This window comes from Microtus pennsylvanicus, chromosome 1 (genome assembly GCF_037038515.1).
Source record: "Microtus pennsylvanicus isolate mMicPen1 chromosome 1, mMicPen1.hap1, whole genome shotgun sequence".
NCBI lineage: Eukaryota > Metazoa > Chordata > Mammalia > Rodentia > Cricetidae > Microtus > Microtus pennsylvanicus.
In genome coordinates this window covers 154,974,747-155,083,958 of record NC_134579.1, presented here as the reverse complement: position 1 = coordinate 155,083,958, position 109,212 = coordinate 154,974,747, and the positions used below count along the sequence as shown (strand labels likewise).

General features: G+C 39.2%; 2 protein-coding genes and 1 pseudogene across 15 annotated transcripts; 2 read left to right on the top strand and 1 right to left on the bottom strand.

Annotated features, from left to right (window-relative positions):
* Positions 1-22,475: 22,475 nt before the first annotated feature.
* Positions 22,476-26,571, top strand: LOC142859082 (uncharacterized; annotated as a pseudogene).
* A 7,434-nt stretch (positions 26,572-34,005) lies between these two features.
* Positions 34,006-70,417, top strand: LOC142832622 (uncharacterized). Of its 14 annotated transcripts, XM_075943234.1 has the most exons (12): positions 34,030-34,227; positions 35,372-35,490; positions 35,755-35,838; positions 36,667-36,720; positions 44,234-44,344; positions 45,427-45,540; positions 47,239-47,386; positions 49,294-49,340; positions 49,813-49,892; positions 64,438-64,493; positions 67,366-67,492; positions 68,383-70,417. In XM_075943234.1, the coding sequence occupies exons 9-12, from the start codon at positions 49,847-49,849 to the stop codon at positions 69,987-69,989; spliced, it is 1,836 nt and encodes a 611-aa protein (XP_075799349.1). In that variant the 5' UTR covers positions 34,030-34,227; positions 35,372-35,490; positions 35,755-35,838; positions 36,667-36,720; positions 44,234-44,344; positions 45,427-45,540; positions 47,239-47,386; positions 49,294-49,340; positions 49,813-49,846; the 3' UTR covers positions 69,990-70,417. The 14 variants fall into 14 exon arrangements, with proteins under 14 accessions (XP_075799341.1, XP_075799349.1, XP_075799367.1 ...); XM_075943252.1 differs by lacking the exon at positions 36,667-36,720; XM_075943242.1 differs by lacking the exon at positions 45,427-45,540.
* Positions 70,418-77,558: 7,141 nt separating this feature from the next.
* Positions 77,559-103,707, bottom strand: LOC142832618 (uncharacterized). The gene is given in 7 exon segments (XM_075943184.1): positions 77,559-83,493; positions 83,495-85,008; positions 86,274-86,400; positions 86,595-86,654; positions 101,893-101,982; positions 102,748-102,871; positions 103,486-103,707. Coding segments are annotated over 4 exon segments (2,013 nt in total). The 5' UTR covers positions 86,631-86,654; positions 101,893-101,982; positions 102,748-102,871; positions 103,486-103,707; the 3' UTR covers positions 77,559-83,157.
* Positions 103,708-109,212: the final 5,505 nt, after the last annotated feature.

The following is a 109,212-nucleotide window of genomic DNA, read 5'->3' as shown; positions in this document are numbered from 1 at the left end:
GAGGACCACGGTAGTCCAATTCAAAAATTCCACTCTTAACTGCTGGCTGCTCATCTGATCTCAGTCCAACGAGGTCATTGGAGGTCGTTGAGTCAAAGCTGAGTCAGAGTTCGGTTACAGCTTCTTATGCATACCGTGTGGCTTCCCTGTCTTATACACCAGTCAGAGTGACAAATATTTTGATGGTCTACGTTGAGCTTGCTGAACAGAGCCAGCTAACCTGTCCGAGGACCATAAATGTTTCCTGAAGCCGCAGAATTTCCCACAAGCCATTGCTAGTGCTGTGTGAGGAGAGGAACCTGGTTTCACAGAGGAACAGGGAATGTCGCCACCTTCGTTCAGGTTTCTAGCAAACGGGCAATGGACATTTGCCGTTTTAAGACCCAGAAATGAGCGAGGATAGGAATCTGAACAGGGCAGAGGAAGTGAGAGGGAGGGAGTTGGAGGGCATGTGACCTGGACAGGTATGTGATGGGTGGCGCCCGAGGAGGCAAAGGAATGGAAGGAAGTAGAAGTCCAACACTCACCATTCTCTTTGGGATCTAGGGACCTTCTCGGTCCTAACCGGGGTGCGGAGGCCACATGATGTGGTCTCAGTGGGGTGTGAGAATTCCGTTTAGCCACAAGTGATGCGTGGGGTGGCCTGCAGAAGTCAGCAGCTCAGCTGGGCGGTGGTGGCGCACGCCTTTAATCCCAGCACTCGGGAGGCAGAGGCAGGCGGATCTCTGTGAGTTCGAGACCAGCCTGGTCTACAGAGCTAGTTCCAGGTCAGGCTCCAAAGCCACAGAGAAACCCTGTCTCGAAAAAAGCGAAAAAAAAAAAAAAAGTCAGCAGCTCAGTGGATGGAACCGCAGCTTGGCCGCCCTGGAACCGCCCAGGTCAGAGAAGCTGAGGCGCTGGGACCCAGGAGAGAAGGGACTAGAGACCATAAGTCATAATAAAAATTTCAGGCCTGGTTGGGGATATCTACCAGATTTTGTTTGTCAAGGACGCCATGGATATCTCTTTAATAGTTCAGGCTATTGCCATTGTTCTTGATTGCCTGCCAGAGCTAGAAATTAACAAAACAAAAAAAACCCCAAAAACAATGTGGCAGCATTCTCGGTGCAAGACAAAGGACATTTGAGCTGCATTTGGCTTGGAAGCTTCTCCCTTTCTGGTGAGTTTTCTTAGTGTCTGAAAGTGCTAAGGAAAATGCTGGAAGAAGAAAATAATTTATGGTCTCACCCAGCTGTGGACCCTGCTTGCCATTATATCAACTGACAGAAAAGATGTGCCACTTGTACCCTTTCAGGAACTGTTTTCCCCCCAAAATTATTACAGGAACCATTGCCCTGAGGAGTTAGCAGAGAACCCCACTCACTCCTAACAATAATTAGAATTGTTCTATTGGCAGAGCCTATCTCACTCCCAATTAGCTGTTAATAGAGAGCTATCTGTTAGGGGAACCCGCCTCACATTCCAAACTATCTAGAGAACTAAGGTGTGTCAACTTGTTATCTCCTGACATATCCCCCTTCCTTTTATAAAGACAGGCAGCTATTAAGTGGAGGGCACCAGGTCAGAGTCCAACCATGGTGTCAGATCTAAAGGAGAAGGGACTGGGACAAGGAGAGACCCTCCTCTCGAATGGTGAAGCAATTTACCTCTCCTGGGAATAGAGAGGTGCCTTATGATTCTTTTTTTCCCATCTTAGGTTGGGGGATGTCTTGCCACAAGTCGCCCGTCCTTGGAGTTCCTCAAATAAATAAAAGGTATCTAGCAAGACTTAAAGTAAGCAGGTCTTTGACCACAGGGCACCCTGTCTTAGGCCATGTGGTGGGCACTCCTCGTGCCTGGCACCATGCCATGTTGAGCCGGTTTCTACAACCTCTGTATGGTGTGCTATTCAGGCGAGGGTCCACACTAACTCCCGTCGTTGGGCCCCTGCATCAATCATTAATGAAAAGACTGTGAGGAGCTCCTCAAACAAAAGATAATGATATAATTTGGGCACCAATAACTCCATTTTCCAGACAAGAAGGAAGGGCATTTTCCAAACCCAGTATTCACCTTTTAGTCTGGCCTTTGGTATATCTCCTTCCTAAATGCCTACTCCAACATAAAATTACGTGTGCTGCCTGCCAAAAATTAGGGCAGAGTAAAAGGGGTCTAAAATTCTTAACATATGCATTAAACCCAAACACTTTACAGGGTGTGTCAAACCTTTTCCAACATCTATAAGCAGTTACAAATATCATTAGGTCAATTCCAGTAAGAGTACAATGACATACATTGTTGTTATTAAATCCACCAGATCCAGTCTCTGAGCAACAGTGACAGGAACCCCAATCTTCCCCTTTCTTAAGTGAAGAGGGATTAATATTTTAATTAAAATGAGTTTTGTGTCCCAAAGATTAAAGCAGTCAGATGTTTAGTCTGCACCTTAGCTCCAAAGCAAACAGAATTTAAACTGCAGAAGGAGCTCAGCATTTGTGCTTCAGGGCAGGTGGGATTCCTGAGTGAGGTGAGCTGGGTACACCTACCTGAAGCACATCTTAGCAATTATCTCAGGCGGATCTCCCTGGACTCTGGAGGCAGAATGGCACCCTGCAGAGTGGCGTAGCAGGTCCTGTTATCAGACACTCCTTTCCGTGGGGGCAGGGAAGACCAGACCAAGGACCTCTCCCCAATCGCCTCTGGAACTCCTCTGTGGGACGTCCGCAGCCATGACATCATCAGGCCTAGATTTTATTTTCTTTCTGTGAAAAAGGCATAAACATATCCTCGAGCAAATATACATAGGTCGGGTTTTTTCATAACGCATTGCAAGGGCTTTTCCACCTTGCCCTAGCAAAGGTCAGCTTGGTGTTATCACGCCAGATCCGTTTGCATCAGGATCTGCTTGCAACTTATATGAGTTGCTTTCAAGGAGCCTTGTTATGCTCCACAATTTTTTTTTATTATTAGCCATATATGCAGTTCTTCCATTGGGAGAGCCATTTGTAAAATTTAGCATAAAATCCTTTAAGGGATTTTTTGCTATAACATTAGTAAAATACAGTTGTGTGAATTGTAGCAATGATCTGGGAAAAGATTATTGTTTTTGGCCTTTGAATCAAGCAAAGACAATTGTCCAGAAATCAATCTTAAAATTATCAATGAATCTATTGTTTAGTATAAGAAACATTGATCATAGTCAATATTTTGTCAAACCATTTTCCAGCTTTTATCCTGCCCTTTTGTACCAGACAGGCTACTGTTTTAAATTAACTGGCAAAACTGGGAAGGTTTAGCCATAAACAGCATTTTTAATAAAACTGTTGTAGAATAAGTTTATACTTAATACATGCACTTGCCATAGCTGTAATATACTGTACTTATACATTATTGCATACTTTACCTGTTGATTTATATTTTACCTGCTTGAATATCTGTTAGGCAGCTGTTTTAAGCTCTCTATTGGAAACTGTTTTTTGTAAGAATTTTACCTAGCGGCTCAAGGTCTCCCATAAGACTATTATAACTAGAGCTTTAACCATTGAATATCTAATTAAAAGTTTATAAGTTATCCTCCTCTTAAGTCGCAAGTCTGCCTTGTAGATAGGAAAATGGAAAAAGGAAGCATTTTAATTAATAATGCTGGCCTCATTAGATACCAACATATAGAAGAATGAAAATAGAACCATATCAATCTCCATGTACAAAACTCAAGTTTAAATGAGCCAAAGGCCTCAGCATATAAAAATTACGTTGAACCTCACAGAGAAAAAAAATTTGAAGCACACTTTGCCACATCTCAAACACAGCCTCAGTGGCACAAACATTGTGAGAAACCATAAATAGATCTCATGAATTGAGAAGCTTTTGTATAACAAAACTATAGAGTGGGAAAAGATCTTTACTTATCATAAACCCATTTCAAAAATATATGAAGAACTCAAGAAATTAGTTATTAAAAATTAATCCAATAAAAATATTTGTTACAGACCTAAACTGAAAACTCTCAGACGAACTTAAAAATGACTGAGAGACATTAAAAAATTGCTCAAATATAACATCCTTCATCCGTCAGAGAAATGTAAATCAAAACTCTGCAATTTCATCTTAGCCTTGTAAAAATGACCAAGATTAAAAATTGTTATTATCAATTTATGCTTAAGAAAATGTGGGTAAAGAAAAAACTTCATTGCTGGAAGTGCAGACTGGTGCTGGAAGTGTAAACTGGTGTTGGAAGTGCATACTGGCACAGCCACTTTTGGATCATACCTAATATTGAAAAACCTCGATGAATCCAGACTTCCCCAGCAGGAAGAAAAGAATCAAAAATCTAGGACCAGACTGTTCAGGACCCTGCACCAGGAACTAGCTGAAGACAAAGTTAGACCATAATCTTGAAAAACAGGTTTTCCAGCTGCAATTGTCACAGTACTGTTTTAGGAACTAGTGGGAGTGGTCCCGAGGCAGGGAGCTGTCCTCCTGCGATCACCACTGGATTTTTGGAATTTATGACCCTACTGGACCACTGGGCTGTGGCCCCTTTTTTCAAAAATTCTTTCTCCCGGTCACTCGGGGTCAAACTCCTTCCCCGCCACGTGCAAGACCTCAGCAAGGATGGCCTTTGGCAAGCCATGGGGGGCCGTGCCATCCCGAGACCCCAGTGAGAGTCTTCCCAGCACCGGAAGTCCCCCATTACGGCTATTTTTTAAAATTAGGCAAATATCTACCTTAAAACTCAGCAATACTCCTTTTGGGCCTAAATACATAGTTGTTTGACTATAAGAACATGTGCTCAGCTATGCTTACAGCAGAATTATTTTATCATAGCCAGAATCTGAAAATAACCCAAATGTACCTCTTTTACATGTAGGATAAATGAGACATCATCCTTTTAAATATCCATAAATATTATAAAATATCTTGGAGTAACTTTAAGCAAGCAGGACAGAAGTTTGAGTCCTGTCATCTCTGCTTGTGAAGGCAGAAATGTTTTTTATTTTTAACCATTATCACTTGTTAGAGTATAACTCTGGCCCTTGATAAATTTAATTAAGAGGCCTGAGGCCTGAGTCTCAGCAGACCACCTTGAAGCCACACCGGTCAACAGGAAAAGACCACAAGCTGAGATAACTGGATTCCCACCCAACAGCGGGCCGTACAAATGGAAAAATTTGTATGATAAGAACTTTAACTCTTTTAAGAAAAAATTTAAGGGAGCTGGAGAGATGGCTCAGTGGTTAAGAGCATTGCCTGCTCTTCCAAAGGTCATGAGTTCAATTCCCAGCAACCACATGGCGGCTCACAACCATCTGTAAAGAGGTCTGGCGTCCCCTTCTGGCCTTCAGGCATACAGACAGAATATTGTATACATAATAAATAAATAAATATTTTAAAAAAAAGAAAAAATTTAAGACATTAGAAAATAAAAAGATCTATTGTTACGAGCTGAGGGACTTCAGCTTCAGGTTCTTTTCGAGTAATACCTATGAGGACTCTGTGCTCTTCTCCCCAGAGAGTGATGAGTAACCAGACCAAGCAAGAAAATTGTTTTTCTAATGATTTTCTAGCAACTTCAATATCCAATACATCAATGGGGGTTTCAATCTTAATAGGCATGGGGGACTGATAATGGGGCAACACACGGGCAATTCAATATCACAATTATTAATCCTACTAAACCTAATACATAAAACCGATTCATAACCTTAATCTAACTTATCACTTATTCATAAAACACTTCTTAACCTTAATACAACGTATCCATTACTTATCTATAACCTTAATACAACTTATCCATTAATTATCTATAAAACACTCCTTAACCTTAGCTTATCCATTAACTATTTATAAAACGCTTCTTAACCTTAACTTATCCATTAATATTTCCTAATCTTATCAATTATCCATAAAATATCTCTTAACATTTCACACACTAAACATATGTATTAACACATCTATGCTCTTCTCTTAACCTCTCATACACACATGAAATAGCATCATATGACCTGGTATTCCCTGGCTTAAAAGGGGCTTTTTGAATTTCTTCAGGCTGGGCTCTTGTCCGCACTGGGTGCTGGGTAGCAAAGATCGACTCTTGACCCTGTAGTCTTCGCTTGGGAGATAAGGTCCTGATGTTCCAGGCTGGTATCTGGTAGGGCCTTGGACTCGGCTTTCGGGTGACTGAGTCTCAGGAGACAAGGTTTTTAGTTCTCTACTCTCGAAGACGAGGCTTTGCTCTTGGGATGGCAAAGCATTCTGTCTGCTCAGAAGACGAAGCTTTGCTTTCGGGATGGCAAAGCATCCTGAAGGGCAGAGTATCTAGTCTGTTCTCGGGAGACAGACCTTCAATGTCCACTCTCAGGGAATGAGGATTTGCATTCGGGATGCAAGGCGTTAAATGTCTGTTTCCGGGAGACAAAGCTCTGTGCTCGGGAGACAGAGCATTAAATGTTTAGGCAAGGCATTCAATATTGCTGCTTTTCGGGAGGCAGGCTAGGAGGATCTCTCTTTCCATGGAGGCCTGGTGCCAGAGCCATTGTGAGAAGTGAGATAACCGTATTGCTTCAGCCAGTTTGATCCTTCCGATAACCAGATGTCCTCGGTTATCAGTATCGACTGGCCACAGAAGGGTGGGGGTCCCTCTTGTGTGGCAAGATTATTTCGTTACCACGGTTGCTGGGTGCAGCCCCCATATCTGGCAGGGCCAGATGGGTATGGCAGCCTTCAAGCAGGCAAATGTTCTCTTAATATTTCACCTTAGTAATTTTCCATACCACACACCAGAAGAAATGCTTTTACATTACACCAAGTTACATTCATTCTTATTCTATAAATTTCCCGCTCTATCTACACTACAGATTCCCCTTTATTCATTCAGAGGAATCTGCCTCCATGCTCATTACACCTATTTTCTTGGGAAAGTAGAAGAGACACAGCAAAAATGACAATTTCACTGAAAGCAGTTTACAGATTCAGTGTAAATGCCCATTAAAAATTATAGCAACATTTCTCACAGAACTCACATACAGATTTAATGTAAATGTTCCTTAAAAGTATAGCAAAACTTTTTACAGAACACGAAAGAACAATCCTCAACTCTATAAGAAAGAAATAAAAACTCAGGATAGCCTAAACAATTTTAAAATCCTCTGAATATATTACAATCTTTGATTTTAAAACTTTCCTACAGAACCACAGTACTGAAATTAATCTACCTTAGATACAAATTTATACACCTACAAACTAAAGATTTTTGACCAAGAAACAAGATTTTAGAATGGAAAAGAAGCATATTTACTGTCCTAAATGAAGCTGCAGCTTTTTGAGTCAAAATTCCTTCATAGAGTCTCTTTTCCATCTTCCTCTCAGAGAGGCAGCTTTGCTTCTGCCTCTCTCCCCACTTCTCCGCTTTCCCCCTTCTCTGTCTCTTTCTCCTCTTCTCTCTCTCTCTCTCTCTCTCTCTCTCTCTCTCTCTCTCTCTCCCTCTCCCTCTCCCTCACTCTCTGTCCTCCCTTCACCCTTCCTCCTCCATAACCCCCTGAATAAACATTCAACCTCAAAAAAAAAAAAGATTCCTTTATAGCAAGCCTGCCTGTCAGCTTTTGCTCCGTATGGCAGGGAGTTAAAGACATAGGCTCTTTAGCCCTACCAGCCAGCCTGCTTGGCAGGCGTAGCTGTGTGGATTGTACCCTCACTTCTCATGTCTTGAGGGACTCCCTTTTGAGTCTGCAAGCAAACACATAAAGCAAACACATAAATCTCTCTTTTTGACTCTTACTCCTCTTACCCTGACTGATTGATTAAATTCCTGTATGAATTTCTCTTCCTTTGAAAGTCCCATATATTTTTGGACGACAGTGATCCTGCGCCTACCTCATTCTGCAGATCTGTCCGAGTTCTACAGCCGCAGAACCTTCTGTTTTCTTCTTGTTGTTGTCCCGGGACTGCGCATCGTCATCCGATAGTTGGCCATGCTCCGAGTCACTGGTTCGGGCGCCACTATAAACCGCCTCGGCGGGTTACTCAGTCTAGGGGTGTAACCCTCCTGGCTGATCAGTTATTCCAGGGTCACGGAGAGGTACTATCTGTAAGATAATGGGCTGAGAGAGAAGAAGGAGGCCAAGCGGGGGTTCTTGTCAAATCCTCCGTTTATTAGAGACAGGGTTACAGTTTATATAGGATAAGGAGTTTGGCTTGGGATGGGGGCGGGGGCATGGAATCTTGCCGCGCGGTCCTTGGTCACGTAGGCCAGGAGGTTACATTTGGTCAGGTCACGTAGGCCAGGAAGTCACGAGTTGACACACCTAGTTCTCTAGATAGTTTGGAATGTGGAGCAGGTTCCCCTAACAGATAGCTCTCTATTAACAGCTAATTGGGTGTGGGGTAGGCTCTGTCAATAGAACAGTTTCTCAATACAATTGGGGGTGTGGGGTTCTCTGCAGACTCCCCAGGGCGATGGTTCCTGTAATAATTTTAGGAGGAAACGGCTCCTGACAGCAAAGTTTTTATGTTTGTTGGTTTTGGTTTGGGCTTTTCGAGATAAGGTTTCTCTGTAGCTTTGGAGTCAGTCCTGGAACTAGCTCTTGTAGACCAGGCTGGCCTCTCCCTCCTGAGTGCTGGGAGAAAGGCGTACTCCACCACAGCCCGGCTTGTACGCAAAGTTTTTACTCTCAATTATATTTCCATCTGAGATATTGCAGTCTAGAATGTAAACACAGTATTCAGAAATGTGGCTTCATAGGCAGTGTTTTTATGTCCACCTTTGGTCTAGGCAAGCCCAGTCAGTATACAGGCTGTGAGATCAAAGCAGCCTACGCAGTTTTACAGTCAGGAAACACACTTTAGAAGAAAACAAGATTAGAATGCATCTTTTGAATAATTATGGTCACTCCCTTGTATAAGAAAAATGTCTCCTTGTTTGAAGAAAAGCACTCTTCCTCTGCGCACGTGGCCAAACTGTATTTTATTTCAGGGTTTGTTGACATTCATGCTGTGTCTGTGAACTTCTTGGAGTGGAAATGCCTAGATCCTGCTCAGGGGCTTTTAGCTGAGATCATTTTTTTTTCCTGTTACTGATTTTATATTATTTTTTAATTAATTTATTTATTTATTAAAGATTTCTGCCTTCTCCCCACCACCGCTTCCCATTTCCCTCCCCCTCTCCAAACGACTCCCCCTCCCTCGTCAGCCCGAAGAGCAATCAGGGTTCCCTGCCCTGTGGGAAGTCCAAGAACCACCCACCTCCATCCAGGTCTAGGAAGAGGAGCATCCAAACTGCCTAGGCTCCCACAAAGACAGAACGTGCAGTAGGATCAAAACCCAGTGCCATTGTTCTTGAGTTCTCAGTAGTCCTCATTGTCAGCTATGTTTTAGCTGAGATCTCTTATTGGAGAACTGCAGCAGTTGTGCTTCTGAGGGTGAGAATAGTGCTATTTTTTTGTTATTTATTTTTTATTGTTTTATAAATAATACTGTTAGGAATATTTCCTAATGCGAGCTGCCTGCCGATGCAAAATTCCCAATTAAGCCAAGTCAAAACCAAGCCAAATTAAGAAATATCCAGGTTTAAAGGAGGTTCTGGGCTCTCAGGTGACCCCAAGGAGCGCTGGGGGAACACAACCACCAGGAGGAAGAAAAAGGGAGACCACGTGTTCCTCTTTTGGGGGCTCATTTAAATACCCCGAGGAGTGGTCCTGACCTCTCCCTGGGCCGGAAGGTTCTCTGGTGATGGAAGATAGTTCTTTTGCAGTCTCCCTTGCTGGGAAATCTGCTCTGCAGTGTGTGAGCTGTGTGTGAATGAGTCTCGCCTCTCATAGTAAAGTGAAAGCCTCAGAAAGAGAAACATTTTTTTTTTATGTGATATTTTCTCTCTTCTTCAGGTTTATGCTTTTGTCTGGTGTTACTCGTCATTTATTTTTGTTCCATGAAAAGTTCCTGGCGCTTTCTGAAGAATCAAAACAAAGAGCTCTGCATGGTGTAGAGGAGCAGTAGCAAAGGATCCAGGTATGGTACAGGGTGGAAGGATGGGGAAAGGGTTCAAGTGACAGTAGAAACGGACATGAAATTGATTCTATCCTAGATTCTGTTTCATTCCAAGTGTTTCTAGAGAATTGCCCTGAGGATAATCTCAGAATATCCCTATTGTGGGTATTAGACTCTCTATGTAAGAATACTCAGGCAAGTATAATTTAATTTGGTTTTTCATGTGAGTGTTGCTGGCCCTCTCCATTTACATCAGTGATCATGTCTTCTCAATGTCACATGTCTTTATTTTAATTTCAGTATAATTTTTAGTTAAAATAATTGATGCCTCTTGGTTTTTCCTTCTCTTAGAATTTTGGAGTATTATATACTTCCTTCAGGCTCTTTATTATCTAGGGTTAATTTGCCCAATTCTTAAATTAATGCCATCAAGATTTTGATCAAATTTGCTAGGTCTGCAGAAATGACTTAGCAGTTAAAAGTGCTGGCTGCTCTTGCAGAGGACCCAGGTTTAATAAGAGCACATAAATGGCAGTTCACAACTGTCTGTAATTTCAGGATCTGACATCCTCACTCAGACATACATCCAGGCAAAACACTAATTTTCCTAAAATAGGAATAAATAAATAATTAAAAGGTTAAAAAAACTTTTAAAAAATGTTAGCAATGAGTTAGTATTCACATGTATTATATGAATTATGTATTTAATATATTGTTATATATGAAATGTTTATATTAAGTATACATCAAATCGTTGCATGTTGAATATGTATTAAATAATGTGTGTTAAATATATAATGCAATTAAATACACAATACACACGATATATGTGAATATCTTTTATGTATTATGTTCAGTATTCATTATGTGTTCTTCTGTTTCTGTCTTCTGTTGACATCAACATTCCAATTTCTTTCTTTTTTTATTTTATGGTTTACTTAACTTTATTTTTTATGTGCATTGGTACAAAGGTGTCAGATCCCCTGCAACTGGATCTTCAGACAGTTGTGAGCTGCCTTGTGGGTGCTGGGAATTGAACCCGGGTCTCTCTGAGAGAGCAGTCAGTACTCTTAACCACTGAGCCATCTCTCCAGCTCCAACACTCCAATATCTTGGAGAAGACCCTTTTAAATTTGGTCTTGACTTTGTTTTTGTTTTCCTGAGACACTTTCTCTATGTACTTCTGAAAGTTCTGAAACTCTTTGTAGACCAGGCTTGCCTTGAACTCAGAGATCCACCTACCCCAGTCTCTGAGTGCTGAGAGTAAAGCTGGCCAGGGTGATTTCTTCTGAAATGAGCACACTGAAAAATGCCACTTGAAGTCTGAGAAGACTGTGTGTATTCTGCTCTTGTGTGGTGGTGCTCTGGAGTCCTTCTAGGTGCTACTGGTTTTCTGTACTGTTCCTAGTCATCTTCATCACCAACATCCTGTCTTTTTCCAACATCACTGATTGAAGGATGTTGAAACTTCCCTGTGTCAGTGTCTTATTTGCTTCCTACAATTCTGCCATTGATTTTTTTTCATGAATTTGGAAACTTTTGTGAAATGCATTCAAATTGATTGCATAACTTTCTGGAAATGGACTCTTAGATCATTTGTTAATATTCTTTGTTGTGTATGTTCATAGATTTAGTTAGCTTTTATCTTACCTACAATAATTATGATGAACCCTCATGACAGCACATTTTTTAAAAACTTAGCATTTTGTATCCTTATTTGAAGTAAATACATTAATAAAATAAATATTTTAATGTTAGGATGTCCTTTTTTTGAAGCTGTATACTATTGTTTTATATCCTTATACATTTCATGAAGTCACTGAAAGGAAATACAAACTCATACCATTGTGTTAGTTTTTGTATATTTCTTATGTCTCTTTTCCTCTTCCTGAGTTCCTTTCTATACTATTTATATTTGCAGTATATTTCCTTAAGAAACTGGGAGAGTATCTTTTCTGGGTTTTCTCTTTTTGCTTGTTTGGTTGGTCAAGAAGCTGCATGCTTACTAGCATGGTGGCCTCAGTGAGTTGGATTCCCACTGACAGTGCATCTGTTCTTTCTGTCTTGTCTCCAGTGTTTGTTTTTGTTTAGAACCTGAGGGTGCACACTGACTAGGCAGAGAGGGGATCTCAGTCTACATTAGATGAGCATTTTCTTCATTACTAGCGTATACTATGTACATTTTGGCTGTTTCCACTGCTTTTGAGCATAGTCTTTTCAGTTCATTATTGAAGAGAATATTATTTGCTTTGTGATTTCCCCCCTTTTAAATTTTTGATAAATTCTGGGTGTTTTTTTATTGTACTGTGAAAAGTTTGCCAATAAATACATGCATTCTGTAGGCTTTTTCTTCATAATTTTAGTTATTATCATTTTTTATGCAAGTTTTAAAAGCATGCAGTCTTGTCGGTTTTTGCTCTTGCATCCTGATAATTTGTACTCCTGTTAGATCACTATATCTATATTTGGATGCATTTTCCCTGTGTGACTCTTCATGTTTCACAGTTCATTGACTTGGACCCAGTTTCATTCTTTTATATGTTGATATTTACTTTTCCTAATATCAATAATTGAAGAGGCTGCTCATATCTTAAGTATTCTGTAGCATACTTTTTACATGTTTTGGTGAAACTCAGATGGTCACAGCTTCTTGGGCTGGTTCCGTGTCTGCTGCTCTTAAAGCTTTGGGTGTCTTCTCTTTTGCCATCGTCATGGTCCTGTTATTTGTGTGGCTCTGCAACAGCATCAGAAATCACAGGGGTGAATCAAGCTCTCCTGTGTGCCTGGGCTTGCTCTGCCCCCACACAGTCTTAGTGCTTCCCATGTAAATTTGGAGGATTCCCTTTACTGTGTCTTTGAAGCTTATTATGGGAAGATCCATTTTCATAGATTTTAGTTAATCCTATAAATCATTTATCACTGCAATTTTCACAATGATATGTCTTGTTCCATGTGCATGCAAGTTTTCCCATCATGTTTCTCTTTTAGAGGTCTCTCTTGCTTGGTTAATTTTTTTCCCCTCTTTTTAATTTATCATTTTTTCTGTTCAATTTTAAATAAAGAGAATGAATAACAGGTCACATAGCAACTTGCTAATTGGTTGGTTATATAGATAATAAAAACTAACTCCAACTAAGCATTGATTTCGCCTCCTAAGTTCTATTTGTATAGTTTTATTTTTCATAGGTAATAATTATTTCTATTTAATAATTGCACCAGTTTCTTTAGTCTCATCACTCCATGTCTCATACCTAGTTAGACACATTTTCTTCTCATTCAGTCTCCTCATTTATTTCATGTATGATTTTGGGCAAATTTGTACCAGATAGCCAGGCCATCTTGTGTTTTTAATTCCACCTGCCATGTAATATAGTAAGACTTTTTTTTCATAAGCCACCTCCCCATTCTCCAGGTACCCCCCTATCTTCCACCTCTTAAGAACTGTTGCTTCCTCTTCTAATGTTCCCTCCCTTTAGACATTGGAATATAGATTTCTTATAGTATGCTCTGCAGTAAGCAGTCAGCTGTTCTCAATATTTGTCAAGTCACAAGTCTCTTACATGACTGCAGTCCATTCATAGTCTGTTTGATGCAGGGTGAAAGCAGCACCAGTACAGGTAGCAAAATGTTAGTAATAGAACTGTACCTAGGGCCTGTGTCCTTCCTTATCATTGGCTTTTGGACATGTTTCCCATGCCATCCATGTATTTCCTTTTGTGGTGCAGCCCTATCAAGCCAGAGGCCTCTTACCCACAAAAATCATCTTACGCAATGACACTGAATGGGCATGCTTTGCCTCAGAGTTTGGGACTGTAACACAGGATCCAAATCTGGGTCTGACCACTGATAACTCTTCTGCCCGAGCTTGCATAGCAGTTTTTGACACTCTGAATGTTACTAGAGAGTCTAAGATATTTTTAGAAACTGACTGGTCTGCTGACTTCTTAGCATCTTTTGGTATGTAATCACGTATGATTTGGGGCAGGTTTGGGCCAGGTACCGGGCCGTAATGTGTCTGTAATTTCATTTCCATCTCGTATGGAAAGAGAATTTTTCATATGTCACCTCCCCATCTTCCAGCACTTAAAATATTTTACCTCCTCTTCTGTAATGTTCCCTTCTTCAAATGAACCCAGAAGGCCTTCTCTTACCCACAAAATAATCTTGCCACTTGACACCAATGGGCATTTCATGTGTGGCTGGTTGGGATTATAGCACACAGGATCCAAAACTGGGTATGGCTATTGATAACTCTGCTCCCTGTCCCAGCCTACATAGCAGTTTTTGACATCATGAATGCTACCACAGGGAGTCACATGAAATTTTTAGACTGTGAGTGATCTGCTGACTTCTCGGCATCTTCTTGTTGACATGTTAAAAAAAAAAAACCATGGTGTTCTATGTGGATTATGCAGTTTATGATGAGGTCCATCAGATCTTCTCTTTCTCATGAGTTTTTCTATCTTTAAAATGTAGAATTCTATTTATCTAAGGGAACTAGCTCTTGTAGACCAGGCTAGCCTCGAACTCACAGAGATCCACCTGCCTTTGCCTCCCCAGTGCTGGGATTAAAGGCGTGCGCCACCACCGCCCGGCTGTTTGTTTTTCCGAGACAGGGTTTCTCTGTAGCTTTGGTTCCCCTTCCTGGCTAACACTGTCTCTTCTAAGGCCAAGTGTTACCTGAAATTTCTCACTTAGTGGTACCCATAACATATGCTGCTGAATTTAAATATTTTGCAATACTGAAAAGAGATATGAGACATATAAAGGCCAGGGCTAGTAGTGGTAATTGGCTCTGAGTAATTAATGAGAGGCAATTAAGACAATCTAGTAGTTCAATGATAGAGGCAATAAATGGTGATCATGAATTTGACCTAGAAGGGACACAACCCCTACTCTCCAAAGTGACCAGGCAGAGTTTTATTCATTAGCCGATATGCAATTAGTATTGTCCAGATTTATCTCATGGTATTTGCAGGACCAATATGGGTACCTCTTTACGTTTCAGGTCACTTTGTACAGTAATCTTCATTTGGTCATAGAGAAAAGCTGCATAGAGAGCAAACCCCAGTGAAGGAGGGTTGGAAAAGGGAATTTGTAGAAGGAGTCATTCAGCCTTTGACAGCCTGATGTGGAGTTATTTCCTGACTCCATTAGAATGGGCTGTTGATTAGAGGCAGGGATTGCTTAGACATTAATCACATATATATATATATACATATACATATATATATATATATATATGTAAGAGCAGGTGTAGATAGGAAAAATAGAGAAGGGGAGAGGATGTTTAGATATAAAAGATTTTTGTATTTGTGCATTGGCAGAAGTTGTCAATACTGAAAATCTAGCATGTCAGTTTTGAACATTGACCTATACTGAGGCCAAGATGTATGTAGTAACAGAGCAAGGCTTTAATAAAATCTGAATCCATGGAGGAAGAGAGGCAGAGTTGCAATACCAGCTCTACCCAAAGCTATTACTATATGTTCCAAGTGGAAACTGAAACGCAAGAGAAAACCCAAGTAGGACATATATAAGCTGTGAGACTTCCAGGACTGAATTAAGGAACACGAAGGACAAGGAGTATGGGAAGGGCTTAAGGAAGTTGTGTAGCCTAGCAGGCTTGTCCTTGGGGAAGATGGTATGGAAACAAGGACACTGGTTCCAAGAGGGAGAAGAGTAGGTTTCTTAATAACTAGAGTGAAGGCTCCAGGTGGATTAGCAGGTTCCAGGATCAAAAGAGTAGGCAAGTAGAGTTGGATGGTTGGGTTAGAGCAGGTGGAAGAATGAGGCATCTAGTGAGGTCAACTGAAGATTTGGATCAATGTGTCTGATGCTAACAAACATGATCCATACACACCTTAAATGGAGTCAAATCAACACCTTGAGTTTGTTTGAAGTGGCAAAAAGGGAAGAATGACTACTAATGCTAATTGAGGGAAGTATTCTGAAAAAGTAGTGTTTAGAGAACCTTGTGTGTTAGCGTGTGGGACAGAAGTGAGGAGAGAACACAGCAGTAGGTGACCTGATGTTTAACTTCGATTTGTGTAAAATAGGATGAGCGGCAGGCGGAGGCTCATTCTTGTATATGAAGGCATGTATATGTAGATGAATGCTTTATTACTGGAATAAGCAAGTATTGCTTTAAATCCTATCTTTGGTAAACTGAATCCAGTGACTATAGCCCAGAGATCAATTCTGAATGCTGGCCATCAAAACAATTATAGCGAGCAGCATTTGCAGTGATGGCTGGTGGCTAGCAGTGGTAGAGAAAGCAAAACAAAACCAGTAAAGACAGAACACAGAAAAGTCACATATTCAACATGCAGTGGCCACCTTCATTCCTACATTGTTTTTGGCTGAGAGGAGAATGTTAGGCTTCAGAGGGATTTGGGCTCTCTCAGACTCAGGAACCTACCTGGAAAGCCAGTAAGGGAAAAGGTGTATCAGGTTGTGTGGTTTGGAAGAGAAGGAGGAAAATGGAGAACCGGGACTGGGGTCAAGCAGAGATGGGGATTAAAAGAAATAGAAGTTCCTACTTTAACTAGGAGGTATTTTCCCAGGAAAGGGACAGAATAGGTTGGTCTCACTAGGAAGGAATAGGTAAGCATAATACCCCTAAAAGTATAGCTGGTAAGGATGTTCCCCTATTCCAGCAATAGAAAAAAGAGATGGAGGACTTGGTCCCCAAAACTCTATAAGAACTGAAAATGTGGCCCTGAAGAAAGCAGATGGATTGCTCTGATACTGTGACTACCCAAGATTCCCTGTTGCTGATAGCAATGATTGGTCAAGGCTCCCAGGCCCCCTCAGCTGCCCATGGCCAGACTTAAGAGATCAACTGGGAGGTAAATGCAGCTTATTGTCCTCACACAATGAACATGAGGACAGTCGTCAGCCAAATACCCTTCTTGGTGGCATTATGGCCATGGTTGGTATGGTATATGAGGTTTGAACAGGTCCAATGACCCTCCTGACTCCATCTGAAACAGGGAAATGAAGGTTCCCCAGCTTTGGGTACCTTGACAGCTGCTACGGCTCACTGAAAGCACTTAGCCAGCATTAGGTATTTTTTAATTCATCCTTTTTATTTCTTCCAAGGTACAGCTTGAAGCCTATGGTGGTTAAGACTTCTACCTGAGGCAAGAAACTCCACCTTGGGCAACAAGTTCCACAGGAGTGGGACTGAACCTCGGACAGAGTGGGCCTGAGTAAGCAAGCTCCACAGGAGCAGAAGCTGGGAGCCAATTCAGTCCCAGTAGCCAATCCTGTCCTTGCATGAGTCTGGAACATCAGAGGGAGTAAGCCTGAGCCAGATCTCTGGTTCTGGATGCTCCTGAGCCTGGGAACTCTGAGGCAGTAGACCACAGCCAGAAACCTTTGCAAGACCAACTCTAAGCCGGGGACTTCTGCAGGAGGGGATCCATACCAGGATTTACAGAAACAGGTAAAAACCAGTAACCTAGGCCAAAAAAGTAGCCTTGAGACAGCAAACTCCAAGGGAACAGAGCAAAGCATAGGAGCACTGAACTATCTCCAGGAACACAAAGTAACCAGCTTGGTAACTAGAACTGTGGCACTGACTGTACCATGAGAAACAACCATCTGAACTTTGGCAACCCCAACCATATCTATTCGAGGAAAAGATGGGTAGAAAAGGAAAGAAGACACGCAACACCACAAAGAGCAACATGACAACAGTGAAAACTAAAGACCCTACAACATCAAGACCTGAACAACCAAATATAGATGAAGCAGAAGAAAATTACCTAATAAGTAATGTCAGGATAATGGTTGAAATTTGTCGAGATGAAATTAGAAATTCCTTTACAAAAATAGGGGAAAGGATAAGCGAACATTTGGAAGACATTGGCAAATTACTTATCGAAAACAACAAAAACGTAGAAAAAAAATCAAACATGTAAAAGAAATTATTCAAGACTTGAAAACTGAAATAGAGACAATAAAGAGAACACAAGCCAAGAGAATTACAGAAACAGAAATCATGAGAAAACAATCAGGAACCATAAATACAAGCATGAACAGCAGAATACAAGAGAAGGAATAGAGAATCTCATGCGCTGAAGATATAGTAAGAGGAAATAGACTCATCAGTTAAAGAAAATGTTAAATCTAACAAAAGCTTAACCCAAAATATCCAGGAAATATGGGACACCATGAAAAATCCAAATCTTAGAATAATAGGTATAGAAGAAGTTCAACTTAAAAGCACAGAAAATATATTTAACAAAATCATAGAAGAAAATTTTCCCAATCTAAAGAAAGATATGACTATGAAGATACAATAAGCTTACAGAACAGGAAATAGACTGGATTCCCCCCAAAAAGTCCTCACCATACAATAATCAAAACACTAAACATCCACAGTAAAGAAAATATGAAGAGCTACAAAGGAAAAAGGCCAAGTAACATATAAAGGTAGACCTATCAGAATTAAACCTGACTTCTCTTTGGAGACAATGAAAGCCAGAAGGTTGTAGTCAAGCGTTATGCAGACATTAAGAGACCAAGGATGCCAACCCAGATTACTATACCCAGCACAGCTTTCAATCACCATAGGACAAAACAAGATATTCCATGACAAATCTAGATTTTACCAATACCTAGCCACAAACCCACAAAAGAAAACATCCAATTTAAAAAAAAATGGATTACAAACCTAAAAAAAGAACTCTCAACAGAGAAATCTAAAATGGCTGAAAGACACTTACGGAAATGTTCAACATCCTTAGTCATAAGAGAAATGCAAATCAAAAGAACTCTGATATTCCATCTTAAACCTGTAAGAGTGGCCAAGACCAAAAACACTGATGACAACTTAAACTACAGAGGTTGTGGGGAAAAAGGAACACTCTTGCATTGCTGGTGGGAATGCAAGCTGGATGTCAGTGTGGTCATTTCTCAGAAAATTTGGAAACAACTTTCCTCAAGACCCAGTAATACCACTTTTGGGTATATATCCAAAGGATGCTCAATCATGCCACAAGGACATGTGCTCAACTATGTTCATAGCAGCTTTGTTTGTCATAGTCAGAACCTGGAAACAACTTTAATGCCCCTCGATCAAAGAAGGGATAAGAAAAATGTGGTACATTTACACAATGGAGTACTACACAGCAGAAAAAATATCGACATCTTTGAATTTTGCCGGCAAATGGAGCTAGAAAACATCCTTTTGAATGAGGTAACCCAGATACAGAAAGACAATTATCACATGTGCTCACTCATAAGTGGTTTTTAAGCAGAAAGCAAAGAAAACCAGCCTACAAACCACAATTCTAGAGGACTTAGACATCAATGAGGACACTAAGAGAGACTTACATAGATCTAATCTACATGGGATATAGAAAAGACAAGTTCTCCCAAGTAAATTGAGAGCATGGGTCCTTGGGGGAGGGTTGAAGTGGTGGAGAGGAGAGGCAAAGAAGGAAGCAGAGAAAAATGTAGAGCTCAATAAACATTAATATTAAAAAAAAAGACTTCTACCTGTAGAGCTGGGTTCTTTCTCTAGACATTTAAATTTTGCCCTAATATCAGCAAAACTTGTGGAGAACTAGGGTGTGAGGAGTTGTTTTCTATCTGGGCTCTCAGGATCCAGATTGGGATAATAAAAGAGATCTTTTGTTAGCGTGTCTAGGAATTGAGTTTAGGAACCTAGTTTTCTGTGTTTCCTCCTTGAACTCTTAGATCTTTCTATAATTTACTGCTTTAAGAGCAGCTTTGCAGAGACTGGCCATTAGTCAAGTTATAAACTGGTTTTCTTTAATATTACATATGTAGTATGGATTTTTGCCTGGAGTTACCCCTCTCGTTGTACATTTTATAGGTTATCAATCATACCCAATATGCTTATAAATCTTGAGGTAGAAACTTAAACAAGCATATGAGATAAGAAGCAATAGTTCCCATCAGGAATGGTCTACCCCTTTATTTTGTTTTACTCTCTTTTTCACATAGTCAGAAAACTCAACAATACAGGATAGAGACTTTGAAGAGAACCTTTTAACAAGCATGCTTACTTGGGTATAGAGGAGGGGTAGCCATAACCCAGTTCCAAAACCATTTTTTAATTTATGTGGGACAGCATAAAACAACCTAATGCCATTCACACCTAAAAGATAACTGAATCCCTGTAAAATTGAATCCAGTGAGCTTAGTATAAAGAATTCTTAGAGATGGGAAATTTTTTGTCCCCTGATTGTAGAAAAGATACTGCTGGAGGTTGCTGAGAGACTACCAGCTATGGAAGAGTGTGTAAGGGATGTGTGCACATTGCATCTTGATTAGTCTTTGCTTTCTCCCACTCCTACATCTGACTCCTGACTCCCACATTGTATCACAGTTACATCAACAGTAACTGTAAAGACAAGACATTCCATGGGAGACAGACAAAAACAAACAGGGCTTGGAGCAGAGAAAAGAGAAATAGAGAATGCGGAGTCTTCCCATTTCCCCAATCACTTTTAGAAGTCATTGGTGCAGAACAATTGTCTGTATCAAGTATAGGTGGATCAATCAGGCTGGAAGTAGAGGTGGGGCTATGAGAACAAGAGGATTTTAGGAAGGAAGAAGCCCATTCCTGCCCACACCACTGAAAAAGCACGATGTGACCTGTCCTGCTGAAAAAAGTACTGAGCCACATGGCTAACAGATAAGAATAATGGGTTAATACAAATTACAAGAGCTAATAAGTAGCCTGAGCTAATGAGTTTTATAACTTATGGAGATCTCTGATTTTTTTCTAAGACTAAATGGCTGGGGGACCGGGTGGGACAGAAACTCCAAGGAGCCCAGACCTCATGTTACAATTCATAATGATTCTGGATGACAGGGTCTACAGTGTTTTTAGGCTTCAGATTGATTAAGTGGTATTAAGGCCACATTTGACAATAAACACAAATAAATTTGGGTTCCTTCAAGTTGGACATCAAGTGAATAGACTAGAGATTTTCTAAAAAACATCTCAAGGGGGAATGAGAGGGTATGGAAGACACTGTTCCCATGTATGAGAGAGGAGCCTGGGAGAAAAAATATCACTGTAGTGTGTTGTTTCTAGCATCCTAAGACCTCAAGGACTGGCAGGTGAAGGCATAAGTCATGAAACAATCCCACACCAGTTTGGAATTATGATTAATAAGAATGTTATTTATTTAAAGGGAAAACTTACAGATCACTGTCCTAGACAGCAGCCCTCTGCACCACCACAAAAGAGTCTAGTAGCTGGAAGTGGAGTCCGAAGCAAGAGCACAGCTACCACTGTTCTTTAAAGCAAAAGAGACCATGCCCAAGTATGCTGGTATCTTAAAGACTGTTGGCTGAAGGAGTGGAAAGAGCTCCAGCAGCAGGCAGGAGATCCAAATCATTCCCTGTGTCCTTAACAGCATGCAGCAGGGTTCAGCGGCTTAGTTTGGCTAGGCTCAAGAAAAGACCTGGCACCTGGTCCCAGGGCTTCCATGAAGGACAGAAGACAAGGACAAAAACTGATCTCTAGGGGGCTGGAGAGATGACTCAGAGGTTAAGAGCATTGCCTGCTCTTCCTAGCAACCACATGGTGGCTCACAACCATCTGTAATGGGGGTCTGGTGCCCTCTTCTGGCCTGCAGGCATACACACAGACAGAATATTGTATACATAATAAATAAATAAATAAATAAATAAATAAACCTGATCTCTAGGAGAGAGCGCACATCCACAGGAAATGCTTGAGGATGGAGTCAAAAGGGCCTAGAGGACCTAGGACAAATCCAGAGGGGAGGCAGTAGAAGAGGGCAGGAATGGGCACAATAATTCAGTTGGTCCTAAAGAAACTGTAGGATTACGAGCCTAAGAATTGGGGGAAAGGGTCAGGGGAAGAGAGCCAGCCATTGCCTTTTTGATTGTGATTTGGGGTATCTCCTCTAAGAGTACCAGAGAGATGCTGGATCCTAATTGGCCACTTCCTTTAGACTTTGGGAAGCATTTGCACCGGTCAAAGGGGAAACATACTGAATTGGCTCTGGTAGATGTATTATCAAGCAATCTGTGTGCTGGAAGTTAATATAAGGTCCCAGTGCAGCTTAGAACATCAAAGTGGGAAGCACAGGCACCAAGAGAGCCTTTCTGAGTCACAGCATCAAAGTGCTTCAGCTTTGAGGGTAAAAGCCAAATATCACTGTTATAACACTGATGGGGAAGGTTTCCCCAATGCAGGGCTTACAGCTTTGAAGGGAAGGGTATGCTGGCAGTTGGGGACCAAGGATTACCGTAGTCATACCACACAACAGTCCTCACACCAGAGATTTATTTGGAGGGGAAAACTCAAGAGCAAGAAGCAGCCAGAGAGCTGAGCAGAAAACAGTGTTTACAGAGTGTTTCCTCTGGGCAGAACTTTTCATGTGGAAATTTCCAGGGTGTAGATTGGTGGGTTTTCAAGTCCAGAGTTTGGGCTTTTTTTTTTAATGTGTAGAGTGGAGCTTGGCTGCCTGTTTACGGGGGTGCTGTGTCTCACCTGTATGGCGGTTAGACTGTTCTAAAGGTGGGGAATGGTTGCTGCAGGTCCCTGAAGTGTGGGTCTTGGCCACTCACAGGCCTCAAGGGTTTGTTTATTCTTTGGGGAGGTGTTATGTAGTGGGAGCTGCGTGCTGTGTTCCTGCCGCCCGGCTCGTGGCCGCCAGCTGACTTATGCCCCAAAATAACAACACACAAACTGTATTCTTTTAAACACTGCTTGGCCCATTATATCTAGCCTCTTCTCGGCTAACTCTCTCACCTGGACTAGCCCATTTCTAATAATTTGTGTAGCACCCCAAGGTGCGCTTACCGGGAAGATTCTAGCCTACGTCCATCCTGGGTCGGAGCTTCATCGCGTCTGCCTCTGAGAGGAGCTGCATGGTTTCTGAGCTCACTTCCTCTTCCTCCCAGCATTCTGTTCTGTTTACTCCACCCACCTATGTTCTACCCTATCAGGGCCAAGCAGTTTCTTTATTATTTAACCAATGAAATCAACAGATTGATATATGACACTCCACATCAGTGTTACTCTTTCGTTTTTGTTCTCTGATAAATTCGGAAACTCAACGGTGTATATATAACACTGTCATCACAGCCATTCATCTCCATTTCCACCCTTGTGATTGGATTGAGCTGGGAATAGAAGTGGTTGGCCTCAAGTTATGCTAACAGAAAATGGTGCCTAAGTGTTTTCAGTATTCTGACACTGCGAAAGATCCCAGGGATTGTTTGTTGAATCCTTTCCTTTGTTTTCTCTTTATCTATTTAGCACAATACTGACTGTAATTAAGGAGCTTTCTGAAGAATCTTTCTCTGATGCAGTTTCATTGTTCAGCCCCAACTGCTCATTTTTTTCATGCAGAATCTGGATGCCTGCAAGGTGGACAGAACTGAGACAGTATCAAATATACCAGGTATTCTGGATGTATTAAGTTATGAGTGTTGAGGAGTTCAGGTGATAGTGGAAATGGAGTGGGGATGATGTGCAGAATTATTTCAACATATGTTACATTTGTTTTGTGGTGGATTATTTGTTGAATGATGCAGCAGTGTGTTGCATTCTTTTGTGTTTCATTTGTTTAACTCTGTGAAGCTTTGATACTTTGCTTACCTTGTATGCAAGGTAGCTGTGATCACCTGCCAGAGAGAACAAAAGTGCCCTGGAATGTGGAGAGGAGAGAGTAGCCACAATTAGAGTGGGCTAGAGAATGAACTGGAGAACAGTGAAGATTTCAAGAAAAGAGAAAGCAAGGGCTGAGAATGTTTTGGTGGTGTTCAATTCCATATGAAAGAATACCTGATCATTCATCTAATGGAGTGTCCTGTCCCCAGGATTCATCCAGTCTGTTGTAGTAACTGTTACAAGGCATTGTGTCTTATTCTACCTGAAGTATGCTCACTTAATACTAGAACAAAGTGCAATTTAATTTGACTATGCTGAAATCAGATTGGAATTATTTTTTAAAATTTTACGTCTAATGTGAGTTCAGTAGTAAGATTATTCTGTAGTTGCCTTCCTTGTATGCACGTCTTCATATTATATCCTTCACTTTTTTTTCCCAATGGAGAATACACAGACAGCCTTCTGGCAAATAATCTTAGGAGTCAGTGTACAGAGTAGACTTGAGAATAACTATATGAGGAAAGTTAAGAAACACAGCAGTGTGTGGAACTCAGACAGTGGTGGATAGAAATTAGCAATAGCTGCCCATGACAGCCCTGCTTCAAATGATTGAGAGCCTTCGATGTCTGGAAGAACACTATCTTTGTATCCATTACTTTTGAAGAATCTAATGTGTTTTATTTTAGAGAAAGTAATAAACCCTGTGGAACTTTTGAGTAAGACTTTAATCTTTAAAGGAATTGAGTCTTCTGAACAGTGCTCCTCATTTACTATCACTTAGTAACTGCAAACACTGTGAACCTGTGACTGCATTAAACTCCTCTTCATCAATTTCTAACAAGACATATTTAAAGATAAAGACATGTATTCTAAATATAATCACTCTGTGAGCTCTATCCCAAAGCTAATTCATGGCCGCCAATTATTTTTTCCATCTTTTTCCCATTAGAGATTTTTGGTAAAGATGAGACATCTGTTGTAAATCACTGACCTTTGAAGACTGTCAGGCTGCTTTTGTGAGAATGCATACAATTGCAGTGAATGAAACATGTCCATTACTGGGAGCTCTAATCTTAGTTCCAGGTTCACTTATGTTAAAAGAGAACTTAGGGAGACAGCCGTTTACCCCATTTATTATTGAAACAAACCCTTTTAATCTGAACTGTATTTATTTTCAGAGAACCATTGCAAATGTGATCCTGTCCATCGACATGTGAAGTCTGAAAAGGAGTCTTGTCAGGGTGATGAGCTTCACAAAGTGCTTCATGACCTCTTAAGTTGTGCACTTTACAGAACAAGTCAAATTACAGAAAACTCTAATAACTACAGATGCAGTAATCACAGGGATGCCTCTTTTGACCCATCAAACCCAGATAGACATGAAAGCGTGCACACTGGAGAAGAACCTTGCAAATCTAGAGACTGTGAGAAATCTTTAAATTTATGTTCCAACATTACTCAAGATCAGAGAGTCTACACTGCAAAGAAAGAGCACAAGCAGGGGAAATATGACTGCTTTGACTCTACATCCAGTCTTTTGCAACAACCAATCATTGCAGAGGCACCACATCTGTGTGGGAAATGCGGGAAATCCTTCAGGGCTGCCTCATACCCACTGTACATGCGAGAATTCATACTGGAAATAAACCCTACAAATGCAACATTTGTGAAAAATCATTTACTCTGCTTTCAAGTCTTAATATATATCAAGGACTTCATACCGGGGAGAAATCTTACAAATGCAAAGAATTTGGAAAGTCACTTCCTCAGTTGTCAGGAATCAATAGCCATCAAAAATGCCATAGTGGAAAGAAACCTTGCAAACACAAGGAATGTGACGAATCTTTTGTCCAGTATTCTGTTTTCAGGAGAAATAAAAAAAATGCAGACTGCGGGGAGACATTATATTTGTCAAGAATGTGGCAAAGTCGCTCATCAACTTTCACACTTTCTTTAAAGATCATTGCAGAGTTCATACTGGAGAGAAGCCTTTCAAATGCAACAAGTGTCACGGATCCTTTCCCTGCTACTCACCATTGAGTAGGCATCGGAAAACTCATTCTCTAGAGAAGTTTCACAAATGTAAAGAATGTGGTAAGTGTTTTCATGACTTAGCAGTATTTAAAATCCATTACAGGCCGCGCGGTGGTGGCGCACGCCTTTAATCCCAGCACTCAAGACCAGCCTGGTCTACAAGAGCTAGTTCCAGGACAAGCTCCAAAAACCACAGAGAAACCCTGTCTTGAAAAACCAAAATAACTAAAATAAAATAAAATTCATTACAGGACCCATACTGGTGCAAAGCCTTATGAATGTAAGATATGTGACAAATCCTTTACTCACGACTCAACCCTTAGAAGGCATCAGAGTGTCCACACTGGGGAGAAATGTTACAAATGCAAGGAATGTAACAAGTCTTATACTAGATGCTCATCTCTTAGAGCACATCAGAAAATTCATACTGTAGAGAAATCTCACAAAAATACTGTGACATATCCTTTGTTGATCATGCAAGTCTTATAAAAGGAGTTCACACTGGAGAGAGACCTTACAGTTGTGAGGAATGCAACTTTACCAGTTGTACAGTTCTTAGAAGACATCAGAGAGTTCATACAGGAGAAAGACCTTACAGTTGTAAGGAATGAGACAAATCCTTTACCAGTTGCACAGATCTTAGAAGACATCAGAGAGGTTCATACTGGGGAAAAACCTTACAAATGTATGGAATGTGATAAGTACTTTACCCAGGACTCAAATCTTAGAACACATCAGAGTTCATTCTGGAGAGAGACCTTACAGTTGTCAGGAATAGGACAAGTCTTTTACCAGGGGTTCCTACCTGAGAGCACATGAGAAAATTCCTACTGGAGAGAAACAATACAAATGCAAAGGCTGACACATCCTTTATCCAGGTTTCAAATCTGAGGTGACATTAGAAAATTCATACCAGAAGGAAACCTGCTGTTATAATGTGACATAGCATTTTCTGGTGTTCTCTACTTGCAAATCACAACAATATGCAAAATAGAACCATAAAGATGATAAACATTTGAAATTCTTCAATGAAGAATTATTTTTTAAATAATATCCTAGAATTTATATCAAAATAAAATTCTGCAAATGTAACAGGGAAAGCTTTTTATGTTTTTTAATTTGTATGGGCACTTTACATGTAATTATGTCTGTGCACTACATGTCTGCCCGGCATAGGCTAAGGATAGAAGAGGTCATCAGAGTCCCTTAAGATGGAGTTCCAGATCATGGTGAACTACTGAGTCTATGTTGGGAATTGAACACTGTCTTCTGCAAGAGCAACTAGTACTCTATCCCACTAAGTCATGTCTACAGCCCCTGGTAAAAATGTAATAAAAACATTTATCTTGTTTAACATCCAAAAATTTCTAACAGTGCCAGATGTGATGGTGCACTCCTTTATTCCAGCACTCAGGATGCAGAGGCAAGAAGATATCTGTGAGTCAGAGGATATCTGTGAGTCAGTATGTAGTCATCATCTACATACTGAGTTCCAGAACAGCCAGAACGTCATAACCTCTTTGTCACAATCAAAAAATTGTAATAAAGTAACAAAAATGACAAAACCTTTATTTTCCCTCCAATTCATACTTCTGAGAAAACATATAAAACTGCAGAGTATCTACTCCCCATGTCATTTTGTCCATTGGAAATTACACCTCCCCAAATGCATTGAATTTCACAAATCTTTTATATAGTGCAGAAATGGCAGAGATAAGAAAATTTTAACATTAACGAAAACACTCAGAGAAATTCCTTTCATTCACCAAAGCAATAGGAAAAATAAGTCCCTGAGGGCATGCAGGAATTCATTTTGAAGTACATAAGAAATTGGGAAGAATTTGCTTGAAACTATAATAAATTAATACAACTTTAATGACTGTCCGTATACCTTCTCTGAGATAAAGGAGACTCGGGACCCACTCTCAGCCATGATGAAATGATAATTGCCCCAATCTTACATAGTTGCTCTTTCTTAGTTTTTGAATAGTTATTAGTCTCTTCATTGCCAACTACCTGCTAGAGGAAAAGACTTCTTTCAACAATGTTAAGAGTAGTACAAAGCAATAATTTTAAACTTGAATATTTAGATGGCAGATTAATGGTCATATCATTATCAAAACATCAATAGGTTCTGCTCTACAACCTATAGTTCTCAAGCCATTTATTCCCCCACAACATGAGTTCCTCTCTGGTGCAGGCTTGAAATCTAATCTAGAGAGAGTTTATGCCCATAAACAGCGGTGCCTTTTTGCACCAGCACACACATCTTGGCTAGCGGGTTGCTCTTATAAGATGCATTGTCTAGGGCTAAGTATGACCATTGACATCATTCCTCTGAGAACAGCCTGCACAGTACCTTAAAGTGCTACAAAAGCTAGCCAGCAGGGAAAGTTGCCTGTTATTATCAATATTCCTTTATCTTGAAACGAATGTGTTTGGTGTCTTCAGCTATACCATGTACTTATGATGGCCAAGTAAAAGCACTGGAAATGTTGAGAATTCTCTGTTTAATTCTGTACTCTATTTTTAATTGGGCTATTTAAAATTTTGATGCCTAATTTCTTGAGTTTTTTATATATTTTAGAGATCAATCCTTTGATCAGTTCCAATGTAGCTGGCTTTACATTGAGGTCTTTGATCCATTTGGACTTAAGTTTTGTGCATGGGAATACATATGGATCTATTTTCATTCTTCCACAGGTTGACATTCAGTTATGCTAGCACCATTTGTTGAAGATGCTTTCTTTTTTTCCATTGTATAATTTTAGCTTCTTTGTCAAAAAATCATGTGTTTGTAGGTGTGTATTAATATCCGGTTCTTTGATTTGATTCCATTGGTCAACCTCTCTGTTTTTATGCCAATACCAAGCTGTTTTCATTTCTGTAATAGAGCTTGATGTCAGGGAGGGTGAAACCTCTGCAAGTTTTTTTATTGTACAGGATTGTTTTGGCTATCCTGGGTTTTTTGTTTTTCCATATGAAGTTGATTATTGTTCTTTCAAGGTCTTTGAAGAATTGTGTTGGGATTTTGATAGGAATAACATTGAATCTATAGATTGCTTTAGGTAGGATTACCATTTTTACTGTATTGGTTCTACCTATCTAAGAGCATGGGAAATCTTTTCATTTTCTGGCATCTTCTTCAATTTCTTTCTTCAAAGACTTAAAGTTCTTGTCAAATAGGTCTTTCACTTCCTTGGTTAGTGTTACCCCAAGATATTTTATGTTATTGTGGCTATTGTGAAAGGTGATGTTTTTTCTGATTTTTCTCTCATCTTCTTTATCATTTGTATATAGGAGGGCTACTGATTTTTTTCAGTTGATCTTGTATTCTACCACATCACTGAAGGTATTTATCAGCTGGGGGCACTTATATATATTATCATGTCATGTGTAAATAACGAAAGTTTGACTAATCAAACTCAAGGCAAAATAGTCCCCCAGAGTTACAGTAGAAAGTGAAATCCAGGGGCTGGAGAGATGGCTCAGTGGTTAAGAGCATTGCCTGCTCTTCCAAAGGTCATGAGTTCAATTCCCAGCAACCACACGGTGGCTCACAACCATCTGTAACAAGAGCTGCTGCCCTCTTTTGGTCTGCAGACACACAGAGACAGAATATTGTATACATAATAAATAAATAAATAAATAAATAAATAAATAAATAAATAAATATTTAAAAAAAGAAAGTGAAATCCATAAGAAGGTATGCTATACTACTGAAACCCTTCATAATTTTGCTAATTCTTTTTTAAATATGTATTTATTATGTATACAATATTCTGTCTGTGTGTATGCCTGCAGGCCAGAAGAGGGCACCAGACCCCATTACAGATGGTTGTGAGCCACCATGTGGTTGCTGGGAATTGAACTCAGGACCTTTGGAAGAGCAGGCAATGCTCTTAACCTCTGAACCATCTCTCCAGCCCTGCTAATTAATTCTTGTATAAGTCTGGGAATTTGTGTGGGAATGGTTTTTAATGGTGTGGGATACTGCTGCAGGGAACATAAAACATAAAAGTAGACCAAGTTGAGTTTATTGATATGCCTCTGAGTGGAGATTCTGGGTTTAATATGGAAGCTTACATGGCTAAAAATTTGTCAAAAGTTTATGTGAATGATTGACTGAAGCACTTGTCAAAAGATGACCTACTGAAAAAGAGTTGCACATGTTCGACATCCCTTGGCTTAGGGTTAAAGAAGGCATTTTAAGGCTCAGGGAAATTTGCAGTGCTAGAGAAGGTATGTTGTGTAAACCCTAATCCTCAACAATGGGAAGGCCCATAAGAAATGCCCTTCGGTAATCCTGTCAGATGCAAAATGGTGAGAGGGGAACATTAGCTGTTTTTTAATATTGTTTAGTTAACCTGTTTTTTTTTTCATTGCTTTTCCATACTGACCCCAGTTTCCCCCACTCCTTTTTTTCTGCTCTCTTGCTGACTTCCATCAATCCCCCTCCCCATCCACTCCTTTTCTGTTTCTATTCAGAAAGGGGCATGTTCTCCATGGGCTTGAGCAAAGCACGGGGCATCAAGCTGAGGTAGGACCAAGCTTCCCCTCCTACATCAAGCCTGAACAAGGTAATGCAGCATGGGGAACTGCTTCCCAAAAGCAAGCTGAGTACCAGGGACAAGTCCTGCTCTAATTTGGCTAGGAGACTTACAAACAGACCCATCAACAGAATTGTCACACCCATGAAGAAAGCCTAGGTTGGTACTTTGCAGGCTCCCTAACTGTTGTTTCAAAGTCTATGTACTCCCACAAACTCAGGTTAACTGTCTCTGTGCATTCCTCTCTCATGTCCTTGACACACCCCCTTGCTTATACAATCACTCCTTTCTTTCTTCAGGAAGATGCCTGGAGTTCAGCCCAATGATTGACTGTGGTCACTGCATCTACTTCTAACAATTACTGGATAAAGGCTTTGTGGTGATACTTAGGGTAGTCAACAATCTGATTACTATGCATGGCCAGTTCAGGCACCCTCTCCACAATTGCTTAGAGTCTTATCTGGGGCATCCTTGTGGATTCCTGGGAGTTCCCTAGCAAGAAGTTTCTCCCTCATCCCGAAATCGCCCCCTATTAGGATATCATTATCATTACTCTCCCTCTGCATCCAGCCCTCCAACTCTTTTCCCATGCCCAAGCGGTCAACCCTCTCCTTCAAGTGCCCCACCATGGCCCCAGTTTACCCAGGATAGCTCTTCTATTTCCTCTTCCCAGGGAAATCCATGCATTCTTCTTTGGACCCCTGTTATCTAGTCCAGTTGAAGAGTAGGAGAAATGAGAATATGAACAAAGATATAAAGACCATGATGGGAATTCCCACTGAAACAGCTTACATGAGCTAATGGGAACCCACCAACTCTGGCCTGATAGGTAAGGAACCAGCACAGGACCAAACTAGACTCTCTGAATATGCTCCAACCACCTGACTATCTTTGAAACTTTTGTTCTTATTTTTATGTGTTTTTTTAAAATCTAAGTAGGTTCTTGAGTAAAAAGCCTGTGTTAAATTTTTACCACATTCAAATACATTTCCTTCACTGTCAATTCTAGCAGTCATTTCTTCTAGAGATAACACTGCATTTTTAATAATCTTTCCTTGTAGATTTCAGGATTTTAAAAGTACCATTTAATTCACTTCTGACTTTAGATTATGGGTAAATATCCATGAATATTATATTTTCCTGGTATTTGTTGGTTTTAAACAATAGGAAAAGACAATTGGAAAATAGATGCACATTGTTACAAAATTTAGATGTGAGAAGAACTTGATAGATCTGGAAGATTAGGAAGCCTCTGTCTGAGAGACTATCCAAGGGAAGACTAGACTAGTTGTGGTCTTCTACTACAAATCCTGAGCACCACATTCTGAAAACCACATATAACAATTTGAGCTTTATTTACTTTAAACAGTTCACATTGAGCTGGGCGGTGGTGGCGCACACCTTTAATCCCAGCACATGGGAGGCAGAGGCAGGCGGATCTCTCTGAGTTCGAGACCAGCCTGGTCTACAAGATCTAGTTCCAGGACAGGCTCCAAAACCACAGAGAAACCCTGTCTCGAAAAACCAAAAAAAAAAAAAAAAAAAAAAAAAAAGAACCAGTTCACATTGAAACACATTATAGTGACCTTTGAATGGAAGCTTCAGATATGTAGAAATGTATCTGTTCAGACGCTGGTGTTTATTTGAGGAAATGTCATTTCTGTATTTTTTTTAGGGGAAACATTTAAATCATGGGATATTCATACCATCCTAGAATGACCTTGTGCTTAGTTTCCATGAAGTGGAAAATGTACTTTATCAATTACAGATATGAACAAAATTGTGTCATGGGACACATTTGGCTTCCATATTTAATACTGCTAAATTTGAAACACAGTATCTTTCACTGGATTCTGTATGTTATAGGGCAAGAGTCATGAAGTGATGTGTCATGTGGAAATGTCCTGATCTTTCCCATGAAAAGTCATACATTGCTATGCCCATTTTTCCTTGCATTCTGATGCTGCCTATGAAGGCCCTATGCATCAAATTTTAAAGATTGTAAATTCACAACAGCTTTATTTTTTATCCTGGCTCTCAAAATTCTGTTGTGCTGTCACTAAATGTTCACTTACATGAACTGAGGCATATCTTGATGTTTTCACTCATATTATGACTATTAAAATATTCAAAGAGAAATATTCTTGGAGAGTATTTTCATTATTCATTTTCTTTGGTTTTGTGGTTATTTCTAAGATAAGGGGCCTGCTTGTTGAGGATTTTGTACTACCCAATACCCCACAGCTGACAAGCCCCAAAGAAAATCACACAGAGATCTTCCTAAGTTATAAAACTGATTGACCTATTAGTTCAGTCTTCTCTTGTAGCTTATATTAACCCATTATTCTTATCTATGTTAGCCACGTGGCTTGATACCTTTCTCAGCAGGGCAGGTCACATGTTGCCTCTTTGGTGGTCTGGGCTGGACTCCTGTGAGTCTTGATCATCTCAGGCAGCAGTCATGAATCCATCTGGATGTAGAACTCTGATATCGGGCCATCTGTTCCTACCGGAGATTTCTCAGGTGGCCTTCCTTGATCGAACCTGATTTTTCTTAATTCAGAATGAATCCACAGTCTTTCATTTCCTGTGGAAACAAAAGCAAAATCTCTTCTCCAAAGTAACATACCTTTTGACTTCAATTTTAAAGTCAAGGTATTTTCAAAATACCTATCTTGGATTAATTCGGCAGCATTTATAAGCAAATATCTTTTAGCAGCTGTTGCTCCTTCCTCAGCATTCAAACAATTCAAAGAGAGCATAATAGTATACAATATCAAGATTCTCTGTTTATTTTCCATCTTTCTGCGGCTTTATTTTAACCTCTATTTCTTTTATATTTACTTTTACTTCTTGAGACAGGTTCTCTGTATATCTTTATCCTGGAATAACTCTGTAGACCAGGCTGTCCTTGAACTCACAGAGGTCCTTCTGTCTCTGCCTCCCAGGCATTGGGATTAAAGGTGTGTGCTACCACACCTTGAAGTCACAGAGGTCAATCTACCTCTGCCTCCCAAGTGTTGGGATTAAAGGTGTGCAGCACCACACCCAACTATTTTAGAGACTTTCAGAATATGGCATTTGATATGTTTTAATAACTTATACTTTTCATGACAATGAGACACATCTGCATCTGGGTAAAACAAGTGCCTCATCCCAAATCCCCTTATCTATTCAGTATGTTTTCTGAGGTAAGCATCACACCCTTGCAGTCCTTATTGTATACTGTTTGCAGTGCTCAATAATGCAAGATGCTCCAGGTGTGCCAGGATAGTCTTGGGACCAAAGTCATGTAAGGGCTCTAAAATTCCCTCAAAGAAACAGTTCTGCCAATCACAGAAAAATAATCACTCTTTTCCACAATGGTTTCTTCAGTGTCTGAGTACTTCTAGAAAACAATTAATCCTTTTAATGTTTAAGCTAGATACAGTTACTCCTTCTAATGTTTACCCTAGATAAAATGATTCTGCTAGATTCCCACTGCTTTGGGCCAGAACTCATTGCGAAGTTCAGACACAGGGGTGCAGTTGTAGACTAGGCTGGCAGCAAGCTTGTGGGGAGCTGTGCAGAACAGGTCCAGGGCAGCCTGACAGCTGGGGCTGTGTGGAAGGCGGCCTGAGACGAGTGGGAGGGAGGGGGAAGGGAGGGGTCCCCGATGTGGGGCGGGGACATTTGCCTGCTCACTGGAGTTTAGGGAATAAAACCAACAAAGAACAAAACAAAACAAAAACAGCAGGATGTACTTGGAAAACTGCTGCGGGAAAATAAGCCCGTGGTAGGCGGGTTTCGAGGGAGCACGTGACGGGAAGTGGTGTGTAATTGGGCGGGGCCAGGAGGAAACGCTCCAATGAACCAGGCTGAAGGTACAGGAAATTCCGCCATTCCCTGTTGGACTCAGGGAGCCGCTTCTGGAACCGGGTGAGGAAGACCGCGCTATGAGTTTGGGGACCTGAAAACTCGCCGGAGCCGCAGTCGCCGCGAGGCGGCCTGGGAAAGTCAGCAGCGCAGTGGCGGGAACCGCAGCCCGGCGGCCCTGGAACCTCCCAGGTCAGAGGAGCTGCGGGGCTGGGACCCAGGAGGGAAGGGGCGGCGGTGTGAGCTGAGGCTGCTCAGGACACTGTCAGCTCCTGCCGGTCGTTCTGTGTGGCGACCGAGGCGATGGCAGCTTAAGTCATCGTCTGTGGCCAGGCGCGGCAAATTCCATCACTACAAACTGGGTTCTTCTCTATACCCAATGCGCACCCTTAAAAGTGTTCGTCTGTCACAGTTCTCTTTATTGCTCCTCGCTTGCTCTCTTATCTGTTCTGTGTGTCTCTCTGCCTCCCTTATGTCCCCAGTCCGAGACGGCCTTTAGCTTTTTTGCTCATTTTCTTCCCCCTATGAATCTCTCACCATAGACCTGTTTACAGGTGGCGTGTTCTCTTAGCGGCCCACCATGACCGGCTACCAGAGGCCCCACGTTTTACCCCACCTTATCCTTATAGCTTTAAACATTCTGTTGGTATATCTCAATTGTCAGTAAATTTGAGATACCATCAAGTGTGTCTTACCGTGATTTTTTTCAATTATTTTACGATTACTAGGCTATTCTGTTAGAAAATAATTCTTAAAATAACGTAGTAGATCACTAGCATTGTCTGCTGTTTGTAAACAGGGTTCTCTCTGCCATTGTGGCATTTCCAAAGCTCCTGGAATTTATATTCACCCGTGCCTTCTAACTTCCCCGTTTTACCACTTGCCTGTTCAAGAAGCGTGGTCCTTGCTCCTGAGACTAGGCATCCCCAGGGGGCTTTGTAGATAATTATTACATAAGGAACCAGTAAAGATCTGATTAACAGAACTGCCACATACATGGTTGCATCTAGCTTATCTTTTACTCCTCACTATTTTTCCATATATATCTGAGATATATGCAGTCTAGGATGTAAATACAACATTTATAAATGTGTCTTCATATGCTGTGTTCTTAAGTTACGTCTCAGTCCAGGCAAGGCCAGCATGAGCGCTGTGAGAGTATATTTGTCCACAGTATTTTATAGTTAGTACACTCGTTATACATCGAACAAAAATTTTAGAAAGCATCATTTGAATTATGAACATTCACCCACCTGTACCAGGAAAATGTCTCCTTGGTTGAAGGAAAGCTCTCCACCATGGTACACCGGGCTGAACTGTCCTTTTTTTATTTCAGGGTTTGTTGACGTATAGTGCTGTGACTGAAATCCTTGTAAGCGTGGGAATGCCTCGAGTTTCCTCACAGGGTTTTTTGCAGAGATCTGTAGGAGAAGTACAACACTCTGGATTCTGAAGGTGAGAATAGTTTTCTTGCAGTCTCCCTGGCTCTTCCTCGGGGTTTCTGGGAAAACTACTCTGCATGTGTGTGAATGAATCTCAATTGCAGAGTAAAGTGAAATCTTCAGAGAAGAGAGACATTTGTCTTGGTATTTTCTCTCTCCTTCATGTTTATCCTTTGGCAGATAAACATGTATCTTTTAACTTTTGAAAGTTAGTATCTTTCATTTTCGTTCTTTGAAAAGGTCTAGGTGCTTTCTGAAGAATCTCTTTCTTATGCAGGTCTCAGTTACTTCTGCTCACCTGTGAAGGAGAACCAAGAGCCCTGGGTGGTGAAGAGAGCGGAGACAGTCGCAAAGGATCCAGGTGTGCTAGAGGGTCTGAGGAAGGGATGAAGGGTTGGGGAAGGGCTCAGGTGACAGTAGAACCAGGATATGAAATTGGTTTTGCCACATTCTATTTCATTGGAAGCGATCCCACTAAGAGATTTCCACTAAGAATAATCTGAATTATGGCTTTGTAGGTGTTTGAAGATTTTATACATAATTATTAATATTCAGAGGCAAATAAAATTTTTTGACTTTACATGGGAGTGATGCTGTCCATATTTCATTCACATTGCTGGTTGTGGTTTTATACTAATAATGAGTGATTTCGTTACTATCATTTTAATTTGGTGCTTAATAAAAACCATTGAAGCCTCTTGGTTTGTCCTGCATGCAGAGTTTTTGGGACATCATTTAGTTCCTTCAGGTTCTGTGTCTCTTGGGGTTACTTTCTCTATTTCCTAATATAATGCCCACAGGATTTTGATAAGATTTGCTTAATATCTCTGCCAAGTATTAACCTCCATTTCCCCTGTCTTCTCTTTGGTACCCATTGGTGTCTGTCTTCGACACTCCACTGCTTGCATCACTCCATTTTTTTTGTTTGTTTTTTTGTTTGTTTATTTTGTTATTTGAGACAGGGTTTCTCTGTGTAAGAACCTTGACTGTCCTGGATCATGCTCTGTCGACCAGGCAGGCCTCATCACTAAAACTTTTATATATTTTGAAATTGCCTCTGGTTTTTTTCTTTCTCTCAAAATATTTTAATCATCGCGGTTTCTCACATTTTTATAAATTTTAGGAAGATTTTCTCTCTATGAAAGAATGTCTGTATGATCTTGGTAAAAATTACTTCGAATCTTTCTAGAACATGGACAACCTTTTACATTTCTTCCCTGGCTTGAATGAGAACATGGTTTCGGTGAGTCAGTATTAACATGTTTTTTTTGCTATTCTCTTTTCTATCTACTGATGATGTCAACATTCAATGTTCTTGTTGAAGACACTTTTTAACATTGGCCTTTACTAATTTTAAAGATTTGGTCTATTTTTAAGACATATCTACGTTGTCCCTTGCTGATTGAAGTTTGAGAAGACTGAGCATCTTCTGCTGTTGTGTAGATGATTCTGTGCAGGCCTGCTAGTCACTGTTGGTTTTCTGTGCTTCCTGTTCATGGTTGCCTTTCTCAGTGGTTAACACTGAAGCTTCCCTGCATCACTGACTATTTGTGTCCTACAGTTCTGTCATTGATCTCATGTATTTGAAAACTTTTATAAAATGCCTTTGTTTTGATCACATAGCATTCTGGAAAGGTACCATTTGGTCATTTGTTAATATCCTCTATTTTTATATTTATAGATTTGGCTTTTCCATTTACCATAATTATGACCAGCCTTCTTCACAGAAGCCTTTTAAAAAATTCCTTCACTCTTAGCACTTTGTATCCCTACACTTGGTTTTCTCTTTTGAGGCTATATCCTATTTTCATGTTTGTTTTGGGGCATATTTAGCATATATATTTCCAGAAATCACTGAAGGAAAATATAAGCACATACTATTTTTGTTAATTTTTTTTGTTGTGTTTCTTTTCTTTTTTTTCTGAATTTCTATTCTATTGTTTGCTGTATATTTCATTCCTTTATGTACCGAGTAGTATCTTCTGTATGTTTTCTCTTTTTATTGTTTGGTTGGTCACTAAACTGCCTGGTGGCTGCAGTTATTTGAAGTCATACCAAGACTGTCTCTGTGTGTTCTTCCTCCTGTAGTGTCTTCAGTGTTTGTAATTATTTAGGACCTTGATTGTAGACATTGACTGGGCAGAGAGACCTTTGTGTTCAATAGATGAATGTTTTTTTCATGACTAAACATGTGGAGCATGTGCTGTTTACATTTAGGCTATGTCAAAGCTTGTGTGCATTGCCACTTTTTTAGAGCTTATTTCTTGATTATAATATAATATTTGCTTTGTACTTTTTTGACTTGTTAAATTCTGAGTATTTATGTATTACGTTATGAAATGTTCCCTAATATTTTTTTTCCATTTTGTAAGCTGTTTCTTCATACTTTCAGTTATTTCCATTTCTATGCAATTTTTTCAGTTGCACACAATCAGATTTCACCAATTTATTGCTCTTCATCTATTTTCATTTTTTTTAGTCATGGATATTTACCTTTTCTTATAGCACTGGTTGACATGGCTCTCTATTATGTAACGAGTTTTTGGTGTTTTGGTGAAATTCAGTTCATCATAGAAGGTTGGATTGGTCCTGGATCTACTGCTGCCACTGCCATGGTGCTGTTCCTGTGGAGCTGCAGTGTCATCTGAAGTCACAGCTGGGATGACTCAAGCTTTGCTCTGTGTGTCTGTGCTTGTTCTGCACACTTAGGATATTTGTAATTTTGTAATTTGTAAATAATGTAAATCTGTAGGAGTCTCTTCACTACCTGTGAAGTAAATCGTGGGTACCTTGATTGTCATGGAATTTGAGTTAATCATAAATCTTTTAACACTGTCATTTTCACAATAATGCCTTCTTTTTCATGTGCATGTCTATTTTTCATATCTTCCAGTGTCATTCTATATTCCTTCAGTGAATTTAAGTTTCTGTTTTATAAGTCTTTCTTGTGCTTGGTTAGTTTTTTCTTTTTTAATACCATTTTTTTATTGTTGAAATAAATAGAAGCAAAACCAGATAGTATCAAACAAAAGACCTACCTCCAAATTTCTCCTCTTAAATTCTATTTGTACAAGTTTGTAATGTATAAGTATTGGTATTTAACGATTTCATAGATCTGTTCACTCACAATTACCCCTTTTTACCCTTTGTCCTATTTCTGGGTAGACACATTTCCTTCCAAGTTGTTCTACCTGTAGTTCATGTATGATTTTGACAGATTTGTGCCAAGAATCCTGGCCATAATGTATCCATAATTCCAACTGGAATGTGATATGGGTGGGGAGTTTTTCACATGTGATCTCTCCATCTTCCAGCTCTTAAAAATCTTTTACCTCTTCTGTATTGTTCTCTGCAATTTAGATGTGAGAAGATGGAATTCCCATTATAGTCTGTACAATAAGCCGTCAATTGTTCTTAGTATTTGATGAGTTATGAGTGTCTGAAATACTGTTGTCTATTAAAAACAAAGTTTCTTAGACCCAGACTGAAAGCCACACCAGGCTGTGGTGTGATCAGAACCAGTAAGAGTCAGTTTGAATATTTCTACATGTAGCAGAATGTCAGTAGAGGGTTCCCTCCGAGGGCCTGTGATGTTCACCATCACCGGCTTTTTGCCAGGTTCCTAGTACCATCTGTGTATTTCCTTCTGTATTGCCAGCTTTAGGTCAAACTAGAAGGCCTTCTGTTACCGGCAAAGTAGTCTCGCCACTCTGACAGTAGGCCTTCCTTGCCTAGCAGGTTTGTATTATAGCACACAGGATGCAAATATCTCTTTCCCCTGTTCCAACCCACATAGCATTTTTGACACTATAAATGCTACCACTGGGGAGTCTAAGAAATTTTTTTAGACACTGTGAGTGGTCTGCTGACTCCTCAGCATCTTGTTGGTATTTAAAGTGGGGGGCACGTTCTGTGTGCATTATACAACATATGAGAAGTTCTAACAGATATTAGCTGTCTCATGAGTATCTCTACCTTTAAATTTCAGGATTCTATTTCTTATCTAAGAAGTTCCCCCCCCCCTTTTATTTTATCCTATGTTATCAGCATTAAATTTTTCTCTGTCTTTGAAGTGTGTACCCACTGATGCAATATTTTGAGTGTGGAAGTCACCTTTCTCTGTCCTGATTAGGGCAAAATGATTCCAACTGTTGTCTTGTATTAGCTGTCTCATGAGTATCTCTACCTTTAAATTTCAGGATTCTATTTCTTATCTAAGAAGTCCCCCCCCCTTTTATTTTATCCTATGTTATCAGCATTAAATTTTTCTCTGTCTTTGAAGTGTGTACCCACTGATGCAATATTTTGAGTGTGGAAGTCACCTTTCTTTGTCCTGATTAGGGCAAAATGATTCCAACTGTTGTCTTGTATTGTTAGGTGTAAGATTATGCCTTATTGTTTTTGCTGTGCTGAGGCATATTCCTTTTTTTCGTCACACTCTTCAGAGTTTTTATAATGAGCAGATATACTTTGCCACAGGCCCTTCATCAATCTATTAGCATGATCGTATTCTATCACTGAGTCTAGATTTGTTGCCTTACATTGATTAATATATAGGTGTTGAAACAGTCTTGAATTCTTGTATTAAATCATCTCGCAGTCCATTTCCATGTAATTTAGAGACATTCTCTGTGTCTGTGTTGCTCCTGGAATCTGGTCTGTGGTTTTTCTTTGAATATATTTGTTTGGACTCATCTGCTTTTGGTGTCCACGTAAAGCTAGCTTTGTATGATGACTTTGTAACATCCCTTTATGTTTTGTGCAATATTTTCCTTTCGGTATTATTATAAGGTTTGTCTAAAGGAAAGGAGAATTCTGTGCCGAGTCTGTCCAGTACTCAGACACTGATAAGAGGAAACTTCTTGCTTCAATCTCAGTACTGCTTAATTCCTTTTCTAGTTATTTACCTTAGCAGGTTGAGTTTTTTACTTGTTTGTAAGAGCTTATCCTTTTCTTCAATTTCAATTTCTTTTTGTATGACTTTCTACAGTACTCCATAAGGTAACTCTGATGTCATTGGGATACACTTCAATGCCCTTTTTTCAACTCTAGTTCTGTTATTTCAGGATTCATTCTTTTAGTTTGGAGTAGGTGAAAATGCTTCATCTGTACTTTTGTCAGTTTACAGAAACAAGTTCTGTTTTCTTGACTCACTGTATGGTCTTTATTTCATTGTTGTCTTTATTTCACTAATTTCTACACAACCTTTTTATTATCTTTCAATATACTATTTCAGACTGACCTATTCTTGTGCTTGTAAACCCTCAGTTACATTATTATGGACAAATATTTTTTACATCCAATGCCCATTGCTGCCAAAACTTCTCAGTGTATCTTTGTCACCCCACCCTACTTCTGTGTCAGTGTTTTTCATCCTGACGCTATGAAAGTGTCTCTAGTACTCCATCAATTCTGTCTTACTCTTCATTGATTTAATACCACAATACCTAATTAAGGAACAGTAAACCAAGTGCTGGAGATTTGGCTCAGCAGTTAAGAGCAATTGTTGCGTCGGGCAGTGGTGGCGCACGCCTTTAATCCCAGCACTCGGGAGGCAGAGGCAGGCGGATCTCTGTGAGTTCGAGGCCAGCCTGGTCTACAGAGCTAGTTCCAGGACAGGCTCCAAAGCCACAGAGAAACCCTGTCTCGAAAAATCCAAAAAAAAAAAAAAAAAAAAAAAGTCTGTTTAGAAATCTTTTCTGTCTGTTGTTGAAGAAATCCAGACAAGAAGTTTATAAGGTAGGATGGGATCAGTAGGATTAAGAAAAGGAGGAAAAGGAGGGTTAAAAGGGTAATATCAAATTCCATTGGGCTGTCAGTGATTCACTGAATTCACAGATATTCACTGTCATCAAGCTGTATCTTACATTTTTTGAAGACCCATATACACTTCTCAGATGTTTTACTATAATTGACTGGTTGACACAGAAGCAACATTCATCCCTTAAGAAGAGACAAAGATCTTTTTTTTTTTAAAATGTTTATTTATTACATATACAATGTTCTGCTTGCATGTATACTTGCAGGCCAGAAGAGGGCACCAGATGGTTGTGAGCCACCATGTGGTTGCTGGGAATTGAACTCAGGACCTCTGGAACATCAGGCAGTGTTCTTAACCTCTGAGCCATCTCTCCAGCCCGACAAAGATGATCTTATCTCTGATGTTGGTAAATGCAGTCCTAGTCAATGGTGTAGCAGTATGGCGGCCAGTGAATCTAATTTTAGCATTGGAGGGTAAGGATGATCTGAGCCACCCAGTGGAGTTCTTGGATGAACTTAGATGAAAACTGACGGTAAATATCTAGGAAAGTAATCAGTCCTGCCACTGCAGTTGCAAGCCAGTGGTTATTCCCAGGACTGAGAGAAAGGGCAGGACCTGAAGCGCTCATTTGTTATACCATGCATCTATAAACCACGTGATGAGAATCAGCAAGGATTCTTCACCAGGTAGCACTCCTAATTTTGGAAAAAGGAACATGAGGGTACAAGTCTCAGAAAACCCAGCAGGTAGGCAGTGGTAAACCTGAGTGCTCAGAGGATAGAGGTGTAATGAATGTTCAGATATAAGGGTGGCTCGCAGTGCTCAAAAGTCAAAGTATTATTACAGTCTGAGAGTTCTAGTGTGCCCATAAGTTGTGTCCCTGAGGGTTTATATAGTCTGCAGTACTCGAGAAAGATATGGGAGAGATAAAGCATGGTACTGATAATAGGTTCAGAACAATTAATGAGAGGTGAGATGACCATCTGCTAGTCCAGTTGTGAGTCTATGAATGGTGGTCATGAATTTGACCCTGAAGGGACACACAGCCAGCCCTTTCTGAAGCAGGCAAGCAGAGAATTACTTGGTAGCTGATATGCAATTACAGTGGCTCAGGTTTGTCCCATGGAATTTGCAGGACTGATATGGGTAACATCTTTAAATTTCTGGTCACTTTTTACAGTAGTCTTCCCTTTTGTAATAAAGAAAAGCAACATAGAGGTTAAGCCTCAGTGAAGGAAAATCGGATAAGGGAGTGGTAGGGGACTGAGTCAATTTGCCTTTGACAACCTGATACGGTGCATATTCCTGACACCGTTAAGTAGAGGTAGGGCCCCCTTATGTATTAAACATCTGTAAGTAATAGCAGGTGTAGACAAGAAGAAATAGAGGAGGAGAGAGGAAATTGAGACAAAAAAGATTTTCATATCATTTGTGCATTGGCAGAAGTTGTCACCATTGAAAATCCAGCATGTCAATTTTGACTATTGAACTGTAACTGAGACCAAGTTGTTTGAAGTAACAGAGCAAAACTTTAATGATAATGAAATCTGAGTCCCCGAAGGAAGATAGGTAGGGTTGCAAAAACTTCACCCAAAGGAGTTTCTGCCTGCTTTGGCAAGAGAAAAACCCAGAAGGGCATAGGTAAGCTGTGAGACTTCCAGGATGGAGCTGAGAGACAAGAGGGACAAGATCACAGAGGCTTAAGGAAGTTGTGCAGTTTAACAGGCTTCTCCTTGGGGGACAAACTAAGGAAATAAGGTTGTTGGCTTCAATAGAGGGAGAGGAGCAAATGTCTTAATAACTAGAGAGCTGTCCATATGATCAGGCTCCAGAGGGCATAGCAGGCTCCTGAAGCAAGCAAGAAGCCACTTACTTAGGTGATGAGCGACGATGAAGGATGGGTCAGGTGGCGGGAATAGGCACATGACGAGGCCAACTCTAGAATTTGGAAATGAATATGATGGGTGACCGAAGTAAGCAGAAACAGATGGTTTGTTCATACACACCTCAAGACAGTCAGTTTGAGATGTTGAGACACGGCATGGCTAAAAGTTCAGTGTGGCAACTTCTACCTGTGCTACGTGAAGACAGAACTCTGGAAGGAAGTATTGTTTGCAGACATTTGTTTGTTAGAAGGTGGCACAGTGAGTGAGGAGAGAAGACAGCAATAGGTAAACCAAAGTTTAGCTTCTTTCATTTGTTTAAAAGAAGTTAAGCTATGGCAAGGGAATTCTTTTTATATAGGAGTGCATAGAGGTGTAGCTTGAATACTATATTAAAGAAACATTGTTTTTAATTCTGTCTTTGGTAAATGGAATCCAATGACTAGAAAGTCCAGAGATAAATTTTGCACTCTGACATCAGAGCAGGCATAGCAAGCAGCATTAGTGGGGGTATCTTGATGTTAACAGTGGCAAAGAATGCAAAATAAAACCAATAAACACAGAACAATGACTGCTCACATACTTAAAGAAGACCAGTGATAAATAAAACATGCAGTGGCCACTGTCATACATTCAACTTTTACTGAACAATTTCCATCTCTGCTCCTATGTTTATAAACTTAGAGATACTTCAGAAAACCTAGACCCATCTGCCTGCAGAAACAGACAGACAAAACTTTCCAAACAACCAGAATCAGGCAAGTAGGCTATATTTTGCCTTTTCCCCTTGATGGGTGTGAAAGGATTTGGAATTGGAGGAGAGGTGGGTGAATGATGTTTGGCTGTCGAGGGATTTTTGGTGTCCCATTCTCAGGAATCCACCTGGGAAGCCAGCCAGTAAGGGAATCAGGTTGTGTGGTTTGGAGGAGGAGAAGGGTGAGGCTGTGGTCAAGCAGATAGAGGGAGAAAACAAATAGAAATTCCTACTTTGACTAGGAAATTCCTTCTCAGCAAAGGTGATGGAGCAGCTTGTTAATACAAGGAAATTGTGGGTAAGGGGAATAATCCTAAAAATATAGAATAAGACTGGTAAGACTGTTCCTCTATTCCAGGAATAGAGAGGAGATATGGGTTCCCAAAATTCCATCAGTACCAAAACTGTGGCTCTGAAGGAAGAGATGGATTGCCCAGATGTCATAATGGCTACCCAAGGCTCCCTGTTGGTGAGAGTGTTGTTGGGTGAAGGGATTCAGGGGCCAACTCAGTCAACTATGGCCAGACATAAGAGAGATTAGCTGAAGGGTGATCTGGACTTGTCCTCACATGATGAAGGACTTGAGGACAGTAATCGAACCTGTTAATGGCATTATGGGAATGGTTAGAATGGTGTATGAGGGTTTGAACAGACCCAGATCCAGTGACTCTCCTGACCACATCTGGAAGGGACCTTGAACTTCCTGGGCTTTCTGTGCCTGGGCAACTGCTATGGGTGGCTGAAAGTCCTTACCCAGCCCCAGGTATTTTTGATTTTGGGCCTTTTTTATTTTTCCCATGGTATACCTCAAAGCCCATGGCTATGACTTCTACCTGTAGAGCCAGAGTTCCTTTCTCTAGATGTTTATGTTTGACCTTAAAATAAAGGAAATTCTGGGAGAAGTAGGTCATAAGGATTGTTCTCTAGAGTCTCGCAATCCAGATTGGTATATTGTAAGAGAACCTTTTTAAGGGGTTCTAGGAATTGAAACTGGCTTCTGTGTTTGTCCTGGTTGAACTCTTGGATTTTTTTTCATAATTTACTTCTTGAAGAGCAGCTTTGCAGGGCTGGAGAGATAGTCCAGCGGTTAAGAGCACTGACTACTCTTTCAGAGGTCCTGTGTTCAATTCCCAGCAACCACATGGTGACTTAAAACCATCTATAATGAGGTCTGGTGCCCTCTTCTGACCTGCAGGCAGATATGCAGGCAGAATACTATATAGATAAATATTTTTAAAAAGAAAGAAAAAAGAAGGAAGAAAGGAAGGAAAGAAAGAAGAGGGCAGCTTTGTGAAGACTGGCCAGTAGTCAAGTTATAAACTGATCCATAGCAAGGATGCACCTTGAGTTATTGTAATTCCATTCAGGATCCTGGTCAAGGACTGTCTTAGCTTTGTCTGGGGCAGTGGAATTAGTTTGGTGGATTTTGCCTGCAGGTGCCCTATCCTGGTCCCAGACTTACCTGGGCTCCTTGGGGAAAAGGTTGTTGGTGAGAATCATATAGATGTGAGGTTGTAAGATTGGGTAATATACTGCCATTCTTTAATCAAGGTGGAAGAAGTAGCAGTGTAGGTCCCCAAAGTCTCTTCTATTTGAGAGAGTTTCCATAACGAGAAGGGGATGTGTACTCTGAAAAGGCCATCAGCCAGGCAACCTCCTACAAAGGTGAGAACTGTGGCCAGTTTAGGCCAGTTGGGACATGTAAAGGTGACCCTTGGTGGAGCTAGAGGACTAATAGATGCCAGTGGGCTGAAAGTGGATACCTGAATGGGTTGATTTGGGCAGCCTATCACTTAAGAGGCAGAAAGGGAGACCAAAGAGTTCAAAGTGGTAAAGAAGGGACTGTGGGTGAAGGCCAATAAGACGGAGGCTTTAAGGAGTAATCAGAAATGGAGGAATCATCTGGCCTGGGCTTCATGGCTAGGAGGAGTTGTTTTTTTCCTAGTTGGCTTACACCACGTGGTTACTTTTTTTTTTTTTAAAGTTTTATTTTGAAACAGGTTTTGTTTGCGAAACAACATTAGCCATCCTGATACTCACTCTGTAGACCATACTAGCCTAAAACCCACAGAGATCTGCATACCTCTGCCTCCTGAATGCTGGGATTAAAGACCTGCACTACACTACCACCTCATAGCTGCCTGGTCACTTTTAGTCATGGGAGTAAAATCACATGACAAAATTTACTCTTTCCAACCCTAACGATGGCTGCTAGCCACGTGGCTCTCTCTATCCCATTATGGGACAACAGGTAAAATGACAGCAAGCAACATGCTTCTTTTAAGGTTATATATGTAAAATGGATGCATTTTTTCCTGTCAACTCAGGTATTATGAGCTAACCCTTTTGTTACAGCTTTTACAGGTTTTAAATTATACTCTATATGCTTACAAAATTTGAGATAAGATTTATACCTTAGCAAATGTTTTAGAGAGTTAAACTCAAACCAGAATTTTGAGTATAAGTATCAATAGTCCCCATGGGAAATGGTATGCTGCTTAATTTTGTTTCGCTCTCCTTTCTCTGTCACGTAGTCATGTGACTATCCTGATAAGGGCTGGACATTTTGGAGGAAACCTTTAAATAAACATGCTTGGTTTTAGAGGAGGGGAGCCTAACCGAACTTCAAAGCCATCTTTTAATTGAAATGGGACATCACCAAAAAAAAAAAAAAATAGTCTAATGCCACTCACACCTAAAACCCACCAAATATCTATAAAACTGAATTTAGTAAGCTGAGGAAATGAAGGCTTAGAGATAGGAAATACTTGAGCCCTGGCTAAAGAGTGAAGATGCTGCAGGAGAGAGCTGAGAGACTACCAACTTTGGGTATGTGCACATAGCAGTTGATGCTGCAGGAGAGAGCTGAGAGACTACCAACTTTGGGTATGTGCACATAGCAGTTGACCCGATCCTTTGCTTTTTCCCTCTCCTGCTAGGTTTGGCTTCTGGCTTCCAAATTGCTTCACACTTAGAGTTCCATTAACAATAACTGAAAAGTCCTGTGGGCTTGAGGGGGAGGGGACAAACCTGACAAGACCAGTAGGGCTTGGTACAGAGAAAGGAGAAATTGAGTATGGGGAATCTTTCCATTTTCCTGATCACTGACAGGATTTGTAATGATCCTGGATACTGTTAGGTACGAGATGCTGTTAGTCAGCCCTCTGGTTGATTGTTTAAGGGGTATCGAGACTAAAGTTGCTAGCAAAAGCAAGTAAATTTGGGACCCTTTTGGTCAGCTATCAGGTAGGAAGTCTGGAGATTTTTTAAAAGATGAATGAATGAGAGGGTATGGGAGATAATGTTTCCATGGCTGAGAGAAGAGCATGGGATGAGAAATGTCACTGCTGCTTGTTTTCTCAGGTATCCCCAGGACTCAAGGAAGACCTGAGCCATTCAATGTGTCCTTACTGCATTCAGCAGGGGCCATGGGCCTAGTCTGGCTAAGCTGAAGGAGAGAACTGGCACCTGGTACCAACCAAGACTTTCCAGAAAGCAAAGAGTGCATAAGGTGAGGACAAAAACTAAACTTTAGGAGAGGGGTCTTATTCACAAAAAGAATTAGAAAATGGAGTCACAAAAGCCACAGCAGCCTAGAGAAGCTAGGGAATGTGGGCAGCTCCAAACAGGAGATGGGAGAAGAAGCCAGGAAGTGGTGCATATAGTAACTCAGTTGGGCCTAAAGAAACTGCAGGATTGTAGCTTCAAGGGTGGGGAGCCAGGGTTAGGGGAAGAGGGTCAGCCATAGCCTTCAAACTCAGGGTACCTTCATTCCCAAGAGTGCAGAGGGGTGCTCTATGAACAGTGGTCACTTTCTTGAACTCAGGGAGGCATTTACACCAGTCAAAGTGGAAACACACTGAATTGCCTCTGGTGGATGGGTTACCATGCAATCTGTGTGCCAGAAGATGAGGATGAGTCTGTTGCAGGTGAGCCTGAGGTGAGGGATACTGTTCCAGTGCAGTTGAGACCCCAGGGGAAGTGCACCAATGTGTTACTGCTCTTAGGTGAAAGGCATCCCAAGTGGCATGGTGAAAGCTCTGAGGGGAAAGGTTTCCTGAATTGCAAGTGTTACAGCTCTGCTCTCATGGGGAAGGTTTCCCCAATGCGAGTGTTGAAGCTCTGAAGAGAAAGGTATTCTTGTAGTTGGGTAGCAAGGAATACCAGAGTCACACCACATAGCAAACCTCAACCAAGAGTTTTATTTGGAGGGAAAATAAAAGAGGGTGTCTTCTTCTGCTTGGGAAGCAGTAGAGAGCTGACCAGAAGTCAGGGTTTATATAGTGTTTCATGGGGGCGGAACTTTCCATGTGGAGATTTCCAAGGTGAGGAAATGGCATCCCCATCCTGTGTATATCTTTTTTTTTGAGTGTTCATATCAATATAAATGATTTCCATCACTTAAATTTTAGCATCTTATAAAATTAGGAAAATTGGTGCCTCTAGGTTTGTATCTAGATCTACATTTGATATTTTTGGTAGGTTCTTTAGATTTTTTGTACTTTAATTGTTACTTTTCCCATTTCCTAAAATGATGCCTTCATGACTTCAATAAGAATTGCTTAGTATTTCTGCAGAGTTTTAAATCTCTCTTAATTGTAATCCTATTGATGTTACTTGCTCTTTCTTCAAGCCAATACTCAATTGTTTTTATTTGCATTGATATTAATAGATTTTGAAATCTCATTTTGCTCTTCTGAAAATTTTTGAACGCTGTGCTTTCTCAAAATTTCATATCAACTTGGCATATTTTTTCTGTTTTTCAAAAAATTCCCCATTCCCGTTTAAATGAATTGTTTAAAATTCTTAACTAAGTGAAAGTCACTATTCAATTTATTTTAATAAGAACATGAAAGCTGTGTGTGTCATTGTTCAAATGTAATATATGTATTCTGATTTCCACCTGCTTTTTCTATCACATATTTGTCAAGAGAGTAGTTCAATTTTGCAGGAATGTACTATATGAGTCATTTCTTACAGAACCACATGTGTAATATAGTTAAATCATATGTGAGTTTTTGCTTGTATGATTGTTGAAGAAGCCGTGTGCAACCTGTATGATGGCTGCATTAAGTTGGATTACCCCTGACATTGTGTCTCTGAGCTCTTTCTTTCATGTTGTCTGCAGGGTTTGTCATTGAAGAGAAATTTGAATATAGACCTTGACTTGACAGAGAGGGGATTTTGGTGCATATTAGGCGTACTTATTTTTAAAATATTGAGTTTGTTTTATTTTTTTCTCATATATTACATCCCAACCACAGTTTCCCCTTCCTCCTCTGTTGCGGGAGGTCCTCCCACTCCTCCAGCCTATCGCCGCTGAGATACTAGCCCCTTGGGGCGTGGTCTCTCTCCCTTTAAAAAAGCAGCCACTTCCCTCTCCTCTCTCTCTTCACTTCCTGCTCCGCCGGCGACTAGACTCCTGGTTGCGTTGCGTAGAGGGCCGTTGCCTGGGACAGTGATCTGTAAGTTTTTTCCCCTTTAAATAAATATCACCCTATTAATCATAATCCCACATTGGTGTGGCATTGTTTGTGACTTACGCCTTCATTTTGGCGCCCAACGTGGGGTTTTAGAACCTCTCACGGCTCGCAGCCGCGAGTTCGGCTTGGCGGCCGGAAGTTCGGCTTGGCGGGAGCCCTTGCTTCCTCAGCCGCTGCCTGTGGATTTAAACTCCACAGGCCCGCGTAGTCTCTGCCCGCGTGGTTTGCTCTTTTCTGAGTCGTTTTTAAATCTCCCTTGCAAGCACAGCTCTTAAGTGGCACGAACCAGAGCACGCGGTTGCTGAAAGCTGCAACCCCTCAGGGTGACTCTGTCACGTGGAGGCATAAGCAGCTTCCAGATTGCTCTTCTCTACCCCTGGATTCTGGGTTTCTGGTTCCATCTCTGGAATTGATTTAATTACATTTACTTTGTTGAGAAACTTGCGTTTTCCAGTTTTTAACATCTACTAAGGCACTGAAACAGGACCATGTTTTCATCGCGATTCTGCAACAGCGCCACCTGCTGGACAATAGGTAATATGGCAATTTTCGTTTCTAACGCAAATTTTACTGCTTTGTTTTCACTAATACAATGGATTAGTAATTTTGTATTTACTAATACAATGAATTACATCATACAAGGTCTATATGATTATGGGAATACCTTAATTTGCTTGTTACTAGGCTTCAGTTTTCTTTTTCATATTCTATCATTAAGGAAGAATATGGCACTCCTAAGAATGATAGAATCTTTACGAACTAATAATGAACAACTAATTGACAGGATTAAAATTATTGAAAATCAGAGGTTATCTGAACAAGTGGATACTATGACAGACAAAATTGATTCCATATCCAAGGGTATTAGAAAGTTACCTGAAAGGGTTCAGGCTATTGAATTTGACCTTCAGAGTTTATCACAAAGTTTTGATAAGGTAACAGACAGAATGTACCTCCAAGATGGGAATCTACATGATATACAAGAAAAGTCTAAGGAGGACATGTTATCTTTGAAGGAAAAAATTAAAGCTTTGGAATCACAGGTGCAGAATGGGGACCAAAAAATTGATACCTCAGTGAAATCACTGGAAATATATACAGGTCAAGAGATTCAGGATTTAAGAGAGACAATGATAAAAAGATTTGAAAAGATTGGAGAAATTATTGCAGCTGGTGAACAGAGTAAGGAGGCACAAGGACAGGATACAATGCCTCCACCAGCTATTAGAACTGGCTTACCCAGGGTTCTAGCGACATACCCTATACTTGATTCTGACAAAGCGTCAACTTCTAAAGGCTCAAAGGGAGTCAGAGAAGCTAGATGGACACCAATAGCAATGAATGATCTAAAAGAAATTAAGCAAGCTGTTGTTAATTTTGGCTTGCACAATGCATATGTAAAGGAAATGATAAAGACTTGGGCTTCTAATGCTAGAGCTATCCCCCATGATTTCCATCAGTTAGTGTCTGCAGTTTTAGATAAGGGACCTTCCTTGATGTTTGGAATTTATTTCAGAGAAGAATCCAAACATATGGAACAGCAAGGAAGAGCAAAAGGTATTGAGGTTTCCCAAGATCAAATTCTTGGTGCAGGAGAATATGCTGATCCACAGGTCCAAGCTCTTTATGACGATGAAGTACTGTGTCTATGTCACCAAGCAGCTTTAAATGCTTTGAATAGGATACAAGATCCAGCAAAAAGGGTTGAATCATATACCAGAATTAGGCAGGGACAGAGAGAACCCTTTATTGACTTTTTGCAAAGATTGATTAAGGCTCTGGACATAGGGGTAACAGACCCAGAATCTAGACGAATACTTCTTGAATCTCTAGCTTTTGAGAATGCAAACATAGAATGCAAAAAGATAATTGGGCCTTTAAAGTCTAGATCAGCACCTATGGATGAATGGATTCAGCATACGATGAATGTTGAGACATTTAGCTATAATGATGAATCTTGGGTAGGAGAAGTGATTTCCAAAGCAATGAGGAGACATCAAACTGCCAGGTGTTTTAATTGTGGTAAATTAGGACATTTACAAAGGGATTGCAGGCAAAGAATTTCTAGGAATAATATCTCTTCTGGGAATGACAAAAATAGGAGACCTCGGCCTTCAGGTATATGTAGGAGATGTGGTAAAGGCAGGCATTGGTCCAACGAATGTAGGTCAACAACAGATAGACGGGGCAATCCGATATCATCGGGAAACTCCATGGGGGGCCTCTCGCAGGCCCCCAAGCCAACAGTGGCCCAGTCATTCCCAGTGACAGTGGAGAACGTGCCTCACCAAGAAAATTAAAAGCTCCAATTTCTGCTGTAAAAAGTAATACTGGTCTAAATGATGAATTACGTGTGGAGGATGACTCAAAAAACCCAGTAGGACAGAGTAAACGTATATTTTGGCAGACTTCTATTAATGATCAAAGACCAAAGCTAAGAGTCTGTATAAATGGCACTTTTATTGAAGGCTTATTAGACACAGGTGCGGATGTAAGTATCATTACCCCAGAATCTTGGCATCCGAATTGGCCTCTTCAAGAGGTAGATGTTCAGTTCCTAGGAATTGGAACCCTATCTCGTGTAAAACAAAGCACAAGATGGGTTGAATGCATAGGGCCCGAAGGGCAAATAGGAAGACTAAGGCCATATATAGCCAATATTGCCATAAATTTATGGGGCCGTGACCTGCTACAGCAATGGAATACCCAGATTAACATTCCTGTATTTCCAGGAATTCATAATTCGGGGAAGGATATGATGAGGTATTATGGAAAAAGGTCACCAGCCATTCAGGCTGTACAAGAACATACAGCAAATACCAAACCTTTAGAGGTACCAACAGCCCTACCTTTAAAATGGCTAACTGAGAAGCCAATATGGATCAAACAGTGGCCTCTAGCTGAAGATAAACTACAGGCATTGGAACAGCTGGTGCAAGAGCAACTAGATGCTCACCATATTGAAGAATCAACCAGCCCTTGGAATTCTCCTGTGTTTGTTGTAAAAAAGAAATCTGGTAAATGGAGAATGGTGACAGATCTAAGAGCTGTCAACAAAGTAATTCAACCTATGGGCCCACTACAGTCTGGAATTCCTTTGCCTTCTCTGTTACCAAAAGGATGGCCTCTTATAGTTATTGATTTGAAAGATTGTTTTTTCACTATACCGTTACAAGAAAAGGATAGAGAGAAATTTGCCTTCACAGTGCCTACTTATAATAATTCTCAGCCTAATAAGAGATATCAGTGGACTGTCCTCCCACAGGGTATGCTCAATAGTCCTACACTGTGCCAATATTTTGTAAGTAAGCCATTGGAAATAATTCGTAAACAATTCCCCAAGTCCATCATTTATCATTACATGGATGACATCTTGTTATCTGATTCAAATAAAGATACTTTAGAAAGGATGTTTGAAGAAGTAAAGAAAGTCTTGCCTAGGTGGGGATTACAAATTGCCCCTGAAAAGATTCAAAGAGGAAATTCTATTAATTACCTAGGTTACAGAATAGGGTTAGAGAAAATTAAAACGCAAAAGGCACAAATTAGGAGAGACCGCTTAAAGACTCTTAATGACTTCCAAAGATTGTTAGGAGACATTTCCAGTCTACGACCAGCTGTTGGGATAACACCTGATCTAGTAGTTCATTTAAACAAAACCTTAGATGGTGATAAAGATTTGAATAGTCCAAGAGAACTGACAGCTGAAGCAGAAAAGGAACTGACAATGATTGAGGAAAAATTACAGGAGGCACATGTGGATAGGGTGAACCCAAATCTTAGCTGCATCCTAGTCATATTGCCTTCCAGAATTTCTCCTACAGGGATTCTAATGCAGAGGGAAGATATTATTTTAGAGTGGATATTTATACCTAATAAACCAAGTAAAAAATTAAAAACTTATGTGGAAAAAGTCTCTGAATTAATTATAAAAGGTAAGCTGAGACTTCGTCAACTAGCAGGTATAGACCCAGCAGAAATTATAGTGCCTTTTACTACTGAAGAAATAAAAAAGTTATGGGAAGACAATGAACCGTGGCAAAGAGCTTGTGCTAATTTTTTGGGAGAAATTAATAGCAACTATCCCAAAAGTGGTAGACTTAACCTCATAAAAAGAACTTCTTGGATTCTTCCTAGAATTGTACGTGATGCTCCAATAACTGGAGCCCGTACTTTCTATACTGATGCAAATAAATCAGGGAAAGCAGGTTACAAGTCAGATGAATTGAGTAAGGTGGAACAAAGCCCTTATAATTCTGTCCAGAAGGCAGAATTATATGCCATCCTTATGGTGCTAAGGGATTTTAAAGAACCTCTTAATATAGTTACAGATTCACAATATGCAGAAAGAGTTATCTTGCATATTGAGACAGCTGAATTTATACCAGATGACACAGAGTTGACTTCATTGTTTATCCAGGTACAAGACATAATCAGGAACAGGCTTTGTCCGATGTACATAACACACATCCGGTCCCATACAGGTCTGCCTGGTCCTCTAGCCCAAGGCAATGCTGAGATTGATCAATTATTGATTGGAAGTGTGTTGCAGGCCTCAGAATTTCATAAGAAGCATCATGTCAATAGTAAAGGCCTAAAGAAAGAATTTTCCATTACTTGGCAACAAGCTAAGGACATTATAAAGAGATGTCCTACTTGTTCTTTCTATAATCAAACACCGTTGCCTGCAGGGAGTAACCCAAAGGGTACTAAGAGAAATGAAATCTGGCAGATGGATGTGTTCCACTTTATGGAATTTGGTAAATTAAAATATGTACACCACACCATAGACACGTATTCAGGTTTTCAATGGGCTACTGCCCTGAGCTCAGAAAAGGCTGATTCAGTAATCACACATTTATTGGAAGTTATGGCCATCATGGGTATACCTGCACAAATAAAGACAGATAATGGTCCAGCATATGTATCTAAGAAAATGAAATGCTTTTTTGATTATTATAATATAAAACACATTACAGGTATACCAAACAATCCTACAGGTCAGGCAGTTATAGAAAGATCAAATCGTACTATAAAGGATATGCTGAACAAACAGAAAGGGACTGAAAATACCCCCAGAAATAGATTACATAATGCTTTATTAACCTTGAATTTTCTTAACGCTAATGAGAAAGGAACGACAGCAGCAGAGAGACATTGGATAATGGAAAAGTCTGCTGAACTAAATCAACCGATTTATTTCAAAGATGTGCTGACCTCTCAATGGAAGCCAGGAGATGTGCTACGTTGGGGAAGGGGTTTTGCTCTTGTTTCCACAGGAGAAGAAAAATTGTGGATACCATCAAAATTAATAAAGTTTCGATTTGAAGAGGAGAAACCTCTTGGAAAGGAGAAATGACAACTTATCTACAATGATGATATTCATACAGATGGTAAGAAAAACATATAGAATGGGGGCAGGGTTCTGTTCTTATCTCCACAGGAAAACACTCATCTTTGAAAAATTCAAGGGACCCTGGATATTTGGATACTGACAGATAGAAAAATACCTGCCCAATAGGAAATATCAAGAAAACCGAAAGGGTTGTGTAAGTAATATTAAACCATATTTCTAAATTTATAAAGCTGGTTTTGAAGTTGGACTCTGGCTCAGTCCTTCTCCAATTCCAAGCCTGTTAGTAAGAGAAAAACCCAGAGTTTCTGGAGTTTCTGTCTCATGTCAAGAGCCATGATATGGGACAGAAAGAAATATGAGTTTAGAAAACATCTTTGCTTTTCTTCATATCTATCATACTTTTCATTGAATATATCTATCATGTCTTTCATTGAATATATATATATATATATATATATATATATATATATATATATATGTCTATATGATTAATGCTTAAGTTTCTCATAATGAACAATGAGTTTTTCCTGAAGTGACATTTGAAGTTTCCAGGAAGAAGATGGGGCCCCATAACAACAACTCCACCTGGTTGATATGACGTCATGATACTGATAGCGCTACAACAAGACCTGCTTTGGGTACCAGCTGCACAAGACAGTTCCAACTTGGTTAGCTGAAATGGTGCACATCTTATACAACATTTTGGCCAGACCTGCACAAAATACTCAGAGACTATTGGCAATTTTAAAAGACATTGATCTTGAAATTTAACCATCATTTTACTTTCACAGGATCCCCCAGAAAGAAAGTCGCCCCTATGACAGCTGGAAGTAATTTTAGAGGACGACGTCCCCTCTCCCAGTAAAGTTTGCCCTTGGGTTTAGGGACATCATTTTGGGGTTGATTATAATTAGTATACGATTGAGGGTTGGGGGAGGAATTTTATAAGCTCAGGGATCATTTTGAAAAAAAAAAAAAAGAGGGATGATGGGATAATAGATTTGTAATTGTGAGTTACTGTTGTTAGACAAATATATTGATATAGATTCTCGTATATTGATACAAAGTTAAATTGTATTGACTATTGTATGCATTCATGTTTCTACCTCTGTTTAAAACATTTTTTATGTATTGACATATATTGTATTGTATATATTTACCATATTGCAGTGTACATTTCTACCTCTGATTAAGATACTTATATAATGTTGGTGTATTGGTATATATTTACCCACTGCAATGTATATTTGTACATTGTTTATATTTGGAGGTCATTGTCCTCATTTGTTTCACAGTCGTTTATTGTCTTAGTCTTTAAGTTAGATAGATATTGAGAATTATATAGACTAATAGTCATCTAAGTTTGTCATTTATAATTAGACTAATCAGGTTCTTTAGATATATAGAGATTATACTCAGTATAGATAGATAATCTTCAACTTCTTCAAAGAGCTGTAGAAAATGGCCTTTAATCTAACTCAGAGTTTTGTGGTAGTGAGACACAATTGCTCCTGGCAACACCACTCTATTCCCGAGAGAATGTTGAGCACCAAAGACACTCCACCTGGAGCCTTTCCTTTTGGCAGAACTGGCCTTGGGGCAAAGAAATGCCCATACCTCAACCACTGACAAAGATACAGAGCGTGCATCAATGGATAAAACAGGGCTGTCTTATCCTGCCAAGACAGGGTAAGATAGTTTTGAAAAGTTGCTTGCCTTTGAAAATGGTGTGTCAGTTATGTTAGGCCTTAGCCAAAGTTGGTTGCTTCAACGCTGCTAATGTGACTTTGGGTGATTGCCTAGGTAGCTAGTTGTCTCTGTGATTTGATGCATGTTTTGGAAGTTGTTTTACTGAACTTCCTAATTACCCAGGTAACATTATTTCCCTTCTCAGATCTTTGATGGGGTTGAAGACTATATAAATGTAGTTACTTTCTCTCATGACTTGGCCAAGTTATTTATTATACAAGACCTAAGCTAGTTAGAATAGCATATTTGTACTTATTGTATATAATTTCATAGTAGGTTTAGAACTCTCTTATTTAAACAGAAGGGGGAGGTGTTGCGGGAGGTCCTCCCACTCCTCCAGCCTATCGCCGCTGAGATACCAGCCCCTTGGGGCGTGGTCTCTCTCCCTTTAAAAAAGCAGCCACTTCCCTCTCCTCTCTCTCTTCACTTCCTGCTCCGCCGGCGACTAGACTCCTGGTTGCGTTGCGTAGAGGGCCGTTGCCTGGGACAGTGATCTGTAAGTTTTTTCCCCTTTAAATAAATATCACCCTATTAATCATAATCCCACATTGGTGTGGCATTGTTTGTGACTTACGCCTTCACTCCTCTTTTCCCAGTCCCATACCACCTCCTCTTTCTCACAGATATTCTTCTCCTTCATTTCCTTTGAAAAATAAAATTACAGGCTACCCAGGCATATTAACCAAACACAGCTTACCAAGTTAAAATAAGACTAGGCACAAATCCTCATATCTAGACTGGATGATGCAAACCAGTAAGAGGAAAGGTTTCCTAATAGAAAGTAAAAGAGTGTCCCAACACCACTGTTAGAGTTCACCAAGAATACCAAGCTGGTCTGTTTTAACATGTATGCATAGATTCTAGCACAGACCCATACAGTGTCAGTGATTTTTGCTTTAGTCTCTGACCAATTATGAACTGTTGTTGATTCTGTGGGCTGTGTTCTCATGGTGTCTTTGACCCCTCTAGCTCCTACAATTCTTCCTGTGCGTCTTTTGTGGAGGTCCCCTTGCTCCACCTAATGTTTGGCTATGGGTCTCTGTATCATCTCCCATCAGTTGCTGTTTGCCATCTGTCTGATGATAATTAGGCTACAAACCAATCAATGAGTAAAGCAGAATTTCATTTGGAATCAGATCATTGATGTATTTGTTTGTTTTTGCCAGTTGTATTTGGTTTCATTTGCGGTCTCTGGCCTATCCAGTCTCTGTTTCCAGGCCCAAAGGCAATGTCATATGTGGGCTTCCTCTCATAGATGGGCCTCAAATTGGATCAGTAATTGGTTGAACACTCCCACAACTACTCCACCATTGCCCCAGCACATCTTGCACACAGAACAGATTATAGGTTAAAGGTTCCCCCATTACTGGGATTCTTTGCCAGGTCTCTTAAATTTCAGTGAGCTTCCACTGCACTAAGTTTTCATTGCCCCCAATCCTCTCTCACCCCATTCCAATCATCTCTCTTAGTACTTTCCCCACACTCCCACCTGATCCTTCTTGTTTCCATTCCCTCTACCCTCAGTCCACCTGCAAAATTTATTTCTCCTCTGGGACTGTGGATTGTAGAATGATAATCCTTTACTTAACACCCAGTGTCTATTCATAAATGAGTATATATCATGTTTGTTTTTTCTGGGTATGGGGTACCTCAGTCAAGATGATATTTTCTGGTTTCATCTATTTGCCTAAAAATTTCATGTCATTGTTTATAACAGCTGAGTAATTTCCCATTGTGTAAATATACCACATTCCCTTTGTCTGTTCTTCAGCTGACGGACAACTAATTTCCTATTTCTGTCTATTATAAATAAAGATACTAGGATCATTGATGAACAAGTCCCTTGTGGTAGGATGGTGCATCCTTTGGGTATTTATCCAAGAGTGGTATAACTGAATCTTGAGGTAGGTTGAACCCCAGTTTTATGAAGAACCACAGTATTGATTTCCATAGTGACTGTATAAGTTTGCATTCCCTAAACCAATGGAGGAGTGTTCCCCTTAATCCACAGCCTCATCAGCATGAGCTGTCACTTGTGAAGCTTAAGATGAAATCTCATAGTAGTTTTGACTTGCGTTTCCCTGATGGCTAAGAATGTTGAACATTTCTTGAAGTATTTCTAGTCATTTGAGATTCCTCTTTTGAGAATTGTGTTTAGATCCGTAGCCCATTTTTAATTGAATTGTTTTGGTTAGTGAAATCTTGTTTCTTAAGTTTCTTATATATTTTGTATATTAGCCCTTTGTTGAAAGTAGAGTTGGTGACAGTCTTTTTCCATACGTAGGTTGTCATTTTCTTCTATTGTCAGTGTTGTTACCTTACAGAAGCTTTTTAATTTCATGAAGTCCTTAATGATTGGTTGTTTTCATACCTGCACTACTGGGTTTCTTTTCTGGAAGTTGTCTACTGTGCCAGTGCATTCAAAGCTATTCTTTACTTTCTCTTCTTTTGTTGAGCTTATGGTTTTATGTTTAAGCCGTTGATCCAATTGGACTTGAGTTTTGTGCAGGGTGACAGATACAGGATCTATTTGCATTCTTCTACATGCCAGCCTCCAGTTAGACCAGCACCATTTATTGAAGATGCTGCTTTTCTCTCCCCATTGTGTATTTCTGGCTCCTTTATCAAGTCAGGTATCCATTAATAAGTATTTATCAGGGACTTTGATTTGATTCCATTGAAAAAAAGTGTTTTTATGCCAGTATCATGTGGTTTTTATTACTATAGCTATTTAGTACAGCTTGAAATCAAGGATGGTTATATCTCTGAATGTTCTTTTATTGTACAGGTTTTTATTTTTTTAATCCTGGGGTTTTATTGTTGTTTTTTCATATGAAATTGATTGTTGTCCTTTAAGGCCTGTAAAGAATTGTGTTGGAATTTTTAAGGGGATTGTCTGAATCAGTAGATTGATTTGTTAAGATAGCCATTTTTATTTTTTAATCCCTCATATTCTTGAGCATGGGAAATGTTTCAATCTTTTGACACCTTCATTTCTTTCTTTAAAGATTTGAAGGTTTTTCATAGGAGTCTTTCATTTGCTTGGTTAGAGTTAATGGAATATATTTCATATTATTTGTGGCTATTGTGAAGGGTATTGTTTAGTGATATTTTGTTTGTGTTTTAACAAATAAAGCTTGTCTTAAGATCAGAGAGGAAAACTAAGCCACTAGAGGCCAGGAAGTGGTGGCAGACACCTTTCATCTCAGGACTCAGGCGACAGATGGACCTCTGTTATTTCAAGACTACCTTGGACAACAAGAAATTGATCCAATCTGAAATAGAAACAGAACTCACACAAAGGTGATCCCAACAGTTGGGATAACAGACCTTTAATCCCAGCACTAGGGAGGTGGAGACAGGTGTGATATGGCTGGACAGAGAGAGGATTGTAAAGTGGTAGGAAACAGGAATTCAGTACAGTCTGAGGAGGCAGTACGTCTGAAACAGTCTGAGGAGATAGTCAGTCTGAAGCAGTATGGGAATACAATCTGTGGAAGCAGTCTGAGGACAGGATCACCCCTTTGGTCTGAATATTGGTAGAGGTAAGAACTTAGTGGCTAGCTGTTCTGCTTCTCTGAGCCTTCATCTTTCACTCCCTCTGCTTCTCTGATCTTCAGCACTAACCCCTATATCTGACTCTGGGTTTTTATTATTAATAACAATTAGAGTTTTGCTACATCTGGTACCCAACTTTTGGGGTACAAATTCATGAAAAAGTCTGTTGCTGTTGGCTTTGCAGCCACTGACATAGGCCAGAGCTTCACTTGGCTAATACCCTTGATTAATACCCTAAAGTATTAATTAATACCCTTCACTTGGCTAATACTTGATCCATACCCTAAAGTCTAGGTTTTCCTTTCTTCTTTCCTGGTGAGCTTTCCCTGAACCCCCTTCTTAAGCTCCTTCCAAACTAGGTAGCTGCCTTGAAATCTTATCAGGCTTATAATACTCTTCTACATTGCAACAGTCAGACTTAGATCTGCATCATCATCGGCAGCAGATTTCGTGAGATAGTAGGGAATTCTTAAAGGGAAGAATTAGAGAGAAAAATAAGTGGGGAGAGATATTTCTCCCCACCTTTAAAAAATGGGATACACAATTACAACAATTCCAATAGAGGGCATTAGGTCTTGTATGATTATGCAATACATTTTTTTTTTAATGCAACAATTGAATGAAGGGATAATCAACTTAACCTGGATTGACATAAATTTAATTACCATTTAGATAATCCTTTTTGTCACTGATAATTCTTGGTTCATCTTGTAAAGAATTGTTTGGTATGAGTGCCAAGATACAGACAGGTCTTAGAAAAACTTAATAAAACAGATCATAAAGATATTCATACACAGAGCAATTTAAAAGAAAACCAACTTCAGCCTTGTATTATAAGGTTAGAGAGGAACAGCCAAAGGTTTTCAAACAAACAACCTTAATATATCCAGTAACCTTTCAGGAACCGCCAAATGATAGATATCCCTGAGGCTGTGTAAAGGTGAATAGACTCTTGTGGCAATGTTAGATTTAAGGAGATTCAAGGAAGCCGTATGTTAAACTCATGGTCAACTTGTAATAGAATTATCCTTAAAGATTAGAGAGACTTTGTTACAGCAATTTTGGAACCTGGTCCACAGTTACAATGGAGGGCCTGTTAGAAAGAAGAGACTAAGGCCATTGAACAATTTTGTAAAGCTAGAGGTATAGAAATCACCCAAGATCACCTTCTTGGAGAAGGAGAAAGGCAATCCATATATGATGCCCATACTCTGGTTTTATGGCATGCAGCATCTTTGAATTCTTGGGACAGAAGAAGTGGGAAAGAAGATTGAGTCACTTACTAAAATCACACAGGGCCTGACAGAAACCTTCCTTGATTTTTTACAAAGATTGACATCAGCAGTAAATAGAATAATAATGAATTCAGAAGCTAGACAAATAATAATTGAGTCTCTTGAAAATACGACTCACTTCTGGATTATGTGGAAGTTGTGGCAAAGGCAGGCATTAAACTACTGAATGTAGTTCACAAGTAACATTCAAGATAACCCTTTGCTATTGGGAATCTCATTGAGGGACCTCTAGCAGGCCCCTATGCCAAATTTGATTCAGTTGTTTCCTGTTTTTGTAGAGGAAATTCCTTCTCAGAGCAATTAAAAAAGCCTAATGCCCGTAGTAAGAAACCATACTGCTCTGGATGAGAGAACAGAAAATTCAGGAAAAAAACAGTAAAGTGGGTATTCTTGTAAATGTCTATGAATGAACAAAGATGAAAATTAAAAATAAGAAAGAATGATGTCAGTGACAGTCTGGTAAGCACAGGTGTGGATGTAAAAATAATTGCACCAAAATCTTGGCATCCAAATTGGCCTCTTCAGGACATAAATAGTCAGCTTTTAGGGACTGGAACTTTACCTCAAGTAAAACAGAGCCTGGGATGGCTCGAATGTATAGGGCCTAAAGGAAAGAGAGGAAAATTAAAAGCATATGTAGCTAACATACAAATGATGTGGGGATGTAATTTGTTACAACAATGAAATACTCAGATTAACATCATACCAATCTTAGAAACAGAGAGTAAATTAGTGTACATTTCTGGGAAAAATATTGGAAGGTATTATAAAGAACAATCACCGACCATTCAGGTTGTTCAAGAACAAGGCACAACAGCTGCTATTCTTTCCAAGACACCCACAACCCTAACTTTAAAATGGTTGGCAGACAAACCTGTATGGTTTGCACATTGGCCTTTAACACCAGAGAAACTGCAGGCCTTAGAGCTGCTGTTATAGGAGCAGGTAAATGCTCAGCATATTGAAGAATCAACCAGCCTTTGGAATTCTCCTGTATATGTTATTAAAAAGAAATCTGGAAAACGGAGAGTGGTACCCGCTTAGTAAGTTGATTCAGCCAGTGGGCTCTCTACTGCCTGGAATTTCTTTGCCTTCTCTACTAAGGATGACCTCTTATGCTTGTTGATTTAAAAGATTGTTTTTTGTCTGAATCTGTCCTACTGCATATCTGTAATTCTTTAGTGTCCAGGAGCACTTCTTAAAATGTTAAGGGTTTCTTAAAACCTTAAACTGCACCATTACTAGGGGAAATATGGTACTGCCTGCTTGCCCTGCCCAGCCCAGCATGGCAGAGCTGTTCACTTCCTCTGAGAGCCATGCCCACAGCCACATTCTCAGGCACACAGAATTATGAATAATAAAGAGTTATTTATTTAAGGGTAGACTCACAGATCACAATCCTCTGCTGGAACGAGAAACAGCAACTGAATCCCACAGCCAGAAAAGAGAGGCAGAAGCAAGAGAGAGAGCATGCGCTTCATAGCTGCATTTACAGTATAAGAGAGCATGTGGGCTGGTATCTTAGATGCTATTGACTGAAGGAGCAGAATGTGCTACCACAGCACCTCCCCCTTTTGTTTAAATAAGAGAGTTCTAAACCCAATAAAAAACCATATACACTAGGAACAGATATCAAGTATAAGATTAGAATTTCAATCAGCATAAACAATATTTAGCAAGGAATGTATGCCAAATGTTTTAATAAACATTTTATCCTAAGGAGTCTAAGTCTTGTATTTGAAATGGCTTGGCTGGATCCTAAGAGGGTGGTAACTATGACTATCTATTGTTCAACCCCATCGAAGGCCTGGGCAGGGAGATAATATTACTTGAGCAGGCAGGAAGTACAATCAAGCAGCTTCCAAAGTGAGCAATATATGACAAAGACAATTAGCTACCTGAGCAGTCACCCAAAATCTCACTTGCAACTTTGAAGCAACCAACTCTGGCTAAGGCCTAGCATAACTGACAGACCATTATTAGAAGCAGGAAACTTTTCAGAACCATCTTACCCTGTCTTGACAAGATTTAACAGTCTTTTTCTTTGTGTCTTGCTTATCCATTTCCAGATACCATGTACTTTGTCAGTGCTTGAGGTATGGGCAGTTCCTTGCCCAAAGACCAATTGTGCCAAGAAGAAAACAAACTCTGAGTGGAGTGTCTTTGGTGCTCAGCGTTCTCTTGGGAATAGATTGGTGCTGTCAGGAGCAATCTTGTCTCATGTCAGTTATAGCCCTAAGTCATTTAAAGGCCATATTTTGAGGGTCCCTGCAAGATTTGAAGAATATCTAACTGAAATATATCTCTATATATCTAGAAAAGCTAACTAACATGACTACAGGCTTGACTTATAGATGACTATTAAACTATATTTTTAAACTATACATTACATTTTTAAATGAACTACACTATCACAGTACCTTAATCAAGAGCAGAAATAATACATATAACAAGACTGACTTTAAGTTTGCATTAGTAAACCAAGATCCATACCAATGCAAATCTCTATAGCATCTGTTGACCTTTGTTCTGTGGCGTTACAGTTACATTTACTAAGATTTTCTTATCACATGACATTATTTTGTGAGTTTTTCTTGTTTTTTTTTAGTATTCTTGTTGATAAAATTACTATTATTAATGTATTTTCTTTTAGTTGGAAATGGAAGTTTGCTCGATTTGTGTGTTGGACATAGTCTAGGACTCCTTAGCTGTCCTCTCTCTAATTATTATATAAAATGCTGTATTTGTTGTGTTGTGACTGATAACACTCTGGTTTTTCTATGTATTCTTTGCCTCTAATTATGATCTGCAGTGCTGCATGAGTGAATGACTTTATTACTTCATAAACTTCTTCCTGTGCCCTTTCTTCTCCATGATTTTTTAGGAGACAATGTCCCTTGGTGCAAAGATTAGGTTCATAGTCATTTTCTTTCTCCACTCAAAATATATCCTCCTGTGCTCTCTTGTCTATAGGAATGTTGAAAATTTTCTGATATCATTTTGATTTTGAGCTCTTTTTATTTGGTTTGGCATTGTTCCCTACAGAGTTGGATTAATTTTAGCTTTGTACATTTGACACCTTTATGTGAAATTTCAACAAGGATTCCCATCTTTTTTCCAGACACAGAAACTCAGAGGAGAACAAGAATGAGTGTTTTTCAGGTAAATGCTCCTGAGGTCAGTGTCATGTTTACATTTCTATGACATTTGTTTTTATTATTAAAAGCACTCTAGACTTTAAATCTGTACCTCTGATAATGTTATCTAAAGTTTTCTTTTGTATGATTTATGTTCTTTTTCCACTCTGATAATCATGAGTAAGTCTATAGTTTTTTTTCACATGTATTGAACAGCTCTGCACATTATATTTTCATTCCATGTTTTACTTTGAGGACATAAATTCTTTAAGACCTGCAATTCTTAAAATAATCTATTGCAAATGATACCCAAAGAAATATATTGGTGGCCAGCATCTACATAGGATAGACGTTTGTCCTTTTATATTAGTGATGAAAGATTGCATTTCTGGGATGGTCAGATTTTCAGATCCAGAAAATGAATGTGGACATGCAAATATATGGACTTTTAAAATTATGCCATTGAGCCATTTATGGAAATGTAGAATTAGAAGAGCTTCGCTGTCTTGAATTCCAATAATACATATATCAGCACCCTAAGGAGTATAGGTGATGAAAGGAATAGTACACTGCCTGGCCCATTAGCCCTAGCCTCTTATTGGCTAACTCTCACATCTTGATTAACCCATTTCTAATAATCTGTATGTCACCATGTGACAGTGGCTTACCGGGAGAGATCCAGCATGTCTGACCTGGTGGCTGGCTCCATGGTAGCTCTCTTAGCCTGCCTCCTTTCCAGCATCCTGTTCTGTCTACTCTGCCCACCTAAGGGCTGCCCTATCAAAAGGCCAAGGCAGCTTCTTTATTCAACGAATGAAAACAACACATAGAAAGAAGACCCTCCTACACCAATGCGGATTGTAGTATGCCAGTTTTTCCTTTTGAAATTTACATTACCCAGTGACGATGGGTGTGTTACTAACTGAAATTCATCTGAGTAAAAGTCCTGATCATATCATTCTTAATTCTCAATTGTAAGTTGTCAATAGACCAATATTTTAATTCTTCAGACCAATTGTTTTAATATTTCAGTAGGGCATAAGCACCACTGTCTCCACCTTTGTGTTGTATCATATGGCATATATTAGCAAGAATTTTCTGGAGAGAATTGAATTGGTGCTGTACATAAGCCATCAGTTTTGAAGAATCATCAGATGTCCTACTTAATCACTTTACTCTTTGCTCTTGGTAGTATAAGCTCCTCCACCTTGTTTTTCCTCTTCCTGAAGCTTTGTATTACATAGAATGGGATTCCAGAGTACTGTGGTGATTGGCAGGTTTCTATTTCTCTTTTTAAAGCAAGATTTTATTTAAGTATATGAATGTTCTTTTGCATTTTATGCAAACTGCATGATACATTATGTGAATCCCTGAGGTCAGCACCAGAGCCTTGACACTTGAGTCAGAGACTGTAATGAGCTGCCATGTGTGTAGAGAAAATTAAATTAGATTTCTCTGCAGGAACAGTAAGTGCCTTTACATCTGGGCCATTTCCGTTGCCCCAAGATTACATTCCTGTTGTATGTTTGTGAGACAGATAGTATAGAACCTGGCATCTTCTAGTTTCTGGGTAATGAAGGAAGAATTATAAATGACATTTAACATCCTGCTAGATGACTGAGCTCAGATACTGAAAAAAAGAATAGAGTTGAAATTAAAAGGCTTGAGTTTTTAATTGAGCCAATCTCATGAATAATAATGTATTCAAAATTAATGAAATGAGTGTGATTCTCAAAAACTTAATACATTAGCTTCAATTAGAAAAAATGTTTCTACTTTCTATGGGTGCATTGTTCCATGCTGCTATTTATTTACACATATATTTTTAGCTATTCTATAGTGAAACACCATACAAAATTTATGAAATTATAATTATCTAAACTGTTGTGTCAATTTTCAAAAATTAGCACATTTAATTTTGTCTATTGCTGCTTTTTAATTTACTTAATGGTTGTGAAAATATTCTCATAAAATAACTGCACAAAGTATTTTGAGTCTATTGTTTAGAATATTAGATGCATACACTGGTGGTACACTCCTTACTGTTTAAAGAAAACACTGATTTAAATTCATAAATAAATTTGCATTCCATATTCTATTCCTTTGTATTAGAAATGGTGCAACAATAGCAAAGTTGATACTTGTAGAATTTGGAAGCACAGTTCAGTTTTGCTCACCATACTTATATTGACCCAAGGATCCTACTTGATATTAACACATACTTCCTATAGGTAAATTCCTGCACGAAGACCTCACAAGTATGTGATATTCCCTGAAAGTTTGCTCATTGTGAAACTATTAGGTCATCTTTTTTATAGAGATAGAAAATACAACATAGACAATGACTTTTTGGAATCATCTATTAGTACAATTAAATTTAAGTTTTATTTTTTGTAAGTGGGTGTATTTGCTTGAACATGTAAGTGTGTATTATGTAAGTCTCCTATCTGTTTAGTTCAGAAGCGAACATGGGATTTCATGGAATTGGGGTTAAAGTCTGTTGTGTAGTACCATGAATATACTCAGAACCAAACTACATTTTAAAGGATTATAAGTCGTTACTGACTCCAAACAAGAGACCATTTTCAAATGTGGAGATTATAGGGAATCTATATTATATATTTATAATATAAATATAATTATATATTTATCTGCTGCTAAGGTCTTAGAAAATGTCATGAAGGAGAGAGACCTTAAGATTATAAGCATTGTCAGTCTATACACTGTGATTAACAACTAACACATTTCTTTAGCCCTTATAGAAAATTTTGAACAAATTTGAACAACTTGTCTTTGAATAAATACCATGCCTTATCTATGTCACAGAAAATATCTGTAGTTCTTCAGCCTCTTTTACCTAGGAACGTATTTTGTCCAGCCACACATAGTATATAGATAATTTTCTATTACAGACTCTGTTAACATTCAGGGATGTGGCTGTGGATCTCTCGCAGGAGGAATGGGAATGTCTAGATCGTGCTCAGAGGGCATTGTACTTGGATGTTATGTTGGAGAATTATAATAATCTAGTCTTTGTAGGTAAGAATGCTTTTTTTCTGGAATTCCTGATTCATCATTTTGATTTACCTACTTCGTTTAATATGTAATCTATCTTAATGGTCTAGACACTTCCAGAATTAATGGAAATTCTGGTTATTCGCCTCATTTTTTTCATGGTACAGTTTACATTATTCTGTGTTCCGTAGAAGTGTAGATAATGCTATATTCTGTGTGATCACTCTAGCTGCTCCTATCTAGTTTTAAAAGAAAATATGAAAGTTCAAAGGAAATTGAATATTCAGAGCATGGAAATGTATTGCATTACACATAATAATTGGAATATTTTTATGTTATTATTGAATTAAACTATTGACCTATTTTTGATTTTTAAATTTCAGGAGGTTTAAATAATGAGAGCTGTGGGTAGTGAGCATGGCTTTTTGTTTATTATTTAGTTTTTGAGATGTATTCTCTGTTTAACCCTGAAACTGAATAATTTAATCATAGCCATGTGAATGCTGAATCAAGAGGATATGTTGAATTCCATTACAGCCTGGGTTACAAAATGAGTTCTTATCTGACTAAAGCTACCCAGTGTGACTTGGTCTCAAAAACATGTACAAGAAAATAGAGGAACATTGTTCAGCAGGAGGTCCTCTATTTATTGGTTGACCACTATTTGTCCTATCTTCTGCAAAGTACACAGTGTAGATAAAAATGAGGTTACTGTCAGTTCTTGTGGTTTGATATAGATCAGAGTTGAGGTTCTTCTGAACATTACCTTAGCCATGCGAGACAGAGAAGACCTAGGGTGAGGGCTCTATCCCTGAGAATTGCTAGTTATGTTTCTTAAAAAACTTAAGGCAAATCAGTTAAGTTTCTTACTCATGCATTAATCCCTGTCTTCCCTCATTGTGCTAATTTTTCAGGCAACCATTGCATATGTTATAATTATGAGAAAGTCTTGGATCAAAGCTCAGAGCACATTGTCCATCAGCATGTATATACCAAAGAGAATCCTTATAAATACAATGAGCCTGACAAAGGAATTCATAAATTCTCCAAGTATAATCATAATGCTAGGGACAGAACAAAAATCTGCAACAAGTACATATTTGGTAACAACCGAGACTCTTCTGTTGAATCATTACACTTATACAGCCATAAATGTGGAAACCCTGAAGAAGAAGCTGGCAAAATTAATGACTGTGTAAACCGTTTAAATTTGTGTTTCATCATTAGTCAGAATCAAAGAGTACACACGGGACAGAAAGAACACAAAAATACAGAGAATGATAAATCTTTTGACCCTAAGCATGAACTCATGCTAGAAAGAACGAATAGTGCGAAGAAACCCCACCAAAGCCATAAATGTGGAAAATGCTTCAAGACAGACTCAAGCCTTAGTAGATATCAGAGAGGTCATAATAAACAGAAATTCTGTAAATGTACACAATGTAGTAAATCCTTTCTACATTTGTCACAAATCAAAGTACACTGCAAGGTCCATTGTGGAGAAAAAACCTACAGTACAGAGTGTCCTAAGTGCTTCTCTCATACATCAGAATTTAAAAGACATTGCAGATTGCATTCTGGAGAGAATACCTACGAATATAGTGAATGTGACAAATCCTCTATCAGTACCTCAGAACATAGAATGCACCCGAAAGTTCTTACTGGAGAGAAACCTTACCGATGTAGTGAATGTGACAAATCCTTTTCCAAGAAAGACCATCTTAGAACTCATCAGAGAATTCATAAACAAAAGGATCCATATAAATGTAATGAATGTCACAAATCCTTTACCCAGAAAAGCAGTCTTAGAACACATCAGAGAATTCATATAGGAAAGAAGCCTTATAAATGTAGTGAATGTGACAAATCCTTTACCCAGAGAGGCCATCTTACTAATCATCAGAGAGTCCATACAGGAGAGAAACCTTACAAATGTAATGAATGTGACAAATCCTTTACCAAGAAAGACCATCTTAGAATTCATTACAGAATTCATACTGGAGAGAAACCGTATAAATGTAATGAATGTGAGAAGTCCTTTACTCAGAAGAGCAGTCTTAGAACTCATCAGAGACTTCATATGGGAGAGAAACCTTACAAATGTAGTGAATGTGATACATGCTTTACCCAGATAGGCCACCTTAGAATTCATCAGAGAATTCATACAGGAGTGAAACCTTACAAATGTAATGAATGTGACAAATCCTTTACCACGAAAGACCACCTTAGAATTCATCAAAGACTTCATACAGGAGAGAAACCTTATAAATGTAGTGAATGTTACAAATCATTTATCAGTTGCTCAAATCTTAGAAAACATCAGCGAATTCATATAGAAGAGAAACCTTACAAATATAGTCAATGCAAAAACTCATTTCCCACAGAAATCACCCAGAGAACACATCAAAGACTTTATACAGGAGAGGAACGTGATAATGTAATATATGAGGAAAACCCTTTTTTGTCTCTCAAGTCTACAGAAACATCTGAAAACTCACACAGGGGAGAAAAGTTTCCATAGCAAATATTGTAGCATAATCTTTATACTCTGACTCAACAAAACCTGAAGGATGTACTGGTATATGGCAATTTCTTGGAGTCTGTATTGATCCATATTGGATGAGAGCTGACTAAGACAGGAAATATACACCTCAAAATAACTTCAAGAAATTCCTGAAGCTGACAGGATTCAGTATGCTTAACTCAAATGGAAAAGCTCAGATCATACTGCTCAAATTTGATAAAATGATTCACCAAGATAGTATGCTCTTTAACGTGAAGAAATGCCTACAGGTGTACAGTGTGCTCCAGGTGTCCTGAATTTATATGCTGTATCCCATGCTGATTTGGAGCTTCATGATTACAACTGTCTTTGAGTCCCCTGTGCTTCAGTAAACATCCCTTTTTCATATTCCTCTAACTCCAAAATAAAGCTGATTGGTTCAACAAGTTTGGCTTGGTTCTTTTTTCAGTTCCTTGTTGGGGTGAGTAGATACCTATGTAGGTTCCATCTCCCCAGGAATAGGGTCTCATTAAATATGTTCTGAAGTAATTGTTCCTTGAAATTTGTGGTATGATGGAGAATAGATTTTGGAGAGAAAGCATTTTAGTCACCAAACTAAGTAAGCCTGGGTCAGTGAAACACATCATCCAAACTGGGCTGTGTCCCTTCATGGCTCTGAATTACACGATTCAACAAAACGTACCCTCAAAACAAGGCTCCCCATGGTCTAGTAATACACACATTGTGGTGATCTGTTCTACTGTGCAATGCCTGTGCCTGTGTTACTTTCAGTACAGTTTGTGCTCCACTGTACCATATGCAAGCCAGCAGGGGCCTGGAGATTGAAAGAATACAAGAGACCTGGGTCATTTGAAAGAAGGTCAGCCATATACCATTTATTTAAACTTAGGAAAAACCCTATATACCTATCTCCTGCACAAGGAATTTCCCCCAGGCAGGTGGGAAATTACCATGCCCAAGATAGAGTAAACAATTAGTAATAGCTAATCACCAGGCACGGCAGAGGGAGCACAGGAACAAACAAGATGTTTTAACTGACTCGCCAGAAACTCAAGATGAAACCTGGGAGCAGGGGTAGACCCATGGGCCCTATGCTGCTGTACTTTAGAATTCCATTCTACAAGCCCTAAGGAATACATTGAACTTCAGTTCTTTTTGTTAAATCATTTAAAGAATGCTATTATAGACATCCTGGAAAATTCATCATGAAACATAATAAGGCTTTACAATGGACTCATTTTCAACTTAATGTCATGGGTCAATCTTTCTGAACCTATCATGAAAAAGTATGAAGTAGACACAATCTCCATTCTCATGTTAGCTTAGAAATCCCCAAAAATGTGCTGGAAGATTCTTTTGAAGAGCTGAGAATGGCTGAAAAATATTTAGTCCAATCCAAAAGCATTTTATAAGTAGGAGGATGCAGACACTTCTGGCCTTTGGACAAAACAGTGTTACAGTGGGCAAAACCATCCTATTATGTAAAATTTTCACAGATTTTAATACAAGAAGTTATATTGAACTCATAAGAAAATATGGTTGGGGAATTCTCAGTATTGGAGTTTGTTGACATACCATTATTACAACCTTGAGTAAATTCAAGCTGTAGGTTTCAAGTAGTCATACTTTGTATTAGTTGCTGGGGTGCCAGGAACATTGAACTGGAGAACTCTAACATAACTTTAAAGTCATTTCTGACAACTCAATCTCAGCAATCGTGCTTCCCCTTTCCCCTCTGGGAACCAAGGACCTAACAATTGCCCACACACCTAACAATTGTTGGGAACTTTACATCATCTCCCTGAGTCCTTGTGAATGTTCTCCAAATAGAACTCAGTTATTGAATAGGGGCAAAATAACCCTTAGATGTTGACTCAGTTCCCGAGAAACGGAGTCAAAGTGGCCTCTTACCTCATCTGATCTGGCAACTGCTCTCCAGCCAATTATTGATAGTAGCCCTTTTGAATAGGCTAATCATAACAGTCAAGGAACAACCCCCAGACACTCCCCTTTGCTTCTGTGGCTTTTCCTTTAAAAGTTGTCTGTACCAACTATTTGGGGTCTTTCTGGCCTCTAGTGCTGAAAGACCCTGTCATGACAGAATTAATAAAAATCCTCATGCTTTTACATCAGCTGTGGTGTAAGAGGTGGTCTCTGGGGGGCAACTCCTCCTCGGTGTTTGGACTCTAAGGTCCAACAGAACCTGAGACAGGAGACAGTGGAAAGTTAGACCTCTAGCATCCCCCCCCCAAAAAAAATATGGTGATTCCAATTAGATGAATAGGCCTGGGATCCCAATTCACGTATTCAATGAAAGAGTTCCCTCTGCTTGAAGACCTTGAGATCATCCTAATTCAGCACAGACTTTTCACTGTTCTTGCAAATTTGAAAAACTGTGCAATGACTAGATATCTAACCTTTTACCCACCTCAATATTTTCATTTGGTGAACATTTATACACACTGTTCTTGTCAATGGTTGGAGAAGTTGTGGCAAATCTATATAGAGCAAATCCAGTTTAGTTTGAGAGCCAGATCTGTGGGGTCCATGGTAGTCAGAGGGCAATGACAGGGAGAGAGGGGTGAATTATGAGTGGTGCAGGGACAGTCAGCTTATCAGAGCAGTTATAGCAAATAAAACAGGGATTCTCTGGGTTGGAAAATTCACAAGCATTTGTGAAAGTGCCTAGTGAAAAACAGAATACAGGAACTTGATTAGAATTCTTAGGGGGGACTTCTGGGAGCTATTTTTTTATGAACCAAACAGGACTCAGGATCTTATAGAGATAGAACACCTTCCTTCATCTGCAGGATACCCTGAGGGACAACCTGGGGAAGTCATAAGTCAGCTGTGCTTTGGGAGGAAGAATAGCTCAGTAGAACTTCAGGGCTGGTAAATAGGCAGTTTAGACTGGAACAGGAGTGTAGTTTCTCTACTGCTTATTAGAAGGACATTCCCTGCCAAAGTTCTGTAGTAGATACCCTAGCATTTCAGTAAACATAGATCATATAAATTGGGTCTTATTGGGATTGCATTCCTTTCACTTATGTTAGGGTATTTACAGAATAATCTAGAAGAGTATAGTATGCCTTATTTGCAAACATGGTTCTCATGCTATCATAGCAGTTAACAAAACTCTGGAATTTAAACTCACCAATACTTTCTTCCTCCACTGTTCTATCACTTATCTATTTGAGGAAGTGGCCTTTGTTTGTGGAGGTTAGGCATTCACTGAGAACTGATTAATGATTAGTTGCACAAGGAACCAGTGTAGATTTAAATGAACCTGAAAGTATTATTTACCAAGTCCCATAATGATTGAAAATATTAATATTTATCAACCAAATTTTGATTTCCCAATAATTTTCTATCTGTAATGTATGTGACCTAGTATGTAAATACTGCATTCAGAAATATATCTACATTTACTAAATTCTTATTATGATAGCTTAAAATGGAAAAGCATAGCATGAATGCTGTGAGAGAATATCAAGGCACACTATAATTACAGTTACAACATGTACTATATAGATAAGTACAAAATGGGAAAGCATCTTTTAAATAATTCTAGTCACTAAACTATATTAAGAAATTCTTCTCTAATTTTCTCTTCTCTCTTTGGTCCAAGAAAAGCACTCTAACCATGAATGAGTAGCTAGATTCCCTTGGTGTTGTTTGGCTTAGGCTTTGTTTTGTTGAGTAAATATTTGTTGAGTCTATTGTCCTGACAGTCTTAGAACTCACCGTGAAGACACATAGCCTTAAGTGGGATCTACCTGCTTCTGTATCTTTAATGCTAGGATTAGATACTGCACCAACACATCTGGCTCAAACACACTCCATTTATCATAGGAGTTATAGATATTTTATGATTTGGTGCTTTCAGGAGTAATGGAAATACCTAGTCCTTTCTCACTGTGCTATCTAAAGAGATTGGATGTTGAAGACTTGCAGAAGTCTGGTTTCTGGGAAGGAAAAACAGCTTTCTTACAGACTCTATTGCTTCCAATGAAATAGAATGAAATTGGGTTTCCAATGAAAACTATTCTGCAAGTTTGAGAGCTCCCTGTGAATGTGTTATGCAATGTTCTTCTGTATGTGTGTTGCTTTTATTGGCTAATTAATAAAGCTGTTTTGGCCAATGGCTTAGCAGAGTAAAGCCAGGCAGGAAATCTGAACAGATAGAGAGTAGGTGGAGTCAGGGAGATGCCATGTAGCTGCTGAAGGAGGCAGACACCAGAACTTTACCTGGTAAGCCACTGCCTCATGGCAATACACAGATAATGGAAATGGCTTAATTTAAGGTTTAAGAGGCAACTAGAAATACACATAAGCCATTGGCCAAACAGTGTTGTAATTAATATAACTTCTCTGTGATTATTCGGGTGTGGGCAACTGGGAAACAAATGAGCAGTCACCATTTACAAAATGGCACCCAATGTGGGGCAACTACATCCACATAAAATCTGAGAGAATTTGGGAAACATTTATTTCTCTTCAAAATGTATACAATTACAGAAAACAGAAAAATACATATATGACATGTGAACATTGAGAAATGGCCAGCAAGTTCTTATTAAAACAGGAGAACACAATCAGCAAGAGCTTTCTCTTCATTAAAGACTAAACAATCAGCAAGAGCTTTCTCTTCATTAAAGACTGTAAACAATTTGTTTCAACAGTAATTGGCCGTTTATGCAAAATGAACAAAGTAATGCTAAAACGATAAGAAAATTTGAGAAAGCTACAGGATTTCCAAAACCTTCAGAAGGTTAAACCAAAATTCAAAATCTATTAAAATTACTGTAAAGGAAACCACTGAGAAATGCTGTGAAGAGAGACAATAAGAATAGTCAATGGGAAAACAATATATACATAGTTTGTTACTGTATAGAAAGAGTAATCAATTTTTATCAAAGTCCTTTTGAGAGTACTTTAGGAAATGAGAAAATTGACAAAAAGAAATAGAATCTAAAGAAACTACAGAAACATCAAAATTAGGAAATTAGGAAACAAAGTTAGATACAGGAGTTATACATTATCCTGAAATAAAACTAATGAGATTCTTTCTTTACATACATACATAGGACAAATGAACAGTAAAATATTTTTAATTTTAAAATTGTATTTGAGTAGTACCTTTCACACAAGCTGTCAGTAACATAAAATAGGATAATCTTGACGTCATTTAGGTTACACTATTCCAGATTCATTTCCAGAGAAACAATATGGCAAACAATATTGCACATCCCATTTGCATATTTTTTGTTTTAAAAACATTTATTAGATCATTTATATTAGCTTTTATATATCACTACTTTGCAGCATGTATGTATATGTTTTGTGACTGATGCCTGCTGAGGTCAGAAGGCATCTGGTCAGAAGATCAGAAGGCTTTAGAAAAGGACTTAATGTCTTTGATCCATTTGAACTTGAATTTTGCATGGTGATAGATATGGGTCTATTTTCATTCTTCTACATGTTGATATCCAATTATGCCAGCACCACTTGTTAAATATGCTTTCTTTTTCCCATTTGTTATATTTTGCTTCTCTATCAAAGATCAGGTGTTTGAAGATGTATGGATTGATATCCAGGTCTTCTATTTGGTTCCAATGGTTCTCCTGTCTGTTTTTATGCCAACACCAAGCTGTTTTCAGTACTGTAGCTCTGTAGTAGAGTTTGAAGTCAGGGATTGTGATGCCTCCAGAAGTTCTTTTATTGCACAGGATTGTTTTAGTTATCCTTGGTTTTTTGCTATTCCAAATGAAGTTGAGTACTGTTTTTTTATGGTCTCTGAAGAATTTTGCTGGGATTTTGCTGGACATTGTGTTGAATCTGTAGATTGCTTTTGGTAAGATTGCCATTTTTACTATGTTAATTCTGCCTACCCAAGAACATGGGAGATCTTTCCACTTTCTGGTGTCTTCTTCAATTTTTTCCTTCAAAGATTTAAAGTTCTAAGACTAAATATGAAACTGTAAGTCAGCCCCAATAAAATGTTTTCCTTTAAAACAATTGTCATGGGGCCAGATGGTTTCATTGCAAAACCCTACCAGAACATCAAAGAGGAGATAATACCTATACTCCTCAAGTGTTCCAAAGACTAGAAATAGAAGGAACATTGCCAAACTCTTTTTAGTTGCTACAGTTACCCTGATACCAAAACCACACAAAGACTCAACCAAAAAAGAGAATTACAGACCAATCTCACTTATGATGCTACAGTTACCCTGATACCAAAACTCCACAAAGACTCAACCAAGAAAGAGAATTACAGACCAATCTCACTTATGAACATAGATGCAAAAATACTCAATAATACTGGCAAACCGAATCCAAGATCAAAAAAAAAAAAATAATCATCCACCATGATCAAGTTGGCTTCATCCCAGAGGTGCAGGGATGGTTCCACATACAAAAATCTATTGATGGAATCTAGCATATAAATAAACTGAAAGAAAAAAAATATGATATAAATTTCTCATTATATGTTGAAAAATCATTTGACAAAATTCATGATAAGGGTCTTGAAGAGATCAGGGATACAAAGAACTTATCAACATAATAAAAGTAATATATACAGCAACCCGACAACCCACATCAAATTAAACAGAGAGAAATTCAAAGCAATTCCATTAAAATCAGGAACAAGACAAGGCTGTCCACTTTCTCCATATCTCTTCAACATAGGTCTCAAAATTCTGACTATAGCAATAAGACAACAAAAGGAGATCAAGGAGATTCAAACTGGAAAGGAAGAAGTCAAACTTTGCTATTTGCAGATGATGTGATAGTATACATAAGTGACCCTAAGAACTCTACTAGGGAATTCATACAGCTGATAAATACCTTCAGTAATGTGGCAGGACACAAGATCAAATCCAGAAAAAAAAAATCAGTAGCCCTCCTATAAACAAATGATAAAGAAGCAGAGAAAGAAATCAGAGAAACATCACCCTTTAGAATAGCCACAAATAACATAAAATATTTTGGGGTAACACTAACCAAAGAAGTGAAAGTCTTGTTTGATAGGAACATTCATTAAGTCTTTGAAAAAAATTGAAGAAGATACAAGAAAATGGAAAGATCTCCCATGCTCTTGAAATCAACATAATAAAAATGGCAATCCTACCAAAAGCAATCTATAGATTCAATGCAATCCCCATCAAAATATCAACACAGTTCTTCACAGACCTTGAAAAAACAATAATCAACTCCATATGAAAAAATGAAAAACCCAGGATAGCCAAAACAGTCTTGGACAATAAAGGAACTTCTGGAGGCATCACCATCCCTGACATCAAGTTTTAATATAGAGCTACAATAATGAAAAGTTTTCTACTACAAATTGGTGCTCCAACGTGTGCTAGCTAAATCTACATAAAACCTGAGAGGGCTTGAAATGGAATTTTGCCAATAAACAACAACAACAACAACAAAAGAGTTTAACACAGCTTCTTGCTCTGTTTCCTGGCAGTGTGCCACAGATCCTTTAAGAGAGGTCTTCTTGGGGCTGGAGAGATGGCTCAGCGGTTAAGAGCATTGCCTGCTCTTCCAAAGGTCCTGAGTTCAATTCCCAGCAACCACATGGTGGCTCACAACCATCTGTAATGAGGTCTGGTGCCCTCTTCTGGCCTGCAAGCATACACAGAGAAAGAATATTGTATACATAATAAATAATAAATATTTAAAAAAAAAAGAGAGGTCTTCTTAATTCAGCGATAGCAAAAAAGAAAGAAAGAAAGAAAGAAAAAAAAAGAAAGAAAGAAAGAGAGAAAAAAGTGTGATTTTTGAAACAGCGGCTTCCTGGGCTGATCAGACCAGTATCAACTCTGACTCTTTTGGGACATCTGGCTGCAGAGCATTTAAATGGTGCATACAGTGCTACAACTTGCTTAATGGCAACATAGACCAGCTGTGTGCCTTAAAATGAAGCAATGTACATGGCTCTCAAAGGCAGTGAACAGCCCTGCCATGCTGAACTGGGTAGAGCAAGCAGGCAGGGCCATGTTGGCACTAGCCACACCCACTTAGCATTAAGAAGGCATGCTTCTGGTCAGAAAATGATTACAGATGCACAATAAAGTCGGATACAGATAAAAAAAAGACCTCTAAATGTGTCATAGTGCTGGATAAATGTACATAGGCTTGGGAAAGAGAAGAAAAAGAATACAGAATTATAAAGAGAAGTAAATCATTTTTTAAAAACGAAATCAAATTCTTAAGAGACAGAGCATAGACAGTCATAGATTAAAAGGAATAAAGAAAAACAAGCCACATAAAGATGGAAAAGCTGGGCAGTGGTGGCACATGCCTTTAATCCCAGCACTTGGGAGGCAGAAGCAGGTGGATCTCTGTGAGTTCGAGGCCAGCCAGGTCTACAAGAGCCAGTTCCAGGACTGGCTCCAAAGCAACACAGAAAAGCCCTGTCTCAAAAAACCAATATATAAACAAATAAAAAAGATGGAAAATACAAGAATCTGGATTGTATATATTATTGTGGGTTTTTTTTTGAATTTTTTAAAAGATTTATTTATTATGTATACAATATTCTGCTTTGATGTATGCCCGCGCCCGATCTCAGTACAGATAGTAGTGAGCCACCATGTGGTTGCTGGGAATTGAACTCAGGACCTCTGGAAGAGCAGCCAGTGCTCTTAACCTCTGAGCCATCTCTCCAGCCCTTTATTTGAATTTTTTGACTGTGAAGGAGCTAAGTACAGAGAGACATTTGATTTTATGTGCTGCTAAGCTAAACCAACCTATATTTCCACAGAAGCTGAGAACTGATGTATTTCTTCCAGACTAATGTAGTTTGATGGATAAAGAGCCCCCAAAAGGTCATTGTGAACACCCCCAAAAATACTTCACTCAGCAAAAAAGCAGTAAGCAGTTTGGAGAGAACTACACCCAAATTCCCAAATATTGTTTATAAATATTTTTTTCATTTAAAGGGGAATATAATATAGAAATGAATACTTTGCATCGGTATGGATATTAGTTTATTGATAGAAATTTAAGGTTAATTTTGTTTTACTGTGTATACGTATTTCTGATCTTGATTTAAGATATAGTGTTTGTCCAGCTCATTTAAAATGTAATGTATAATTAAGAAGTGTAGGTTAACAGATAATAATCTGTAATAAGCTTCTAGTCAAGTTAGATTTTCTAGACATAAAGAGATATATTTCCGGTAGATAGGTATTCTTCAAATGTTTCAGAGACCTTCAGAATATGAGATTTAGAATGGTTTAAGAAGTCAGGACTTTTCACAACAATGAGACACATTTGTTCCTTGCAGCATCAATCTACTTCAAGAGGATAATGGGCACAGAAGAGCCTCTTTATGGTATTGGTTGGCTATTTGAGCAAGAAACTGCTCTGCCTGGACTGCTTGCTGTTGTGCTGTATGAACTGCAGAACCCACAGAAAAATGACTGTTGAAGTTGCCTAAAGAAGGTGAGACAGTCCTTCAGGGTTCCTGCTTCATGACAGTGTCTGACATTCTGTAGGACAGAAAGAAAAGCAACTGATGGACTTTGCCATTGCAAGACAGAATAAATCTTCAAATTTCCTGCTTTGTGGAAGTCTACTGAATATTATGGGCCTGTAGGCTGAAGATGGGTTCTCCAATGATACAGAAGAACTTTGGGTGATTGTCCAGGCAGCAAGATGTCTCTGTCAATTCAAGTTTTGGAAGTTGCTTACAATGTACTTTTTTATCTTAGGTAATATTGTATCCTTCTAGAGTCTTTGATGGAATTGAAGAATAGTTATAGTTTTCCTTAATTATGATAAAAGATAAAGTAGATATAAATATAGTATCTGTAATTCTTGCTTGATACCTGTTTTGCTATATGTAATTTTACTATGTTAAAGTTAAAACCTTCCTTTTTATTTAAACAAAAAGGGGAAATAGTGTGGAAAGTCCTTCTGTATATGTGTTGCTTTTATTGGTTAATGAATAAAGAATCTGCCTTGGCCAGTGATACAGCAGAGTGGGGCTAGGCAGGGAAAACTAAACTGAATGCTGGAAAAAAGAAGGTGGAGTCAAGACAAGCCATGAGACAGACACTGAACAGAACCTTGTCAGTAAATCACTGCCACATGGTGATACAGAAATTAAAAGAAATGAGTTAAATTAACATATAAGAGCTAGTCAATAAGAAGCTAGAGCTAGGGGCTGGAGAGATAGATGGCTCAGAGGTTAAGAGCACTGCCTCCTCTTCCAAAGGTCCTGAGTTCATCCCCAGCAACCACATGGTGGCTCACAATGAGGTCTGGTACCCTCTTCTGGCCTGCAGGCATATACACAGACAGAATATTGCATACATAATAAATAAATAAATAATTTTTTTTGAAGAAGCTAGAGCTAATAGGCTAAGCAGTGATTTAATTAATACAGTTTCTGTGTGATTATTTCGAGTCTGGGCAGCTGGAAATGAACAAGCAGCCTCCTACTACAGGTATCGGCATGAAAACAGACAGGATAACCAATGGAATCAAACTGAAGACCAGGATATGAATCCACACACCTATGAACACCTAATTTTTGACAAAGAAGCTAAACTTATACAATGGAAAAAAAGAAAGCATCTTCAACAAATGGGGCTGGCATAATTGGATATCAACATGTAGAAAATGAAAATAGATTCAATATACCAATGCACAAAACTCAAGTCCAAATGAATTAGAGACCTCAATATAAAACTGACCACACTAAACCTGACAGACATAAAAGTGGGAAGTAGCCTTCAATCCATGGGCATAGGAGACCACTTCCTAATTATAACACCAGCAGCACAGACACTGAGAGTAAATGGGACCTCTGGAAACTGAGAAGCTTCTGTAAAACAATGAACACAGTCAATAATACAAAAAGGCAGCATACTGAATGGGAAAAGATCTTCATCAACCCCACATCAGACAAAGGTCTGATCCCCAAAATATATAAAGAACTCAAGAAATTAGAGATCAAAATTCCAAACAGCCCAATTAAAAATGGGGTACAGACCTAAACAGAGAAGTCTCAACAGAAAAAAATCTCAAATGGCCAAAGGACACTTAAGGAAATGTTCAGCATTCTTAGCCATCAGGGATATGCAAATCAAAATGATTCTCAGATACCATCTTACACCAGTCAGAATGGCTAAGATCAAAAATACCAATGATAGCTTATGCTGGAGAGAATGTGGAGGAAAGGGAACATTCCTCTATTGCTGGTGGGAATGAAAACTTGTACAACCACTCTGGAAATCAATATGGCAGTTTCATAGAAAATTGCAAATCAACCTACCTCAGGACCCAGAAATACCCAAAGATGCTCAATCATACTAAAGGACATCTTTTCAACTATGTTCATAGCAGCATTATTTGTAATAACCAGAACCTGGAAACAATGTAGATGCCCCTTAACCAAAGAATGGAAAAAGTAAATGTGGCACATTTACACATTAGAGTATTACTCAGTGGTAAAAAATACTGACATCTTAAAATTTGCATGCAAATGGATGGGGAAAAAAAAGTCCTGAGTGAGGTAACTCAGACCCAGAAAGGTGAACATGGTATGTACTCACTCATGAGTGGATACTAGCTGTAAAGCAAAGAATAGTGAGTCTACAATTAATCATCCTAGAGAAGCTGTAACAAGGTGAACCCTAAAAAAAAAAAAAAATCATACATAGATCTACCTGTATGGAAAAGGAAAATAGATAACTGACAAAATTGGGAGCATAGGGGTGGGGGAGAAGGCAGGGTGGAGGGGAGAAGAACTTGAGGGAATGGGATAGTCAAGATGGAGGAGGGACAGAGATGAGAGCATGGAAAGAGATATTTTGATTGAGGGACCCATTATGGGACTAGCAAGAAAACCATCACTAGAGAAATTCCCAGGAATCCACAAGGATGACCCCAGCTAAGACTCTAAACATCAGAGATGAGGGTACCCAAACTGGCCTTGCCCTGTCATCAGATTGATGAATATCTTAAATGTTACCCATAGAAGCTTCATTTAGCAATTGATGGAAACAGAAGCAGAGACCCGCAGTAGAGCATTGGGCTGAGCTCCTAAAGTCCCACTCTTCAGTGGGAGGAGTGAGAATATGAGCAAAGAGGTCAAGACCATGATGGGGACACCCACTGAAATAGGTTAACTGAGCTAATGGGAGCTCACCAACTCCAACTGAACAAGAAAGGAACCAGTATAGGTCCAAACTAGTTCTTCTGAATATGAATAACAGTTGTATGGCTGGGGCAGATTGCGGGATCTGGTGCCACTGCCAAGATTTATCCCTACTGCTTGTATTGGCTTTTAGGGAACCTATTCTCTTTGGATAGATACTTTGCTCAGCCTAGATATAGTAGGAAAAGTCTTGAAACTTCCCCCATAACAACGAGCCTTACCCTCTCTGAGGAATACATTGGGTTGGGAGATAAGTAGAGGAATGGGAGGAGAGGAAGGAGAGGAAACTGGGATTGGTATGTAAAACGAAAAGATAGTTTGTTTTCTCTAAAAAAATAAATCAAATAAAAAATAAAAATAAAAGAATTTTCATGGTTATGGTGTCTCTTCAGAGCCATAAAACCCAAACTAAGATAATTAAACTTGTAAGGTTCCTCTCATGAATGAATTCTCTGTTTTCTAATGAGTGAGCAAATAGTAAAGGATTTCTCATTTATTACATTCATAAGGTTTCTCTTTAGTATATATTCTTTGATGTGTTAATATTTTCCCTTAAGTTTAACAGTTGTATCTGAGTGTAGTGTTGTGGACCAGCATTAAACACTGTTGATCAGGCTGTGGCTTGGTGGGATTTTTGGCTCTACTGTCATTGGCTCTGCCATAGCTACCATGCATAGTTTTTAATTATATCTCTATTTTTCTATTTACCAATAAAGTCTTGGTAGTCAGATGTTAGGGTGAAAACCTGCTAATTCAGAAAGCCCAAGAAGCAACCAATGAACTTCCTTTTTGGCCAAAGACCCAAAAAGAGAATGTCTCTTCAACCATCTCTATTCAGAAGATTGTAAGCCCCAAGTCACTCCCTACTCTTTCCTGTGCGTCTATCAGTCTCCCACACCGCTTCAGACTCTCTATAGCTAATTCTTGCCAATTAGTTCTGGGTTCTGGCCCCGATCCAAGGTTGGTATTAACACTTGTGTTTCACGGTGTGACCAAATATTCCAGAACATATTCTAAGAGTTGTACCAACCAAAAAGGATTTCTCACACTTGCCACGATTCTAAAGTTTCTGTAATGTATGTAGTCTCTGATGAGTTCTAAGGCTGGCTTTGGTGGTAAAGGACTTGTCACATTCACCGCAGTTGTAAGGTTTCTCTCCTGTGTGTGTTCTCTGATGAATCCTAAGAGATGAGTCCCAGGTAAAGGACTTGTCACATTCACTACACTTGTAAGGCTTCTCTCCTGTGTGTGTTCTCTGATGACTTCTAAGACTGTCTTTTGTGTTAAAATATTTGTCACATTCACTACATTTGTAAGGTTTCTCTCCGGTGTGGATTCTCTGATGAGTTCTAAGATTGCCTCTCCCAGCAAAAGATTTTTCACATCTGCTACATTTATAAGGTTTCTCTCCCGTATGTATTCTCTGATGAACGCTAAATGCCACTTTTTTGGCAAAGGATTTGTCACATTCATTACATTTGTACGGCTTCTCTCCTGTGTGTGTTCTCTGATGATTTTTAAACGTCCCTTTCTCAGTAAAGGATCTGTCACATTCATTACATTTGTACGGTTTCTCTCCTGTGTGTATTCTCTGATGGTTTCTAAATGCCCCTTTCTCTGTAAAGGATTTGTCACACTCACTACATTTGTAAGGTTTCTCTCCTGTATGTATTCTCTGATGAACTCTAAGATTTGAGCCACTTTTAAAGCTTTTGTCACATTCATTACACTGGTAAGGTTTTACACCTGTGTGTCTTTTTGAATGCGATCTAAGATTTGAGGCACTTGTAAAGCTTTTGTCACACTCACTACAATTGTAAGGTTTCTCTCCCGTGTGGATTCTCCTATGAATTCTAAGGTGGTCTTTTGTGGTAAAGCATTTGTCACATTCACTACATTTGTAAGGTTTCTCTCCTGTATGAGTTCTCTGGTGAGACATAAGATGAACTTTCTGGGAAAAGGATTTGTCACATTCACCACATTTGTAAGGTTTCTCTCCCGTGTGGATTCTCTGATGACTTCTAAGACGGTCTTTTGTGGTAAAGCATTTGTCACACTCACTACATCTGTAAGTCTCTCCTGTATGGATTCTCTGATGTATTCTAAGATAGGAGGCACTCAGAAAGGATTTGTCACATTCATCACATTTGTAAGGTTTCTCTTTAATGTGGATCTTGTAATGTCTTTCAAAGTCTGATGTGTGACAAAAGCACTTACCACATTCTGAACATTTGTGGAGTTTTTCTCTACAGTGGATTTTGTAATGTACTTTGAGTTGTGAAAAATGCAGGAAGGATTTACTGCATCTTGTACATTTATAAGTTTTTTCTCCAGTATGTGCTCTCTGATGCCTAATGAGAGATGAGTGAGTCTTGAATAATTTTCCACATTTCCAGCATTGGTGTGATTTCCTTCCACTATTGGTTTGTTTTAGCTTAAGTTTATGTTTAGAATCAAAATATTTATCATACTTGGTATTTTTGTGCTTTTTCTTTCCTGTGTGAGTTCTTTGATTTTGGCTAATGATGGAACACAGATGAAAACAGTTTACAGAGTCTTTATATTTGCAAGGTTCTTCTCCAGCATTTCCATTTTTGTGTCTGTTGAGGTTTAAGGTTTCACCAGAGGCATTTCTGTGGTTACTAAATCTGTACTTGTAATTTTCTGCAGTATTACTTGTGTTATGAGGTATACACTGACAGAGCTCATGAATCACTTTGCAAAGCTCATTACAATTATACGACATCTCTTGGATATTTTCATGATCATGAATAAAATGCTTTGTGCCTTGATGCAAGACCTTCTCACATTTACCACATATGTGATGGTTCTCTGAAAAATTAGTACAATTGTGAATAATAGCAATTAATGCATGAGTAACAGATTCACCAACTGATGTTTTCTTAGGTTTTCTACGACATATAAACTAGTAACTTTCAGGGACAGAGCTTTTAACAGAGGACTTTTCTACTTCATAATCATTAAATGGATGCTCATAAGAATCCCCAATCTGATTTATATCAAATCACAAGGGCCAATAATGGCCAACTCATTCCTTTTATTCTTCTTTCAATATTTTTCATTTATTTGGCATCCTGACTGTAGTGTCAACTCCCTCCTCTCTTTCTGATACTTTTCCCTGCCTGCCGTCTATCCCCCCATCAAGGCATTCTCTGTTTCTGTTCTCAAAGAGGCAGGCCTTCCATGGGTATCAACAAAGCACTGACATATTAAGTTTGGGTAGGACTTAGCTCCTCCCTTTGTATTAAGGCTGGACAACACAGCCCATTTTGAGAAATAGCTTCCCAATAGTAAGCCAAAGCATTAGATAAATGCCCTGATCCAACTGATAAGAGTCCCAAAAGCACATCAAACTAAACAACTGTCATACATATGTAGAGGATCTACATCAGTCCCATGCATAGCCTTCTCATTCTTATCTAAACACGGTACCTTGTAGTTTGTAAGACAAACAGGTGTTTGACCAGTAAAGAATTTGAGAAATAAGCTCTGTGAAGGATCATATGAAGAATGCCTCACTATTTCTTCTTATGTTTTTGAGACAGAGTCACACAGTACAACTTACGTCAGCTAATTCCAGGTTAGCAAGGAACTCACCAGGTCCTCCAACTTCAGCCTCCAAAGTGCAAATATTAAAAGTAATACCGCACCAAACTAAACATGGCAACCACATCTCAAAAATGAACAAAAATTCGCACAAACAGCAGTTTTTTCTAAAACCTTTTGCATTATTTATAATCAGAAATAGGAAGAGTTTAATGCAGTAGCAAAATAAAAACATTCTAATTATTATGAGTTCTGCAATATATTACCTTGCTATGAACAGTCAATATTCTTTGAACTTTTGAAATTTTCTTTCTATATTACATAGAGGGCTAAAAAGACCAAAGAGAATATAGGATTGGTTACTCTTCTAGAAAACACAGAATAATGTAAATAAAGCAATATTAAAAAGTTATGTTAGTAACCAGAATTTTCCTCATTTCTTGGGTTATCTAGGTTCAAAGAGTTACAAATATACAAATTAGGTAAATGAAAAGGATGAATCAGAAATTCTACAATAAGAGAATTCTTACCCACAAAGAGTAGATTGTTGTAATTCTCTAACATCACATCCATGTACAATGCCTTCTGAGCACAGTCTAGACATTCCCATTCTTCCTGAGAGAGGTTCACAGCCACATCTCTGAATGATAACAGACCCTGCAATGGAGAATTATCTATTTACCATGCACTGCTCCACAAATGATATCTTGAGTAAAAGAAACCTAAATAATTAGAGACAAAGACATGTCTGTGATATAGATGAGGCATGGCAAATTTTAAAGGTCAAAATTTTTCTAGAAGTGCTGTGTTGCTATTCTTTCAGAGACAATATATAGAAGGACTTGACTTACTACATTGCAAACATCCATTAGGACTCTCTCCTCCATGAATTTTCTGATGTATTCTAAGACCTGAGTAGCAGAAAAAAAAAGATGTGCCACAATCAATAAATTTGGAAAATTTGTGTCCAGTTTGAAGCTTTCACTTATGGTACTACAAAACAGAATTTAATCTCAGATCCAGGAGATCCAATGCTCTCAGATGAACCTTATAGGCAGGGGTCATACACAGTACACGTGCACACACACAAACACTCAGGGATATAGCTATATAAAATAAAAATTATAATTTAAGTTTAATAAAAGATATTTTCTAAAATGTTCAGTCTTTATTGTATTTTCAATCTTTGTAAACACAGGGTGACATAATAGTCTTGCAATCACCAAATTTTTAGGGAATATAACATAGACATTTAAGGTCTAGATACAGGAAAGTACCTTTATGAAGTATGTGTTGATAAGAAACAGAATCCCAGAGCCACATCTCAGATGTTAAAGCTGTAATGATTAAAGGTATGCTTTGACATTATACAACTGCTGACCTTACTTGAATATGGACAATAGATCAATCCTGTTTGAAACTGGGTTTACCTGACTCTAATCTAAAAGGTTCAGTGGGGATCCTAAGGCCTTGGAATAATGGTATAATGATTTGTCCCTTTCTAGAACAAATAGGAAGATGGAATGCCAAAAAAAAAAAAAAAATTTTTTTTTTTTTTTTTGGTTTTTTGAGACAGGGTTTCTCTGTAGCTTTGGAGCCTGTCCTGGAACTAGCTTTTGTAGACCAGGCTGGCCTCGAACTCACAGACATCTACCTGCCTCTGCCTCCCAAGTGTTGGGATTAAAGGCATATGCCACCACCGCCCGGCTGGAATGCAAAATTTATGGATGATTAAGTCATCTTTTTTTCTTGAGAGTAAGGAGTTTAAAATCATAGCACATACTCAACGTTCCAAACACACAGAACCCAAGTTTGTGAAGATATGTTTTTTTTTGTGAAGATATGTTTTGAGAAATATTTACAACCATGAAGTAAATAAAGAAGCAGAATTATACAACATTAATGTTATTTACATTTTCAAATTCTTTTTTTTTTTAAAGATTTATTTATTATGTATACAACATTCCTTCCGTGTATGCTCACATGCCAGAAGAGGGCACCAGATCTCATTATAGATGACTGCAAGCCACCATGTGGTTGCTGGGAATTGAACTCAGGACCTCTGGAAGAGCAGTCAGTGCTGTTAACCTCTGGGCCATCTCGCCAGCCCCCGATTTTCAAATTCTTGATACAAACAATATAGATAAATAACAATCTCATGAATTCCACACAGTATTTCAGTACAGAATAATTAGAAATATACATGTAAATACATGGCCTATATGACAGTGCATCAGATGTAGTACAAATATTTTCTATTACCAAAACAAATATTTTAAATAGAATGAGAAATATTCTAACTCTTCATTAATTTTGAATATATTATTGCTCATGTGATTGACTCAGATGAAATTTTAAGCCTCTTAATCTCAACTTTATTCTTCACTTCAGTATTTGAGCTCTTTCATCTAACATGATTTAAGCTTTGATAAGTATTTATGATTAAACCTTCATTTTTCAAAAACTGGAATACACAGGGTTATATACTATCACAAGTGTTCACCAGAAATATAAACCTGGAGCCTGAAGACATGGCTCAGAGATAAAGGGCACTTGCTATTCCTGTAGAGAAACCTAATTTAGTTCTCTCTAAACAAATGGCAATTAGCTACAGTATCTGACTTCAGTGCCAAGGGTTTGGTGCTGACCTTAGGGATGAAGGGGCATACTACACCATGGAGTATATATAACAATATGCAGATCAACCCTCATATATGTAAATAAAATATTATTTTAAACCAAGAAATAGAAACATTGATATAACTCTTCAGAATTTCACTCTGTGTAATACAAACCTTTCGGGAGAGAGAAAAAAAAAAAAGTCCAGAGAGGGCCTTCTTTCTCCAAAAGAAAAGAAGAGAGTAAAGTGCTGTGGGACAATGGTCTTGTACCCTGTAAAGATTTGTCAGTTTTACTAGTTTAATAAAATGCTGATCAGCCAGTAGCCAGGAAGGAAGCATAGGCTGGGTGACCAGAACAAGAGAATTCTGGGAAGAGAAAAGGCTCAGTCTGCAGTCATCACCCCCACACAGAGGAAGCAAGATGAGAATGCCTCAGTGATAAAAGGTAACAAGCCATGTGGCTAACACAGACAAGAATTATGGGTTAATGTAAGAGGTAAGAATTAGTTAATAAGAAGGCCTGAGCTAATAGGCCAAACAGTTTATAATTAATGTAGGTTTCTACGTGTTTCTTTGGGACTGAACGGCTGTGAGACATTCGTTTATGCTTGAAAACTGATGGCTTATGTGCAGCACTAAGTCAGTATTCTCTGGAAAATTCTTTTTTTTTTTTTTGTTTTTTTGGTTTTTCTAGACAGGGTTTCTCTGTAGCTTTGGGGCCTGTCCCAGAACTAGCTCTTGTAGACCAGGCTGGACTCGAACTCACAGAGATCCTACTGCCTCTGCCTCCCGAGTGCTGGGATTAAAGTTGTGCACAACCACTATTATATTCCACATAATGCCATACAAAAGTAGGCACAGCAGTAGCTTATGCCCCTTGTTAATAAGGAAACAAAAGATAAAGAAAAAATAAGAATTTTCTAAAGAGAGCTAGTCACTGAGTTTTGAATAGGTGTCCTGAGACAAGTACATTTCCGGTGTCAACACAGTCATCATCACTGTGTGACATAATATTGCAAAAAGAGAAACCATAATACTGCAACCTTCATCTCCTCACAGACAAAGCAACTTTCTGGCAAGAGCAAACCACATAATACTTCCATAATATGTGTTCTCTGGGTGCTAAAATAGTTACTATTAGGTTTCAAGAAAATGAGTCTCATCTAATTCTACTTTCCTATAAATTGCTCAGTGATGTCAGTGGTGAAATAAAAAGACTATGAACCTTATCACTGTACACAGAAACATGGGCTCTTTAAATTCATGGAGAAAGAAGATAAAGGTTATAAAATGAAGAAGGCCATCCGCTCAAGTTGCACTGCAGATGATAATTAGAGGCAAAGTTTACATAGAAAAATCAGAGAAAAATTAACCATGACAACTCAAAAAAAAAGAAAGCACTTTACAAAAGGAATAGATGAATAGGAGAACTGGGGAGTAACAGATTATTTCCAACATATAAAACCAAAAAACTACCATTTCTTACCAGATATAAGATAATTACTACCGCCGGGCGGTGGTGGCGCACGCCTTTAATCCCAGCACTCGGGAGGCAGAGGCAGGTGAATCTCTGTGAGTTCAAGGCCAGCCTGATCTACAAGAGCTAGTTCCAGGACAACCTCTAAAGCTACAGAGAAACCCTGTCTCGAAAAACCAAAAAAAAAAAAAAAGATAATTACTACCTCTAATTTTACCCACAAAAAATATTTAAAAACAAATCATGAATAGGAGTCCCATGATATGAAAATACAAGTATTAAGAAATATGTCATAGGACAAATATCAAGAGATTATATGATAAACTCCTAAAGGAACTATGAAGAAATGTAACACAGCGGAACACAGTAAAGGGAAGGTATGTTACAATGATGCCAACAGTACAGTGCAAAGGGGAAAATTAATAGCATTAACAGAAAAACTAAAAGGAGAATAAGACAACATACACTCTCCAGTCTTAGTGAATCTAGAGGCATAGAGTCAGTCATAAAAATTTGAATAAGGAAAACCAAGGAAAGACAGATAGGAAAGGTACCAAATTTTCTTTTAAAGATGACGTGATCATGCAAAAACTTTCCAGCGTCACTACAGGAAAATGTTAGATTTACTAAGTGCTTCACATATTATCAAAAAGAACAAAACTAACACACAAAATTACTGCTTTCTCTATTTATTAATAATGTCAATTACAAAAGTAATTTAGGACCCTAGCATGGAAGTGTCAGAGTAAAAGGTAAAGCAGGGGAGGCCCCAGTGCCAGCCTGGAAGCATCAGAGATAGAGGGAGCACAGCTTCTGTCCAGGCCCAAAACCATCAGAAAGAGGGAGAGAGAGAAAGAGAGAGAGGGAGGGAAGGAGAGGGAGAGGGGTGACAGTCCCAGCTCCAGTCCTAAAGCATCAGAGAGAGAGTGCAGGGTGGCTGTAGAGGTTCAGAAGCAGACAGCAGTGGCTTTCAGACCTACCTGTACCAAAAGGAGTGATCACATAACTCCATCTGCATCTGGAGGAGGCACCGCCTGAGCCTCATGCCTACCTGCACAGTGAGGAGTGATCACCTGAGGCTCTCCCTGCCTGCTCCTTAAAAAATGATCAATGGAGCCACAACCTCCAACTGCACCAATTGAAGAAAGAGTTGCAGTTGGAGGTTGTGGCTCCATTGATCATTGGCACCTTTGAAGGACAGGTGCCAACTGTTCTGATTAGAGAAAAACAGTGCAAGAATACACTCAACAACATAAATAGCAATACAGCACAACCAGAAACCAGTGGTTCTATAATAGTAAGATCTGAACATTCCAACACTGATGAAGCAGAAGAAAATAACCTTAAATAACTTTATAAGAAAAGCCCTAAAAGAAGAAGTGAAAAATTACCTTAAAGAAATGGAGGAAAAGACAAACAAAAAATTAGAAGAAAACAACAAGCCCCTTAGTAAAAACCAAGAAAAAACAATCAAACAAGTGAAGAAAAGGGTTCGAGATTTAAAAACTAAAATAGAGGCAATAAAACACAAATTGAGGGAATTCTGGAAATGAAAAAGCTGAGTAAATGATCAGGAACCACAGATGCAATCATTAAACAACAGAATACAAAAGATGGAAGACAGAATCTCAGGTGTTGAAGATGTGATAGAGGAAACAGATTCATTGGTCAAAGAAAATGTTAAATCCAACAAATTCTTAACAAAAAATATCCAGAAAATCTGGGACACCATGAAAAAACTTAAACCTAAGAATAATAGGGAGAGAAGTACAGCTCAAAGGCACAGAAAATATATTCAACAGAATCATAGAAGAAAACTTTCCCAACCTAAAGAAAAACATGCCTATGAAAGTACAAGAAGCTTAAAGAACACCAAATAGACTAGACCAAAAAAAAAAAAGTCCTCTTGCCACATAATAATCAAAACACTAAGCACAGAGAATAAAGAAAGAATATTAAAAGCTACAAAAACCTACGTAACATATAAAGGCAGACCTATCAGAATTACACCCGACTTCTCAATGAAAACTCTGGAAGTGAGAAGGTCCTGGACAGGCACTATGCAGAAACTGAGATATCATGGATGCAAGTCCAGACTACTATACCTAGCAAAGCTTTTAATCACCGTAGATGAAGATAAAAAGATATTTCAAGACAAAACCAGATTTAAATAATACCTATCCACAAATACAGCCCTAAAGAAAGTACTAAAAGGAAAACTCCAACCCAAGGAAGTTATCTGCACCCACAAAAGCACAGGCAACAGATCATCCCACACTAGCAAATTTCAAAGAATGGAAACACAGACATAATGTCACCAAAACAACAAAAAACAAAAATATCAGGAATTAGTCACTGGTCATTAATGTCCATTAATATCAATGGACTCCATTCACCTATAAAAAAAGACACAGGTGCCACAACCCGCAACATTATACAGTAATTGCTCAGTCATCTTTTCACGAGCAACTTATCAGAATCAAGGGATCTAATAAATGCTAAACCAAAAACCAAGGCCTTTTGGCATTATTGCTTTGTGAATAAAGTGGCTGTTCCTTGCTATAGATTTTTTGCGGTAGCTAACTCCCTTTCTGTTACATATTTGGGAATTCATTCCCTAGTTCAGAACAGTTTCCCACTGTCAGGCCTTGTTCCTCTCTCCAAGGTAAATGCAGAGATCTGGCTTCCTGCAATTATCTTTATCAGTAGGCATTTGGTCAGTGCTTAGGGTCTAGGCATAGAGCATCCCATTAAAGATATTCACAGATACCTAAGGGCATAGAATTACTACCTGCCCAAGAAGCTGTTCTGGTTTTACCTCACTTAAAAGATTAACTCCTTAAGCTCACCTTCATCTTGGTTTACTGATGACTTTAGTTCAGGAAGTTTACTACTTGTGTTTTACTCTCAAGAACAGCAGAATTAACTGCAACCCAGAGAAGACCCACAATCAGAATGGCTGATAACAGCATAGCCTGAAACTGCTAAGCCTAGGTCTCTTCTTCGCTTAGAGCAGTAAGTCTAACTCCAGACTTAAGCCGGTAGAAAATACACCATCTGGTGAATGCGCTATCTGATCAAGAGCCATCAGATTCTCCATGACCTCTTAGGTAGGTTGCTTGGTTACTTGATTCTATGCATTCTGGGAGAGAGAAAAAAAGTGGCACACTAGAAATAACTTTTTAGCCCTTTACTAACCCCTTAAAAATGTAGCATAGCACACTAACCTTCCCTTCTAGAATTGCCTGATGGTTTAATTCCTTTCTTAACTAACTTTTTCCATTAAGAAGTTCATTGGATGTGTACTAGCCACTCTCATGGATCTGTATGGGGGTGCACATGTAAAAATCCTTATCTGATTGTCTATGGGGCAAAAGAATTCTGACCCTGAAACATGCTAGGGTTGAAAAATTACTAGTTTTAGGGTATAAATGACTGGGAATATTTGTAATGGGTAGAAAAAGGGAGAACAAGAAGGCAATATGAGAAATGATGGGGGCTGGAGAGATGGCTCAGAGGTTAAGAGCACTGACTATTCTCCCAGAGGTCCTGCGTTCAATTCCCAGCAACCACATGGTGGCTCACAACCATCTGTAATGAGATCTGGTGCCCTCTTCTGGTCTGTAGACACACATGCAGACGGAACACTGTATACATAATAAATAAATCTTTGGAAAAAAAAAGAGAAATGATGGATTGATTAGAGAAGAATAAGGAAACATAGACAGACAATTCCCATTGTGAGTAGACGTCTTTGCCATCAGATTTTTAGCCTCTTTACCTCATCCTAGTGTCTTTAATTCAACCCTGTAACACAAGCCAACAAATTGGATATGAAAACAGAATCCATCCTTCTGCTGCATACAAGAAAAACACCTCAACTTTAAAGACAGGCATTACCTTAAATGGTTGGGGAAAGGTTTTCCAATCAAATGGACCTAAAAACCAAGGTGGTATAGCTATACTAATATCTAACAAAATACACTTCAAACTAAAAGTAATCAAAAGAGATGAAGACGGCCATTTCAAAATTCATAGCTTGAAATATCCACCAAGATGAAGTCTCAATTCTGATTATCTATGCCACAAATACAAAAGCACCTACATCTGTAAAAGAAATGCTACTAAAGCTTAAATCACACATCAAACCCCACACACTAATAGCAGAAGTCAACACCTCACTCTCACCAATGGACAGATCTGCCAGGCAAAAGCTTCACAGATAAATAAGAGAACTGACAGATGTCATGATTCAAATGGATTTAACAGATGTCTATAGAACACTGCACCCAAAGCACAAAAGATTATAACTTCTTCAAGGAACTTCATGATACCTTCTCTTAAATGGATCATATACTCGGTAACAAAACAAACCTCAATAGATTAAAAAAAAATTGGTAAGACTGCCATTTTTATTATGTTGATCCGAGCTATCCAACATTGTGGGAGGTCTTTCCATTTTCTGATGTCTTCAAGTTCGTTCTTTAGAGACAGAGAAACCCTGTCTTGAAGAAAAAAGAAAGAAAGAAAGAAAGAAAGAAAGAAAGAAAGAAAGAAAGAAAGAAAGAAAGAAAGAAGAGAAGGAATGAAGAAAGAAGAAAAAGGATGATGTCCTAAAGACAAGTGAAGAATTCAAACTTCTCTTTCATAAAACGAGGCCAGGCATAACTAAGTACTAAAACTGATGTAGTCAGTTTCCAAACAGTGCCTGAGGACTGGATTGTTTCAACACTGAATTCTTTGAAAGGACATTAGCCCACTGGAACATGTGCCTCTGGATGGATTAGATTATATCCCCAGATCTAGCCAACAAGGCTTATTCCCTTATTTGGCCACTTCATTCTCACGAGGTTTCTCCCAAGGTCCAGCTATGGAAGAAATGAAGTCTATCAATCAGAAGTCCCCTTTTGTTCAACTATTTAATATGTCAAATTAATCACCTCTTCCCAACATGGGCTTTCCCCCTTCACCTTTATGAACTGACATTTGCCTATGTGTCACCACTCTATCCCCTCTATTCAGAGGCAGTGTTCTGTCCCTCTAGGACAAATATCCCTGCTCCCTTTCCCTTGCTCCCTTCCCCTTCTCCCTCATCCGCTGTCTCCTTTACCAAAGCATCTTATCCCATTCTTTTTTTTTTTTTTTTTTGGCTTTTCGAGACAGGGTTTCTCCGTGGCTTTGGAGCCTGTCCTGGAACTAGCTCTGTAGACCAGGCTGGTCTCGAACTCACAGAGATCCGCCTGCCTCTGCCTCCCGAGTGCTGGGATCTTATCCCATTCTAACACAGAGTTTTCCCTTTTTCTCTTCTTAAGAATTCTACCTGTTCTGTATCAGGGTTATAAGAAAGCCAGCTGACAATTTAACAAAAGCCAAAGCCCTCCTCATGATACATCAATATCATGCTAAAAGTAAGATCTAGTCAGGCCACCAATCCAAGAGCAGAAAGCCTACGGGTACCTTTGGTTCCATCCACCCCAATGCACAGACATCCAGCCCTGTGCCATGCTCACTGATGCCCACACTTGGGCCGCTTGGCTAGTACACTTGCAAGGCCTTGTCCTGGAAAGCGTCATTCGCAGTCTTAGGTGCACATTGCTATCAAAGGCACTCCAAAATCCACTGAGCCCAGTCCTCACCCAGGAAGTCCTGGTACACTGAGTGGGAGGGGGGTTGCATGGGCAACAGAGGTTATTTTCTCCTTTTCAATCAGGTGACTCTAATTTTCACTAAAGACTGAAAACCACTGATTTGGATGCTGCCTTAAAACTGCCCACTCAACCAGCAACCATGTAAGGCGCAGGCTGCCGACCTCGGCACTTGTATTCATTATCATGCTCCTTAGGCATCTTGTAAACAAAGACTCAATTTCACATTAGTGGAAATAAATGGCTGCTCTTCTAATGAAAGCTGGTGTCAGCAGTATTTGGAAGGAACCTAATTCTTCCTGTCCACAGGGCTGGCAGGATGGCAGCTGGCACACACTTGCCAGTTATTAAATTCGTTTTTAATTGAGCAATTTAACTGGAGCTTTTGCATCGACTATGTGTCCTGTTTAGAAACGTTTGTCTGAGTTGTTTGAAGAGATGATGACTTTTCCCTTTCTTAGGTAATGAACGTGGTTCCACTGCACTCTCCATTTGCCCCCACGAGCACAAACATACTCTCTGATAATGGCTCGGCACTGACGTGATCTAGAAAGGCTTTGCTATGAAAAGCCAGCAGGCTCTGTCTGTCTCTGGCTCCTGGGTGAAAAGGAGTGTTGGGGCCTTTTCCCCTGGAATGGCTTTTTCTCTTTTGTTCGAGCTGAAGAGATGCTTGGGCTCCCAGCATACCCAGGGTCCTGGCCATGAAAATCACGACACCTGTTCACAAAGTGGACTTGAAAACGAAACCCCTTTATTCACAAGCCTGGCTCTTGTGCTCACCCGTGCCTCATGCAAGCTGCTTGCCCACTCAGTGCTACATGCAGAGAACATAGGAAAGATAAAATCTACATGTGCTGTTTGACAATAAAGATATTCATGACCTGTCCCCGCCCCCAAAAAAACCCTGAAGCTGGGCAGTGGTGGCGCACACCTTTAATCCCAGAACACAGAACGCAGAGGCAGGCAGATCTCTGAGTACGAGGCCAGCCTGGTGTACAGAATGAGTACCAGGACAGCCAGAACCGTTACATAGAGAAACCCTGTCTCAAAAAACAAAACAAAACAACAAAAATATTCCACCTACGAAGTCATTTGCTGCTGTTTTTCTGCCAGAGACAGAAAGTGGTCATTTTAACTTTTCTTTCCTGCTCAATAAAATTTCTCTCTGTAAAAACAGGTATTTGGATATACTTTGTGCCTAATTCCAGGTCTGGGGGGGAGCCCCTAGGGTGCAGGGGTTACCTTCTTTCTCTAATTCCTTTACAAATTCCTACACTAACCCTCAAAAGAATATTGTTAAAAACTGAAAGAAAAAGAAAGCTAAACCATCATCACACAAAGCTGAGTTTACCTTGATACAAAAATCTGCCTCAAAACATACATGAAACACAATGGAACTAATGCAATAAAAAATGTGGATAACTAGGAGTAACAGAGAATGAGTAACTGTGCACACGCTCTAGAAAGCTCCAGGTGCAAGCGGTGGACCAGGGGAGTTAAAAAGTATGGATAAAGTTAAACTCTGGGGGGGCGGGAGGGGGGGCTCGAGAGATGGCTCAGTGGTTAAGAGCATTGCCTGCTCTTCCCAAGGTCCTGAGTTCATTCCTGGCAACCACATGGTGGCTCACAACCATCTGTAATGAGGTCTGGTGCCCTCTTCTGGCCTGCAGACATACACACAGACAGAATATTGTATACATAATAAATAAATTAATTAAAAAAGTTAAACTCTAGGAACTTTGTAATAGCCACAATACCAAAGAAAATGGATAACGAAAATACTCTACGAGAACACCTTTAAATACTTCAACAACCACAATAAGAGTGAAAAGATCAGGATATGCCTCAGTTCATGTAAATGAAAATTTAGTGACAACACAACAGAATTTTGAGAGCTGGGTTAAAGTTGTGGTGAATTTACAATATTTAAAATTTGATGCACAGGGGCTCATCATGGTCAGCATCAGAATGGCAAGGAAAAATGGGCATATCAATACATGCGTTTTCATGGGAAAATACGAGTATAACATACAGGCTGAGAAATGTCAACGCTATCGGCAACCAATCAAAAATTCCTGTTCCAGTAAAAGATACTGTGTTTCATGCTAGGCGGTGGCACATGCCTTTAATCCCAGCACTCGGGAGGCAGAGGCAGGCGGATCTCTGTGAGTTCGAGCCCAGCCTGGTCTACAGAGCTAGTTCCAGGACAGGCTCCAAAGCCACAGAAAAACCCTGTCTCGAAAAACCAAAAAAAAAAAAAAAAAATACTGTGTTTCAGTTTTAACATTATTAAACCAAGAACCTGAATTGTTTCCCAGGACAAACATGGTAGCATTCATAGTGTCAAAAACTGTTACGCAGGCTGGGAAGGGAGCAGAGCTATCAAAGGCCAATCAGATTTGGATGTTGTATGCTATAATTCTAACCTGCCAGGCGAAACATGCCATTGGTGTCATAGTAGCATGACTATTTTGTGGGTAACAGGTCTTCTGGCTTGATCTGAAGCAGGTTCACAGAAGGAAATATATGAATGGGCCGGGTGGTGGTGGCGCACGCCTTTAATCCCAGCACTCAGGAGGCAGAGGCAGGCGGATCTCTGTGAGTTTGAGGCCAGCCTGGTTTACAAGAGCTAGTTCCAGGATAGGAACCAAAAAGCTACGGAGAAACCCTGTCTTGAAAAAAAAAATAAATACATGAATAGCCAAAAGCCTGTGATGGTGAAGCTCAAAGGCTCTAATACAGAATTCACTACTGACATTCTGCTACGTGTACAAATATTCAAACTGCCTTTTTACTAATTCTGAACACACCACAGCTTGGTGTTGGTTTCGGCAAGGGTCTAAGAAACTGTTTTCAATGGACAATAGTTATTTCAGAGAATTATATCTCATCAAAAACTGAGAAAAACTGAATGCTAACTGCACAGGCTATGATGGGAATTACATATCCCCACATCTAAATTGCAGGGAACATTATAGAAGAGGAGATAAAAGATTTAAAAGCTGGAGGATAGGAATGTGACATATGAAAAACTCTTTTGCCATATGACATGACAATTAGAATTATCAACACATTACAGCCTTGTTCACAGCCTAAATTTGCCCAAAATCATACATGAAATATGAGCAGGACAACAGGGAAGAAAACACATCTACCCATGGATAAGACAGGGCATGACCAGAGGGTAAGAATGAGCAAATTAAAATGTGCATTCATTAAATATCAATATTTTATTATCAAAACTGAACAAAATTTATAGAAATAAAACTTAAGAGGAGACACCAATGTCTATTTGGAGGGTAGAACTTTTGTTTTTTATGTACTCAACCAACCAATTAGACAAGATTTATACTATCTGTTTTTGCTTCTATTATTTAATTCAAACTGAGCAGTAAACAATCAAAATAATGGTTAAAAAAAGAAAAAAACTAACCAAGCACAAGAGAGATCATTGAAATAGAAACGTGAATTCACTGAAGGAATAGAGGAAACACTGGAAGAAGGCAAAAATGGACATGCACATAGGACAGAATGCATTCTTGTGGGAAGGGCAGTCTTACAAATCTGTGACAATCCAACTACTCATGATTTACTTCACAGGCACAGAAAGGAGACCAATACAAATTCACATAACTTACAAATACCAAAGACCCTAAGAGCCAGAGCAAGCCCGGACAAAGAGAGTAAAACTTGAGTCATCCCAGCTGTGATTTCAGATGATACTGCAGAACTAGAGGCACAATAGCACCATGGCAGGGACAGAAGAGGGGACACCTAAAGGACTGTGAGTAGCAGATCCAGATCCAACCCAACCTGGGTGACCAACTGAAAATACCAAAAATTTATCATACACATGCCTCATCAACCTGTGTTGAAGGGAAAGGTTCATATCCACATATAAAAGAATGAAAATAGGTGAAAATCAATAAATTGGTGAAATTTGACTGTGTGAAATTGAAAAAATGTATACCCCAAAGTATAAAGAAACAGCATACTAAATGGTGAAATTTATTAGCAAACATTTTATAGTACCACGAAGTTAAAAAAAAAAAGCAAACTAAATATTTTAATCAAGAAATAAACCAAAAAAAGTGAAAATGCAAAAAAGCTGTAGCATAACCTAAATGTAAATAGCACATGTTCCACACATTTATGGATGAAGAAAATGCTCCTTTTGTGTACACTGACAATTCTCTGCCCAGTCAGTGTCTACACTCATGTTGTTAAATAACAAACACTAGAGAAAAGGCAGAAGGAAGAACACAGAGACCGTGTTCTTCAGTGGGAACCCAACTCACTGCACTCACTGCAACAGCAGAAAAGTCAGTGTGCAGTTTTATGGACAACTAAACAATAAAAAAGTAAAACCTAGGGCTGGAGAGATGGCTCAGAGGTTAAGAGTACTGATAGTTCTTCCAGAAGTTTTGAGTTCAATTCCCAGCAACCACATGGTAGCTCACAACCATCTGTAATGAAGTCTGGTGCCCTCTTCTGGACTGCAGGCATACATGCAAATAAAACACTATACAAAATAAATAAATAAATCTTTTTTTAAAAAGATAAAACCTAGTGAAGATACTACTCAAATTTTAAAGGAATGAAATAAATTGCAAACTATCAATGAAATAGAAAGAGGAAAAGAAACATAATACAAAAAAAATCACAAAATAGTGTTTATAATTTTCTTCAGTGATTTCTTGAAATGTATATGGATAATATGCACCAAACCAAACATGAAAACAGGATAATACTAAAACCAAAATATATACTAGCCCTAAATAATCCTAAAATCAAAATATATACTTCCTATGAAAGTATTTACTTCAAACATAATCATACTTAGTGCTAAGAATGAAGAAACTTTATAGATTTCCTGTGATGAGGGTTGGTCATGATTATGGTAGGTAACAGGAAAAGATGAATCTATAAGTGTAAAAAACCAAGAATATTAATATCCCAGCACTTGGGAGGCAGAGGCAGGAGGATCTCTGTGAGTTCGAGACCAGCCTGGTCTACAAGAGCTAGTTCCAGCTGGGCGGTGGTGGCGCACGCCTTTAATCCCAGCACTCAGGAGGCAGAGGCAGGCGGATCTCTGTGAGTTCGAGACCAGCCTGGTCTACAAGAGCGAGTTCCAGGACAGGCTCTAAAGCCACAGAGAAACCCTGTCTCGAAAAACCAAAAAAAAAAAAAGTGTCTTCTCCAAAAACCTAGAATACTGACATCAACATTAGAAAGAGCAGAGAATACAAAAGAGGCATGTGAACACCGACTCACTGAATGCATGCTCTCATTCATTCAAACAGGAAGAAATATAAAACGATGCTTATGGTCTATAAATATTCTCAATAATTTATACCAAGATCTTACAAGCAGTTTTTCTATAAATGCAGAAAGTCAGGAATTCCTAAGATTTATAAAATTGTGAGAAACCAAAAAACTGCAAAGACAAAGACAGAAGGATCAAACCCAGATGTAATTTCAAAATATATAAAACTTGTAGCAATGCAAACCACAGTGTGTTGAAGACAGACAATGGAATATCAAAGGGAAGACAATGCAAATGGAGCTTAAACACTCAGCAGAGATAGTAAACAAACCTTATCAAAATTTTGCTGGTATTATTTTAGAAAATAGAGAAATTAACCTAAAAGAACCTGAAGGAACTCTAAGATGCTCAAAAAACTCTGTGTACAGGATCAACCAAGAGGCTTAAATAGTCCCAACTAAATGGCATGTTAAAATTATAGTAATGAGGGGCTGGAGAGATGGCTTATAGGTTAAGAACACTAGTTGTTCTTCCAGAGGTCCTGACTTCAATTCCTAGCAAACGCATAGTGTCTCACAACCATTCATAATGAGATCTGGTACCCTCTTCTGGTGTGCAGACACACATGCAGGTAGACCGCTGTATAAATAATAAATAAGTGAATTCTTAAAAAAATTATACAAGCCAGGCGGTGGTGGTGCATGCCTTGAATCCCAGCACTCGGGAGGCAGAGACAGGTGGATCTCTGTGAGTTCAAGACCAGCCTGGTCTACAAGAGCTAGTACAGGACAGGCTCCAAAACCACAGAGAAACCCTGTCTCGAAAAACCAAAAAAAAAAAAAAATTATACTAATGAAACCACTTAATAGTGATATAAAAACACAACCAGAGATGGAAATTAAAGAGGGCCATCATTCCCATGCAAAGTCAAATAAAATTATATTTGCCTCTGAGTATTAATTTTTTACATACACAGTCTTCAAACATCTACCAATAGGAAATCCTGAGATTAATCTCTGTGGAATTCTTTAGAATCATTTAGAATTAATCAGAATGTGGCAAAACCAATTTCATGTCCTATTTTTCTGTCACTTGAGCCCTTCCCAGTCTCTTTACGCCTTCTCAATCACTGTAACAAACCTGGATCTTTTGTTATTGTCTCCTCTCTCCACCAGCCAGGGCTCTTTGTTTTGATTCCCAGGTGAGCAGGACTGACTGAACAATGTGAGGCTGCACAAGAGAAAGAGATTCTTTAGAAAACACCTGGAACTTTTCAAGGAGCAAAAAGTAAAGATGCTAACACCTCCCAAAGGATTAAGGAAAGAGAAAATATTAAGAAAAAGATCTCTAGCAGGGCGGTGGTGGCGCACGCCTTTAATCCCAGCACTCGGGAGGCAGAGGCAGGCGGATCTCTGTGAGTTCGAGACCAGCCTGGTCTACAAGAGCTAATTCCAGGACAGGCTCCAAAACCACAGAGAAATCCTGTCTCAAAAAAAAAAAAAGAAAGAAAGAAAGAAAGAGAGAGAGAGAGAGAGAGAGAGAGAGAGAGAGAGAGAGAAAGAAAGGAAGGAAGGAAGAAAGAAAGAAAAGAAAAGAAAAGAAAAGAAAAGAAAAGAAAAGAAAAGAAAAGAAAAGAAAAGAAAAAGATTTCTAGCCAGGCAATGGTGGCATACGCCTTTAATCCCAGCACTGGGGAGGCAGAGGCAGAGAGATCTCTGTGAATTCAAGGCCAGTGTGGTCTACAAGAGCAAGTTCCAGGACAGGCTCCAAAGCTACAGAGAAACCCTGTCTTGAAAAACCAACTAACAACAACAAAATAAATAAATAAATGAATAAATAAATAAATGAAAATGTCTCTTATGTCTCTTTCTCCTTGTATTTCAGTTTACTCTGTGAGATGTGAGACTCATTCACACACAGATCCCACACATCCAGAGTAGTTTTCCCAGGAACCCGGAGCAGAAGCAAGGGAGACTGCAAGAAAACTATTCTTACCCTCAGAATCCCAACTGCTGCAGCTCTTTAACAGGAGATCTCAGCTAAAAGTCCCGTGAGCACGGTCTAGGCATTTCCACTCCCACAAGAAGTTCACATTCACAGCACTAAATGTCAACAAATCCTGAAATTAAAAAAAAAAAAAATGTTGGTCACGTGTACTTAGGCAGCGTGCTTTTCCTCAACAAAAGGGACGTGTTTCTGATACAGGTGAGTGATTATAAATACTTAAAAGAAGATTTATAATATTGTTTAACGTGCATTTGCTAACTATAAAATAGTGTGGCCTGATATACTCCCGCAGCATGCAAGTTGGGCTTGCCTGGTCCTTAGGTGTAACATAAGAACACAGCATACCAAGACACAAACAACATAATATTGAAAGCAGTCTCTATAAGGCTAAAGAAGTGGAAAACCGGGTATCATTGGCGGTAGGCCAGGGTAGCAGCTAAAAGAACACGCTGAGGGAGGACGATGAGCAATAGAGCCAAGGCAGACAGAGACCAGGTAAGAGAGCCTGCGAGGAGCGAGAGCGACAACTGTAACGGATGGATGAACAAGTTTAAGGGGTGTGCGTGGCGCATAAGAAAGCACATGGTTGCAGGTGAAGAAGTGAGCTGCCGCCGCCTCCGCCAGAGCCGCGGGCAGGACTGCGGGAGCTGACAGTGTCCTGAGCAGCCTCAGCGAGCACAGCCCCACCCCTTCCCTCCTGGGTCCCAGCCCCGCAGCTCCTCTCACCTGGGAGGTTCCAAGGCCCCGGGCTGCGGTTCCCCCACTGCGCTGCTGACTTTCCCAGGACGCCCGGCGTGGAGACTGCGGCTCCGGGGAGTTTTCAGGTCCACGAACACACACCGGGGTCTTCCTCACCCGGTTCCAGAAGACGCGGTTCCCTGAGTCCAAAAGGGACTAGCAGGATTTCAGGTCACTTCAGCCTGGTTCTCCGAAGCCATTCTTCCTGGCCCCGCCCACTACAACCACTTCCGGCTACGTATTTCCTCTAAACCCGCCTACTGAGGGCTTTTTTTGGGGGGGGGGGTTGGTTTTTCGAGACAGGGTTTCTCGAGACAGGGTTTCTCTGTACCTTTTTCATTTTTTAACAGGGTTTCTCCGTGTAACCTTGGCTGTCCTGGAGTTCCAGCACTGTAGACCAGGCTGGCCTCAAACACAGAGATCCGCCTGCCTCTGCCTCCCAAATGCTGGGATTAAACACGTGTGCCACCACCGCCAGCCTAGTCTAAAAGAGCTAGTTCCAGGACAGGCTCTATAGCTATAGAAAGACTTGGTTTCGAAAACAAACAAACCAAAAAACTTATTGGAGTTTTTCTCAACTTTGGAGGAAATAAACTTTTTTGTCTTCTAAACAAACTTTACATTAGTAAGTACTCTTTAAGCTGATTTGTATGTCTAAAATAATTACTAAGCAAAGCTCCATTGCATGAAACCTTTCCTGAGCATCCCTGAGCTGATTGTGGACCTGGAATTCTAGTCATGTCCTGGTTTCTTATGTGTAGAATGTGAGCCAAAACCATAGCATTTGCATAAGGAGAGGCTGAGAAGTTGAGATATGGAAATTGTGGGTCATGATTGGGTTAGAACACCAGCCCTGCCTGATCATCAGGCAAGGTTCAGCTAGAATTACAACTACAGGATAGGATGTGGGACTTAGGGAAAGGCATTCCATACAGTGTAAGGAAAATCTGTCTTTTGTGGTCATTTGTGAGGTTTTTTTCTAATAAATTATTACATTTTGCATAAATAAACAAATGTTTCCCAGACATTGAATCATAATGGTCAAACCATGCTCTCAGTGTCCATTCACTGATCCAGCTCTGTTTGGAGAATGTATGTCACTTACAGAATTCTGTAGCACACTTTCCTTCTGTCTTCTGAAGCTTCCACACCAGTCCAGTCCGTCTTGCTGTATGCCATATTAATGAAACCATCTGATTTGGGAGTTAACACCCTAGAGCAGGAAATCCACCAATATTTCATTTTTAGCCCAGTAACTGCACAATTCATCATTGTGTCTGCTTTTCCAATGCTGTCCTGTTTTTACTGATAAAGTGTTTAATGCATCACCCCAGAGTTTCTTTATTATTCAGGTTTGTCTTGGCTATCCTGTGTGTGTGTGTGTGTGTGTGTGTGTGTGTGTGTGTGTGTGTGTGTGTATTTTCATATGAAACTGAAAATTGTCCCTTTTTGATCCGTGAAGATGCATGGCAGTGTTGGTACATGCCTTTAATCACATTACTCTGGAAGCAGAGGGAGGCAGAACTCTGAGTTGAAGGCAGTCTGGTCTACAAAGGGAGTTATAAAGAGAAACCATGTCTCCAAATACCAGAACTGAAGAAAAAAAAACATACAAGAATTATGATGGAATTTTGATGGGGATTTGAATCTGTTGTTTGCTTTATTTAGGATGATCATTTTTTTTTATATATTACTCCAACCAGTCCATGAGCATGAGACATATTTCCATCTTCTGAAATCTTCTAATTCTTTATTTAGTGATTTGAATTATTTTCTTTTAGTATCTTTTATTGAAATATGTCTTCATACAATGTTTTGATCAATTTTATAACCTCACAAACACTCCAAATATTCCAAAACTCCATATGCACTAAACATGTTTTCTTTCTCTTTAAAAAGAAAAAGAGGGCTAGATAGATGGCTCAGATGTTAAGAACACGGACCCCTCTTCCAGAGGTCATGATTTCAATTCCCAGCAACCACATGGTTGCTTATCATCATCTATAATGAAATCTGGTGCCCCTTCTGGTGTCCAAGCATACATGCAGGCACAATACTACACATAATAAAGATTTATTTTAAAAATTAAAATAGAGAAAAAGGAACAAAATAAAACAAGATACAAAAATTACAAGTTTTCAAAGATGAAAATCAAAACAAATACACAAAAGACTAATAATCCAGGATTAGAGGCATGTGTTACCACTTCTATTTCAATTTTTCAATATCTTTATTGAATTTCTGTCACATCCTAACTAAATACATTCTTCATGATATGCAAGTGGTTAGGATTTCACTGACTTCCCTCAGGAAATGACTGGTGCCCACTTTGATTTTCTAGTGTATTCTCATAACCATTCTTTGAATTCTTTGTTTAGTATATCATTGAGTTTACTCTCCCCCTAAGGACATGACTGTGGCATTTTGAGTCATGTCGTATTGATAGCTTCACTTGTCTTTTGTTTCTGCAATAGCATAGGTATATGTGGGAATAGGGCATATACTGGGTTGTTTTTCTGCCCTCCTTTTTCTTCCAGTTGATGCTTTTGCAATGTTGAAATAGGGCCTGTTTTGGCAACTTGAAGTTTACTACTCTCCCCTGAAGTGCATTTATACCTCAGTAAGCTAAATTTCAGCCTGTGAGTTCTGTTCTCTGAGAAATATTCTCCTTATCACTCTAAGATTGCACTCCACCTGAGCAAGCAGAGATAACACTTCAGACTAAACTGCAGGTTTTCCTAAAGCTAAAACCTTTCAACTTCAGCACACACCTTATAAGTCATGTAGTTCTGAGCAAATATTATAAAACCAGACACATTAGAAACGTACCTTAAAATTGCCAAGGGAACACAAACTCAGTATTTCATTTGCAGCACTCCTGAAAGGCAAATATATATTAGTTCCTGTCAGGGGCCAGCGTCCTAAAGACAACAGAAGGGACCATTGTCCTAAGGATGTTTGCAGAGAGCCCCACACCCCTACTATTTAGAGAATTATTTGTTAACAGAACGCGCCCCACACCCCAACTATATTGAGAACTATTTGTTAACGGAACCCGCCCCACATTCCAACTATCTAGAGAATTGTTTGTTGTTGGAATTACAAAAGGAACGTTTCCGCTTGAACAGAGAACACTAGGTGTGCTGACTGGTGACCTTTGCTGCCCAGGCAAGGTTCCTTCTTGCCCCTGCCCCCCATCCCAAGCCAAATTCCTCATTCAAGGGCTGTATAAGCCACAACCATTACCCTAATAAAGTGAGACCTTGACAACAGAACTTTGCTTGGTCTCATTCTCTCTCCCGCCCATGATTCTTTCTGGTAGCGCCTCTTCAGGACCTTGGAATAACTGGACCTGCTGGACTGGTACAAGTTCCCATACTTTTTCACCCAGATAAAGATGATTAACAACCTATTTGTTTAAAGGAATTGTGCCAGAAGGAAAGAGACAAAGAGAGAATCATCAGCTGAGCACTTCCTCTATGGGTTAGGGTTAGGGGCTGGAGTGATGACTCAGTTGTCTGCAGCATTTGATGCTCTTTTTTTTTTTTTTGGTTTTTTGAGACAGGGTTTCTCTGTGGTTTTGGAGCCTGTCCTGGTACTAGCTCTTGTAGACCAGGCTGGTCTTGAACTCACAGAGATCCGCCTGCCTCTGCCTCTCAAGTGCTGGGATTAAAGGCGTGCGCCACCCACCCGGCCATTTGATGCTCTTGAAGAGGACCTACAGAGGGGGTCCCGAATACCTCTTCTGATATTCATAGATGTCAGGCAGTCTTGTGGTGCATCCACACTTATGGAGGCAAAGCACTCATGCACATAAAATGAAAATAAATAAATCTAAGTAAACCCAAGGTTATAATTCATAAAATATCTATTGTGGGCCATGAAAATGTTAATGTGTGTTTAGAGACGTTAGAAATTCTTGTCCTCTTGGTAAAAATGCTTGAACAATATTTTGTAATATAAGTTAGTGACCTGCATGGTTTTTTTTTTTCTCTAACTCTTTACTTACAATTAGTCTCAATCTTTTTAACATCTGGGTCAGAGATCCAGTAGTAGAGAAGAAAACAACTGTGCAGTAATCAGAATGATACCAAGAGAATATTGCTGTATACATGCCTGGAATATTCAAATAATAAGCAAAAATGCCCTTTTAAAAAGAGGAAGTGAGGCCAGATGGTGGTGGTACATGCCTTTAATCCCAGCACCCAGGAGACAGAGAACAGGCGGATCTCTGTGAGTTTGAGGCCAGACTGGTCTACAGAGCGAGTTCCAGGGCAGGCTCCAAAAGCTACAGAACCTCTGTCTCAAAAAAAAAAAACTAAATAAAATATATAGGAAATGAGAAAAGAACTCATTTTCTGGAAATCTGCAAATGAAATGTTGGATGTATATGACCCCAAATACATTTTACAGCTATGATTTCTGCTGTGACAATTCTAAGAGAGAAAAATTGATTATTTGACAATCCATTTCAGTTTAGTGAGTTAGGAAACACAAACAGATTGACAATGATTACAGCTGTGTAGTGTAAATCAGTAATATTAGGCCCAGCACATCTGTCCACGTATCTTCAGATAATAGTGCTGTTGACCATGTGGAAGTCATTGCCTAAACTTTTCTATTTTCACCCTAAGTCCAAGACTATGTGTGAAATTGCAAATCTGGAAAATGTCATATTCTGTGTGCAGTATTTCTTTCCGGTCATATTCACTGCTTCTCCAACAAAATTAGTGAAGTGTGTCTTCTTCAGAAATGAGTTCATCTAAAAGACAGGGAACACCTTACAGTGCAGTGTGCCCCTAATTAAGTCAGAAATCTGTTCTGATTTCATCATATTTTCTTGAATCTGAAAGACCTGGGTAAATCCAGACCTCCCCAGCAGGAAGAAAATAGCCAAAAATCCAAGCAGGAAGAGAAGAATCAAAAATCTAGGATTAGCCGGTTAGTGGCTGTGTTTCAGGAAAAGATAAAGTTAGGTTGTAATCTTGAGAATAATCCTGAGAAACAGGGAGTTTCTCCCTTGTGATTGTCATTGTAATGTGTTTTAAGAACTAGCTGATTATGACCTTGGGAGTGGTCCTGAGAGGCAGGGGGTTGCCCCCTTGTAATCTTCACTGGTATTTTCGGAATTTTCTGTGACACACTCCCTGCCAATTCTGGATCACTGGGCTGTGGTTTCTTCCCTTAAAAATCGATTCTCCTGGTCACTCGGGGTCGAACTCTTCCTCCTCATATGGGTTATGAGGCTCGGCCCCAGTGCACTGGTTCCCTTCTCAGCTCATCATTAAAGCCTCGAGTGATTGCAGCAAGGACGGTCTCTTGTTATCCAGAGACTTGAGTGAGAGTCTCCCCAGTATGGGGGGTCTTTCAGAATCCCTCCCTGATAATACAAGTTTCCAATTATAGTGAGCCTCTTGGGATACATAAACTGATGCTTCCACTGTTCATCACAGGAGACAGGCAGATTGTGTTTGTGAGCAAAGACTTCAACAATCGCTAGCAGGACTATTGAGGTATATGAGTCATAAGGTCCTTGTTATGTGTGGGTCCCTGGAGTTGACCCCCAGCACTAACTGCAGAACAAATCATTAGCAACGTTAAAAACCAAGGTAGCAGTGTGTTAGAGTAGTCCCTGTAGAACTAAGACTGCACTGAGGGCTGGCTCCGTGGTTAAGAGCACTGCCTGTTCTTCCAAAGGTCCTGAGTCAATTCTCA

Bases quoted from the DNA above. Each gene is read 5' to 3' on its own strand.
- LOC142832622 (XM_075943226.1), top strand. From the start codon at position 49,847: ATGTTTTCATCGCGATTCTGCAACAGCGCCACCTGCTGGACAATAG. The intron at 49,893-64,437 runs GTAATATGGCAA...TCTTTTTTCCAG, and splicing joins CGCCACCTGCTGGACAATAG to ACACAGAAACTCAGAGGAGA. The intron at 64,494-67,365 runs GTCAGTGTCATG...TTTCTATTACAG, and splicing joins TTCAGGTAAATGCTCCTGAG to ACTCTGTTAACATTCAGGGA.